A 144,179-nucleotide genomic window follows, 5' to 3' on the forward strand; every position below is an offset into this window, starting at 1 on the left:
ATTATGTCATTATATAATATAGCAACGCGATAAATCACAAAGAACAATGAAGAACGAAGCGTGGTTTATTTCACGATAAAACATTGTTCTATCATGACGTCATTGCTGGAGATTCGAAGATGCCCTCGCAACTTGATGACGTCGTAAAATGGACGACGTTATTTTTTATAGGGAAGTGTCCAGTGAATTGTTCCCCGTTGATGTTGCTGGGCAACGTGGATAAACGTAATAATCGAACGATCGCATCCAAAAGTGATATGACAATCGGTACTGGGAGAAAAGGTACAGATAATCGACATGAAAATCGCGAGAGTATCTTGGAAATACCCATCTTAACACCACTTTTCATAAAATGTACTTGTCCAACTTTGCTGAGGTCGGATTGTAAATGTATCCATTATACGGGTAAATATTTTTAAAGCTTTTACATTTTATAAACACCCTGATAGATGCGGTACATGTTATGTTGAAATCTCATAAGAAATAAACGACTCTGTGACCCTCATGGTTTATTCTCTCGGCAATGTTTTATTGTACGATAAACAACTCCCACTCGTCGTTTATTTCTTAAGTAACAATCGCAATGAATAATGAATAATGGAGGGATAAACGAACCTAACCATTTACAGAAAGATTGCTAGTAAATACGATCATACGTGCAGGGAACAGGATTAAGAATGACAGTGATAAAACGATCCCATCCCCTGAATACATCTCATCAATACGACGTCCAGGATATGTGTATCTACATTTTGGAAGAGTATATGGACAATTTACCATCACATACATGCATGCTTTCAAGTCTCAGCCAATCATCTCGATGAGGAAAATATGGCTGGAGTTGAATTTGTTTCTTAACCATTACTGAAATGTCAATATTGGCAAAGGTGTCTTTTCATGTCAGAAATGATTTGAAATTGGTAAACCGATCAGTGCGTTTGGTATTAATGTTTTATTATTGGATTATTTACGGTTATAAATAATCCAATAATAAAACATGAATAATAAACGCACTAAGCAGATTTTCAGTCATGTAAAATACTTTGCGCTACATGTAATTTAGGACACATACAACTATTTTCGTGGATTTTATAAATTGTTTGAAACCACTGTGAATGAGTGAGTAACAAAATACACAGTGTATAACGGAGGTTATGATCAGAGGAACCAAGTTCGACCTTTAATCTATGGCCGTTCATTGATGCCATTCCCATCCTTCTTAAAAAGCCTCTGAGTATTTCATCACTTAGGTGCCATAAACAAACGCTTGTCACTGCTTCTAAAGTTTCCTACTGGTTGCATGGTAGAAACACGGCTCTCACAAAATATATGTCCTTCATTTAGGACAGTATTGACTGACATTTCTGACATATTTCGATCATGTTTTCTGGAACAATGCATATTCGGTGCAATCGGATATTACTGCAAGATGTAACCTTTACTAAGGTGGCAAGTGAATTTATATGGGTTGTTCTCCTGAAAGTGTTCTTGTGATTAATGTTTGTTGTTGTTAATGATGTGTGCAGAAGATTGTCACATTTGGGTTTTTTATGTTTGCACAATGAAGTCCATTACGCCGGAGCCCTCCGCAGCGTTTCACCTTATGACTGGAGAAATGAGCCTTGATAGTGATTCCTTAACACATGGTTATTAAATAGTCGTAATCGTACAACGGACTCAGCTTTTTATTAGGATAAAGGGAAGAGTTGTGTCGCTCATATTTACATTGTACATAAAAGGGAATTTCAGACAGAATATGTGCCCAACACCCCATTGCTGGTCGAAGCGGGTCCATCCGGGTAGGAATGGATCTTCAGCAGCACCATGCTTGTCGTAAGAGGCGATTACTTGGGTCAGGTGGTCATGTTCGCTTACTTGATTTATGCATGTCATCGTATTCCATGTTGCATAGAAAGATGTTCATGTCAATCACTGGATTGTCTGTTCCAGACATTTTACAGACCGCCGTCATATCACTTCCCGCTCCAGTCGTTGGGATATCACCTTGTTCATAAGTTAAGCTTACGACATTTCATTGGCATACTGTAGGTACATGCACATATGGAGGAAGGGCGGTCGGGTAGCCTTGTGGTTGAAGCATTCGCACGTCACGCCAAAAATTCGAGTTTGTTTCCCGACATGGGTACGAATCTGTGAAGCCCATTTCTGGTGGACCGTGCCTATATTGTTAGAATAATGCTAAAAGCGGGGTAAATCCAAACTCACTCGCTCACATATGTAGCTAGGCAACCCGTGGAGATGAGAAATAGTGGATAATATTGGCAAACAATGACACCAGAACGACATGTACATGCAAATAGCTGATGTATACACGTGTGATTGATTTTATGTCTTTTTTCAATTTTAGATATGCTTAATGAATCGTGTTTCACTAAATGAGCATCTGTGAAGATCCGGTGTAGAATAGCTCTTCGGCAACCCATGCTTGCCGTAAATGGCGACTATGCTTGTCGCAAGAGGCGACTAACTGGATCGGGTGTTCAGGCTCGCTGATTTGGTTGATGCATGTCATGATATCCCAATTGCGTGGATCGATGTTCATGATGCCAATCACTGGATTGTCTGGTCCAGACCCGATTATTTATAGACCGCCATCATATAGCCGGAATATTGCTGAGTGCCTCAAACTAAATGAGCACTTCAGTAACTCCTTAGGATAATTAGAAATGTTCTATGACAGTGACCCAGATTCACTAACAATTCAATATATTTGTAACATTTGTGTGTGGTATGTGATGCGTATCAAGGCATATGAAATGAATTAATGTCGCATAATATACTGAGTCAAATTAAAAACTTCACATTTTAAAAAGTAATCCCATATATGATATACAACGGACAAATGTATCAGAGATCGTAATTTTTAATCATTAATGTCCAAAGAAGGATTTTTGTTAACGGTGGTAACCATAATTTGTTCCAAGCACCTACGGTATTCGGTAATAACATCAACAGTTTAAATCATAAGTCCCAAGCACGAGAATCTGATGGCACACAAGTTCAGTAGGGTGTATGGCCACCATGTGCGTTGACAACTGCCACACAACGCATCCACATGGACCTTGTGATGCTTGTGAACACATGATTGGGAAGACGACGCCATTGTTGCTGCAAAATGGTGCCAAGATCTTGCAAATTCTGTGGTTGGTTCTGGAGAGTGCGCAGACTTCTGCCAAGAGCATCCCAGACGTGTTCGATGGGATTGAGGTCGGGAGACCTTGACGGCCAGTCCATGACGATGACTACCGCATTCTGAAGGAAATTTCTTGTCAAAATTGCTGTGTGGGGTCTGGCATTGTCGTGTTAGAAGATCAAACCGGGTCCATGTGCTGCCATAAAAGGCAGAAGTTCTGGTGCCAGGACCTGGTCGCGGTAAGCAGCAGCGTTGAGGTTGCCACGGATGACAAGAAGTCTGGAACGTGCATTGCCACAGAAAGCACCCCACGCCATGACACTTCCGCCTCGAAATTTGTCAACTTCCTGTACACAACACTGGGCGTAACGTTCATGACGGCACCTCCACACCCTCGCCCTACCATAAGCAAATCGGAGATTAAATCGGGATTCATCACTGAAGACGACTTGCATCCAATTCCTCTGAGTCCATCGTAAGTGTCGCTGTGCCCACAACTGACGTTGACGTCTGTGTAATTGAGTCAGAATCGGCCCGCAGTATGGCCGTCGTGCTTGAAGGTGACGGTTTCGAACAGTTTGCGCCCTCAGTCTACCCCTAAACAGTTCATTTCTGGTTGATGTAGCCGTCAAAAATCGGTTACGGAGGTGACGTAAGACAGTCTGACGATCCTCTGCATGTGACGTCACACGTGGTCGACCTGGCCGAGGGCGATCAGCGGTGGTACCCGTTTGCTGTAGACGCGTTCGTAAATCATAAACAGTCCGTCGACTACAACCCATCGTCCTTGCGACTTCAGCTACGGACGTTCCCGTTTGCAACATGCCGATGGCACGTTCACGTTGCACATTTGAAAGGCGTGGCATGACAAATGGCCGTAAAGAATTTTGTTTTCTTGTGTTTTTCTTTTTTTGTTAATGACTGCTAACCAGTATGGCTGAAAACACGTGCGGTATTATGGCCACGTGACCAGTTGCACGTGAAAAAACACCTTTGCCACTATAGTGCTGTGCACATGATTTTGATCGATTCACCTGCACAAAAACGGGTGTTATCTGAAGACAATACGTGGCCATTACTGTTTAAATACACAATAAGGGCCCACAATGATAACTGGTCAAAATGTTAAAATTTTAGGATTGTGAAGTTTTTAATTTGGTTCAGTATATATTACACATGCAGAAACAGCTTAAAGTTGTTGTATGAATATATCAACCGTCAATAAAACATTTGGTTGTTGGGTTGCAGCCTAAATACTGGTTTTGAAAAATGGTCATAATTTGGAAACCAATGATAATGGGATTTCGATACATGTAAGGGACACAGCTCTGTAAAGTGAGTGAGTGTTTGGTTTAACCACGTTAGGTATTACAGTCACATCACGCCGTAAAGTTGCGGGTCTTTGACGTTTATCACTTTGGTAAAAACTCACCAGCACTTGAATGGTATCGAACGAATCTTTTGTGATTCGAACCCACGATCATAGACTTCTGGCATGCAGAATGGCGCATGGTTGCACTGGTATTACCAGCGTTTTAAACGACTGGACCTCCCGTGTACGTATTCTGCACAGTCCATTATGGCACGTTAGGCGAATGCACCTTATCCGTGTCTGCACCTTATCCGCGTCCCTCCATCTAGCCGATGATGAAAATCATTTTAGAGATCCACATATGAATAAACATCTTACAAACTTGTTATTATTTAGTAAAACGCTTTTGGCATTATTGATACTAGTATTTTTATTAATTGAACGTTTGTGGGATAAATGGCACAAATTAATATGCAAACTTGAAGCAAGTCTGAGCAATCTGATCATGCTTCTGTTATATCCCACCAAACGACTTTGAGTTCAGTATTCTTTGGCTTGCACTGCATACAAATATCCTGCACATGAATAGTAAATGGTTTTGTATTCAACTGACACACAATGCAACAGTGTCCAATGTTCTAAAGTTGTAAGACCTCACTGCCAATATATTTTGTCCTTTAGTTTTTGTAATTGTTGACGTTCGAAGTATTTGAAGTCAGCGTTGAAATATTACACCATTGTAACGGTAGATTCTACAGGGTCTTCTTTCCTTGACAGTTCGAAGCCAATAAACTGAAGCATAAATATCCTTACTTATATGCAGGCCATTATACTACTGGGAAATAAAATGCATATAATTTCAAGCCTTAATGAAGAATGACAAAAATGTGACGTCACTTTTTAAACACTATATCACCTTTACGTAATACACGGACTGAATCACTTCATCACAGAAAGTTCACAGGGGAGTATTAATGTTAAAATCGATATAACCTTTAGAAGAATCTTTTAGCCTTCTGGACATAGAGATCATCCATCGTTTTTGTGCGTGCGTGTTATCCGAAAAGTAGCTGTCTCGTAAAATAGTCTTTATTTACTTAGGGATAAAATAGATAAATTGCTGGTTGATTTACATGTTATGAATGTCATATAATTCACTCCCAGTGGTTTACCAATTGCACAAGTGTCAGGAATAACGAAAAGGTGTTAGTCTGAAAACGAAAATCCGTTAAAAAAATTCTCGGCCTCTTAGCTCTCATCGAAATGCAAGCAAGGATTTAATTCAACATTTCGGATTTTCATCTTTGCCGAGCAATTACATGTTAGGAGCAATACCATGTCCCTGATATGAAGACGTCTTCAATGCTGTTTCACACGAAACAAATCAGCTTCTATTCAAGCGTTCAGTTCTTCAGGGATCATTCTTTACCATATTAACTGGCAGAAAAAGAAACTGTGTATGCCTTTCTCAATATATATTTTAGATTTCATCTTCGTGATCGTCTTGTGGGGAAACAATTGAGCATTATTTTCATACTTAGTATAGGTAATCGTATATACTGTATCCCAACTTTTAGAAACGATTATTTTAACTAACATTTGGGGAACTAACATTTGGCCCCAATCTCAAGGGACCCGTGAAGATCCGGGGTAGAATAGGTCTTCAGCAACCCATGCTTGCCGTAAAGGCGACTATGCTTGTCGTAAAAGGCGACTAACGGGACCGGGTGGTCAGACTCGCTGACTTGGTTGATGCAAGTCATCGACCCCAATTGCGTGGATCGATGCTCATGATGTCAATCACTGGATTGTCTGGTCCAGACTCGATTATTTTCAGACCGCCGTCATATAGCTGGAATATTGCTGAGTGCGGCGTAAAACAACAAACAAACCAAACCAAACCCAATCTCAAGACAGTTATCAAGTTAATGACTGAGTGTTTGGCAATGTTATGTCGCGCCGCAAAGAGAAATCTCCCTGTTTTGTTTTAAACACTTTGTTTTAAACATTTGAAGGAAAGACGTATTAATATTATCCAGATGGCATACAATATATTCAATAATAATGTTAAAGTCAAGGGTAAATGATAAGGTTGTAAATAATAAAGTTAAAAGCAAAAATCAGATACATGAGTCTTTAAACGGTAGTTTGCACTGAAATCTCCGATATCACAGCGCCCAATAAATAATTTACAATGGATCGGACAACAGACAAACGTGGGTGAAACATGCTGGAGAGCACTCACAATGTCAGCACAATGACGTAACTGACATATTTGGTATCCAGTGAATGCATGTTACTGATTTAAATTAGGAATGATAAAACGTATCAGAAGGTTTCAGCCACATGACATACATTAATTTGGACCACTTCTGCAAAGCGAAATGTCTGCAATTGTGACAATGTCGCTTTGTCAAACTTTAATATTACCTTGATGTACTATCAAATATCTAATATGTTTAACGATAATGGTAAGTCAATGTCAAACGAATTGGACAAGTAACAAGTCAAACATAGCATCTAATGTGACAGCATTCGAATACACATCAGAACAACATTACATGAGGATCCTTCTAGTTCTAGTTGTAATGGCCTGATGTCAATATTGGACATGAAGTCTCTGAACATGTAAAATAATGTAAAAACTTCAAACCAAACTCTATTGCTGACGGGTGTTTTATAAAATCGATGCTTTCTTTTGGGCATATTTTAATAACATTTACACAGTGAGTGGGTAAATGATGTTTTATGCCGCAGTCATGATCAGCGACATTTCGGCAATACCTTACCGGTTTGTTTGACAACAGGAGCAAGTCCACGGCGTTGGGCAACGATGGATCCAGCCAGATCAAACGTCAGTTAGTAGGCTCATGTCAGCAAAGGGTAATACCGACTTTTCTGTCTGGACTCCGTCAGGCTGTGAACAAACATTACCAGAAATTGGTAAAATCTAAAAAAGATGTTATATATGGGATAACACTTTCTCAGTAAAGTACAGATTCCCTCAGGCTGGTTAACACTGTGACAGGTTAATACAGGTAGTTACGGAAATGTGCCTATTTGGCCATGAAAAGTCATTCAGCAATCACAAGATATTCCTTCTGTATGACACTGATAAATTACTTTCTTCATTACGACACAAAGAATATGATATCCATGTGACAATAATGACGTCAATATTCTGCGTCCTAATATTTGCACCTTACTGCCATTGTTGTGTTTTACGCACTACGTGTTATTTTTCCATCTGAGAAGCATATATAACACGTGCGTGCAGTCAGCTTGGAGACGCAGCGTAATTAGTTATTTTTACTGGTATAAGCCATTTCTCAACCGCATAAAAAGAGTCGAATTGGTTGCTTTTCATAACCATTGAAATATATCTATTTCAACAAATGCGTTGTCGCAAACACCGCCATGCACGAACATAATTAGTTAACTGACAACCTTTGGACGTTTGGTTAAAGATACTGAATTGGCAGAATTGAAATCCCGTTCATAAATTTTCTAGCAATACCAGAAATTGGGTTCACACATTGAACCCATTTGGAAAATCGAACCCGGGCCTTCGGCGTGACAAGCGAATGCTTTAAAAACTAGCAGTGTGAGTAACAACATTCTGACTGAGATTTTATTAACCCAAAGGTGAAACTGACTTCTCACTCAGTATATTCATCGAAGGTAAGTGTGTATGTTGTCGTTTATTCATTTAGAATGATCGCCCGTCACGCCAAAGACCCAGGTTCGATTCCTCCACATGGGTAGACTGTTTGAAGACCATTACATGTGTCCTCCATCCTAACATTGCTGGAATATTACAAAGAGCGGCGTAAAACCATTCTCGCTTACTCACTCTTAGTCGTACATATTAAGTCATTGAATTGGAATAGTGTTCAAAGTGGCGTTAAACCCGCCTCACTGACTGATGGAGTATCGGAATGTTAAGTTGACTCCGTGGAGCAGATCACGAACCCTCTGATTCACGTGTGATTGGTATGAACTAAAGTGACCATCAATCAGTCAGGGACAGTCACTAATCACACCCAAACAAATAGAGTTCTTGTTTTATCTCTGATGTGCAAAGAGCACTTAACCACCACACATAAAACACGAGACATCTCAGACCAGTCGATGTCAGTCAGATTAACGATGCAATGGATACCACGTTCAGACATTAACGTGTACATACAGTACAAGGGACGTACAGTATAAAGGCTTGCGTGTCGGCTTTATAACATATAGCATTGTGGAGAATATAGTACCTGACAATACAAGAAGAGCTTCTGTGGACATTAACACTGTTAATCAGCCATGTATTGAACAATGTGTGGTTATAAATACAGAGGGAATACTAATATGGATATATTGAGACATTATGCTGACCCGCTGGGAAATAACCAAGCCCCACAACTGATGTATGGAAATTTACATCGCACAAATTAACGCAATACGCATTGTTAATTGAGTCAATAATGAAACAGTATCACAGCTCGGATATCCATATGGTATATTGTATGTACCTAAATTCAGACGTTCAGCATCTTGATATACTATTTCTACACAATACTAACACGCTTCTGAGGTAGATAAGTTGTAGTACATGATAATTACATCCGTACATAATACAGGTGTTAAGTTCTCTCGCTAATTATTTACTTCCATCATTAAAATATGCCAATAGAAATATCGCATGTCAAAACTTGTGTGTCCTTGAGACTGGAGCGGGAAATTGATTTATGTATCTCAAAGGCCATCAAGAAGTTTCTGTATGTCATTTAAGCGTGTTATGTTTAATCCAATCCAATAATATGTGTACCAGAATTAACTTTAACAGCTGAAAGGGGCGTAAAAAGCTTACTGAATTATGCACATATGCACTTATGTTAGAGGGCGAGGCGGACAAATAATGATGTTTTGGAGCTACAAGTAACGACATTCCACTCACATGTCGAGAACACATAATTAGAACTAGCGCGGTCGATAAACGTTTACAAAAAATACTGATGTGATGTTGGTATGTCACTATTACTTTGCCGTTTGTACGAGACACTTGCGTGTGTGTCCATGTGACATTGGTAGCCTCAAGTGATTGACTTGTATTTTGTAAGATGTTTCGATGATCCGGAACCAGGTTCCTAAGATGTATATGGACAGCGTCATGTGTCGTTCTTACTTAATTTAGACCTTCAAGAAGTTGACGAGAAATAATGCTGAACAAGAGAAAACGCGTGGGCATATCATTAAAAATGTACCTTTACTTCGCAAGAGTGGAAATACCGCACGTCAAGTTGGTTTTGTGAATGATCAATCATTTCGCCTGGGTGTTATTAATTATGATATATTTATATGTAATATTCAGCTTTGCAGGAAAATATTTTCAAACATATTTTGAGCGGTAGGATATCCTTGTTACAGTAGGTTCCCTGACACCCAAAATGCGAATTCAATTAACAAATGTACAATATAATCCATTGTTGGTATCCCATGCCGTGAAATCTTTGTACTATTGATAAGCGCACTGTACAACCCTACTCTGTCATTTCATTGCAAAATTTGTATATGGGACCATGGGTACCATCAAACAAGGGCATGAGATCATGATGCTATTAATTGAAAGCAATCTCAATGATTACAGTGCCTGCACTATCTCTTCCATTTTATGTGCCAAATAACAGATCACTTTAAAAAAAAGCTTCCTTCCCAGACTAAACAAAGAACATCGAGAAACTAGTTTTTTCGAAAACAATTTTATTTCGTCTTGATGGGAATATTCTTCGTGTACATGTCTGACCGCCACCTACCCGCTCCCTGATTTATGACGACACATAAACGCTGGCGGAAATATTGGTATTTTTAATTTACGAGCGAGGCCTGAGAAGACCGCCCGACAAATGTTCAATGCTAAGCAATATTCCCTATCAATAACCTAAATGGATGTAGCATCATGATTGTGGGAATCAGCGCCTCGTGTTTTTTTACCCATGGTTGGGCAGAAACTAGCTAATGATGTTTGCACACCCCTGGATCTGTCGTTGGAAATGAGGAATTTTAGATCTCTCTGTCAGGTTTATAGCCCAGCTTCCGGATATAGCGAACGTTCACGTAATGAAATTAAGTAATGCCGGATTACCCCGGTCTACTTGCCTCTAAGAACTCTCGGTGGGATTACGTGCACTACCAACGTAGCATGGGCTCCTTCTTGAAGCTGGGGTTAATGCATCGTCGCCATTTGTCTGGCAAAAACCAATATCGAGCGTCCTCCTTTGTTACGCTGACTGTCGTGTTCATGTCTACTGTCATAAAACTGCAATAGTCGGTGCTCTCATATTGCCAAACCTCATCACTCTGAAAATTATGTTCTAGATGTAAGTAATTTATTAGAAATAGGTGTGATTTTTCATAATCTTTATCATGATGTAAACATATGTTATTGAACCGACAGAACAGAAACGTAATGGATTAGATTCGTCTTTAGTTCATATGAATCATAGTCACATCCATGTTTATGGCTATGTAATCCAATTCGCATCCGATGTAAACAGTTTAACCACTTCTTTACCCGACCTAACGTTCGTTAGGAGTCAAGTACATTTTTGGTGAACATCATTTGATTCCAGGTAACTATAGTCATAGAAACTGAACCATGTGTCAATATATTAAATTATACATTATCGCCGCTGGGGCGGTCGGGTAGCCTAGTGGTTAAAGCGTTCGATCGTCACGCTGAAGACCCGGGTTCGATTCTGACATGGGTACAATGTGTGAAGCACATTTCTGGTGTCCCCCGTCGTGATATTGCTGGAATATTGCTAAAACCGGCGTAAAACCAAACACAGTACTCACTACATTATCGCTGAGAAAATTATCGGACAGGTTCATTTAACTGACAATTGCCCCTGTAGCTTATATCTCAAATTCACCATAGCCTGGAATAATCGGTAATTCTCTTGCATTGACAATTTTTATTTTATGACATGTTTAAGATGATAAAAAAGGCCCAACGTTTGGTGACTTAGCACTTTCGTGACACGACGTCTTTATAATTACCCACAACTTCTAAGAAAATGTCACATAAAACTGTAATACGTGTTACACCTATACATTGTTCAGTAAGTGATCATAAGATATTTTGTTTGAGAATAACCAGTGTCGGTTATACGACGAAACAGATTCCATTGAGCGAAAAGGGTATTGGAGAAATTATATGAATGGATCGATTAAAATCAGTGGTGACACCACATGTTCTGCCCTATCCGCACCCGCCACTCACACAATTTGCACATAAACGTGGGCGTGTGTTGCCTGACACCGCACAGCAGTACTCCTGCCATGCGACGGCGGCGTGTAAACATACCAGACAATCAAGTGATTGACCAAAAATCCAGTCACACGATATAGCATTTATCGATTTTATTGAAACTAATATGTTAGTTTGAATTAGTTATTTTCCCTTGTTCCACCCCAAACATATATACTTGTTATTGGAAACATCCGATACTTTGACTGACAACATATGCAAAGACCCGTGAGAATCCGGGGTAGAATAGGTCTTCAGCAACCCATGCTTGCCGTAAAAGGCAACTATGCTTGTCGTAAAAGGCGACTAACGGGATCGGGTGGTCAGGCTCGCTGACTTGGTTGATGCAAGTCATCGATCCCAATTGCGTGGATCGATGCTCATGATGTCAATCACTGGATTGTCTGGTCCAGACTCGATTATTTTCAGACCGCCGTCATATAGCTGGAATATTGTTGAGTGCGGCGTAAAACAACAAACAATTCAAACCAAACCCAATCTCAAGACAGTTGTCAAGTTAATGACTGAGTGTTTGGCAATGTTATGTTGCGCCGCAAAGAGAAATATCCCAGATTTCTTTTTAACACTTTGTTTTAAACATTTGAAGGAAAGACGTATTAATATTATTACTCCAGATGTCATACAATATATTCAATAATAATGTTAATGTCAAGGGTAAATGATAAGGTTTTAAATAATAAAGTTAAAGCAAAAATCAGATACATGAGTCTTTAAACGGTAGTTTGCACTAAAATCTCCGATATCACAGCGCCCAATAAATAATTTACAATGGATCGGACAACAGACAAACGTGGGTGAAACATGCTGGAGAGCACTCACAATGTCAGCACAATGACGTAACTGACATATTTGGTATCCAGTGAATGCATGTTACTGATTTAAATTAGGAATGATAAAACGTATCAGAAGGTTTCAGCCACATGACATACATTAATTTGGACCACTTCTGCAAAGCGAAATGTCTGCAATTGTGACAATGTCGCTTTGTCAAACTTTAATATTGCCTTGATGTACTATCAAATATCTAATATGTTTAACGATAATGGTAAGTCAATGTCAAACGAATTGGACAAGTAACAAGTCAAACATAGCATCTAATGTGAACATCAGAACAACACTACATGAGGATCCTTCTAGTTCTAGTCGTAATGGCCTGATGTCAATATTGGACATGAAGTCTCCGAACATGTTAAATAATGTAAAAACTTCAAACCAAACTCTATTGCTAACGGGTGTTTTATAAAATCGATGCTTTCTTTTGGGCATATTTTAATAACATTTACACAGTGAGTGGGTAAATGATGTTTTATGCCGCAGTCATGATCAGCGACATTTCGGCAATACCTTACCGGTTTGTTTGACAACAGGAGCAAGTCCAAGGCGTTGGGCAACGATGGATCCAGCCAGATCAAACGTCAGTTAGTAGGCTCATGTCAGCAAAGGGTAATACCGACTTTTCTGTCTGGACTCCGTCAGGCTGTGAACAAACATTACCAGAAATTGGTAAAATCTAAAAAAGATGTTATATATGGGATAACACTTTCTCAGTAAAGTACAGATTCCCTCAGGCTGGTTAACACTGTGACAGGTTAATACAGGTAGTTACGGAAATGTGCCTATTTGGCCATGAAAAGTCATTCAGCAATCACAAGATATTCCTTCTGTATGACACTGATAAATTACTTTCTTCATTACGACACAAAGAATATGATATCCATGTGACAATAATGACGTCAATATTCTGCGTCCTAATATTTGCACCTTACTGCCATTGTTGTGTTTTACGCACTACGTGTTATTTTTCCATCTGAGAAGCATATATAACACGTGCGTGCAGTCAGCTTGGAGACGCAGCGTAATTAGTTATTTTTACTGGTATAAGCCATTTCTCAACCGCATAAAAAGAGTCGAATTGGTTGCTTTTCATAACCATTGAAATATATCTATTTCAACAAATTCGTTGTCGCAAACACCGCCATGAACGAACATAATTAGTTAACTGACAACCTTTGGACGTTTGGTTAAAGATACTGAATTGGCAGTCTAAAGTAAATCCCGTTCATAAATTTTCTAGCAATACCAGAAATTGGGTTCACACATTGAACCCATTTGGAAAATCGAACCCGGGCCTTCGGCGTGACAAGCGAATGCTTTAAAAACTAGCAGTGTGAGTAACAACATTCTGACTGAGATTGTATTAACCCAAAGGTGAAACTGACTTCTCACTTAGTATATTCATCGAAGGTACAGTGTAAGTGAGTATGTTGTTGTTTATTCATTTAGAATGATCGCCCGTCACGCCAAAGACCCGGGTTCGATTCCTCCACATGGGTAGACTGTGTAAAGCCCATTACATGTGTCCTCGGTCCTAACATTGCTGGAATATTACAAAGAGCGGCGTAAAACCATTCTCGCTTACTCACTCTTAGTCGTACATATTAAGTCATTGAATTGGAATAGTGTTCAAAGTGGCGTTAAACCCGCCTCACTGACTGATGGAGTATCGGAAGGTTAAGTTGACTCCGTGGAGCAGATCACGAACCCTCTGATTCACGTGTGATTGGTATGAACTAAAGTGACCATCAATCAGTCAGGGACAGTCACTTATCACACCCAAACAAATAGAGTACTTGTTCTATCTCTGATGTGCAAAGAGCACTTAACCACCACACATAAAACACGAGACATCTCAGACCAGTCGATGTCAGTCAGATTAACGATGCAATGGATACCACGTTCAGACATTAACGTGTACATACAGTACACGGGACGTACAGTATAAAGGCTTGCGTGTCGGCTTTATAACATATAGCATTGTGGAGAATATAGTACCTGACAATACAAGAAGAGCTTCTGTGGACATTAACACAGTTAATCAGCCATGTATTGAACAATGTGTGGTTATAAATACAGAGGGAATACTAATATGGACATATTGTGACATTATGCTGACCAACTGGGAAATAATCAAGTCCCACAACTGATGTATGGAACTTTACATCGCACATATTAACGCAATACGCATTGTTGATTGAGTCAATAATGAAACAGTATCACAGCTCGGATATCCATATGGTATATTGTATGTAACTAAATTCAGACGTTCAGCATCTTTATATACTATTTCTACACAATACTAACACGCTTCTGAGGTAGATAAGATGTAATACATGATAATTACATCCGTACATAATACAAGTGTTAATTTCTCTCGCTAATTATTTACTTCCAGCATTAAAATATGCCAATAGAAATATCGCATGTCAAAACTTGTGTGTCCTTGAGACTGGAGCGGGAAATTGATTTATGTATCTCAAAGGCCATCAAGAAGTATCTGTATGTCATTTAAGCGTGTTATGTTTAATCCAATCCAATAATATGTGTACCAGAATTAACTTTAACAGCTGAAAGGGGCGTAAAAAGCTTACTGAATTATGCACATATGCACTTATGTTAGAGGGCGAAGCGGACAAATAATGATGTTTTGGAGCTACAAGTAACGACATTCCACTCACATGTCGAGAACACATAATTAGAACTAGCGCGGTCGATAAACGTTTACAAAAAACACTGATGTGATGTTGGTATGTCACTATTACTTTGCCGTTTGTACGAGACACTTGCGTGTGTGTCCATGTGACATTGGTAGCTTCAAGTGATGTACTTGTAGTTTGTAAGATGTTTCGATGATCCGGAACCAGGTTCCTAAGATGTATATTGACAGCGTCATGTGTCGTTCTTACTTAATTTAGACCTTAAAAAATGCAAGAAGTTGACGAGAAGTAATGCTGAACAAGAGAAAACGCGTGGGCATATCATTAAAAATGTACCTTTACTTCGCAAGAGTGAAAATACCGCACGTCACGTTGGTTTTGTGAATGATCAATCATTTCGCCTGGGTGTTATTAATTATGATATATTTATATGTAATATTCAGCTTTGCAAGAAAATATGTTCAAACATATTTTGAGCGGTAGGATATCCTTGTTACGGTAGGTTCCCTGACATCCAAAATGCGAATTCAATTAACAAATGTACAATATAATTTATTGTTGGTATCCCATGCCGTGGAATCTTTGTACTATTGATAAGCGCACTGTACAACCCTACTCTGTCCTTTCATTGCAAAATTTGTATATGGGACCATGGGTACCATCAAACAAGGGCATGAGATCATGATGCTATTAATTGAAAGCAATCTCAATGATTACAGTGCCTGCACTATCTCTTCCATTTTATGTGCCAAATAACAGATCACTTAAAAAAAAGCTTCCTTCCCAGACCAAACAAAGAACATTGAGAAACTATTTTTTTCTTGATGGGAATATTCTTCGTGTACATGTCTGACCGCCACCTACCCGCTCCCTGATTTATGACGACACATAAACGCTGGCGGAAATATTGGTATTTTCAATTTACGAGCGAGGCCTGAGAAGACCGCCCGACAAATGTTCAATGCTAAGCAATATTCCCTATCAATAACCTAAATGGATGTAGCATCATGATTGTGGGAATCAGCGCCTCGTGTTTTTTTACCCATGGTTGGGCAGAAACTAGCTAATGATGTTTGCACACCCCTGGATCTGTCGTTGGAAATGAGGAATTTTAGATCTCTCTGTCAGGTTTATAGCCCAGCTGCCGGATATAGCGAACGTTCACGTAATGAAATGAAGTAATGCCGGATTACCCCGGTCTACTTGCCTCTAAGAACTCTCGGTGGGATTACGTGCACTACCAACGTAGCATGGGCTCCTTCTTGAAGCTGGGGTTAATGCATCGTCGCCATTTGTCTGGCAAAAACCAATATCGAGCGTCCCCCTTTGTTACGCTGACTGTCGTGTTCATGTCTACATTCATAAAACTGCAATAGTCGGTGCTCTCATATTGCCAAACCTCATCACTCTGAAAATTATGTTCTAGATGTTAGTAATTTATTAGAAATAGGTGTGATTTTTCATAATCTTAATCATGATGTAAACATATGTTATTGAACCGACAGAACAGAAACGTAATGGATTAGATTCGTCTTTAGTTCATATGAATCATAGTCACATCCATGTTTATGGCTATGTCATCATTGATTATCCTGTAATCCAATTCGCATCCGATGTAAACAGTTTAACCACTTCTTTACCCGACTGCACCTGGGTTAATCAGTGTTAAAATCATATTATGTCAAGGCATATTATGCCATTTATCTGAACGTGTCAGTTAAGTTGGTGGAAAATGCAGATTGCAGTCGTCTACAGATCCGATGAAACTAACGGGTAGCCTAGTGGTTAAAGCGTTCGATCGTCACGCTGAAGACCTGGGTTCGATTCCCGACGTGGGTACTACGTGTGAAGCACATTTCTGGTGTCCCCCGTCGTGATATTGCTGGAATATTGCTAAAAGCGGCGTAAAATCAAACTCACTACTCACTACATTATCGCTGAGAAAATTATCGGACAGGTTCATTTAACTAACAATTACCCCTTTTAGCTTATATCTCAAATTTTGCATAGCCTAGAATAATAGGTAATAAGATGTCTTTTTGATAAAAAAAAAGGCCCAACGTTTGGTGACTTAGCACTTTCGTGACACGACGTCTTTACCAACAACTTCTAAGAAAATGTCACTTAAAACTATAATACGTGTAACACCTATACATTGTTCAGTAAATGATCATAAGATATATTGTTTGTGAATTACCTGTGTCGGTTTTCCATTGGGCGAAAAGAGTATTGGAGAAATTATATGAATGGATCGATTAAAATCAGTGGTGACACCAGGTGTTCGCGAAAAGGGTAAACAAGTCCTGGCCTACCGGTAGCACACGCCACTCACACAATTTGATTAAAAACGTAGGCGTGTGTTGCCGGACACCGCACAGCAATAATCCTGCCATGCGACGGCGGCCTGTAAACAAACCAGACAATCAAGTGATTGACCAAAAATCCAGTCACACGATATAGTATTAATCGATTTTATTGAAACAAATATGTTAGTTTGAATTAGTTATTTTCCCTTGTTCCACTCCAAACATATGTACTTGTTATTGGAAACATCCGATACTTTGACTGACACCATATGCCAAAGACCCGTGAAGATCCGGGGTAGAATAGGTCTTCAGCAACCTATGCTTGCCGTGAAAGGCGACTATGCTTGTCGTAAGTGGCGACTAACGGAATCAGGTGGTCAGGCTCGCTGACTTGGTTGATGCATGTCATCGTGTCCCAATTGCGTGGAGACCCGTGAAGATCCGGGGTAGAATACGTCTTCAGCAACTCATGCTTGTCGTAAAAGGCGACTATGCTTGTCGTTAGAGGTGACTAACGGGATCCGGTTGTCAGGCTCGCTGACTTGGTTGATGCATGTCATCAATCCCGATTGCGTGGATCGATGCTCATGATGTCAATCACTGGACTGTCTGGTCAAAACTCGATTTCTTACAGACCGCCGTCACATAGATGGACTATTGTTGAGTGCGGCGTTAAACAACAAACACACATAAGACATATGAACATGTAGATGTTTTAAATGATGGAGTTGATGTGGGTCGAAAGCCATGATAGGGAACCTCGACCCCGATAACGCCAAATTCATCCATTGCCCTTCTCTTGCATGGCACTTGCTGTGTTGAGGCGTGATCACATGATGAGCATGAAAACAATGATACTTTCAGTCGAGATTCTTCTTTGGAAAAGAAGTACAGATGACGGGAATCAATGGCTGCACTGTGTGTCGGAAGGTTTTGCAAGCCCTTTACATGGTAAAGATTAACAGAGTTAACACATCTGATATCCGTTCGAGTGATCCGATAGCACTGCTATCGTGACAGTGCGTATTAATCTTACGTATGACACTGACAGAGGATAATTCAGTTTTTCTCATAACATTTTATTGTTTTTCTTCAAAGCTGTAGGAAATAATCAGCTTTTGTTACCTTACATAAATCTGAGTGTTCGCTATAATGCCTGAAGTGACACATTCTTAAACAGACCAAGGCCGTAGTTAACTTCTATTTTATTCACTTGTCCCCAACTTGTATAGTCATGATTCAAATAAACTGTTTTCTTGTTGACTGCCTTCTTCTTTGGAGCCATGCTTGTTGATATTGTAGAGTAGATATGCAGAAATGTGACTTCTATGACTTCTTAATAACAACTGAAAATGATGTGTTCGATTATGCAGCTTTTATACCTTTTCCCAAATCATAAACAATACGTAAGACTACGTAAAGTATACGTATCTATTCGTAAAGAACTCGTTACTACACGTAAAGTGCTCGTAATAACTCGTAACAATCCGTAAAGCCATCGTAAAACGACCCGAATGAAATCGTAAACAACACGTAAGCACTCGTATAATCCGTAAATAAACCGTAAACAAATCCTAAACTAATCGTAACAAATCGTTAAAAAAATTTGTTACGAGTCATTAACGGATTCTTGCGAGCAGTTTACGGATGGTTACGTGTAGTTGCGAGCGGTTTACGACACTTACGGATTATACGAGTTATTTACGAAAAAATCAATACGTGGACAATCGTAAGATGATTTTTGATATGTCAAATTTTTTGTCTCTCCTTCCACGGATCCTTAAGAGTGTCTGCGAGTTGTTGCGAGTAGTGACGAGTTATTTACGGATACAAGCGAGTTATTTACGGATGCGGGACGGTGGGGTAGCCTAGTGGTTAAAGCGTTCGCTCGTCACGCCGAAGACCCGGGTTCGAATCCCGACATGGGTACAATGTGTGAAGCCCATTTCTGGTGTACCCCGCCGTGATATTGCTGGAATATTGCTAAAAGCGGCGTAAAACCAAACTCACTCACTCACACTATTTACGGATGCTTGCGATTGACTACGAGTTGGCGATCCGTAAGGACTCGTAAGAAAAATCCGTGTATGTGAAGGCGGTATAAAGAAGTGACACGTTCATAACTGTGCTGGAATTGGAGGGCGGAGATAAATAGGTGAGTGACCCAATTGTCACCAGATGTCAAAGTGCAGGAACCCATCAGGGGGATTTAATGACGATGTATAGACATGCACGATGCCGAGGAGAATGAAACAGACCAATTTTCTTGAATAAATGTAGTTATCTGTACTTTCCTTCAGATGAACGAGGGTTAGATCAATCGCTGCATTACCATTCCTTTTACATTAAGATCCGCTCCCAGGAACACTAAGTCCGTATACCGAAATATCTTAGATACCGGTCCTTAAGTACTGCTTTAAGGGTTGCCTATTTGTATCAGATGATACTTGTCACGGTGGCACATTAAGTTCTGGCGCTTCCTGAAAAGAGGTAATGATAAAATTCAGGGACCTCAGTCCATATAGGAATATAGAGCTAATGAAATTAAACATTGAGTTCCTGAAATAAATGTATTGCAGAGAAGCTGGAGACATCTAGATTTCCAAAAGTATTGTAGATTTGCTTGGGAGATTTCGGATATTTTTGTTTCAGTGTCCGAATTGGGGACATGGGGGACATGGGGAACATAGAAACGTAAACTTGTAGCGTGTACTGGTATCCACAAGAACAAAGACTTTCCATCTCGCTTCATATTGGTTAGGTTAGTTGACAACTTTTGACAACCATAAATCGCCAGGCTTCATTTGTTTTTTAAATGTTTTTGTTAAACAATAAATGACATGCTGTCACATAAAAATGAATTTTATTCACGTTTCCCGAATCGCCGCATTGAACAACATCTCTGATTTTGGCACATCTACTTCTTTTGTCAACCCCACGAGCATACACATAGTGTTGACAACTAACAGACTATTAAATAACCGGGCGAAATATGGACTTGGACGACCAACTGACAAACTCAACACTGCAATCACATTGCGAAACCCACGACAAAGGGACTGTCTTAAAACTGTTCTCCGGCCATCTGTAGATAAAAGGTTCGTCTCTAAGAAAACATAATTTATATGTTAGTATCGTATATCTTTAGTAAAGGGAGAAAACTTTCGCATTTACGTATTAGACATCTTGAATTCGATGACGTTCGTGTACTACTTTCACTTTTGCCCTATGTCCCAACATTAGGGGAGGTGATGTGGAGTTTAACGTCGCGTTTTATGGTTATTGCACTTATAATGTGACGTGCATGCACGTGTGTGTGTGTGTGTGTGTGTGTGTGTGTGTGTGTGGCTGCTTGTACTAGTCCTGACTAATGCCCATGTTATAGTGCTAGCAAACTGAAATCACATGCTGCAGTTTAACATGAATACCCCACTCAGACACAGTATGCTCACTCTGAGCCGACCAGTCCTGTTTTAGCCACTTAATGCCGGGCGCCAGGCAGGGTAACAAGTACATTCCTTTAACGTATGTTTTTTGGTATAATGCGGCCGGGCATCGAACGCCCGAACTTAGAATGAGAATTACTCATTTTAACGTTTTTTTTAGAAAATATACAACACCTTGTCTTTAGACTTTCAGTCTAATAGTCTCTCTGGCATCGCTTCATTGTGGCGATAGATTGACTTAAAGTATGTCTTAAATGTATGAAATATGTAAGAAAAAGAGCTGGCTACCATTTTAAATTTGTATTGATTATTATGAGAGATAACAATTAATATTTAGTTTTTGTAGAGATGGGGTACAATTTGTCAAAAATGAAAACAAATATCATCTGAAGTTTTCAGAGAAAACAAGTATAATGATAGACTTCCTCAATGATAACAAATTTAAGAATAAGTAGGCTCTCTCAAGGTTTTAAATGTGTCCAAGAAGTTTAACGTAAACTTTAGATGCTATGATATCGTTCAATAACAGTCATTTACCCACCTGATCTAGAAATATAAGAGACCAGTGCAACCGCCTCATCTGTTTCATATTTAACCCTGTGCATAAAGATTCAAGGTGACAAATACACTCTCCACAAGACTGTATGGCAAGAGGGATGACTTCAACTTTCCAAAAGTTAACTTTCCCTTTACGTCGAGCAATATTCCAGCAGCTCCAGCCTTTGGTGTCTTGATGTCAAAACGACCTTCCACGAAGGTTTCAAAGAGCCTCAGATGACTCAAAAGTTATTTGATCAGGGTGAAGATTTCAAAAGGTTTCATGGTAAACATGTGGAAGACATTTCCGAATTTGACAAAAAATGGTGTCCGATGCAATTCCTTAATTTCACTTGAACCATTTTGTCAGGTGAACAATTGACGTGCCTTTGTATGTGCTTGTGACGCGTGCCACCGGTGGATCAGGATACGCTCAGATGTCTCACACATCCAACTCACTCATTCTTATGATTATGGAAAACTTTTTTCCACATAATATTGCTGTGGGGGAATGTCGTTTGTAGTTCTCTTTCAAAGCAGCCTATCAAAAGGTTGCAATAATACGTATTTTTGCGAGCGAAGACACAGTTCAGAGCTAATTATTGATTATTAAGATTGATTATGTCAAATGGTGCGTGGTAATATAGGGAGTGAAAGAGTGACGAAATATTCCACAACTATATCAATCTTGAAGGTTCTTGCAATCAACTATTCACGACAAGCGTGATAGAAGGAATCAAACTTGTTGAAATTTTAATCAATAATGATTTTTTTTTTGTTTAACGCCGTACTCAGCAATATTCAAGCTACATGACGGCGGTCTATAATTAATCGAGTCTGGACCAGACAATCAAGTGATTGACATCATAAGCATCGATCCACGCAATTGGGATCGTTGACATGCACCAACAAAGTCAGCGAGCCTGACCACCCGACCCCGTTAGTCGCCTCTCACGAAAAGCACAGTTGCTGAAGACCTAATCATTAATGAGTGAGTGAGTGAGCTCTTAGTTATATTCCTGCATCGGGGGCCACAGGAAATGAGCATCACACATCGTAATCGTGTTAGCAATCGAACCTAGGCCTTTCGCGTGGCAAAGGGACCTTTTAACCACTAGGCTACATAGACCTAGAAGTCCATTCCCCTTGCAACGCGTTACGCAAATCGTGTGGAACCCATCCGTCAATCGTGTGACACCAGTGTGCAACGCGATGAACACGGGTGTGCAACCCGTTCGCCACGTGTTTAGCAACTCGTGACACAAGCCTTTCGGATGAAACAAAGGTAGCCCCATTTAACGCTGTGTACCCTTGAGGGCCTTACGCTTACTGATAAAATAATCTTTTAGATTAACGGATCCCATGACGGATAAATATTTCCATAAACATATTGGTAGGAGCTTCTATCGTCCGGGGAAGTCGGTCCAGACGGACCCGTGAAGATCCGGGGTAGAATAGGTCTTCAGCAACCCATGTTTGGCGTAACAGGCGACTATGCTTGTCGTAAGAGGCGACTAACGGGATCGGGTGGTCAGTTTTGCTGACTTGGTTGATGCATGTCATCAATCCCGATTGCGTGGATCGATGCTCATGGCGTCAGTCACTGGATTGTCTGGTCCAGACTCGATAATTTACAGACCGCCGTCATATAGCTGGAATATTGCTGAGTGCGGCGTTACACAACCAACCAAACAGACTAACGAGGATCCAGTGCTGTATGTTCACATACTATACAAACTTTTGTCATAACACAAACTCCGATTTCCATGGTTTCCTCAGGCTCTGGGCCAGGCCTTACTTTTCAAAATAAAGGTGTGGTATAAATAGAAACCAGCCTGAATGTGGTGTTGGAAACGTTTATGGCATTAATTGGAAGAATGGCAAATAATGACCGGTGTGTATCCCCATGGACGTGACAGCAATGTCCATTTTGGGGTTGCTGTGGCTGGCGAGACCCCCAGAACTGACGTTATCAATGCAATGAGACTTCAAAGCATGTCTGGACTAGATAATAGATGTTCGACCGTGCATTTGCTAGAATGTTGGTCTCGGGTGAAATTGTGCTATTGTGTCATTGTGGAACATTGAATCATTTCATGGATGTATTACCAGTAAATTAACGTGGATAATTGTCAGCGTAAGTATTTTATTCAGGGAAACACCGAGACAGGAGACACATTTAAATCAGCCTAATGACCTACTTGCTCTGATGTAAGGTATTAATCATAAGACCCAATAGCGAATACTAGAGTGAGTGAGTGAGTGAGTGAGTTGGGTTTAACGCCGCTTTTAACAGTATTCCAGTTATATCACGGCGTGTGAGCTTAATGTGGGAGGAAAGCCCGAAGCGATGTAGGTCTCAGACGTTTACCACTTCGGTGAAACCCACGAGCACGGGTATGGTGCTGACAAACCTAGAAACATAATTGGGGCGAACCGGGATTCGAACCCACAATCATAGGTTTCTGGCGTGCCCAAGGGGCGCAACTCTGCACAGCGAATCGCGGCGCCTTAGACGACTGGGCCACCCGTGCCCCCAGCGAATACTAGAACTTACATAAGGCGCCCAGTCTTTGAATATCGATTGAAAAGATTATTCACGATTCCCCAGGCGGATGTATACTATGTAGGCCGAGCGTCATTGAGACACATGTCAATTCATTAATGGACTGAAAGGATGGTTTGGAATTGTCCAATATCAACACGTATATATTCTGTATAAAGTCCAATGACTTACTACCTTTCATATTTGGAATTAGATCCTTCCTGATCCGGCTAATAATGAATTGGAAAATATGTCTGTGTAAGCAAGTGATGAATAATAGAAATTATATATTTATTCGGCCATTTGGACGCACTTCATTATTTTATGCGAACCTGCATACATACGGAATGAGGGAACTTTAATTTCATTCTATCTCTTCCCCTCAAAACAGTGTTACATTGAAATTGTGAGCAATAACCGAAAGCTTTGAGGATGCTAATTATACAGACGCACTGAAACCACACGTTAATTTCGCTGGTAAAATGCTTTGGAGTCACTCTTATGTTTCTAAAAGTACATGTTAATCATAAATGGTATTTTGACTTGTGGGGGTGCCTGGTTGAAATTGGGTGGCTCATTCGTCTACGCCGCTGCGTTTCGCTGAGCATCCCGATGGCGTACCAGAAGCCAATTATCGTTGGTTCGAACCCTGGTTTACTCTGATAAAATTTCTAAAAATGTCAGTACCATGTCTTGTTCGTGGGTTTCATTAAAGTGTTAACATCTTAGTCGTGCATCATTCGAGCTTTTTTCCTACATTAAGCTGCCACGCCGTGATTGACCTAAATTAATGTTCAAAGTGTCGTTACATCAAACTCACTCACAAATGGATCGGTTGGTCAGGCTCTATGACTTGGCTAATTGTGTGTCATTGGACGCCTATAATAGGCAAGTTCATGCATTTCATGCTAATCAGGAAATTGATACACCATTATGTAATCAACTAGGGTGATTGATAAGTTCTGAGCCTCGCATAGAAAGTCTTCAGGAAAAGACATTAAATGATCTATTTTTCAACTAAATTCTTTTCCACAGTAATACACTTTTGTCAGCGATTTGAAGGGATGTTATCGCAGTTCGCAAAAGTCCACTTGGTTGGTCCAAAAGTTCCCCACAACTGCTATGACCTCATCATTCGAGAGGGTTCCGGTTAGTGCTTGCTTCATGTTTGAGAATAGATGGAAGTCTGATGAAACCAGATCAAGAGAATAAGGTGGGTGCTGAAGGAAAGCATAGCCACACTCGTGGGTTGTAACCATGTCAGTGACGGATGTATTCACTGGCGCATTGTCCTGATGAAAGAGCTTTTCCTTTTCTCAGCTTCCAACGTCTCTTAGTCCTAATTTCATCCCGTCATCTCAAAAGTGCAGCATAATATATTCCGCTTTTGTCTGCCTTTTGGAAGATAGTCAGTCATGATGACATCTTCGACAACTAAGAAGTAGGATGTCATAACCTTTACAGCTGATATGATGATGTCAAATGCTTCCTCTGTTCTTGTCGTTGTTTGGAGTCAGGCCGGAAGTGTTGAACCTCGATTTTATCCATATTCACAAATCGTAGAAAGAACCTTTCAGGGTCAGCTTCAAACATAGCTAGATTGTCACGAGACATGTGAAGCCTGGTATGTTTATTTCTCAGAGGTCAGAAGCATTGGAACCCAACGAGCTGATACTTTCTTCATTGCCAAAGTTAATGTGATAATGGAATGTATTTTCCCCAAGGAAATTAGCAATATGACCCTCAGTCATTCGTCCGTCGGTCATCATCATATCGTGGATTGTCGGGATCATTTCCGGTGTTGCTGGCGTGACAGTCCTTCCCGGACGGGGGTCGTCTTCAAGGCTGTCCCTGCCACACTTAAACTGTGATCCCACTTTCTTACGGTGGCATTGGAAGAGGCATCCTACCATTGTGTTGTACTCATATCTTAATGGACGGCATTTAATTTTCAGCCCTTTTTCTGGAAAGCACTTGATCACTGCACCTTCCTCTTGTTTGTCCTGTCTCCAAAAGGTCACAGATCTATGCTTATTTTACTGACCTGTCACAGCGAAATAAGTTGCTCAATTGTGTGGACATATCTATATGACACCATGTAATGTCCATAACATACGATGCTACTATTACGCAATTGCTTCCATGCGAGACTCGGAACTTATCGTATATGCCTAATGCTCTGACACGAAATGTCGCTGAAATAACAAAACATCGCTGAAAACCGTTTTACTGTAGCATCGTTAAAACGTGAACGTCAAACGAAACAAAATTAATGCAGACGGACACATTGGCGGCTATTGGTATCAGTGACGTCAATGGGAAATTAATCCTGTTTGTATGACTATTATCAAACACTGCATTTATCAATTTAGTCGCACATGTGAGGCATCTACTTTGATAAATTTACCCAATATAAACATGTTTATAATGTCGTATGCCAAAAGTTGTTTATATCACAGTTAATATGTACAAATTTGAACATATTGTTAAGTCATGATGTCTGTTAATGTTTGTCATTCCCAGAAAAATAATATTGCGGCCGAGAATATTCGAGCAGATATTTATATAATACAGGACAATACACGTTTGAAAGTTTTGTTTACTTTTATAAATTTGCTCATCTCAAAGCAAAAGCACATGTCAGAAAAAAAATATTTTGTAATAACACGAGGCTATATTTCATAAGAGCGTCAGTTACGATTCGGGTGCCTAAAAAAGCACAAAAATATACAATTTCACATTCATAACTAGACAAACAAAACAAAATTGATGACTTTTTAGATGCATCATTAAAGTTAATCTTTAGATTCACATTTTAACGTTGTACATGAAGTGTGCTTGTGAATCAGCTATAACACAACAGCTATAATATTGGCCGAATATTGCACTGTAATTATTATAAGTTAATTCCATTTCGTTAGCATGAACCAACCCGACTTCAAAGATCAAAGTATTTCTTATGATATAACCGAACTTTAAAGAAATCATTCAACAAACAAGATCAACATATTTCTCATGATATAACTTTACACATTACTCTCACCATCCCTGCCGACAAATGGTGTTAACTCAAGCACTCTGACCTATTTATCGTTGTGCTTTGTAGATGGTAATAACACAACAGTATACACCATCAGATCTCATTGTGTTGTCTTGAAGATGTGTCCTCCAATTTCCAGTTATGTACAATCAGGGCCACATGAAATCTACACTCTAGACATAGTGGTGCGAGATGTGCTGTTTCTTCTGGAAACAGCACGTGAGTCGAAGGAATCAAACCTTGTCCTCCGGTATGCCTTCCGCTCCATCCGATAGCAAATAAAACACAGACATCGCTTGAAGTTCCGGCGGAAGTTCTGGCTAAATATGCTATAAAGCACAGGGTTAGCTGCTGAATTCACGTGGGTTATGATCATAACAAAAACAAGGAATGGCCAACTTTGTGGAAACGGAGTTCTCGAGAACGTGTTGTATAAAAGGTGTATTTGTTGAGGCGAGTAGCTGATGAAATAAATAAGCACACTTGCTATCAGCATCTTCACAACGCCCTTACGTGCCTTTATTGTGTCAGCAGATCTTTCTGTTTTCGAGTGTGCGTCTGGACGCATCTGGAATCGAGTGTTCAGTTCCTCTGTACTTGCGTACAACCTTCGACCTATCACAGCGTACAGAACTATTTGTATCACCATTGGCAGAAAGTAAAATAACACCGATTCAAGATATTTGAAAATAATAAAGAATTGGAAGTTATTCCCTGGAAAGATGATCTGACACAATGAAAGTCCCGGAGCTACTGGCTTGACTTGGTTGAAGAGTAATGTCGGCAGTCCACAGCCTATCGCAACGGGCCAAATGAACGCTATGACGCACAGGATCTTCTTCCGGGTACACACAATATGGGCCTTAATTGGAAACACTATCGCCACGAACCTGAAACAAACAATTGCCATGAATTATATAACTATAGCTATATATGTCTTTCAATGTATTCGGGGCGGTCGGGTAGCCTGGTGGTTAAAGCGTTCGCTCGTCACGCCGAAGACCTGGGTTCGATTCCCGACATGGGTACAATGTGTGAAGCCCATTTCTGGTGTCCCCCGCCGTGATATTGCTGGAAGTTTGCTAAAAGCGGCGTAAAACCATACTCACTCACTCACTCCAATGTATTCATGCTTTCATTCTTTACGTTATTGATATGAGTAAGCATATCTACATCCTCGATAATTCATTGTATTGTATCTCAAGTTTGGTATAGTAATGATGGTACGGGGGTCAAGTCGTCTGAAGCGCCGCAATTCGCTGTGCAGAGCTGCATCCCATAGGCGTGCCAGAAACCTCTGATCAAGAGTATTAATAGAGGTTTGACCTGATTATCTTTCTAGGTTTTTCAACATCAGTCACGTTTCCGTTGGCTTCACCAAAATGGTAAATGTCTAAGACCTGCATTACGTCGGGCTTTCTCCGAACACCAAGCTGACACGCCGTGATATGAATGCGTGACATGAAAATCACTCACTCGCTTTGATCATAAATACCCTGGACTCACAATAGCTTTGTTTCGGAACTGATGTCGCCATCTACACCACAAAACTAAACTTTTGAAGCGGGAACAGGGATGTCGAATATTTAACATAGATACAGATACACATAATACTTTGAACAATGGAGGATGACATATCAAACGGTAATGAAACGGTGCAAGTGTTTGTTTAAAAAGGGACTTGGTAGTTAGATATAACAAAGTGCAATGGTCTCCACTCCGAACCATCAAAGCGCAATCACATTCTAGAAATATAACCAAAGAACAGGTTGCAAATGTCGTACCCATGTTGAACAGGGAGTCTTGGTCTGACGGTCGCACCCTGAAGCTAGTTGTCCACCCATCGCTTAATGTTGTATTAATCCAGTTTCAAGTGTTAGAAAAGGCCTCCATATACCATAAATGATATATATATATACATACAGAAGGACAATAACCATGTAAACATGGATGCTGGAAACCCAATTATTGAGCTATGAATGCATTAAACGTGTGCCGGAAGAAGCAATTACATTCGCGAGAGCTGACACGATTTGTGAATACTTCACGGAAAATCTACATTACTGTTCTAATACGGTGGTCCCTTGGATCCCATGTTCCGTGACTAGCATGCCTTTGTTGTCTCAGTTTTATCATCTTACTCTCCAGTAACACATTAGCGACGTACGTGATATGACCAGGAATTACTGGGTCCACCGCGCCGCCCTATATTACAAGCAATTACGCCATGATGTCCATCCATTTAGGACACAGGAGCGAAACCAGGGAAATAAGAAATAAGAGAAGGAGTAGAAAAGGTCATTTATGAACGAAAATATGGTTTTGTAACAAGTTCCATTAAGATTCAATTCTACAGAGACACTCTACCCTCATACAAAAGCATTTTGATTCATGCCACATGCTATTTAATGTATAATGTCTAACCGAATTATATATGTTCCAGGCCCACACGAGAGTTATGTTCCATTAAGAGTCATACATGTACATGTACGAAAAGATGTTGGGAACATCTAATGTACAATTACATCGATCGGATAAGAGGCGATAGGGCATATAGTATGGGAAAAATGTATTGTGCTAAAATATAGAATATTATCTTTTGAGAATATTTATGCTTTCAAATATTGTATTGTTTCTCTATGATAATGAGATTTACTTTTTAAATTAATATAAATGTCTGAAGGGAAATCATTGTTCTTAAGTAGCAATGCAACATACATATTGAACGTTGTGGCCGATAAATACAAATCCTTCAAATACAGTCATGACAGTGATCAAACACACACACACACATACATGGATGTAAATATGTTCATAGGCTTACATTTCACTGTCAGGAAAAGAGTACAGTCGTTTTGCCATGAAGTGTATGTAACACAGAGCATGTTGACAATTTATTGAACGTATCATTTTGATTGACAACTTTGACATAAGCGTGTTTTATCTCGATCGAAGAAATAAATTGAAGTGATACATCAAGAATATGTTAACAAGATGTGTTACATTTTATCTCGCACGCGAACACATGTTGCCTAAAGGGCATACGCCTACTCCCATTGAGGCACATGTATATATGCCTGATTGATTTTACAGAATACTGTGTGTCCACTTTGATCTGGTCAATACGGGATCGTTATGGCCCGTCAGCGAGGACAAACACTCCGTCAAGGACTAGTTTGCTTTAGACATGTAAAGACTATCAATACTAGTTATCTCGAGTAATTCTGTTTAAGTCATTCAATTCTTCGCCACCTTCAGTCTCGTGATGCCACGTCTACTGATAAACAGATACTATTATTTATGGTGTCTTTAGCTATGGTGTCATATTATGTTAGCATATATTGGGCGAGGCGTGATAATATGATAAAAGTATACGGCAACTGAAGACACCATAACGAATATATTAGGTCGAAATATTTACATTCTTTGATATCTTTATCGCACATGTTATGTCAAAATGAAAATGGACACTTTCAACCGGTATAAATGGCAGGACCAGTACATATGTTTCCGATACAACACTTTAATGTGAACACACTAAATGTGAGGAAGAGAATATGTGGATGTCAACTTCTTTATTATGAGGAACACAGCTTTTCGGAGTATGCTTACTCCTTCATCAGGTGAATGAATGCCATAAGGCAGAGAGCATATATATGTACATGTAAGGACAACAAAATTAATAAGATAACGAAAGGAGAAAACTAACAAAGGGTACAAGCTAACAAAGGAAGCCAACAGATGATTGGCGCTGATAAGCAATAGACAATGGAAGCTAACACTTAAGTACTCATATCTAAGTAATTGGAAGTGGACACTGGGCAAATGGCGGGTGGGGGGAATTAGCACTGATAGGTGTATGAATGCAACAACGTAGCAAGGGGCAAATTGAAGCCAGCTAGGCAATTTGCCACGACAAGGATCAAAGCAATAAGTCCCAAGTGGCATTCATTCACCTGATGAAGGAGTAAGCATATACTCCGAAACGTTGTGTTCCTCATGATAAAGAAGTTGACATCCATATATTCTCTTCCTTATGTGAATAACTTCTAAATGCCTTTCAAAGACCTAACACTTAATGTGAACGTTGAAACAAGAATTATAGCGAAAATGGATAGAATTACAATAAAAATGCCCGAATGTTATCAGAATTCTGCGGGCCACTGTAACTTGATAGCACTCCGCTTTTCCCTAACCACGGGCTGCTATCTATTCTATTACTATGTGACGTCATCCTTATGTTCTATGACCTTGCTATTGGTAAATCAGTGGCCTCCGTTTTTTCTCTTTTATTTTCATGAATAAAGCCACGAACTTGGTTTCTTTAAAACTTCATGCCTCTGCACATCACAATTAAGGATATCAAAACACACAAAAATCGAATGACGAATTTCTGTACCAGAATTTTCATGTGACATATGTGAGGCGGATGTTGGAAAATCCAAAATGGCTGCTACTGACGGTATACGGTCTCATATTAGGTTAGTAACAACCATCTTATACGGGTATACGGGCTCCAATGCGGCTAGTAGTTCTGCTCTCTGATTGGTCAAACTCACTTTGAGGCGTTACAAAGGTAGACCTAGTGTAACCATAACATAAACACATAGGACAACATTTAACTGATATTGAACTGATATAAACAAATCTCTGCATGCTACACAGTTAGGTTCATGCATATGTCCATTTATCGAACAAATCGTATATGTGCATTTCCATTGACATCAGTGTATTATTGTGAACAAAACAAGTGATCAGCTCAGTCTTCACTTCATATATATCCCCCCCCCCCCCCCCCCCCCAAAAAAAAAAAAAATAATTTTTTTTTTAAAAATCAAAAAAAAAATCATGATCCCTAACCTTTTTTGCACTATACATCAACAACGTTTACTAAATCTGTATGACAAATCATCTATACAATAAATCTGAGCATATTTCCAATCATTTTAAAATTGAAGTGACGATCCTTGCTAGTTTACCAGGACCGGCCGTGCTAGGAGTATGGGACAGAAAGCGATTTTAGCGCCACGAATATTATAGATTTACAGAAGCAATCCTAAGAATACTTTGCCGAACAGACCCTGTACAAGTTCGTGTCGGAGAAGTGTGATCGTGTAGCCGTTATGTTACGACAATGTATCATCGCCATCATGGCGGCGTTCATCGTTGTTCGTGCTATCGACCAACTGTTTAATCTGGTCCAGATTCAACCCCTATTGCTGACTGAACAACTAAATGATACTGCAGTACAACTGTACTATGTGTGTGTGTGTGGAATGATGTGTAGTTACTCGTGTTCATTGTTATAAAACAAACATATATTTGTCACTTAACCGCAGACCCTACTGTTACGATAAAAGACCTATCTGAACCTATTTTACACAAACGCAGTTTGTTTGACGTATACCCACTGTTGGAAATGTATACAAATGCACAAGTAATAACAACTCGCCCTCACACCGTCGGTGACATAGTGCCAAAGTATTGAATATCTATACTCTAAAACACATCGCATCTCTCACATCCTCTTATTTGGAGTGTTCGAGGCGTTTTTACACGTATATCATACATGTACCAGAACTCAGTTTTACAATTGAAAGGCATTAGCGCGTATTTTAATGGCCAGTAAAATTTTTGATGTGAACTTATCAAGCCTTATATTCTTTGTAATAGATTCATGCATGCTACAACATGCATACCAACAAGACAAGATGCTTATTACGAACTTTAAGTAATTAGGCACAATTCAACTAAAAAAACGAGAACGTTTTTATTGCATTCATCTTTGCTGTGAATGAAACATTGGTTGGTTTGTTGTTTAACACCGCGCTCAGCAATATCCCAGCAAAATGACGGTGGTCTGTAAATAATGGAGTCTGGACCAGACAATGCAGTGATTAATATCATGAGCATCGATCCACGCAATTGGGATCGATGACATGCATCAACCAGGTCAGCGAGGCTGACCACCCAAACCCCTTAGTCGCCTTTTATGTGAATGAAAGGGTTCAGACACCTTGATTGTCACATACGCAAACAAAATATTTTCCTGAATTAATATGGAGACGACTTGTACATAAAGCCACTTGCCTGATTTATGTTTTTCCTTGTAAGTTCACTACCAATACAATGGTTATATGTGAAGAAGCGCGGATGTCACAGTTGCTCTTGATAATTTACTTGGAGATTTATATGGTCATTCACAATTTATACGGAGACAAGTTCCTTTTATTGTAATGTTGTCATGGTCGTGTTAAATATGTAAACAGCTTGATTAAACTTAATCATTAACACAGATCATGCTAATTGTGTGAGTCGAGGCTACTTTATCACAGTCTGGCGACAACTACTTCACATTCCTTCATTCTATACTTTTTAGTGACAACCCTCTGGGTTATCCCTCGTCATGTGCAGGGGATCACCCATTTGATTTCATTGTTTTCTCTGATCTCTCAATACGGACCCAAATTCGGGTTTTCTACTCGATTACACTTTTATATTACTACTGGAGATTCAATGCAAGGCGGGGAGGTTATGTTCTATTGGCTATATCCTGTTCATTTAAAGTAGATTCCTGGCTATTCAGCTGCTGTATCAAGGCAGGAGATGAAATCGGTGGCCTACTTTACATCGGAATTCTGTTTTGTCTTTGGCACGTGCTTGTAAATCCTTATTGATAAGGAACCATAGACTGGTTGACCATTTCCTGGCAATATATTAAGGATCGTTAGTAGCCAATAAACCTTTCCTCTTCCTGATTATCGTGTAGGATGACTTCATTGACTGCATAGGTGCAATGTCATGGTTTCAAAGTAAAACCTAATTGAAACTACTTTTTCAGCTTACCGACATTAGTGAGTGGTTAATTTCGTAATGGCCATGTAAATCAGCATGTCAGTCAATTGACGTGTGTTAAAGTGCATACAAATTGCTCAGGAAAATAAACCACACAACATGAACCTACATCAAATAACGTTTTACTGGAAATCTTTTAAGCTGTTTAGTGAATCATTCGATGAGTCTAAACATGCGTCAACCCTCGTAAAATAAACAAACCATCATAACAATGATATTTAGTCCTAAGGCATCATATTTGATTTGATTGTTTATCACTGTAAACGGCTTAGGGATCTGTACTGCAACCCAGTTGATTGCAAAATGTAGTTGATTAAGACCTTTTCAATCCAAAATCTGACCCAAAACTCCCGTGCCATTCGGTTTGGCGAAATGGAAGTTTGATCAATATGTATCATTTGTCCCTCATGATACTTTGAGGGTTCTGTTATCACGGGAGCATATGTCGTCATTTATTTTGTCATGACGTTGTAACATCAACGTGGGACATCAGACATTTAAGAGTCATGTCATGTCTGAAACCCACGAAGAGAGAGTGCTACGGAAATTACTAATAACTTTTGCATTTTACGATGTTGGTGACGATTATGTGCCTTAAGATTTGCGAGTGCAAACGCCATCTGTTACAGAGGAAATTTCCAGATAACAAATACTCAATAACACCACACATCTGGACACAGATATACAAAAATGTTGTATACCTAAATCACATGGTTTTAAGCACACGAGTAACTTAAGAGGTCTTAGAATACAATGCTTATGCAAAAGGATCACACTCGGAGTTCTTTAGTATAAAGGATAATATTATGATGCAAGTTTCTTTCTTGTTGATAAGATTGTGATTGAACTGTTTGTGCAATGTACACTCTTCAAAAAAAAGAAACGCACAGGTAGTATGTTGTTAATTGAACCTGACTACACCAAAAAATCCGGTATATAAATAGGATATATGTAATTGGAAAATGTTGGTGGCCTGATATTCGACAAACGGTGCGTTAAAACGCAGACATTGTCGATTTGCAATGTCTTAAACGGCATTGTTTTCTAACTTGTTAAAAAATGTCATAGAGGAAAACAGTAAAGCAAAAAGCACGTGCAAGTAATGACATTCGTAACTCGTGGTAGTGGCTATAAAAAAACAAGCATAAGCCAATAATTTGTCATTCAATGGTCAACATTTTTCAAGCTCGAAAATGCCGAGACTCAGCGCTGCTGATCGCAATATCGCCATAGGACGTATCCAAAAAGGGGAATTGCAGTCTTCTGTTGCACGCCACTTCAACGTCCACCACAGCATCATTTGTCGCTTTCGGGATCGATACACACAGTTCAATTCCACTGCAGACCGTCCGAGAACCGGCCGACCAAGAGTTACCACCCCTGCACGGGGTCGCTACATTCGACTGTTCCACCTACGTCATTTCAATGCCACAGCTACGGAGACTGCAGGGCGCATCCCTGGTTTGAGGAGGATATCGGACCAGACTGTCAGGAATCATCTTCGCGTAGCTGGAATCCGACCCAGAAGACCAGTTATCGTCCCTGTTTTGCAACAGATCTATCGACAGCGACGAATTTGAGCCTTGGAATTTGAGAAACTGGAGACGACCGTGGTTTAGCGATGAATCACGATTTCTTCTTCACCGGCGAGTTGAAAGACAACGTGTTTATCGTCGTCGAAATGAGCGTTTCAACAGGACAACCCTCCACCGCACGTGTCACGGTAGACTACCCCCATATGCCAACATCAACGGCTTGCCCTCGCCGTCGAGACCTCCAGATCTCAACTCAATCGAACACCTCTGGGATGAACTCGATCGACGTGTACACGCCACAGACACTCCCACAACTGGCCAACGCGTTACAAGCAGAATGGCGCAGAATTTCCGCAGGACAGAATTCGTACGATTATCAAGTCAGTTCCGAGGAGATGCAGAGTCGTGATTGCTGCCCGGGGCGATCACACGAGATACTGAGTTCAGCGCATCCTTGCGGCCTTATGTGACATGACAATGAACAGTTTTCAATGCCTTTGTACAACGACTACATGTGACTACCGAGCTCCAAAATATATATAGGATTACTAATACGATTTCTGTGGGTTGTGTGTCTGTAGTTATGTATTTCTGAATGGTTAACGTATTTATTCTGCTGTCTGGTGCGCTTGAATACCAGGTGGTATATGTTACGGCCAATCGTGATTTCCACGTGTTTCTTATCAACGTGTTGACTGTGATAATGTAAGTGTATCTGACACACAATCTAGTCATTACAAAACATCTCAAACAGCCCATGCTTTATAACATAAAACGCCAATTATTGGCCAGATATACATATAGGAAACCACTTTTATCTGAAAATAGTTTCGTCACTCTTATTGCAGAGCAATCTGTGTATTTTTACCAACATGTCAAGCTGTTATCTCGTTCGTTCTGAGGAGTGCACTCAACTCGTCTACCTTTGACAAGACAGGAGAACAACCTACACGCGCATTTATCTGATTGGCTCTGCTACATGAAGAGTATGCAACGCTGATGTCCACAGCATTTCTGATACATTTAGGATAAGAAGGTTTAAAAAACCAATCTTGCGAAACAAACATCGCCGATGCTTCATACAAACAGCTGTGTATTGGGACATTCCTGATAAAGTATCACTAACACTTATGGCAATACATTACACAACATTTGGTCTGTTTAAGGTGCCCTAAGCTCTTTTGTTATTACACTTGAATTTTACAATAGAACATGTTTCATGTGAGATATTTTTATAGAAGAATAATGTAACTATTATTGAACTCAGTATACTCCACATTATGTGATTAACTCCACATTCAGTGTCACATGATAACAATTCTGAACTAACTGACATTATACCGCAGTATGTTGTTGATTGAACAACAAAAAAGCCTACAACGTTCCGAAGCTTTCATCTTTGAGTATGAGATGATTTCTGAATGGAATCAATTGACTGACTTCGAGTCATTGTGAAAAAGGAGGGTTTGAGTTCTAGGGAAAGAAGATTAGTTGTTATATTCTCTTATGAAGGGATGCACAGCATATACAACCTCATGCACAATTACTTAAATCAGCCATTAGCTTCTTTCTTTACTAAGCGAGATAGCTTTGAGATGAGGTGTAAAAAGCCTATTGATTCGTTCGTTGAGGGGATATCAGAAGTCCCCCCGGGACATATTACAAATAGGATTCTGTTAGAAGTAAAAGCAATATAACATTCATTAGCCGTTTTCAAACAATTTTACTTAATCATTGACTTTTTATCAAATGGAATCCATTCCTTTTAAGCTCTGTATGCTTCCAAGTCAAGAAGGTGAAATCCAATGCCCTTAAAAACACTAGGTGTTATCCATTATTATTTTTAATTTAAATGTAAAGTAAGTGAAAATCGGTTTCATTTAACAAGCCATTCGTGTATTCCCATGGGGATACTTGTCAACTACGGTAAGAACGGCGAAAAACAAATAAGAAGGTGCTGGAAGCATTTCGAAGACACATTTGTTGAATAAAATATTTTCATGCCAGTATCATTATCAAATATTACTCAATAACAAAAATCATATGAACCTTCATACACCGTAACTTTACAGTGACAACAGGTGTTCGAGAACCGGCAGAGCGTGTCCTGCCTCACAGGTACTCATTGAGAAGAAACAGACCATATACAGATCGAATAATAAAAGTTCGAAGAGATATTTACTGTTTTCGAAGAAAGACAGATTTCGTCAGTTTTGAGCCTCTTTCATATCATTTGTGAAATAATATTTTGGATTATAAAATATCTATATACATGTATGTATCACGTCAAAATGGAAATATAGCACTGAAACCTCGCTATTAATGCCCCCATTATCCGGGACTATTTCTTTTGGAACTTCCACACACAAACAAAGCGACTATACACAAGAAACATAAACGAAATTATCATTGGAAACGCTTATGTCAGAATAGAATGCATTACTGTACTTGTTGCTTTGGGGAAAATATTGGAGATTATGAAGAACACATAGTCGTTATGGTGTGGTCTTGTGATAATGTTCATGGTATAGGTTATGCATCGTTCTTGAAATGATTCAATCAAATTAAAACTGCTCAGGGTTGTCAAAGTACTTAAGCCAAGGATGAAAACAGGTGCAAAACTGGTACATGCCGTTAAAACTACAGTTGCCATGTATCATAATCAGTCAATACAATTCAATTTGTTGTCGTCGATTTTCAAATTCAGAGGGGATATCGTGTCTCAGCGATTTCAGATGTCTAGAACAACCATTAAACCCTTCAAAATTCTAAAAGTAGAGTTAAGAAGGTAAAAGCAAAGTTTCAAGCACGATATCAGCGCAGTTACAGATACACTTGACACTTGAAGACCTATAAATCTGAATCTAAATTGTTGATTGACATCATTAACGTATTTAAGGCACACGTGGAAAACATCAGGAAGACACTTTGACCTTTAAGATTGTGGCTATGGTAATTTTAGTGAAAGAAGTTAGTAAATTAGACGCCTCGACCCTGATAATTGTCTGATAGACCGCGTGTAACAAGAACATATTCCCAAAAAAGACGCGTTTGTAATAAATTGAACTGAATATACATAAGCTAAATAACATGTCAATAGTAAAGTGATTTACTTTATATACAGTCAAACACCCTTTAGTCGAAGTTGAATGGACCTACGTAAATAATGTGAGTTATCCGAGGTTCGACACAACCGAAAATGACAACGAAAGAAGGGGTACACAGGGACCAAGCTTTTACTTCGAGACAACCGTAAGTTCGACACAACAGTGTTTGACTGTATTGACGCATGTTTTAGAAACGCCTAGGCTGTCGTGAGTTTGTTAATACTACATAACAAACAACTGGGTTTACGAAATTGTTGAACCAAAGCTGTTTTTGTTATATTTCATTGTAAAGTATAGAGATATTCAAGTTGGAATTGAACGCCATTATATACATGTATACATGCATTTACGCGGAGACCTTGATCACAACAGAAACACACACATAGGTTACATCCAGACATTAGTTGGTCACGCATTTGCGTGGAATGCAAACAGGCCATTGTTGATATTGCTAATAGTGCATACAGGTCCATGTTCTATGCCATATATTTACTTTGTAATTAATACGTTGTATCATTATGGCGAAACATGAATATGATCAGTAAGTCAAGGTTTTCTTTTTTTTTATTTCTATGGCAAATTGATATTCTGATTCGACTTGTCTTAGGCGGTAATAGAAAGATAGTTATGGTAATGGTTATATGACATTTTTGTAGATTGGAGCAGTCTCCACTTTAAGAAAAAGTAAAAAATAACTCAAGTAAGCTTAAATAGGAAAACAAACACGCAACAAAACAATTGTGATTTGAAACAGTGTTTCCATAATTTTATTGCATTTGAAACAGTATTTCCATAATTTTATTGCATTTGAAACAGTGTTTCCATAATTTTATTGCATTTGAAACAGTGTTTCCATCATTTTATTGCATTTGGAAGATGCCAGGGATGAGGAGTGATACGTCTTGAATTTTTTCCATGCAATTAAAAATTCATATTGGAAACATGGATTCCAGTCTAGACAGTGTATCGTACAATAATATATGTCTCGATGTTATGACATGTAATTTCAAATTCATACTGGAAATATGAATCGCTTCATGTCTAGACATTATCGTACCCTATACAGATAACACATTGGCTCTAGTTTTACTGTACATGGTAAAGAGGTGAAAATGGTAAATATAAACATCTTTCTTCCTCATATTCATGTTAATAGATTTTGCTCAGTCGTACTCACGATTCTCTCACTGAATCTATATACAAAGGTAGATGAGTAGGCCTTCGCGTTTTATTATTGACGTTCGAGCACAAGATGGGAATTCACTCGGCTAGTTAAAGACCAATAGCACCTCGGCCAGTACAGTCAGGAATCCACATTGTAACTTGTTTTGTGCACGTGACTATCTCATAACACAATTAGGAGATGACCACTGCTTTTGTGGGCACATGACCACTGCTTTTGTGAGCCGATGACCACTACTTTTGTGAGCAGATGGACACTACATTTGTGGGCAGATGGACACTACTTTTGTAAGCACATGGCCACTACTTTTGTGAGCACATTGCCACTACTTTTGTGAGCACATTGCCACTAATTTTGTAAGCACATGACCACTGCTTTTGTGAGCAGATGGACACTGCTTTTGTGAGCACATGACCACTGCATTTGTGAGCAGATAGACACTAATTTCGTGGGCAGATGGACCATACTTCTGTGAGTAGATGCCCACTGTTTTTGTGAGCAGATGACCACTGCTTTTGTGAGCAGATGACCACTGTTTTTGTGAGCACACGACCACTGCTTTTATGAGCAGATGGACACTACTTTTGTGAGCAGATGAACACTACTTTTGTGAGCAGATGACCACTGCTTTTGTGAGCACATGACCCCTGCTTTTATGAGCAGATGGACACTACTTTTGTGAGCAGATGAACACTACTTTTGTGAGCTACTCATAACTGTGTATTTGTAGAACCAGTTCTAGACAATGACAGTCATACAAAATACACTATGATAAAATTTACAGCTTTTAGTGCACCCTACCGCTAAATATATCTACAGTGGAACGTACATGGTATATCTTGACTTTAGTTCATAGCAAGACATCAAGGGATTAAATCTCATACACACGTAAATCTTGTCCTGATGAACACTGGAGCGGGATGATTATGTAATCATTCAACAAATTCAATCATCAATCCGGTTTCTACGGTCTGTGTGTTCGTGGGTGAATGGTATAGAATCTATCGGATACAGCGTTCCTCGAAATTAGTGGGGTTCGACGAAACACGTGCACAGTCTTCATAAGTGGTCCATTATTGTCCGCTTTCTCAGTTACCATGCGATACCATTTCTACAGGTATAAGGACATTTTACTCATCAAGATTATCCCAACATGAAACCAATAAAACGAATGGTAATAAATATTTCTAAATCCATTTGGGGGAACAAGAAGGGCAACACGAAAGTATTTATAAAGTCACTGACGAAAAGAAACATTTCATACTGATCGAATTATATATATAATTTGTTTTTCAGTTTGATAAATTAGATGTTGCTCAATATAAAAGTGTGGGGTTAAACTGGGACGAAAGCATTGATGAACGTAGCGTTGACTGCAGAAAACCGATAACCTAATCTTTACACTCAATGGCCTGAACTGTAAGCTGTTTGAAAAAACCACATGGTCGCACTGAGTGTGTAACCCATCAATCAAGCTCCGTCATCTGTCACCCGCATGTTATATTAGTTGATGAATATTTTTTGATAGCATCTGGATTGATATCTAAGATGGTCGGGCACTTTGTTATGCGTAAATACCTTAAGTCAGATTTGATAACAGACACACGGAAAAAAACGTATTTCATCTAATGCATTACTGACGGTGCATAATTTCATGGTTGAATGGTAAGCTTCAGCAACTTTGATTCGACATAAATCAGTTATTGCCAGCAGAGATTCCAAAACATAAAGATGTAATAGCTTTCTATTTGGCAATATCTCTTTCCATACACCACCTGTTCTGAAGGGGTCTTTCCTTGGGCCATAGACGGATTAATAACCAAACTATCGGTTCCATCTTCGCGAAAGGAGAAACCTTCTCTCCAAGGCCAGACCTTCGGATGATATGCAGTCTTGATGTTTAAGGATAGCCCTTGACAGCAATAAGAAATCATCCTTCTGTGATAATAATCGAAAAATACACTGTTGTGATTTTACTGTCCATTTTATGTCATTGAATGTGGAAAATCATCCTTAAATATCATTACATAAAGATTAGATGAGACCGTAAATTATCTGTTCGAGGCGGTTTCATATTAGAATGAAGCTCATATCGGAGTGTTTATGCCCCGTGGTGAATTACTCGTAGCGCGTGGTTAAAATGGAATATGCTCTACAAGAGTGAACATTACAGTTTGACGTCCAGAATGAGCTTATGCGGAAGGAGGGTTCTTTAAACAGCGTAGACTACCTGGGGATGCGTATTAGGATTCAACAAGTGACTCAGTTGTTTGTGGGATTATGGAAAGGGTTTGTCGTGTTTATTTATAATCTGGAAACAAATTAGTTTAATCAAGGTGGGCGCCTTTAACTGTTCATTTTTCTTCTGGGTTGAATGTGTGACATTAACAGAGAATCACCGAAATACCAAAGAAACAGCTATTTGTTTAATACTTCAGAGATAAAAAAAGATGATAATATTTTAACATCAATATCTTTAAAATTAGTTTTGCCGATGTAGTTATTCTGATTCGTAAATCGTGTAATTACAAACTAACTATTTTTAACCGTGCTCGTTTATTTATTTTAAAACGCCTACACCAGAAAATAATCAGTTTCGAATATCTGCCGAAACAGATTTCATGGGGCGTAAAATGCAATATATATAAAATTATATAGATAAATGTATTACCGACAATCGTTGATAACATCAGGCTTTCGAGAAAAGAGTGAGAATGTCCTGCTCTACGGGTAGCACCAACAACTCTGACTTGGTCACGCCTTTGATGGTGAAACTTTCATTGAAAAGCTTAATTACAAACAGTATGATTTCCGTGAATTTGAATACATTGTACATATATTGTACAAGTGCCTGAACAATTGAGATATGTAGACCCTATCGGTACAAGCATGGATGTTCTACTGAATTTGCGTCGATACCCCCAGCACGGCCCGCGCTGAATAGCAGCAATCGACTGTGCAACGGAACATGTTTCCTTGAGATTTCATGTCTGACATATAGCTAGTACGAAACTGACGTCAGTTGTTTTCTGATGATAAAATTAATTAAAAAAGGAAATGACTTGAACGCTGCCAGACACATGGCTTGTAGAGACAGATTACAAATCGTCAAAACAAATATCCCCTAGTCTCAGCAAACGGAATATTTCAGCGTTGCAATTGAACCAAACCTGTTGTGAACGAGTGACCTTATAATCAAATCAAGCACACACTAATCTGTTGTAACGACGGGACTTGTAGACATGTGTTCGGGGGATGATTTGATTTCAACTACTTTTGAGAACGCGGAACTTATTTTCCATCCGCCTGTCAAAATCCTGCTTGGTCAAACATGACGTCAGGTTCACGTCAACGTTCGTCGAGGACAAGGAAGCAATAATTGCATTTTCGTTGAGAGTTCTATATCTGAGCCACTATGGGCATGTAGTGTCCATGCTCGACGCCCCAGTAGGCCTATACATGGTATGCAGAACAACATGTCCTTGAGTGGTCTTGTGGAGAATCAATGTAATGATATAATGGAAGAGGGTGGTGTATTCATTGCTAGGAGGTAATCAATTTTGCGTAAAACACTTAAGGAGCCTACGATCAAAATCCATATGTAGTTCTTAGAACTGAAACTTGAAAAACATAATTAGATAATTCGTCTAACTAAAATATACTCATCACTTAATTTTTTATGTATGTTTAGTAGCTGTCTTGCAGCCGGCCTGAACGGATATCGTGACGTCATAATGTTTGTTGTGACATCCCTTGCTTATCACGTCATAATTGATCCTTTTCGCGCTTATAATTTCAAAGATGGATGTCAAAGATAGATGTAATTTCGAATTCTCAATGTAGCATATTTAACAGAATCACTGTCACTTATGTCGTAATGTTTCGTACACCCCGATATCGATTATCATCAAGTGAAAGAGTGTTGAAATATCACATCTAAGAACGGGTCAGTTGAGAGTAAGTACGCACTCATTGCCAAAGTAAAAAACAAATAGAAAACTCTCATGGGACTACAATAATATATGATCATTTCGCAGTTTTGATGCAGTACGTTTATTGCCAGCAAAATGGAGTTGTTCAATATATTAAATAAAGTCCTTTAATTAAATCACAATATCGTAAATTGAAGCCAGTGGGCAAATGTGTTTCTAACGCCACAATGAGCAGAATTCCAGCTGTATTATGGAATCCCATAAACAGCTGAGTCTGGAAAAATAAACCATGGCGTCAGTGACTCAAAACAACGATCCATTCCATTGGTCTACACTGACAAAAAATTAGTCTCAGTGCCTGCCAACATCTGACCCTTCATTTCGTTTGCCCTGTCATAAAGTTAGGTACTATTTTCACCCGTAACCTTCACAGGACCAACAATTGATAAATAGTTGGGTAATGATCAACATTAAAACGTAAGAACTTCTTGAAGAGCAGATGGGTAATCCTGGAGAATATCGACAATCTATGGCATAGGAACCAGAACATTTGCGATTTCCTCAAAGCATAACAGAAATAACAACAATCACGACATCGTAGAAACTTGTATTCAAAATAAAATGTTATAAACATGTGTTTCGTTGATCTGATCCCTGGATCTTCCACCCGTAAGATTCCCCTGCACTTGGACCATGTTTAGCCTGGATTCATGGGACAGACAACCCTGGTCCTCCAACAATGCACTGTGCGTCGAATGTTCCAAGGCGTTTATGCCGTGTTGCTTTACCGCCATATCCGAATACGTCCGTCTGTGATACAAAACAAGAACCGACCCCGTTTTGAAGTTCAAGCCACGGCTCGCTTAATGACATACCAGATGGTCCTTATGATGACAGTCCTGATCATCATTCTTGACATCAAACCTTCTGATTAAAAATCCGTGATGACAGATGTCGTTGGCGGGGGGGGGGGGGGGGGGGGGGGGGGGGGCTGCCAGATCCCCTTCAGACAGTTTGCAAAAGGTTGTCGCCTTACCAATCGGAGCAGGTCATGGTCTCACGATGCCGTCCAGACCTTGCACAGTCCTCCACCTAATTACTTGGCGACGTTACTGTGTCAATATGCTTATAATGGTGGTAACCGAGGTGACGACCAACAGTTTTGTGGGGCATTCCTGCAATACTCATGCCTATTATTCGCCGTCATCATATGGTCTTCTACGGTCCCGAGTAATGTGGAACAAGAATTAAGACTACATATCAGAATAATTTCGAATTCCTCTTGGATGTAGCTTCGAGTGATTTTAACAAGTCGCGAGATGCTTGTTGGACGTGTTTTATACGTCATAACCGCGAACAAGTTATGCATAACTATTCGAGTCATTACCAAAATGATTTTAAAAATTACATTCGCGGTAAAATTTGCAGGGGCGCTTAACTTTTTTCCACTGTATTTTATCACTGTTGTTATTCTTCAGATTACATTTGGATACGTTGTCATAGATTTACATACCACCTGAACATGACTAAACTGCATTTATTTTAAACTGGACGGTTAAATATACATCGCTTTATAAGTTTGTGTTTGTTTGTTGTTATCGGCCTCACTTAGCAATATTCCAGCTATATGACGGCGGTCTGTAAATAATCGAGTCTGGACCAGACAATCCAGTGATTGACTTCATGAGCATCGATCCACGCAATTGGGATACGATGACATTCATCCCCCAGTCAGCGAGCCTGACCACCCGTTCCTGTTAGTCGCCTCTGACGACAAGCATAGTCGTCTTTAACGGCAAGCATTTCGACAAACCCCTTTCCATATTCATAAGAAATATCTGCCAAAAACAGATACGATTGTACGATTTCAATTAGAAATGAACATGTGTTTATGAATAACTACCAAGTAGTGATGATATAAAGTGTTCGCGAAACACAAACACATGCACTTGTTACGCGTAAAGCTAACGTCTTATTTCAAATCAATGGATTTAGCTTTACGGGTAAGATACTACCCGTAAGATACTACCTTTACTATCAATTTGTTACGCGTAAAAACCATGTGGAATTCCCAATGGTCAAAATCTTTACGTATAACGATCAAATAGAGTGTTACGCATAATCATACACAGAAAATTCATTGCTCAAAGTATTTAGGCGTAAGGAATTTAGAAATACACGTAAACCAACTACCTTTACGCCAAAATAAATAGATGTACACGTAAAACAACTAGGTTCACACGTTAAAGGCAGCTTACGCGAAACAAGTGCGTATATAAACCTATATGGATTACCTTTTGGTCAAAATAATTACGCGTAATGAATTTAGCTTTACCGGTAACGTTTATCATCTTCTGATGCTATCCGTTAACCATATCCGTACTCTTCTTAACCCATTGCTTTGCATTTTGAAATAATTATGTTTTTGACTAAAACACGTACCAAAACTAAACCAGTGAAGTGTATACAGCTTCTGTGTGAAACATTTGATGTGCATGCGTCTAGTAGATCTAGTTGCATCTGAAAATTCATCTCTGATCATCTGACTTAATTTCACCAAAACAGTAATCCATCTAGGCATTAAAGAATTAAATCAAATGTTGTTAATCATATTATCTTGTATACCACGTGGGAGATTGCTTCAACACTGTACTTGTTTAATACATAGCCTCTGCACCTGATGGACTTCTGGCGCGCCATCGACCATCTATCCTTTAAACATCAAAGAACTACAAGGATGCAATTATTTTTTTCCTTCGCGAATCTGCATATCTTAATGTAATTAAACTACACTGCACTTATAGAATTGAATCCCCCTTCTATGAAGAAGGCTTAGGGATGTTACAGCCTGAAGGCATTATACTTGAGTTAGTTTTTTGGATTGTGTTTTTGCGCCTTCAATTAGCATTAGACAGGCTCTGCTCGAGTGGATAGGTTCAATTGCCCATTAACTTAATCCATGGTGAAACTGAGTTGGACGTTCGAACAAGGACTGGACGACAAGGGAACTGACATAACAAAGCTATATTTCCGTAAGGACAGTGAGGCTTTCTCTTGCAGGTGAAATTATAAAATGTAGTGAGGGTTCCTTCGATTCCGTTACATCCGGACTAACTGTATAAGACGTCGCCTCTGAAAATAACGACTGATGGAACTATCGATGCAATGTAATTGACCGATTATATATGATCGATGGTAACTTTGGGGACGACCAATATATTAAGGGAGGAGGAGGGGATGGGGTTGTCATAGTTAAAAACCACGCCCTGCACTATCGATAGGAATGACTGTGAAAGTATTATTTTACGTCGCTTTAAAGTTACTTTACAGGTCGTGCTTATCCACAATGCATTTTGTCAAGAAATGTGGGTATCCATTGCGATGTGATACATCTGACTGAATTACATTCCTCAGCTTTCTACTGGTCGTGTAAGGTTTTTACAACCCACAACGTTAACAGCATTGTCCATCATTAAATCACAAATACTATCAGGAATAGTGGACCAACAACCACTCGCCTCGCCGAATCCCGGTTTCGATTTCCCACTTGGGTACAATGTGTGGAGCCCATTTGTCTCGTCCCCAGCCGTGATATTGCTGCACAATTGCTAAAAGCTTTGTACAACAAACCTTACTCATTCATATCATATACATGTCTGTAACGTACAACACAATGTGATGTTTAGAGATGCATGTACCGTACATCATTAGTATTCTCATATGAAGCAACAATAATTCAAATAAAACTTTCAGTATTTGTCATTCCCAGAGAGGCGAACATGATAGTTCCTGCTGTGTATCCCCATGAACGCCAGGGACTATGGCTTTTGCGATTTCAAGTCACGCAAAAGTCAAAAGTAATCTTCCAAATCACCAAACACTATTGCACTTTTCATCTCCTGGCAGCCAGTGTTAGCTTGAAGTCCATAGGGACCCCCCTGCAACGGTCCCAAATAAACACTTGCATGATGCTTCATCTAATTCGGCAGACCGACTCTGTTTAGACGTTTGTTTCTGCCCATGAGATACAAATTGCTTCAATTTGACATGTGCCAGTTACCGCCATTAGCATCTTTCTCTGGGAGCTTAGTCTGTTAAAGTTTTTGTCGTAATGTAATTGCGAAATAATAAACATTTGGTTAGACCCCGCGTGGGATGCTCCTCGTGCGTTCCTCGTATGGAGCAGTTCACAACAAAAAACTTTTTTTTATATTTATTATTCGGAGAGATCACCCAGGAATGATTGATTTATAACTAGATGCATGTTGTACGTCAAGCACCTGAATTTGTCTTGGAAAATCATTGGAAATCCTATTGTCTACGCTTGATATATAAAATGATTGCTTCTTTGTTGTATATATTTTATGGATTTGCTCTCTTTCATACTTACGAAAGAGTGAGTTTGTATGATGGCTGTGAATAGCCAAATTTTGAAAGATGACTTATATTTTTTGAAATAACGTAATTTAGCGTTTGGTATGAAAAGGTTTTGTCCATGTTTTTTCGTACAAATGTCTAATGAGAGTGCCACATCATCTAATCAAGGGTGGGATGCAGCTTAGGGTGGAAGCTGGCCTGAGGTGGGGGATTGATATCAATGAAATCATGCATGTGATTCATCCCACGTGACGTGATTGCTACTGAATAGATATATAATATTTATTTACCATGCTTATTATGACTATGTATCTTGTTATTTTCTGTGTCGGTAGTTTTTTCTGGGAAAAATATGAAAAAATTTCCAATAATTAAATTTTGCCATCCTGCTGTGGACATTCACGTCAAGGTTTCTGTCGGTTGGATGATCTAGTAGTCCTCATTAAGACAGTGTGTGAAGCACAGTCCGGAGCATAACGTTCTGGTACAGTACCGTGAAAAGCCGTGACAAACCCCAACGATTTCATGCCAAGTTAACACAGAGCTTGCACTTTTGACCAAACAGACACAGGTAAATATACCAGTATAATTTAGCACAAGATTACAACATAGAAATACCGTTTATACCATTTTCAACCAGTTTGGAAATTCCTTTTGGAGAAGAGCTTCCTTTAGGAATAAATATTTGAACTCCTTTAACGCAGTCGCCATTGGCGGTTGATATGAATCGACCACACACCACATCTATATATCTGGTTCCTTATACTTGCCTATACGCCGGTTCAAGACTCGCGAAACCAGTTGCATCGTTTATCATTCTGAGAGAGAGTCTATCAATATAACACTTGACAGAAGGGAAAAAAAATCCTGGTCTTGGAAATGCCTTCTGACCTTGGGGCACAGTTCATTGTTAAAGGTTTCATCATTCACAAGACGAATCCACTTAAAAGAGTGCTGGAACCTAATGCCTCTCCCTCAGAAGTATAGCAGTACTCAAAAGTGGTTTATATGGAGAACCAGGGAGGGGAACATGCTCCAGGCACTATTTTCCTACGCTAATGTGAGGTTTTAGATCTAACAAAAAATCCTGCAACATGTCAAAGATTGTAAACTGAATATGTTTCAATGCCAGTCTCGGTAGGGACACATTACATCAGGGGGAGGGTGATTTAGTGAGTGATTAGATATTGCTTTAACAACAGGAAATGGGACTGTCAGCGGCATGATATAAAGGACTAGTGTAACCTTATAAGGATCTATTCAACCGTGAAAAACACCTTGCTACTTTGAAAGAAAGACCTTCGAATTTGTTACAATGGCAATGCTGACAAATGGATTTCTTCTTGTTTTCGAATTCAATAGCAAAAGTTCCTTTGTGCGCCAAGCTGTCACTTCATCGATACCGAACAACATACTCATTCTCATATGAATGATATGAAATAAACAAATCGAATGCTCTCTCTCTCCCTCTCTCTCTCACTCTCATATATAAATATATATACATTCTCGCGATCTAATCGTCACGTTAAATTCAGTCATGATGTTGTCAAAGCACCTAGACAAGAAACGTGTGTATGACAGTGAGTGGTCAAATTGGACATACTGAGTTACGTCAGTTGCTTCATATGGACATCATCAAGCTCCAGATGTGGGCAATAATGATCTTTCGATCTTCTTGCCGTAGCCTCCCAGCAGTAGAATTGGCTGTGTGAGGGTTACGTGCAAATTAGCTTGCCAGAAACAGCTAGATCCAGAGCTGCTATCGCCTTATCTTCCTTATAGTGGGTTTATCATCCAGCCTAATAAACCCTCTGTAATGACGTAATTTGCAAAGTATAAATCTGATAAGAGGGACCTGTCACTGTAATTCAGATTCGTTGTCCCAGCACCAAATCATTAACCCATTTACATTTAGACAGCACACCAGAGAAAAGATTTCCAGAAACTTTCAGAAAGTATCAAACTTTTAAAATATCTTACTTTAGGAAACAACAGAGTTGTTTACGATGTAAACATTTCAAAGATGACTCACGGCCATTTTAAGGAAGAAGGTCATGTTTTTGTTGAACATGATATGCTTCAAATGGTTCACGCTGTTTTCAGAAGTTTTGTGTGGGGAAATCTTGCGATTTTGAAAATTTGTTAGACTGCTGCGTACAAAAGTAGAAAGGAGTATGCTGTATACTGTCACCCAGCTTCGAACGCGTACACTAAAGCCTGAGAATGAGTTACTGGCAATTGTGTTAAAGCGATCACAAACATACCGGGTGTCCATTTCATAGTATGTGGAACCAGGTAAATAACGAGAGAAAGAATGACGCGCGAGATCCGTAAAAAATATGTTATGAAGGTCCAGCTGATCAAACCAAATTTAGCATTGCAACTGTTGTGAATCCAAAACTCCAACAAGGACTCCCGAGAAGGCACTCAGAGATTGATCATTTATCAAGATTACGAAAACTAAACTGAAGTAAATGAATGGCATGAGGACATATACATTGTGGACAGTGAGTCAGCCAGAGTTGGAAATAACACAATAAACTGTCAAACCAGTGGCTGATACCATGAGAAATGGTCCACGCAGTCAAGCTTTAATGATATAGAATCAGCCATGACATACACTTAACCGCGAAACCCCATTCAAGGCAGCTCAGTACAATTATCAGTGACATTTTCAGTTAAACTAAACAGGACACTTTTGTCTCGTGCGTTTTCCTTTGGAACTGGGATACATGCTTGTCCTCGAAGGTAAGAAGCACAAATGTTTTTGTCCGTATGACGATTTACAAAGCTTGAGAGGCGTTCAATAACTGTTTTTCCTGATTATATATGCATATGTTTGTACTCTACTGGGGAGGAAGGAGGCGCCATCTCGCGTGACATCCTTCCAGGGTGCGGTATCCATAACCTTACATAACGACGAAAGAACATGTTAGGGGGAAATCTATTTTGAGGCATAATCATGCTGTCAATACTGTTTTTGACTAGACGGCGAAAAAACAAAGTGTTAGGGTAATCGACGAAAAGACTTGAACATATAGCAGAGAAGAACTACCAATCAACGTGAAGTAACGGATTATCCGTACAAAGTAAATACAAATGGTCTGTAAGTCCTAGTGTCGACTATTTAATTATTAATGTCATAATACATAATATTCATGATAATGTGTACATACATGTATGTTGCGCTAGACTCCATACACAAGGTATATGCATAAAGCGCTAACATTATTACCCCGGTCAATGGATCAGGGTGTACTCGTTTATTATTTTCAGCTCCCTGGTGAGTATACAACCCATTCTGCCAGTGAGGCCTAAGAAGGTTAGCTGTCACATTATCATCTCTGTCACTGCTTTTGTGAACAGAGGCACAATTCGAACACAGTCATGCAATGTCAAGTAAACAAAAACTGCAGACCAAGGTATAAAATTTGAACCCTTGAGAAAAATAACTCAAGGCAGACACTTTTTCAGATAAACGATCAATGTGTGACGCCATGTAGAATTGTTTTCAGCAATGAAGCAATTTGACGTTACGACTCTGCAGTAAGGATTGAGAATCGTTAAAATAAACGTGTGTTAATATCGTATTTGTTAGCTTTGACTTATGGTGATGAAATTAATCTATTATAAAAATTCTTGATCATGATGCAAGGTTAACTTTGAAGAGGTACTCGGTGACACAAACTAGTCCATTTCACTGGAATGAGCAAACCAATCTCTCTTGAGAAATGTTATGAAAATGATCACATCTCTTTGTCGTCAGTACAAATTGGCCATACTGTCAACCAGTGTAAACAAAGGCTGTTCAGTTTGAGAGATATATTGTCTTGTTGTAAACTCGTGAAGGCAATAAACTAAAACCTATATACCTGGACCCAACAAGTCATACCTGCATTTTCTAAGAAGGAGCCTACCATAAAAGTCCCTGAAGTTGTCCAGCTGTTTCTATGCACATGAAATGTTCTCTGTGTTTTTTTAGAAAGGTCTGCACAAATCCTGGTTGAACACAAGCTATTCTAGCAAGAATTGACTCTGTTCGGTTTCATGAGTTTCATGTCCATATCTCTCGACACTACATAATATACCATCAGCCACGTACAGACACTATTTTCATGATTGATACTTTTTATATTCCGATAACGAAGAGTATAAGAATATGGCTTGCACGGACCTAAATATGTTTTAATCAACCAGTATTGATTGGATTTCTATAATGATTTTAATAAGAATGGTTTAAGGCATTAACCTGCTTGATAACTCCGAAGTATACATAAAAATAGATGACCATAGAGGAAAGATTAAAAGATTTTAGGTTCTTTGACTGTATGATTAATGAGCAGCGTTTCAGACTGGACAGACATCAGTAATGAGTATCAGCAATGTAGGTCACGGACTTAATAGCACTGTCGACGTCTGCTTGAGGCAGCTAATAAAAGGACAACATTGCCCTGTAATCACAACCACTTGTAACTTATATTGCCTCAGAGAAAGAAATAGGACATCCTACTTCATATAAAGCCCTTGCACTTGATACAACCACTCTACAATAATCTCATATTTTCCATGTTTATTTTGTCCTCCATTAAAAGGTTTTATAAAAAGGATACTTTGATACGCATGCAAAGATGTTGAACAGTCAACAGAACCCAGTGACATAATACCATGGTCACAGAGAACATATATCTATGTGAACACGACACCAGTAAGACTGAGATGTGAACATGCTTTCCTCTCAGCTGTCTGTTTCGTAAATAGATGTGCCTTTCGTTACAATATAAACATTGTGTCAGTTAATATAGTGTATTCCTACCAAATGCATATTTTAATATTTCATCAGAATTATGCATGTATAGAATGTCATACATTCTAATGCAATGATAATACATTGTGTGCATCTATTGCCGATGTTAAGGTGAACATTTAACTTAATCACCGTATCTTATCAGGGAAGTGCACGTATTTTAATATACATATGGTCACAAGTAGTTTCGTCCTCTACATTACAGATCATAGTCTGAATTCATTATTTATCTTGTGCAGTGCGAATGTTGTTTCATGCACATGAACAGTCTTGTTATAAATTCTCTCATACGTACTTCCAGTATTTCAAATAGTTAGCACAGCAAAGTGAAAAGAAAAAAGCCATGTTCGACATAATATCGAAATAAATATATTATATCATTTTAGAGATATGGAACTCAGGGGTGAAAAGGTGGGGTTTTGTGCCGCTTTGAGCACTAGTCCGTTATTGACAGGTACAATCACTACGTTTTACTTACCTTTCGATGCAAACGGACACGAGGCAGAGCACAGAGGCATAAAGGGACACCGTCATTATAAACCGATTAGACTTGCAAGCAGCTGGTCCTAGAATCCAGCCAGTCCTCAGCATGAACTGGATAATTTCTGGTATTCCAAACAACATTATCAACAAGTCCGCAATAGCCAGATTCATAATGAACAAGTTGGTGATGGACTGCCTCATTTTTCTATCTAACAGAATAACAAATATAACTAATCCGTTTCCGACTACACCAATGATGACAATGATGAGGAAGACGACCGACAATCCCACAACTGTCCACAAACTTGTACTTGTTGGAGACATTGGGTCATGATGGGAACCACTACCCATATTTGTGATGTTCGTTAAGTTGGCATCAGACAAAAACATGGCCATCAGCGTCCCATTTGTTAAGTTCGAGCCTGGTGGTACTGTTGTGTCATTAAAACTCACGTTCGTAGCCATCCTGGGATATGAATATACCTGATGTCGGAATGATCTCTGGTGTGAAGTCAGCTACGTTGTCCGAATGTTTCACTGGTTATTGAGCACATGCGTTGTTAAAGACTGCAGCTGTTCGATCACTTCAACTTTATCGTTGCTGCTAGAAAAATCCATTTCAATGGCAAAAAGAACCATCTTTCACAACCACAGCAGGACTGGAATGTTTTAGATACTTTCAATAACTCTTGCCGCCACCGTATTCCCAGTACCACATGTTACATCTAGTTATTTGTCAATACAAATTCACATGCGCCAGATTTCCTATCAGTCGTGTTGACATTGTATCTCCTGAGACCGTTCGCCACACATGCAAATTTCAGATAAAAGACGCATGTCCCCCCAATCATGTGGACAAGTAAATTCGATGACAGGGCTGATGTTGTGGCCTTGGTGGTGCTGCTGTGAGCGCTGAATATTCACCGTGTAGTTACAAAGTGTAATTACAGGCTAATTGTTTCAACACTCCACTGCCAGTTAATCATGTAGTGATCCTTATTGTACGGATCTTATCCATATCCATGTTTATCTGACATCAGTAAACTTTCACGAACACGTAAAAACGATAAATGAGACTGGCTCATGTGCATCTAACACTAACCAACTCCCACGAGAGTCTGTTGTGTACTCTGAAGACCACAACAACTATACGACTGCTTCTTGATTACGTCTTATTGAATTCGAAGGTAGAAAAGGCCGAGCATTGGTCACCACATGGCGCTCCACGGCTTGTCTGCTGAGGCATCCAACGTCCAATAGAACCGAGGCGGACCCACGCGAGTCCAGCCAAGCCCACCTACCACTAACATACCGTCAGCGTCTCTCTCCTTCCCTCCCTCCAACCTTCCTACTCCATGACTCTCAGCCAGGGCATTTTTAGTCGTGCACAAAACACTCCGCTGAAGGCGAAAAGAGTACATATAGATTTGCGGTTTGTAATGCCGGGTTGAGCAGCCGAGAGGTTAGTAAATGCTTGACATAATAGATGGCTCAAATCGCACAGAACTTTCATTAATTCCGACGACATGCTGTTCATTAATTTTGTCTGTGCCCGGATATGAGATTTTTAATAGTGTCATAAACCGGTGGTCTGAGAATGTTTTTAGTACTTATTTATTGCGATTAGAAGGATTTTATCATGTGAGATGTGTTAAACCTGGGTTTATCAATCGATCTCCGGGTCATACGTAATAGTGAACGGAGGAAAGCTTATTTGATTCATTTACCTACTTCCATATGTTTGATTCATAGAATGATAATGAGTAATTTATAGGTCATACATCGAAACTGAATCATCAAATTAAAAACCGCCCGAACATGAATGAACATACGTCATTGATAAAACCAAGTAAAACAGTACATTTGCCGGTCTACATTTCACAACGTTTCAGGTACTATCGAAATGCTCTTTACAAGGAAAAACCAGCTTCGTCTGTTTCATATTTAGATCTATGCTAAACGATTCGGAGTGACAAAACATTCCTCACAAGACTGTGTGGGGGCACGGGTGGCCCAGTCGTCTTAGGCGCCGCGATTCGCTGTGCAGAGTTGCGTCCCTTGGGCACGCCAGAAACCTATGATTGTGGGTTCGAATCCCGGTTCGCCCCGATTATATTTCTAGGTTTGTCAGCACCATTCCCGTGCTCGTGGGTTTCACCGAAGTGGTAAACGTCGGAGACCTGCATCACTTCGGGCTTTCCTCCCACATTAAGCTGACACGCCGTGATATAACTGGAATAATGTTAAAAGCGGCGTTAAACCAAACTCTCTCACTCACTCACTCCAATGATATTTTGTTCAGTTCGTTAGATTTTAGTGTCAGGTAACGTCATTTATGCTGAATCAATTTGATTATCAATGATGACATACCTGTTGTTCTGCGGACATTTTTTTAAAACAGTCGACTACGGAAAACTGTTATCACTTCGGGCTTTCCTCCCACATTAAGCTGACACGCCGTGATATAACTGGAATAATGTTAAAAGCGGCGTTAAACCAAACTCTCTCACTCACTCACTCCAATGATATTTTGTTCAGTTCGTTAGATTTTAGTGTCAGGTAACGTCATTTATGCTGAATCAATTTGATTATCAATGATGACATACCTGTTGTTCTGCGGACATTTTTTTAAAACAGTCGACTATGGAAAACTGTTAAAAGCGGCGTTAAACCCTACACACTCACTCACAAGACTGTGTGACAAGAGGGATGCCTTCAACTTTCCAATGGACAACTGTCCCCATTATGTCGAGCAATATTAATGCAGCTTCAGCGTCTGGTGTTTACATTTCCCAAATATAACCTTCGAGGTACAATCGAGTATGCTCTTTCTACAAGATTTCAAAGAGAGTCATATGTCTATTGCTCAAAAGTTTTCAAAATGTTTTATGGTACACATGTGGAGGCCAATTACACATGTGACGCATCAGTGACAAAAATGATGTCCGATGCAATTCATTATTGTTGGGGTGAACAACTGACTTGCCATTGCATGTATTTATGATTGGTGCCACCGTTGTGACCAGGATACGCTCACCTTTTCATAAACACATGCTTATGATATAGTCCGAATCGTTCAATGGACCTGTTAGGTCAATCAACAGCTCAGGGCCCTTGCCCCCTCTACACGCAGCCCAGACAGCGAATGGGGAGTCGGACAACTTGGTACTTGGGTTGCAAGCGTGACATTTCCATGTTTTTCCTGAATCTTGTCAACCACATTAGTGTCAAAAGAGACAGAAAATTCAATGTTATAAATGATTTAATTGAATTTATCAAAAAGGACAAGATCAGGTTTGTTGGCCTGGATACGTCTGAGGCTGTAAATGGGCCTAGTCCAAAGAACTTTGTGTTTATCATTTTTCATGACGCCCTCTACATATTCTGGGTCGTACCATGGATGGACCTCTGTATAAAAAACACAAGCATGAACAGGAAGGAGAAATTAAAATGAACAAGCCACTCCATCATGTCACTTAAAATACTGTGATTGTGTCAAAGCTGGGCATCCACTGACAATTTGTTGGACTGTCTCATTAAATTCATTACATAATCTACATTTCATGTTTACTTTCTAATGCAAATCACATATTGGCGGTTTCAAGTGTGGGGCAAACAGAAAGCCTTCTGTTTCACTTCTAGACCAGCCGACCTCATCCAAGCGAAAACTCTGCAGGGTTACTGACACTCTCAACACACTGCACGTAAACTCGATGCAGTGGTCGTTCAGATAGCCTCTCCTTGAAAAACTGAGACTGGGCCGACTTGATATGGCACTTCACTTGGTTGACACTCATTTCTGTAACGTCCAGCAGTACAGAACCATCAACAAAATCAACACTGACATTGAAGTCATCCTTGGCTCGTTTACGAAAACTGTGGAATGCCTTGATTTCATCATGGGTCTTGACATGCTTCACAAGAGGATCAGACAAATAAATATGTGCATTATTATTATTATCATTATTTCCAGACGTGATACTCCAACATAACCTTCGCTACATCTACCTAATAAAATCAAACTTTCTACCGTAACCTGAAGTAAAGGAGCTACAAGAGCCCTGTGCGTTACGCCCTGTTCGTTACGCCCTGTTCGTTACGCCCTGTTCGTTGTGCCATGATGGACTGGATTTAAACTGTGTGACAAATAGGCACGTGGTTGGATTTAAACTGTGTGATAAATAGGCACGTGGTGTAAACGTATACACAAACGGTTGTGTGAATGAATACGACTATTATGCAAATGCGATATCTATGAACCAACATGACCTTTTCTAATCTAAAACGCGGAACATGTAACGAGACAGAATGTCTCATGAGTTGACCACCGCTTTGGGACTCAGATATTATTGACAGACGAAATGATCCACTGAAATAAATTACATGCGTGCATGTTCATATAATATGGATTTTAGGGTGACTTATTACCGTCAGGCCGTCACGAATCCAAAGAGGCATTCATTGTTGAAAGTCAGTTTGTGTCATTTAATCAATATATTCTATTACGATCCTATATATGCAAACAGAAAGTCTTATTTTGACTACCCGTTAAAATTTAATATATACTTAAAAATATAATGATAGTTGATATTAAACTGGGGCGGTCGGGTAGCCTGGTGGTTAAAGCGTTCGCTCGTCACGCTGAAGACCCGGGTTCGATTTCCGACATGGGTACAATGTGTGAAGCCCATTTCTGGTGTCCCCCGCCGAGATACTGCTTGAATATTGTAAAAACGGCCTAAAACCATACTCACTCAATGGTACACACTGCTAGTGACATGACGATGAGGTGAACTACTGGGGATAAAGTGACATATGTTCCTTAAGATATATTGATATTTGATGTATACTGTTGATGTGCGACACATTTTGCAAACTCACTCACTCACTCAATGATATGAAACTAGACTAGACGAATTATCGAACTCGATTTGTATTATTTTTTATATTTGTAAGATTCGTCAACTTTTTCATCCCAAAAGCAGTCCAAAGTTTGTTTAGCGCGTTATAATATGATCCCAAAAATCGATTTAGCCGATTATCGAACGTGAACTGTGCTTACAGTATGTGATATTTCATCCAAATTAAATTTGTCTTGAAATCCATCAATATTTGTCCAAGTCGTAGACGTTTATGACTTTGGTGAAACCGACGCGAATGTCTCTGACAAATCATTATCTGGAATGAAATTCCAAAAAGGATGCAGGTCGTAGACGTGTACTGGCCTGATGGCCTTGGTTAATTATAATGGCGTGCCATCGAATCCTGACAACGTTGCTCATAATATTAGTCACTACATTATCTGGTCGAGACTCGATCGTTTACCTGCCGTCGTCAATAGCTGGCATATTAACGAATACAGCGTTACACAATAAACAAGAGGGGAGAGAAGGTCCAATAAATGCAGTTCGAAAGAAAAACGCTTTGGTGAAACGTAGGCTAAGGGTCGTAGTCGGGACTTATGTCGAATTCGAACCAACGATGGCACGACTAAGGGAGAAGCAACTGCATTGCGAATTACGGGGCCAGAGGGATACAAGGCAATCCAGTAGGTCGTTAGTTCATTATACAGACGTAAAAATACGATTTTTTTACAATTTCTTGCAAACATCAAAACTGGTCGCTGTCAAAGCCTTTATGTATTATACTAACTACAATACTGCGGAAATGTGTTAGGCTCAATATATTTGAAGCAAGCCCTGATATATATATATATATATATATATATATATATATATATATATATATATATATGTGTGTGTGTGTGTGTGTGTGTGTGTGTGTGTGTGTGTGTGTGTGTGCCCGTATGTAATGGTAGAAAACCTCATTATCAGAAAGGTTCAAAATGCTTCGCTGAGGATATGAAGTCCATTGACATTTTGAACGACTGTCCGCATGTGATGACAGAACACAAAGGGTGACCTTTTATTCAAACAACGATTGTAGATAAAGACTTGTTTAGACAATTAATTTGAGGAGATCGTTTTAGAAATGTGTGAGATGGAATGTTAATTTGTGTTAAACCTATTTTTATTTAATTACATAAATTTACATTATTATAAGTCCATATATAGTTCACAACCTTGTAAATCAAACACAAAAGCAACACAGGGGATCATTAGGCCATATCACGTTGTTATGATCCGACCAATTGGAACTATTTGCCCTGAATTATAGCAAGTTAAACTTAACCTGAACTTCATTGATGGTAATACACAGCTGAGAACTGACGCCACTTATCATTACCGTATTTCATAAATATGTCATAACCAACCCTTGGGACTGGACGTCGCTGTTAAAGTTACTATTAGTCAGTAGTTAGTTATTATAGTTTTTTTCCTTAAACATATGATAAAATGAAGAGGCACGTGTGGTTTAACTTTACAACTGAACTTTTCATGCATTGATTAGCAAATGTAATGCTTTTTAAAAGTGACACATCGTCAGCCTCAATTAATAAATGAACGTACATCTACCATAACATGGTATAACATAATTTTGTTCGATCACAACCGATCGTACCGGCCAGTGGTGACACTTAATTTTAAATAACTATATCCCATGCACTTATGGAGATTTCAGAAGCTGAGATTCAGAAACTTCACTGTTCGGGTAACTACTGTCATTTGGGTGATTTAAAATATTTTCAGGCAGGGATACACATTCATTGAAAGACACGAATACAAACCTCATCAGTAATACTGATTCCATCCAACAAAACCTTGAAACCCAACCTTTCAGATAATTGCTGTTGGGAAATCTGATCATCTATTCGTAAACATAGTCCAGATTCATGCATTGTTCCTGACGCTCCTGGATATCATCTCCAATTACCGCTCTGTACAGAGGGAGCAAGACAGCGGACGAAAATAAACAAAATTATTTTGGTGAAGAATACAACTGTTATAAATAGAGACTGTTACAGGTGTGTCATACTGATTTTACGGAGCGAGTGTCAGAATTCCTGTATTTCCCGAACGGGAGACATTAATTATTACATGAGTTTCGTAAAACCAGTATGACAGTTAAATAAGTTCCTTGATAAACATTATTTCTTAATCCTTTTAAGCTCCCTTTTAGCCAAAATCACAGATCACGACCGCCGTCTTAGACAACCACAATTGTTGAATGACGTCAATTATCTTCAGCCATGATTGTCGTTTCTAGTGTGACGTCATTCCGACATGACGTTGACAATGCATCCGGATGACGTAAACAATACACTGGTGCTCAAGAATTGATATTTTCCCCAGTGCACATACGGTTTTTATCAACTCAGTTATTATTTGGTGCTACACGCGTTGTGCGCGAGTTTCTGTTTTGAAGGAGAAGTGGAGAGATTACAAGGCGGATGAACGAAGCTGATGAGGAAGCTAGGGAGTCGCTGTTCTTCATCCAATATGCGGTAAACTGCAGCGAGGACTTTTTTATGAAACGAGAAATTAGTTTTCTTAGAGCGGGATGACGTTATAATCGGGCTATGGTATTGGTGTGCGTAAACCTTTTCTTCTCTTGAAGTGGGAAGGTAATTTAGGCCTGACTAAAAATGAAAAACGTTAACAACGGGTCTAATATACATACTCTCTTGTAGATGACAAGGTGTTTTATGGGAAGACAATAGATATTAATTACGTCATAAAGTAAAGGTTGAGTGATGTGAGGGAATGTTGTATAATGCCGCTGCCATTGATTCCTGCCACATCACGACGGCTTGTAGGTATCGAGTGATATCAGTGATTGAAAACATAAGCAGCTATCACAGCCATGACATTACGATAACACGCAACCATGTCACACTACCCAATCCCGATTGTAGTCGGTAACCATTGGGTGTAAAATTTGAAGAAGGATACTACACTTGAACTAGTAAGGTAATCGACCAGTGAAGATTCCGGGGTAGAATAGGTCTTCAGGAACCCATGCTTGCCGTAAAAGGTGACTATACTTGTCGTACAAGGCGACTAACGGGATTGTGTGTTCAGGCTCGCTGACTTGGTTGATGCATGGCATCTATCCCAATTGCGTGGATCGATGCTCATGATATCAATCACTGGATTGTCTGGTCCAGACTTATTTACAGACCGCCGTCATATAGCTGGAATATTGCTGACTGCGGCGTTAAAAAACAAACAAACAAACAAATAGTAAGGTAATCATAGATGTAAAGGTAAAAATATATAAAATTATAACTATAGTGTTTTCTTTAATAATTGCAACGATCGTGATTGAAAGAAGATAAAAATGAGTACATGGCCAAACATCGGCGTATATATAAATACATAAAAACCTTCATTGTATTGTTCATCCTCACGATGTCCAAATATTGAGAAAAATGAGGCTGCCACGTAACTTCGATTTTTTTAACTGGTTGATTCCATAATGAACCTTAGGATTATGCAAGATAAACTACAAATGTCATATTCCTATTTTCGTGCGTAATGATATCAAACCGTGTGGCTTCTAGACCGCATTGATACATCTATTAACACGATTTATGTTCAATCTCTATGGAACCAATGCGCATTTGTTTCTTATGCCTGCTCAGTTACCCCGTGGAGGTGAGGTTAGTGTTTCTCCGCGGAGCTTTCCCCATGAAGACTTAGAATGCCGAATCATGTTGGTGCTTCAAGGAACACTAAAGCCCTAAACTACAGGCAGTTTGCGCTGTTTCGAATAGACGATGGCTGCAGAGGTAGGGCTTCCGACGGGAGCTTTTGTCCCCAGAAACCTTTCTGCTGACGAGAGTATAATTAGCACAACATCAATAGGCATCTCCCGCAGGATGGGTAAATATCAGGGTGTGGTGCCATCATCTTTCACCTTTAAAGTGCAACAGCTACTATTGTAACTTCAATAGTCCGACATACGGTTATCGATTTGTGACATGGTTGGAATTAATTGTCCCAGTTGATGTTATGATTTTTAAGCAAACATCCTGTATAATGTAGTTTACTGTACTAGGAGCCAATATTAAAGACAATTAAAAGTACATTAAGATATGAAAAATCCTACATGTGAAAGATAACCAAATTTGTACATGGCTTCCATACCTGATACATATTGTCATCCGTACATATGTAATTGCTAATGAAAAGGATATGCACGGCGTGCCAATCTTAAATACTTAACATGTTTGTTTGTTGTTTAACGCCGCACTCCAGCTATATGACGGCGGTCTGTAAATACATTGTTTGATAGGCATTACTTAGAAGTTGATGGATGGCAAAGTAGACACAATCTATGGATAACAACTTCTTTAATACTGTAGAGGTGGCGTTTCGGAATAGATCCTTATACCGTTGCCTTGCTTAACAACGGTATACGGATCTATTCCGAAACGCCGCCTCTACAGTATTAAGGAAGTTGTTATCGTTAAATTGTGTCTACTTGGTCTGTAAATAATCGAGTCCGGACCAGACAATCCAATGATTTATATCATGAACATCGAATCGGGCAATTGGGATACGATGACATGCATCAACGCATTTACGCCGCTTTTAGCAATATTCCAGCAATATCACGACGGGGACACCAAAAATGGGCTTCACACATTGTCCCCATGTCGGGAATCGAATCGGTTCTTCGGCGTAACGAGCGAAAGCTTTAACCACATTGGCTACCCGACCGCCCACAGAAGACATAAAATCGACATTATAAAACAAATGAACATGAATAATAGATATATAAGGATTCAAAATGACATCATTTCTTTTCCATGATGAGTAAAATGTCATTTAAGATTTGAATAACTTTGGTATACGTTTCATTTGACCGGATAATTATGCAAATTTAGATTCTACTTTTGAACACAAGATGTAGAATACTCGTATTGCAGATAAAACAGATGGTGCACATGTGGATCGTGGCGCAAATTTCCTCATGGCATTACTGTAGCGTTCAAGTAATCCCTTGCTGCAATGTTAAATCGATCACATAATCAATCTGAACCTCATGGTGTACTTACGCAGGTCAGCTTGATCTTTCGCTGACACTGGTAGCTATGTAAAACATAATTAAACGCGCAAGAGATCTTATCCTGAGGTAATGTTACTTAATTGCAGTGAGCATGCTGCCTTTTTACCTGCTGAGGAACAAGTGACCCCAGGTCATCGCTATGCGAATCTTCAATTATTAACTATTAAGGTTGACGAAATCGTCGGCAGTAAAAGATAGTAAAAAATTAATAGAACCGACAATTTATTATCTGATATTACAACTGGATAAAACGTTTATTTCATTATAATCCATGTTTGATATCTGTGTCATCAATGATTTTTAGTGATCCTTCCATATAATGTTCACCGCTATTTTGCCTTCTACCCCAATGGAGTGGCGGTGGGGTGGCCTAGTGGTTTAAGCGTTGGTTCGTCACGCCGAAGATCCGGGTTCGATCCCCCTACATGGGTGCAATGTGTGAAGCCCATTTCTGGTGTCTTCCGCCCTGATATTGCTTGAATATTTCTAAAGCGACGTAAAACCATACTCACTCACTCTACCCCAATGGAATTCGTTTCGTCGGATAATTGAGACTGGTTGACGGTATGTATTTACTCTGAATATATAAAGTGAAGGAACGAATAAGCGTTGGATATTTCCATTGCACGATTCTGACTATATCATAAGCATGTGTTTATGAATCACTATCAATTAGTGATGACACAAGGTGTTCACGTCTGAGGTTGTGTACTGAATTATTAATGTGGGGATATGTTAAGTTAAACGGCTTCAAAATGGTTGTGTTCTATGTAATTGTATACTGCGTGACGTAATGGTTTTATTAATGAATTGATAGGAGCATGATGTTAGTTACTGTGCGAATATGACGGCGGCCTGTAAATGATCGAGCCTGGATCAAACAAACCAGTTACCGGTAACATTAACATGAAGTCGGGACGCGATGACAATCAACTAAATATCCGAGCCTGACCATCCATTTAGTCGCCTCGCATTTGTCTTCATACCGAGGCAAGAGCATCCACTAGCCTTTTTATTGAAGACTTGTTTCCACCCTTGCCACATCAAGCCCACTTTCCTGTGCTAAATATGATTGGACTATTGCACATATTGACATTCCAACCAGAGAACATTTCACAAAATTAACATCCACGACAGGTACACCTTCGTATGAAAGCGATTTACCGCTGCCTGTCTTTGTTGACACGAGTATGTCTTTTTCATCTCCCCCCTCCCTCCCCCAAACGATTGGCAACGTTTTTATGTCAGGAATGAAATAGCGAATGTTTTCGTTATCTTATCGACTGGGTCGTCGCCTGTGGTATTCGCCATCTTTGTGAAGCTATACGAGATAACAGCGATCTGATTGGATATCGCGTTTTCATTACAAGGGCCACAACTCGTGATCTACGAAGGTGGCGCCAGGGTCAAGCCAAGTGAAGTGGCCTTGATGTGGCAAGGGTAGAAACCAGGTTTTGATATAAGCTAGTGGACACGCTTGCCTCTGGAAGATGCGCATTTGTTACGAGTGGACGTCACAGTCAAGTGGTAAAGATGGTGGGAATCAAACTCAAGTGAACGCTCTTACAGAAAGGTGACTTAATTCCTTCCTGCACAGATTACTTTGATGTTACGATGCATCACCTAGAAAGCCGGCAGACAAGAGACATCAATTGCCTGAGAAGATTGGCTTATCTGCTGCAGTAAATGTCTTGGTCAGCTCAGTAAATGCAGTATCATCGCAAACGAATGTATCGTAAGAGGCAGCTGACATTATTCTCGGAGACAACCGGGATAGTATGTAGGCATAAGAGTGGGTTATTGTTCTCAAGTCTGAAGGCGTAGCCATAAAATGAGATTAGTATCGGAATGATCAGCGACTGTGCTTTATCATATGTGCGCTATACCTCACTTCCGTTCTCGTAGCCATGGTTTCCTTTGTTAAAAGTGTAGGTGTATTGACACGGCCAACTTTACAAGTCGCATATTGGAGTATTGAAACCACAGCCTGACAAGATCTGAACGTTTGGGTGCCCAACATAATTTCATTGAGATTAACAGTGAGGTGTAAGTCAATAGGTACCCTGTAATCGTCCTTAACAGCATACGTTGAAAAACTTTGTTCCTTGACATGTTGATTTAATTAACAAGGTTACAACTGCACATTTCTTGCCCTGCTTTCTTCCTCACTGGCACTTACGTTTTGAATGAAACTTAAGTGTCTGGCGGTTGCTATCGGTAACGACGGTCATGCTTACCCTTTTCGCGAAAACCTGATCAATGTTTATCCGTGATCCTTTCATATAATTTTGACGTTTAGAATTGTACCCTTCACCAAATTAAAAGAACCCACAAACTGAATCATTCATAATACCACACAATAACACGTCCGTGGTATACCTTTGGTGATCAACTCTTACATATCGATGTCAGAACTGTCGTACATCAGGCAGGGATACAGCTTTGTGGTAAAGGAGTGGTGGAGTCAAGTGTTTTAGTGGTTGGCAATGTTGGTTTATTATTCGGGATTTTATTGTGAAAATATATTACCGAATATATTATGCTGTGATATAACAAAAATACTGTTCAAAGCGGCGTTAAATTAAACTCACTTACGCATTGATTCCCGTGTTTCGTAACACTATAGGGAATATAATTTGAATATAAACAACACGCCCAGGGAGCACATACGGATCTATACAATATATTAAGGAAAACGTGACACCACATGTCACCAATGCAATATAAGCGAATATTATATAAGCTCCTCCCTGTCCAATGTAAAACTCCATTCCTACTCATCAGAACACCTGGTGTCATCGCTGATTTTTTACTCATAAAATTTTCACCGCTGTTTGACTTTTATGCGCAATGGAATTTCGACCCATGTACTTTTTCAAACCTGATTTGTCACTCTTACCCTATAGCTAGTTACCCATGCACATACAGATACCAGATAATCTAGGTAATAGAGTATTTTAATCGAACCTGGCAGACAGCAATAAGAAGAATGGATTTCTGATCTGTAGACAGATATTGCATTCTACAGACTTCTTCGACTTGGAACACAGTTACTAGATACTGATGGACGTAGAGAGGAAGGTAGATTAATGTATCAATATTCCAATTCGTCAGACCACGGAAATTGATGGAGAATTGGGTACTCCAAAGCCATTTATTCATTTCATTAGTTCAGCTTGTAGTGTAAAAAATAAAGGTAGATAAACCTTGAGACACCACTGTTTGTACATGTATGACTTTTCGAAGAAGTTACAAGATTATTACAGGGAACCATGCGAGCAATAGTAAAGAACGATGGTAACGCTGTTTAAACATGTCAAACTCAACTGCTTATATCGTATTAGAAACAGACATAATTTGAGCCTGACCTTTGGAATCTTGTCTTCAGGAGTATGATTGACTAAATTGTGTATAGACATACGTTGCCATTAAATGTATGCGATTTTACCCTGTAGCACTGATCGTTATGTCGCAGTGTTCATTCAAACGTCGACATGTCGACGTCTTTATTGTGGTATACATGTACCAACATGATTCACAGACGGTTCACACAGTTGATGGTAAATAATTCCTAGGGCTTCGGTTAATTTGCAGTGTGTACATGTGTCACATCTAGACCAGAGCGACTATTTCGAAAGCCGTTGAATTACTTTTTCAGAATTGGCAATGAATATCAATACGCTACAAAACAAAACGATGCACAAACTTTGACATCATTCTAGTTTTCAATTTCTGTAACTAACATGTGCTTAGATTCCCTACATAAGTACAGACCCACCCTCACGTAAATTTTTAAACCTTTTGAAATGTAGTTCCTGAAGGTCATTTTACACGAATATGCCAAAATAAGTCATATGAGTGGAGAAATATCTGAGTAATGGGAAACACTCATTCTGATATTCATGTTTCAGTACTGTTTAGAGGTGAGGTGAGGTGAAATGGGGTTTAACGTCGCGTCCAAGATTATTGCACTTATATTGCGACGTGCTTGCACGTGTATGTGTGTGTGTGGCTGCTTGTACGGACTGATGCCTATTTATAGTGCTAGCTCACTGAGATACCATGCCGCAGTTTAATACGAATACCCCACTCAGACACAGTATACTGACTCCGAGCCGACCAGTCCTTGTTTTAGCCCCTTAATGCCGAGCGCCAGACAGGGTAACAACAAGTACCATCTTTTAACGTTTTTTGGTATGACGCGGCCGGGGATCGAACCCCGGACCTTCCGCTCTCCGGGCGGACGCTCTACCATTAGACCACGGAGGCGGTCACTGTTTAGAGAATCACCCATGTAGTGTAAGCGTAATTTCCATAAAGCTTTCCGAGGAGGCAAGTTGACGAGACAGACGGACGGAAAGACGAAATACATACACTCATTTCAACTCTTAAATTCTGAACAGTCCAGTTGATGTATTATGAACAGCGGTTACATCGTATTGAAATCCCTGGATAAAATGCACGACGAAATAATAAAAAGATGTAATAAAGATCATGTTCGTTTTAACTATTGCTACGGCATCCTCGATTAACGAGTGTATCATATCTTCATCCTTTTGTATACAACCTGGACACCTTCGCCATCAAAGCTTCGTTTCTGAGGTGACGTCACCATCTCTGATCACTAACTTTACACTGAATGTATCTCGCCCATAAGCTTGAAATCAACAACAAATGAAAATGAGGTTTTGAGAACGAGTTCGGCATAGATCAAAATTTAAAAGCACGGTTCAGTACGAGCGAGTACTCGGTATATTTAGTCAAATAAAAAACTATTACTTACAAATAATCATATAAGAACGTTTGGCTAGAAAAAAGGAGGCAAAGCAAGTCCTTTAGTCTAACATCTAGTCTCTGAAATGAACATATCGTACCGAAAAAACCCAGTTGTTCAGTTATCTAAATACAAATATTATAAAAGGTAGCCAAGTGACTCTTTTCATTTTCTGCCAAACATTATAGACTTGCATGGGCTGTATTTGATACATATTTGTATCAGGGTCTGTAAGACAGACTACAAGTCCTTATGCCACAAGACGTTGTATTTGAGACGCCAACAAGGCGAGCGGAGCACTGTATGACAAGTTGCTTGTTTCAAATATTATACTAATAAAGGATATGGTGGTGAATGGGTCAAGGGTATTATCATAGCAAAATGGACATATAATACACTGCTAATCGAGGATGTCGCAATTGCAGAAAGACGAATTTCGAAGGTAGCGTGGGTGACAAGAATTTGTCACAAATTGTTTCTGACATTGAGGTGCAAGTAGAGATAGAAGGTACCGAAACCAATTTAGCTGCTCAACAACCGTTTTTCAATGTAACTGACTGGAGTAATTAAACCATCACCTGAGAAAGTGAGACACTGGTTGGGACGATCGGCACCGGATGATGAGCTCAACAATTTAATTGATGATCAAGAAATCTGAACATAAAGAAGTCAGCTGCTTGGTGCTTTGAAACATTCATGGCATAGAGAGTTAAATGCATTGCTCGAGGTAAAATTGTGATTGAACTGTTAAATGTCGCAGATGGTAACTACTTTTGTGGAAGCAGAATGATGCAGTGTATCAGCCTTAAGCATTGTATTTGCTTTCCAACGTCAATTCTGACAAATGCTGCACATGTTTGCTGCGGATTCCCAACTAAAATCAAGCCTCACTCAAACCCTTGCGTCTCCAACTGTTTTGCGAACAAACAAAAGGAATGGTTTCTTGAATACTATCTAATTTAGGTGAAATTTGAAAGCTGTGTATTAAACATTTCGACTGTAAATTTAACAGGAGATTGCTTTAAAGGCCTGATATATATATTGATATATTGAATTCAAGTCGTGGCCTGTATGTCCGTGAACATATGTTTTGTGCGATATTTTAAATTTTCATATTTGGTACTTCTGGAGTTAGGGTCAACACATATGATCCATATATCGCGAAATATTTAATTTTGACCCGTTAAGTGACCTTTGCACTTAGACCATGCTCCGCTCCAAAACTCTCTCAAAATCCATTTCTTCTCCCTCTGAAACTCATCTCCTCAGAAACCATTGCACCAATGAATGTGACACCAACATTGATATCTGAATGTGTTCAATTGTTTCGTATCTAATTTTTAGTCACTGCGGCTGTATTGTACAAAATATTAATGGACATTACTTAGATACAATTTGGCACATATAAAGTTAAGTAAGTGGTGCTCAACAAAGTTTATATTTTGACCTTTGAGCATGATAATACCCTTTTTTGTTCTCTTTAAATGCATATTTGTCTCTGCAACTTATCCCCTAAACGTACCTTGCTGATGGTGCTGTACACTGGCATGGATGTTTCTTCCAATGATGAAGGGGGCACGGTAGGCCCAATCGTCTAAGGCACAACGTTTCGCTGTGCAGAGTTGCGTCCCCTGGGTACGCCAGAAACCTATGATTGTGGGTTCGAATCCCGGTTCGCCCCGATTATGTTTTTAGGTTTGTCAGCACCATACCGGTGTTCGTGGGTTTCGCCGAGGTGGTAAACGTCGGAGACCTGCATCACTTCGGGCTTTCCTCCCACATTAAGCTGACACGCCGTGATATAACTGGAATAATGTTAAAAGCGGCGTTAAACCAAACTCTCTCACTCACTCACTCCAATGATATTTTGTTCAGTTCGTTAGATTTTAGTGTCAGGTAACGTCATTTATGCTGAATCAATTTGATTATCAATGATGACATACCTGTTGTTCTGCGGACATTTTTTTAAAACAGTCGACTACGTAGCCAGATGGGCTACTGTGCCGTGGCACTATTATTGTTCAATATTCTGGGATTCTTAAAGGTACTGTTGCTTGACAATGTACGGTTGACTGTGGATCAACTTTTTAGATAATGCACACGAAAGACAAAGGAAAGCCGTTGATTCATCAACGGTATATATGGGTTTTTATATGCTCTCCCTCATACTTGATGCTTTTTATTAATTTTACATTTATTCAAACTTGAACCGCTTCAGCATCAAGTATGAGGGAGAGCATATAAAAAACCCATACATGCCATGACAAGCATTTCAGAAACACCTTCTGGTTAACGTAGGAGAAAATCGGACGGAATAGGATTCCACTTAAGAAGGGAGATCTACCTTAAGAAGCAGACTAAGTTAGGTACATGTTCACAATTCTTAAATTCAAATTAACAGCCACTTCATTGTGATGTCAAGCGTCTCATTCATAGTATGGACGGCTGATCTTCAAACGAGATTTTACATGCAGAGACTTCGTTTCTCGATCTTGCCTCCAAGCTGGCATGGAAGGGAGTACTTTCGGTGCATCTAATAACCAGTGAACCTGACACTATGCACGCATCGGTATTCTGTATCATCCCTACAGCATACCTACACATTGACAGAACCTGAGCCTCGTGCCTATCTTTACTATTTTGAGAACCTTTAGAAAATACTTAGCCTTTATCCATGTAAACACATGTATAATATCTTTTTGTAATGAGTTTTGCCTAAAATGAACCACTTTAAAATCGACGGTTAATCAAGTCAAAGCTTTGTTTAAGATTGTAGATAAGGTTACATCAGACCTGAATTCAAGCGCTTAACAACTGTCGTTTGTGATTATGGTAGCATTATTGATATGCAAGAGAAAGCAGATGTAATGGTTTCGAAGCCAAAATAATGCATCCGGGAGTTAGGTAATGGATTAGCAAACACAGGGTTGGATTAGAATGCAGACAAGTCAACACGTTCTTTCCGCATGAAGAAACACGCAAATGGGCAAACAAACCTAATTTCCTTGGCCGTGACGCAGTTGGTGTATAACAATGCATCTCTTATAAAAGACACCCAGGAAATCAATTTAAAATCTTGAGTGAATGTTCTTTTACTTCGCTATCACCAAGGGTCAAGCTATTTCACGTCGGTCTGAGAATAGTTGTGTCTGGCCTACGTAAACCAAAGCAAAGGGAATGATCTTATCATCTCGGTACGATAACACGAAATCAGCCAAAGCGCAGAGTCTATCCACCCGATAGCCGTTTGTCGACAATCGTGGGACCTATTGTCTCTGGGAATCTACAGGCAGTTCTAAACCTGAGGGTAATGGTGTAGATTAACAATAGCATATATACTAGTATATAAATATGACTGCGTCTTTTTCCAATGAACATGATCGTTTCACTATTTATTGTGAGTTGAGTTCGGTTGGGATCGCTTTGTAAATTACAGTATTTCAGTTATGTCATAATGTGTCAGATTTATGTCTGAGGAAGGACATATTTGAAGCTGGTCTTGAAAACGTATCGTATTGGTGAAGCCAACGAACAACTGTGACGAAGCTGAGACTCAAAACCATATTCCGCGTCGTCCAGTAAAGCTTCCTACCACGCGAGCCCTTAGCCGATCATTACTGAAGATCAAGGGTAGAATAGGTCTTCAGCAACCCATGCTTGCCGTAAAAGGCGAGTATGCTTGTCGTAAGAGGCGACTAACGGGATCGGGTGGTCAGGCTTGCTGACTTGGTTGATACATGCCATCGATCCCAATTGCGCGTCTCGATGTTCATGATGTTGATCACTGGAATGTCTGGTCCAGACTCGATTATTTACAGACCGCCGTCATATAGCTGGAATATTGCTGAGTGCGGCGTTAAACAACAAACAAAACAAACAAAAAACTTATTACAATTTGTATATGATGACATCTACACAAGAACTATTAATGTATTGTCATATGATGCATTTCAGGTGAACGAAGTTCTGTTGTGTTGTAAGTCCATATACATGTATGTACAGTATAACAAGTATACACTATGATTATTAAAAACACCACCTATACCACGCTTTTGTAAATTGATTGTTGAAGTATTCTGGCTTTGAATAGGGTAGCCATGTTAAACTGAGGCATGGTATCCCAGTGGGTTAGCACTAGCATTAGTCCGGAATAGTACAAGCACACACACACACACACACACACACACACACACGTGTATGCGCGTCGTTATATATGTTGAGCGCCGTTAAACCCTACTTCACCTCAGCTCAAGATTTTACAACTTGGTGATCAACAACGTAGCAAAGGCTCGAAGTGTACTTCCTATTACGCCAATACGTTATTTGGCCCGCTTGATATGGGAATGTAAAGTTATGGTTACAAACGTCAATGTAAAGTATCCTAGCATTTACAGCATTTAGTACAGGAATAATGGTCAAAGTTGAGTGCAGATGATTTTACCTTAAAAGAGAAACATCTTCACAAGGTTTAGTCTTCACCAGACTTTAATATTTCATTTTCTCCAAATTTTAAGAAAGAACTGACAGAAGACGGATACCGAGACATTTTCATTAGCTTTCTTCGATTTACCGTCCAGTGAGATTTAAAGATTGAACAAGGTCTGAAAAGCCCAAAAGTTTTGTAAATAAGTAGTACACAGTAATTTTCAGGATTTTGAAATGTACCTTGTAATAGCACTTCAACGATAGTTTTTTTAACGCCGCGCTCAACAATATTCCAGTTATATGACGGCGGTCTGTAAATAATCGTGTCTTGACCAGACAATCCAGTGATTGACATCATGAACATCGATCGACACAAGAAGGAAATGAAGAAATGTATCAATCAAGCCAGCGAGCCTGACCACCCGACCCCTCAGTCGTTTCTTAAGACAATAGCATGGGTTCCTGAAGACCAATTCTAACCCGGATCTGCACGGTGGTTTTGTGATTGAGATTTGGGGATATGCAGTTGGATTCAGAATATATTTGTCCTTATTTTTAGCGGGCTCTACCTTGAGAGGACTTTGACAATAAATGTTTAGACAACACCGCCTAAAGCTGATGAGATGAATCTTTGTGATGGCTCATATTTTCACTGAACCTTGAAATTTAAAATAAATACTGCAATGGCCCGTTTGAAAATATTAACAAGTAGCATTTGTGTGTGAATGGAAGGGCCAATTCCAGCTTTAATGAAGTCCAGTTCTTCGTACGCGGGTTCTTGGTGCCGTATACATTCTACATAATTTGATGGTCTTGTTGGTAGACTGGTTTATTAGAGATGAGGTATTCGGCTCATTTAATCTGATGAGTGACCACTGTCAAAGGGCACTATAATGCCACAGAGTCAATACGCTTAAACTACAAATTGACCCCGAGGTCCGCGCCTTCATATTACCTCCGCACTTCATGGCGACTCAAGGGTGCGGAGAGCTTGCCTAAATAGAGTTGAAATCGATAGTTCAATCATAAACCCCACGTGAAAATGTCATCAAGATCTCTTAAGCCTGTTTCTAAAGGTATTCATTTTGAAAACAAGTCTGTCCCTGGCATCCACTATAATGTATCACGGAACCCCATCTCACTTGGAATGACTTTGAGAGTTTGACTTTGCTTTAGTGGAGAGCCTTGCGTGTTGTGCTGAATTGATTTGTCACAGGTTGTGAGTAATTGGTACAATACGAAGTACTATCTAATAACTTAAGATTAAGATTATCTTAATGTATTTACATGGGACCTTTGGAATAATGGTTATAACCTGAACGCGATTATTAATCAATAGACATGAACTGTCTGTCCCCATCAATTCCATAACCTGCACTTTGAGGTTATAAATGAAATTTATCTGAAACAAAAACACGTTCCTCAAGACCGATTTGTGATAGTATTTATGCATCCGTTACCCTGACCATCAGTTTATGTGTCAGCACCAACCCCCTTGCTGGTAGGTTGTGGTTCACATCTAGGACAAGGATAATTGTAGGCTTCCCTCTAACATTAAGCTGACACGTAGTGATATAACTTGTCTCCTGGATGAAGGCATAATAGATTGTATTACACACTTAGGTTAATGTCCAATTTATACATGACGTTAATTACAGTGCCAAGACCTAAATTGGAAAATTTAGACGATGTCAGTGGAATCTACGGAAGCCTTTTAGGGCCATTTGTTTTTTCTTGAAATTTTAAGATGTTATGTTGAATTTTCAAGATACTAAATTTATATTTCAAGTTGCATACCGAGTTTACATTTCAAGATAATGATCTTTACATTTCAAGATAATAAGTTGAAATTTAAGAGTATAACTTGAAATTTCAAGTTAGTATCTTAAAAATTGAAATTTCAACTTTGTATCTTGAAATGACAAGATACTAAGTTGAAATTTCAAGATGATATGTTGAAATTTCGAGATGCTAAGTTGAAATGTCAAGATACTAACTTGAAATTTCGAGATACTGACTTGAAATGTCAAGATACTAAGTTGAAATATAAAGATCCCAACTTGAAATTTCAAGATATTAACTGAAATTTCAACATAACATCTTGAAATTTCAAGTTACTATCTTGAAATTTCAACTTAGTATATCTTGAAATTTCAAGAAGAAAAATGGCCCTGAAAGGGTTCCGTATGAATCCCTTTCATAGCAGTTACTGGTAAAAGCGGCATGAACCCCAGCCTACTAAATCAAATTGAAATAGTCCTTAAGGAAAAGTTCTTCTTGGAAATCGTGAAATTGAAAAAGGTATAGCCATGGCAAAGATTTCTGTGTTTTGATATCTAACATGTATGCTAATATGTTTGGGTTAGCAAGGTCTGTCTTTGATTCTGGGCTTCTTCCCTTTTACAAGACGTTTTTACACGTGACAGATTAAAGAGTTTAAATGTATATGCCATTGACGTTTAAAAATAATGAATTAATTACATTTTGGAAGTTCAGTCCCAGGGCTTCATTTGTCATTTGAAGTTCAATAGAAAGACATGTAAGAAGGAGGAATGGCTACGCTGAGATTTTCTTTGATGTATTCTGACAGTAAAATTGTGTGACCTTTTCATTCACAACTTTCATAACTGGCCCTATAAGAGTTCCTGTAATTTTAAATTATAAAATAGAAGTGCCACTTTGATCACATTTCCAAATAACCGTTGATATGTTATCGATCTAGTTTTCTGAGGGCACAAACACTACCATAACACATAGCGTTAAAATCACGATAGCTGTAGCAGCTCCCTAACCAATAACTTCAGAAAATATTTGTTAACACAACAACCATCAAATATTTAAGATAATGACATCATATATATACATGGCATTAACTGAACGTTCACGTTGCTTATAACAGTCTGCATATGTCGGAACATGTCTTTTTCGACTAAAACCTAAATCCGACTAAAACCTGGAGTGACGCTGACGATTTCTACCTTTTATGGGAATGCATATCGCAGTTGTTGAATACACGTGTTGCCGAGTTGAACCTTGCCATTCGGTATAATCAAAGTAGTTTCCAAATGACGACACATGTTCAATATGTTACATTAGGCAAGTTTAATTACTGAAGGGGAAAGGACATTTTCAATTTGGGGCTGGAACGTGACATTCAAAATAATCGATAATCTTTTTAGAAAGTATCTGATTAGACCGGATCAAGAAACAGACCATTCACTGCTAGCAATATGAGATATGACGTACACTACATCTCCAAAGTGTGTATGCTTTACCGAGGTAGAGGACATAGTTAAACTCATGAGTCTGGCCGTAGATCTTTATTCCCTACAGAAACCTTTCTGCTCAATGATCTTTCATATAAACTCTCTGATTGATGTGACTTCGTGCATTTGAATCATAAATCGACTTAAGTGCATGCGTTGTGTCGCGTCGGATAATGATCCTGCTTAACCCAAATGTGTGTTACCATTTGTATTCGTTAAAGTAATGTAAATAGGTTTGGGGCAGCTTATACATTGCTTTGATATCAGTTTGAAGGCTTGAAATTGTACTCTCAATGCTACACAGTAACTAATGATAAGATACTGTGGTGATCAACGTCGTTATTATGCATAGTGTATTTGGTGATGAATAATAATTATCTGCAAACAGTGAGAGAATGAGTATGGTTTTACGCCGCCTTTAGCAATATTCCAGCAAGGTCACGGCTGGGGGCGTCACACATTGTAGCCATGAAGGGAATCGATCTCGGTTTTTCTGTGTAACGAGCGAACGTTTTAATCACTAGGCTACTCCCATCGTCCATATCTGTAAAAATAGATTTATATTTCACTCAGATGTGTCATATTGCTCTTCTGGCGGATCTGAAGACTCATGTGCTAAATACGTATTGTCACTGTAACCATTCTTGTTTGAACAGCATAAATATCTTTTTAGCTATAATATATAATTATAAGCTGCTATAATATTCAAGAATTAATAAGTGAATGGTGCTTAAAGCCATAATCAACAATACTCGACTACAAGGCGGCTCAGAGACTTAAAGCCTGAGCCATGGCACAACCAATACACACTTAGGCCGGACAAACATACAGGGCAAACTGGGGACCTATTCCGACCCGCCATTCCGCAAGGCCTAAGTGTTTAACGCTTCTGAGTAACATTATTTCATTAATATCAATGATTGGGTATTATACCATTGGGATACGACCAACCAAAGTGACACATATCGAACTCACGAGGGCAAATCTGGTTCAAAGAATAACAATTGGTACTCTGGGGTTCGGGTTCATGGAGAAATATCCAATTTTGAAATATTAATAACTGACGGTGAGTAAATATGAAAACATACAATAGAAAGTGGTTGTCTGTCCCGTACCTGTGCTCAAATGATCAGGGATGTAATTAAATAAGAATAAATTGATAACGAAAACGTGTTAATAGGTTCACGGGTTAATTAATAACAGCTCAGTGTACCATTAGATGACAATAAAAGATCAGCTAGTCTGCACTGACAAAGAGCACTTATCAATTACAACAGAGCAAATACACAAGCGGCTAAGCTAAGCAACTGTACAGTAATAAAATGAGAGACAAGATCTGACAGAGGTACAAATATACTGCGCACGGACCTCAGAGGGGTCAATCTCCTCTGGACACCCGGGGAATGCAATATTTTGATGCGCTCAGCCAATGTGTGTTTCTTAACACGTGGAAAACGCGAATAACAAATTAACTACTATATCCATACTGAAGATGTTAGTATAACATAAAGCGCCGAACATAAGCTATCCAACGGTATCATTAAAGATTTACAACATGCTATGTACAATTATCGGGGAGGAAACAAATGATAATAAATACATCAAAAACATCTGAGTGTTCAAATAAATTCCCCATAAGTTTTAAAATCATAGTCATAAAAACATGTTCAACGAAAGAATAAGGTAGTGAACACTTAAGCGATAACGGACATTCAGTCAATACATTGTATGATTGTGCCATTAAATCACACGAGAAAGAAATAGTTGGGCCTCTATTTTCCCTAACACAGAATATAATGACACTGTCCAACGTCGACCGTCGGACTTTGCCGAGCGGTGTCGGAAACAAAGCCGTGTAGAGGAGAAGTCGCTCGACCGTAATACGAGCAAAATAACGACCCGGTGACACAAAATAAAATACAAATAGGAAGACCGGCCGAGATCATCGACAGAGGTGGACTGATGGCGCCAGAGGAACATCTAGAATCTGACAATTATGACAAGAAGATATGAAAATAGTTTATAACAGAAAGAAGAACCATGGGTACCGATTTAACGTTCAATGCTATAGTTTTCCTTTGCTTCACACGGCGGAGTTATCTTAATGAAAACGATTGTGTTCAATACATCATTATAAGAATGTCAAGGACATATCCTTTCACTTTTGTAGAATGATCTTATACAAAATATAAATTTCAAAGAATAAAGAAATGATTCGTGTTTTAAATTCCTATCTTACTGATGCAATATGTCCTTTCGTGAGCTCCCATCTCTTGTCACTGAAAACATTATCACACAACCTGTTGAAAGTTACTATCTCAAGGTCGTATGCCCCAAACAACACATATATGGTGATGTGCATGTAGCAGTAACCTCGGAGATACAGAAATATAAATGATTCAAGGCACAACGTTTTCTCGAGCAGGTTGGTCCATTGACTCAGACTCATATATAATATAGAAAAGGCCAGTTCTTGTTCCATTTAACTCCATGGGAATAGCATAGTTTATGCTGGATGACAATGATAGTTCAAATGGCAATGCAAGCGTAAACAGTAAGCTGGCATGTGAAAGAAGTAGACCATAACCCATGTTTATTATAAAACAGAACATAAGCGGCAATTTCATTACACTATTTTCAATTTGTTGATGCAATATTTAGTTGGATAAAATGTTTATGAATTAAATAAAGAAGGAGTGAGTGAGTTGGTTTTAGCGCCATTTTGAACAGTATTACAGTTATTATCACGGTGTGTGGAAGGAATCACTTAAGTGATGCAGGTCACAGATGTTTTAAACTTTGGTAAAACCTACAAGCATGGGTGTGGTGCTGACAAGCCTAGAAACATAATCGAGCAAACCGGGATTCGAACCCACAGTCATTTGTTTCTGGCGTGCCCAGGGGAGGCAACTATGCACAGCAAATTGCAGCGACTGGGCCGTCCATGTCCCCTTTTTATTTTATAAGCTCCATAAAAATCCGCAATATGTTAATGCTGGACTTCCACTGATTTACCTATTTGAGCTATAAATGAAAGAGACCAGTGAAACTACCTCATCTGTGTCATATTTAGATATATGCATAAAGATTCAGATTGCCAAAAGTTACTATTCACAAGACTAGGAAAAGAGGGTTGACTTCGACTTTCCAACAGTCAATTTGCCCTTAATATCAAGTAATAATCCAGAATCTTCCGCCTTTCACAGCTTTCGAGGTACAATCGAGCACGCTCTTTCTACAATGTACGAAGATTTCAAAGAGCGTCATGGACTCTTGCTTAAATGTTTTTCGATCAGGGTTACAATATATGCAAGTAGTTTCCAAACATTTATGGGGGCATGTGGAGAACAATGAGTTTGTAGATAGGTTGCCTAAAACTTCTCTTGCAGGACCAATATTGACATCACACAATATAAAGTACTATGTCCAAGAGAATCGAACAATACCATTTCCGCATCCTTGTACTCTGTGTGGCGAGGTGGCGAGAAACTGGCACTACAGCTTGACAAACGCATTCTTTGTGCCCGCCAGTGAAGACTCACTTTAAGATTCCCAAGGCGCAAGTGAATCTTCCGTGGGTTTGCTTTGTGTATTGCGGACTTAGTGCGTGACAGTGAATTATCAATACGGATGTTTCTCCAAACTATTCAAAATGTTATGGAACAATTACCATTTCCTTTTGGAATTTCTGGTCAGCTGTGTCACTAACACGGGTAAATTTAATGTTCTGCATTTGAGCCGCTCCCTACATATTAATGCATCTTTACTCTTCATACTACTACTACTACTACTACTACTACTACCACGACAGCTACAGCTAGTGCTATTGCTGCTGCTGTTACTACTACTACTACTACTTCTATTATTACTTCTGCTGCTACTACCGTTACTACTACAGCTAATGCAACTGCATTTTGAGAACGCAATCCAGATGTTTAGTCTCACAAACATTGTCAACAAATGTCCTCTAAGTGGGGTGGGCGGATTGACGGAACGGATCACCTCATGAACCTCACCCCACTTTACGCCAGCAGATTACACTCGAAAATTCAATCTGTTCAAGTTGTTGCCGAGGCAGTGAGATGATGCAGTTAATTGTGCCAGTTCCACGTTCTAAGCTGTTCCCTGGAATGTTTACGTTCGTTGAGTTGTTATTGAGCAATTCAGCGGTTTACCCACGACATGCACACGTTCACTGCCATTGCCAGCTACTACAGGCCGACCCAAGTTTATATCTCACTGAGTTGGAGTGTTTGTTTGACCTGACTGCACGTGGCGAGCATGCGTCATGGCGTTTACCTTCAAGTTCCTGTATAAGGATGCTACCAACATTGGTTCAATTGTTGTTGTTTTTATTTTTTATTTAAAGTGAAACAAGAACCTCTAAACCATACGACCGCCAGAATAATGAGGCTGAATGAGCAATAAATAAAAATAAACTTTGAACATTTTATCCTGAAAAAGTCTTGTCGGAAAAGGCCAACACTTTCAGATGCCTGACTCAAGTACAGCTCTGTAACTTTACATTCATCACTGTTAAGAACCTGTTCAGCGCGCAATTTTTCTTACGGGTATGCGTCGATCTGCTAGACTCATTAGGTATATTATGACACGATGTTCTAAATTTAAAACTTGGGAAAGACACTGATTTCGGTGAAAGAAGGTACTTTTCGAAATGTGGTATGTCATTGAAATATTTGCAGTCAAATCAGGATCGTGTGGTTACAATGTGCGACCTAGCTGATTGTATGCCATCGTAAGTCTGATGGCGTTGGACGTACATCATAATATCAACCACTAGTTTGGCCAAGATTCGTTTAACAGCTGATATCCGTGACAAAGCAACATTCACCCCCTGAACCCGTTCACAATTGTCGAATTGAACTAAGAGACCACAATCATTGTTATTGGCTTGTCTGCTAAAGTTGACAACAAACATTGATGCTTGCTTATTTGATTGATACTGGAATTATATCCCGACATATACCTAATATCACCTTTGAGATGCTACCACTACGTATATTGACATTGTCAACTCTTGATGTGAATGGAGTATAATTTTTAGACTGAAGTGGCGTCGTTTGCGCCGAGAATCGTTCGTCAGCACATTAGGAAATGTCATCCTACGACGATGCTCTATAAATGATAGTACACACTTATTCAAAGGAGGTATTTTCTGTCTGAACCACCCGGCATAGCTCGCCAAATTCAGACATACAATCAGTAACTCATCAGTCTTAAACTGTTCGTATGTCACTGACAATATGAGTTTGTAACTTGTGAACTCTCGGTTGTCACTAGCGGGGTGTTTCTAGCAAGGTGTCACGAGCTGGATGTACGGGATGAAATGAGCTCGGCCTTTGCTCACTTGATGTACAATCCCAGTCTGCTCGAAAACTTAAAAAATTAAAGTTTCATCCCTATGGCGACACACGCCAAACATTTGATCAAATTTACATGAATTAGTCCAGTATTGTGACAAATGGATATATTACTTCACCACACATTCAAATATACAAATCAATGTGAATCCTATTTACTCAGTATGATCTGATTAGATGTTAAAATAAGGGCATAGTAAATCATAAACTTAGGGTAATATTTAAGACTAAAATATGTTAAAACGTAAACTATTTAAAGACATAACAACTGCAACATGTTTTCAATAAGAACATCTGCATTCTGACAAAGTGTGATATATAATTGTGATTTTACGGTTTGATGTGACACTCCCAAAACTGTTCAACAGTGAACCATCGGACAAATCAACTGGAAAACAACACTATTAAATTCGATCCATCATGCTCAAGATATATTATTATTCTATGTCTCTCTCAGACTGCAGTGCTAAAATAGATTCGATTCTAATCATGACTACAATCACAGTGTTAAAAAATACATCAATCAATATCCACTCGCACTCTCGTTAGGAGAAGATCGTTTGGACGACTCATAGACTTATTTAGGGTACATGCACTGTGAGAAACGGACACTGATTGTGCAGACATGCTGTCTTCTCCTTTCCCCCTCTTCATTCTCTAGAACAGTTCTATATCAAGGTCCTGCTTCACAACAGCGTACTAAGACGACAGTGAGTGCCATAACAATACATCTTAGCAGTCACGCTACTCTATCTGGAGAGCGGTGTTCACCGCAAAGGAGGAACTCAGTCAATGACTCGTACAGCGTGGGCCAGTACATGTCACTGGCATCCGTACAAATGCAAGAAAATCCTTCTGATGTTATCTTCTTGATAAGAAGAAAATACCGACCCCTTCTAAATCGACATCCAAGTCTTAGCTTTATCATACGTGGAAAAGACGTTCTTCGAGTAATCATAGTCGAATTTTCGTAACAACACTCAAGGTACGTTAAATACAAAGGGGAATTTTCTTTCAGTTAATATGTCGAGTGTGCTATGATTATTACTTATTGATTTCAGGGGGAGAATATATAGGATTGCATTAACGCTATTACGTAACAGTGTCCTTCCTGTGTACACCAGATAACCTGAAAGAAAAATATAACAAAAAAAAACATCCGCAAACAAAACGCCCGTAATAAAATGTTTACTTAAATACACAGAAACTAACAATACACAAAGTTTATAGTATTCATGAATATCGTTTTCTGTGTTATTTGCATTTTGCATTTATTTCTTTTTTTCCATCTGCACCAACTGCAAGATTTAAATGCTGTTTCAGAAATTTGCTATATGAGTACAGGGTTAATATAGCATGCTTCAATATAATTCACGGAATAAACAAACAGGCGCATGTCTCTAGGCTTCCTGTTTGAACAGTGTGTGAAGCAGGGTCGCGTTCCGATAGTTCTGTATAGATTACTTTCGCTTCCAATTAGTGCAAGGGAGAGAATCGGTCATAACAGCATTACGCATGGCAGACCCCAGATGCGCTACCAGGAAGAGGCAATAAAATGATCCCTCGTCTTTTCGCGAACATCTGGTGTCATTACTATTTGGTAGTGATTCATAAACACGGGCTTATGATATAGTCGGAAGCGTACAATAGACTTTGCTTTTAGCACATATTTCATATGGCAATGGAAATGTGTTTGCCGTTTCTATTTCAAGCACTGCTGTTCTGCACTGACTAATACCGATATGCAGGACTACTGTCAATAACTTGACCATACATTCAACTATTATTAAATTAATGTAATGAATGTATTTTAGTCACATAATTGCATCTAAAACGTAGTTACGTAGAATTTATTGTGCATAATACGGTGTTTGTGTTGTTTATTTTCATATCAAAATGAACATGCATATACTTTGTTACCCCTTCTCGCCCCGGGAACGATTCCGGGAAAGAAGACATGTCTGTTCCCAATAGCCTAAGTATAACTGCCGATGAAAAGCCGACTACAGGGGATCAGGTAGTCATAATAATAATTATTGCTTGTTGGTTTGCCTGATTACGATTCGAGTATGTATAAGCTGACATATTGTTCAGTGCGGCCACATACAACATTCACTCACTCAATATAAGACATACTCTTCTCTTTGGAAGTCCTCTAGACCGTCAAGTCAAACTGATCTCTTTGAGAAGACTTGCTGGGGAATGATTTAGCAACACGGGATGAAGAATGGAAATAAGGAAACTTTGATCTAAAAAATAAATAAAAGTTATATAGCTTCAAAATATGTCAATGATATTCTACCTCCAACTGTTGGATCATCAATGTCAGGTAACCTACAAATTCAGAAAACATGCCTATGCCCTCTTCTCGGCTACAGCACTCATACATATTCTCATCCATTATACTGTGAAAAACATCTGCTTTTTTAATCTCTACCATGGACGCCGCATATGTGATACATGTACACAAAGTTACGATGCAATGGCAGGTTAATTATGAAATATTTAAAATATGCCTAAAGAAAGAACATGTGGTAAATCTATATGATAAAAAGGTAATCATGTAAACGAAACAAACTTTATATCAAACAAAGAAAGGTCCATCTCATGTATAGTGTATCTGGATCAGTTATACCATTTAATATGGAAATTCGTATTATAACAATCCAGATATTGACTTGCATCAGACGGGAATAGTTTTAAAGCGGTACAACTGCTGATATCAAACACAAGACGATTCGTGGGATATTTTGACGTTTTTACCCATTTATTTACTTTCATCATGTTCATGTACTGTCCATTCCTTCATCTCTTCTTTGACTGGTTTTAAACATGTGGAAAGATGTGTTGATTATTTTAAATAGAAATCTGAAAGGACATTCCAGTCTGTACAACCTGTTCCCAAATCCCAATCGCAATGCACTTTGAGAATGAAATTTGTTTAAATAAAAGCGACACAATCCTTTATATATTCATAAGAAATCTCATCCAAAGAGATTGTACGATCATGAGCATGTGGTTTTGAATCACTATCAAATAGTAATCATGAGCATGTGGTTTTGAATCACTATCAAATAGTGATGATACCAGGTGTTCCCTAAAAGAGGATCGTGTATCCTGCCCACCGGTGGCACCCGTCATCAGCACATGCAAAGGTAAGTCTATTTAGCCTGAAAAACCCCCAAAGAAACACGGGAACATAGGGCACAAGTCAAAATTTAGAATTGCATCGGACATGATTATTGTCAGTGAGGCGTTAAATTTGGAAATGCCCTCCATATGTCTACCATAAGACGAGTTGAAAGCTTTACTTTTGCCTTGAATGTAGTAACCTTGACCAAACAACGTCTGAGCAATAGCCGTTTATCGCTCTTTGAAATCTTGGTAGAAAGAGCATGCTCGTTGTACCTAAAGGTTGTGAAATGTAAACAGCAAAGGCTTGAGTTGCAGGAATATATATATATGCTCGACATAAAGGGAAAGTTGACTATTGGAAGGGTGAAGGCATCCCTCTTGTCATTCAGTGTTGTGGAGAGTGCCATGCCATGCCAATATCTAATATGAAACGGAGCAACACATGAGCAAATCGGATAACATGGTCACACACAAACCCCATATAACTACTCGGACAAATAAACACTCATACCATAGTATACTAAGACATGTAACATGTTCTTCTTGGCCATTTATATTTGACTCATCTTTTTGGCTCATCTCGCCCTGATCCCTTGGGTAATCCGGGTCAGAATTGGTAATGGAGTGGATGGTCAGGCTTGTTGACTTTACGTCGTTGTACTCCGACCCCCTGGATCCTTCCTCACAATATCAATCACTGGATTGTGTGACCCAGTGTATGTTGATCAATCAAGCCGACACCTCGGACAGGATGCGTTTTGGCGAATTTACACGTTGTCATCTGTGTTTTGCCGTACTGCGTTTTGGCGACAGGTTTTGACCACCAAATTACATGAAAAGTCATGATATCTGTATCGCTATGTGGAAAAAACTAACATTAATGATTTAATTCGAATTACGTTTCTTGATGAGTGGAGTAAATATTGTAGCAAGATCATAATTTTTGATTATCGGGCAAACCACGTCTATTGAATCCATTTTCAGATCAATTATAACATCCTCATATATTGAAATGGTATGTACCTGTATGCCCTTTGTATATAACGATTTTATGCATCCAACTGTTGATATTCGCTACAATGCACGAATGCCACAGCAAATGGTCTAATGACTAATGCAGACAGATGGACACTATATCCAAAATGAAATATGGTGTACTTTTTTATTCAGCAGAAATACACGGAAATGTTAAAAAAGCTTGTTAGTCTCTTCTGGAATATTTGTCTTCAAAACTTCTATGTACACAGAGAGAGATGGGTGTTATGAAAGGTTCCATTTGGAGACTCAGAGTCTACCTTTCATGTATATTGGTCCACCCAGCTCATTTTATGACACCGTAAATGTATTATTTGTGACATTTTTGTCTCATTGCTGGAACACAGATTATTGAGTTTTATGGTTGAACGCTATTACATTTGTTTACATTTCTCCTCATTTACAAAGGAGTACATGGCGGTGATCAAACGCTGCATTGCAAAGACAACTCCTCTTACAGCTCATGCGTTCCTGGAATATATGTGCTGTTTACAGGGAAATGTTGCTACAATTGACTACTATGCCAATACTTTGACATGTCCTTCTCGCAATCTGGTTTTGTTCCTGTGTCATGATAGTTATATATGTAGTTTAACTTTCTGGTCAATTTCTAGCCCTAATCAAATATGATGCAAATCACGAAAATACCCCTTTGTTTGCTAACTCAGGCATTTAATGATTGCTCCAATAACATATAGTGTAAATATTAATATTTCAAGGCCCTACAATGTTCTCTTTACAACGTTTGCAGCGCCCAACGGAGGACCATAGTTATATTTTCACCTGCCTTTGACTTGTTCTTTGATATTGTAGCTAGAATGTTGTTGATTGTAGAGTCAGAAAATTCACAAAGTCACTCATATACTCTCGGATATGAAAATAAAAGCAACAATGCCCTTTCCATAATCATAAGAAATCTCCATTGTACGATTTCGACTATATCAGGTGTTCATGAATCACTATCATATGGTGATGACACCAGATGTTCGCGAAAAGGTGATGTCCTGTCAAACCGGGGGCACCCGTCACAAACATATGCAAAGGAAAGCCAGTTGTTCACCTGACTAAAAACACGAGGATATATGGTTCAAGTCAAAAGCTCATATTTGTTATTTCATCAGATTAATTCATTTGAATTGTTTGTCAAATGTCAAAGAACTGCAAACTTGTATCAGAAATCCATATTTATTTATCCAGCCTCATTATTTCCCCTTGATGTTGAGCTATATCCGAAACGAAAATGAAGAAATGTGTGGTCAGGAAATGCTAGCTTCCATTTAATCATTATGCACGAAATACAACGTTCTGGTTTCATATTTTGTCCAAATAGAACGAACGTGCCAAGCACATGGGCTATTGTTTGAAACATGTCACCAAGGGGCATATCGTAACTTCTTTTATATGACCGAACATGCCATTCTCTTACTCCATGTCTCAATTCACTAGTTATGTTGAATGAAACCTCTTTCTAATCGATTTGTAGAATATGATCACTCTCAGAAGCCTTACTTTAAGTTTGCTTTATGGCAAAGATCACTCTTGTTAGTGCAAGACTAAATTAATAATGAGAATACAGTCGGATGTATTTATTCCCGTTGAATGCGTTTATTTTTGTTTGATCCTACAAGGTCAATTATCCACTAAAACGGATTGTAAGTGCTCATAATCCATGTTCTTGGTGAACTGTCTGCAAATCAAGGTAGGAAATCCAATTAAATTATCAGGAAACATCTTATAAGCAAAAGTAATATGCATTTGTAGTGGCATTAACTGTGTGTGTAATCACGCGATAAATTCAAGAACGCCTTATGCCTTCACATTCCTTAAACATATTAAAACGTACATGAAGATGCGAAGAAATCAATGCTTTATCTTTGGTAAAAAGCACAATCGGGAAGGTTTTAAATCCTTCCAACACGTGAAGCCGCGATGTAACTGGAATACTGTTAAAAGCAGCGTTAAACCCAACTCACTCACTCACCCAACACGTGAAACCAAATATTAGATGCAATTCTACTAATACAAAAAGTCAAAAGTATGGTGGGAAATCCTATACTTATTCAAGTTGTCAATATCATGTGAGAGAATGTGGATAAATAATGATAAGAAAGACATTGCCGCTTGCTGGGATGTTTCCGTAAAATAAAAATAAAAGGAAATGGAGACATCGAGAAACAAAACAATTCACTACCCCTTAACATACTCTTAACATGTAGTTTAGAAATAAAAAGAAAACTATCACTTCTGATCCTTAAGAGATTGAATATGTTACCAGATATATATAAGGAATACTAGTGTCCCCTTTTAAGTGAGGTTTCACTCCGACACTCAAGAAGCAATAAACTGAATCATTGAATGGATGATCCCAAACATGCTTCCTCTCAAATTCTTTGAAATCGTTCACATCTAAAGTTTAATATGATAACAATAGCAACCTTATCAATAATTCCATTTTGTCCAATAACATTGAGCTACGACTGTGGCTAGCACAGATGACCATTGGAAGGTTGAAGTAAGCCATCTTGACACACAGTCTTGTGGATATTTGTTGTCACTCTGCATCTTTATGCATAGGTCTAAATATGAAACAGATGAGTTGGTTTCACTCGGCTTTTTTATTTCTAGCCCAGGAAGGTAAATCAGTGGATGCCTTTGAAAGGCATTTAGAAGTGATACACATAAGGAAGAGAAAATATGGATGTCAACTTCTTTATCATGAGGAACACAACGTTTCGGAGTATATGCTTACTCCTTAATCAGGTGAATGTTCCTCATAATAAAGAAGTTGACATCCATATATTCTCTTCCTGATGACAAGCAGTTAAGATCTGTATATTTGTTAATCATACTAATTACAGAAAAGGAGTCTCAGAACATAACACACATTCAAAGAAACTATTTCGTGAAGAAAGACAACAGTAAACGTCAGTGAACCGTACTCTTTATTCTAATTCTTTACGCATATCATATCCCCACCAGCCTATGTGACATCATTTCGCGCTATGTTCTAGTTCTAGATTTGTGGAGATGAAGTAAACGTGCCAAGCGCATGGGTTATTGTTGAAACAAGTCACCTAAGGACACATCTTTAACTTCTTTTATCAGACTGAGCATGCCGTTCTCTAACTCAAAGTCTCAAGATTAGATTAGACCTCTTCTAATCGATTTGTAGAATATGATCACTGTCAGAAGTCTTGCTGTCACTTCTGCTATAGGTCAAATACTTTTCGTGTTAGTGTAAAGCTAATGTAATTATGATACAACAGTTTGGTGTATATATTCATGTTTATTACGTTTAATTTTGTAAATTCCTACGATGTCGATTTGCCAACAAAAACGGATTCTACGAGCTAATAACATTTTAAGGAACAAATTTCTTGAAGGGAAATGTACTACAAAGCAAAGAAACACAATTCAGTTCATGAAACTGTGAACCTAAATTTGGCAATGTTTTCTCCCGTATGATATATATCTATACATATCTATATTATATGTGTGTGTGTGTGTGTGTGTGTGTGTGTGTGTATATATATATATATATATATATATATATATATATATACCGAAACCCTAGGGTAAAGCTTATCCGAACGCTGTTATAGCATATTTATAATTAAGGATTGACTGTGTATTGTTTTCGGTTCACTGAGGTGTGAATCGAAAAACCGACGTGCAAGCTGTCCGCGAACGGATTCTTTCAAAAGTTTGCACATCGGATTCATACCTCAATGAACCGAAAAAGATACACATTCAATGCTTATAATTAAATTCGACATCATAAAACATGTTTTATCTGCAATAGTTTAACCAAAAACAGTTGTATATATCCAAACAGACAAAAATGACGAGATTGATATACATTCCAGGTGTATGAATACATACTGTGGCGTGACATGAATCAGGTGATCAGTGATCAGGTTGGAAATGAATGCAATAACACGTGACCAACACAGCTGATCAGAATGCAAGAATTTCAATGAACACAACGAAAATGTAATTATTTACATATGAATGTGCATATGGGTTGAAAAGGTATGGACTGACGTTTCCCTCTTTTTGAGTGTACACGTCACATGCTACTCCAATATTACCATCGTCTCATTCGTTTGAGGTCAATGGGAATGTTACTCTTGCTTCCAGTTTCAACTAATGCTACGACCCGTGACGATCCGGGGTAGAATAGGTCATCAGCAACCCATGCCTGCCATAAAAGGCGACTATGCTTGTCGTTAGAGGCGACAAACGGGATCGGGTGGTCATGCTCGCTGACTTGGTTGATGCATGTCATCGTATCCCAATTGCCTGGATCGATGTTCATGATGTCAGCCAAGGCAACGCAAGTGAAGTTGTTTATAAAATCTCTTATAATGTTTAAAACTACTTAAAGGCTCATGGATACGTGTGAACTATACCGCGAATACAGTTGGGTTTCCAGGTGAAGCACTAACATCAGATAATCCTCACACAATAATCTAGATATCCACAGCACGTACTGAACATCGACCAGAGGCATGTCAATCTGTGCGCGCCATACAATGTGTATGGATTCCAGGTCATAATAGACACCTCGAAATCAACCGGAAGGTTCAGATCACACTATCATCCCCTGGTCTGTATGGATCAGACACATTTTATGTTAACTCTGGCTGCTGTGATAATACCTGGAAATTGATGCCTCTGGAGTAAAATAACATTCACTCACTCAATGTCTGAACCATTGTATTCTGCAATTTGTTCACATTCAAGACATTAGATATTAGCTATAACTTATCACTGTACTTGCAGGTATGATAATCCCATATTGCCTTGCATGAATTGTACAAACGCTTGAACATGTGCCAAGAAGACAACCATGCACGTCATGAAGACCATACAAGCCGCAATGGTGTTCTGTTTTTACCAATTTTGTGATAAACGCTTGCAGGGAAAGAGAACGTGATTAGCTACTGAGGAAGACATGTGGTCTCAAACACATCAGAAGAAAATGACGTCGTGAAAAAACCCAACTCAATTAATTCTGATAGAAAAAGCAAAATGCATTTGTAATTTAGGAATCGTTCTATAACAATCAACTTTAGGATCTGCAATAACAGAACTCCTAAAGGCAGTGCAGTCAAACATTTCATTACTTTCTTTAGGTTCCATTGTTAAAGACTCGCATACAAGCGAGGAAGAATTGACCATGTGTTCAGCAGCTAGGTGCATCCTGGGCTACACAGAGCAAAGAAATGAAGTTATTTCTGTTTAAGTTTATCACCCACTGCCATGTGGAGCAGACTGCGCCTTGTAGTGACTCATAAAAACTGATAATACCCTTCATGAAGCTCATTGCATATATCATTTCCCAAGATGATAGGCATGGGGATCAAATTAAAAGTGATCACTTTATATAACCAGTAATTTGAAACATTTCCTTCTGTTTTTATGCCTGTATGGTAATAGCGTTTCAATAAATGCCCACGACTAGGCGTGTGGTACTGGTCTTGAATATTATATAACATTATCCTTTTCTGTTACGTTGTTACGTATGTTGTGATATTCCAGACCGCTGAGACGAAGAAAGTACGCAATTATTTTCTATTATTTTATGCTTAATGCTCTGGTGTGCAATTGACAATTTATGTCCATGTATGTCATATTTTGCAATATGCTGTAGCAGAGATTTCTTACATTATTGACATGGCTTTGTTGCTTTTATTGAGTCTTATTTGGATGTGGAGTGTCCAGTGGTTAAGACTGAGCACCTAAGACCCCAGTTGGCTTCCCTACATGATGACACTATGTGAAGTCTACTTTCGGCATGACTATGCGCTAATTTATGCACGAGTTTAAACAAGAGTTTAAGAGCATAGCTGTAATACTCGAGTTTCATGAAAGCCTACGTGGGACCAATGTGTCTTTCTTCATCGTGATTTACACACAACCCAGAAGTGTTGTATAAAGTGTATTTGTAGCGGAATATTATCGGGTATGACCGACACACATCCATTGTGACAGAGATTGCGAATGCACACAGGATAAGATGGCACCCACTGTTAACCTTTTCTTGAAGAATTCGTTTTCTTATTTAGAACTGTCGAATTGGAATGGCGGTTATTGTTCACGTACGTCAGACAAGTGATCAAAATAGACATTATGGATTGCTCTAGTATCTAGGTTAGAGTACTACATTAGTACTACATAATTAATACCATGTTTCATTTAGATGTGAAGTGATGTAACACAAGTACGATATTTTTCGTCGTCAATTGCTCTCGGCCTATCGAACGTTGACACTGAAATAAAATGTTCAATCATCCATTTAAGCATTTGCATATATGTGCAAATTACACACTTGGTATGTGTGTATATGTGTTTCTGTAATGCCAAGATTTTTTTAAAACTTTATACTTGCTTTTTTCTAGAGTAGAATGGATCTTAGTATGACATTCTCGTCATTGACAAATAAGAATCTCGGGATAAACACCACCACGGTGTAAAGTGTGTAACCCATTCATTGTGTCCTTAACAATGATATGATGATATAGTACCCAGTGGACGTGAATAGTTGCCAATATTGACTGCCATCTTCACACCCAGAACCATCCTCTTTGGTTATTTGGGCCATGTTCCATATTCATAAGACATCTCTGCTGACAGCAAAGTCGAGTGTACGATTTCGGCAATATAAGGAGCATGTATTTATGAATCACTATGAAATAGTGATGACATCAGGTGTTGGCGAAGAAGGATAATGTGGGTCCAACAGTTCCTCAACATCCCCCTCCAGATAAACTTGTTAGCCTCTGATGCTAGATAAAAATGTTTGTCGTTGAACCCTCTCCCGTTACTGTGACTACTCTCATTCAATCAACGTTCACACATGGAAACATAGTAAAGCAAATCTCGACATCCCCATTAGGGTGTTAGGTAACTGTCTGGCAATACATCATTATCCCTCACAGGCAAATGAAAATGCCTTCTCCAAAACATCTGACATTGATTCTCGGGGAAACGTATATGATGAAAGGATGTGATGATAGGATTTGGATGTTAGACCTACTTATTTCCATTCCCTTTTCCCATTTACCATGCAAATGGTGCACGTAAGGATTTATCAATGTATAATTGATAGTGTAAAGAGACCATATATTCTTTTATCATCGTATTTCTTAAGTACATATGGTTCATGTATCCTTAACTCTTTCAACAGAGTTACCATGCCGTTGAGGTGAAGTGAGGTGAGTTGAGGTGAGTTGAGGTGAAATGGGTTTTACCGTTGCGATCAAGATTATTGCACATAGAACGCAACGAGGGAGTGCATACACCACTCCGGACTAGTATCGGTTTTATATTGCCTCCCCACTGAGACACCATGCCGCAGTTTAACATTGATACCCTAGTCAGACACAGAGTACTGACTCCGAGACGACCACTCCTTGTTTCATCCCCTTAATGCCCAAGGAAAAGTTCTGTAATAACAAAAAGTGTACAGTAGTGTTTGAGTATAATTGCATTTCATATTTTACATACACTTCAATAAGGAGAATTATTTCGTAGTGATGTCTTTGTTGGATACTGTAAAAGTTTACCTGGAACTCAGGTCATTTCAACCAATAGTACATATCACCATTTACTTCCTCTTCGGCTTGTGACACGCAGATCATGTTTATCCCATTACCATTTTTCCATATTTTTTTTCTCCATGATATTGAGCAAGGCGCTCTGTCTTGACAATAATTTATCATGAGCGGGATCAAAACACTTTTATGAAGTGTTGAGAATGTTTCACAACATAATGCTAAAACGGTCAGGCATAACTAAGTCGATCTTTTCTCTCCACATTATACTGTTCACTAAGCATACATTAATATGAATATAGTATTACCAGAACATTTTAGATTTGAAAGCTGATGATGAAGGTACTTTTCATTTTGGTAATATATAATCATAAATGTGCCTTTTGGGACTAGGTACAGCTTCTGCGTACACTAAAATCCCAGCGACTTCACGGGTACATGTACAGTTCCTTAGTTAGTTGTGAGGTGGTGAGGTGGTGAGGTGGTGAGGTGAGGTGAAATGGGGTTTAACGTCGCGTCCAAGATTACTGCACTTATATAGCGACGTGCATGTACGTGTTTGTGTTTGTGTGGCTGTTTGTACTAGTCCGGACTGATGCCGATTTATTGTGCTAGCTCACTGAGATACCATGCCGCAGTTTAACATGAATACCCCACTCAGACACAGTATACTGACTCCGAGCCGACCAGTCCTTGTTTTAGCCCTTTAATGCCGAGCACCGAGTGTTTACCAGAAAGAGTGCTCCATAATGAACGGTACATGGAAATAAACAGATTGTTCTGATCCCTTAAATTGTGAGATGATTGATCCTTTTGACCATTGGATGATTGTTTTGGTTCCCTCGGAGAGACAAGACGAAATGGGTAACTAAGAATGTCAAACGGTAAAACTGAACAAATAAGGTTGTGCTTACTCTTTGGATTTCATTAAAAGCACTACTTCAAAATGATCAAACAGGGCGGTTGTGAAACGGCGATTTGAAATCACCGCGACAACCGTCACAATTTCCTCATTATTGCGTAACTGGTATGCGCAAACCCAATTAGTGCCAGTGAAGTTTAGCTCCATATACTTCAAGTGAAAGTTCTGTATTTTTAAGTTTATAAGTATTATTGTCTTTCAAGAAAAGCAAATTGTCATGTGTCCTATTCTTTTTTGGATTTATCTTCAGTGTCTAAGGTAATCTATATAATGTACGAGAAAAAGAAAATGAAATGTTTTTCATCAACAAAGCTAATTGCACCATCATATTTAAAGCTGAAGAGCTCAAAGTGACAACTGGCGTCTTGAAGTAGCTCTTCCATTGACACGATCGAATTGTAACTGACAATTACAATATAAAAGAGTGATATTCCTAATGATTTTCTTCATCAATTGGCATTTAATTCCATAATGTTTAATTCTTAATGCGACATGTGCACAAAGTAATTGTTGATGATGAATTGGAAACAAACTAATTCCAGTCAATCTAAATCCATCGCCTTTTCGCAAAGCGACAAGACCCTTTCTATAAAAAATAGCAAAAGGGAAAAACCAAAGAAATGTAGCACATGGTTCCATTAATAAACAGAACATTGAAATGAATTACAACATAGTAAAAAAACTATTTATTAGTGTATGTTTGAGTAATATATCAAAGTCACGCGATATATGTGCAAGAGTGTTAAGGATGTGACTCTTCCTATTGCCTATAACAAAAGACCAATAGGTAGAAATGGAAAAACCGCTGGACCTCATGAACGTTAAACATATGAGACTATCTCTTCAATTCTAATTTCATAAAAGTACATTCGATCAAGGCTATACAATGTATTGCGCTTGCACATATATTTGGGGAAAATAGGAACTTCAGGAAACAAAATATGTCCAGATGTGGATTTTGAAGTAAATGGATGAGAGATTTGGTTACAGAACAAATTCTGTGAATTTTAGGTTCTTGTCCTTTAAAGTTTCAGAGACTGTGCAGGTTTCATCCACTTTGCAGATAACGACATTTATCTTACCATTAACATCACGTAAACAGTGTTATCCTCTTGAGTTGTAGAATCATGCTCGGCCAATCCCACCTTGCAGCCATGAAAAAACTAACAAGACTAACTGTGATTTCTAATAACTCAAAATCAATAAATGTAATCTTATGAAATGTAAAGGTCAACTTACAGCATACCGCATTAGAACATGTAGTCGCAAAAAAGATTGCAATGGGGGGTAATTCAGGAACAGGAATACGACAACGACGAAGGATGACACAGGCTGCCACAGCCATGCCTGGGTGGGTGTAAAGAAGCGAAGGAACGAAACAACATAATTTCGCCATAAACTCCTCCATATATCGAGCAGAAGGTTCAGCCAATACATTTCTATTATCTTGTTACACCTTTTTGCTCATAAATAAAGATATATGCGTGGAACTAGATTCATTTCATTGTTAATCATAAATACATGGTTTATGATTTTGTTGTAATCCTGGGTTCTACTTTCAGCCCGATACTTTAACATGATTATGGGTTTTGTTGTGTACTTTTACATGGAACAAATTGTGAACTAAGTCGATTTGTCAGTTGGTAATTTTTATCCCGGGATCTACCACCAACCTGGTCGTAAGGTAATATGAATGTTAAAGAGACGAACGAGAAACATTTTGGGCCAATCCAAGGCAGTTAAACTACCCGCTCTCCAACTGTGATACATATGGAACTACTGCAGCATTTGCATTTGATTTAGATTGTTGCCCTCGGGTGGTCCCTCGGGACATCATAAACAAATGACTTGCCTTTGCATTAGCGTGTGCCACCGCGAACACCTGGTATCATCCCTTCTTGAAAGTGATCATTCATAAGCACATGCTCATGACATGCCACGAGGCTAGAAGGTTACCAGTCACTATCTCATCCTACTGGGTACCCATTCCAAGATCCACATAATCATACAAAAAAGATCAAATATTACTGGATTTGAAATTTGCAAACACGGGGATTGGTGATATAAACCCAATAAACATTCTCAAACAAAAATAAGTTTTTCCAACTGTATCACAACATTTCACATTTTAGGAATCACTAACTGTTTCATTTTACCATTATATACAAACACCATTTCATCTAAAATCTTGAGTTATAGGAACTTGTTGCAGAACAGGAACTTTTTACGTTCCTGTGGCGCCACGAATCATCATAGTGCCTACAAACTGTTGGTAATATTATCACAAGTACTTGGTGCTACCAATAACATTTTAACAACCTTCGTCGATTTTTTCAAAATATGGCCCAAAATATCCTGGCCTGGTACCAAGTGGGATCCCAATTTTAAAATCAGTTTGTATTGTCGAAGCGTATGCAAAACAAATGGTTTAATAGGGAAGATGGTCTAATAGGGAAGATGAACCTAGAGTGGGTAATCAGTGCGTGATGACGTCATTGGTGGCATGCAGAAACTGAAAATTGGAAAGCACCCACTTAGTCCCTGCTTGACTGCCAAACATGAAAAGTTTGTAGTTGTTCTTACTGACATTGCCTAAAGTAACATGACCAATAAGCGTAAGCATCACGACATTTATTGTTTGACCAAAACACGTGGTTTATATGACATATCAAATAATGCAACAGATAAGGCCTGTATGTTAACCGAAAACGAAATCTGACAAAAACACACATTTAGCACTTTCAACTTTTGTTGACCCGAATCTCAGAAAAGAACCAGAGCCACGTCAAAACAGTCGATTTTTCAACTTTGTCCGCTGTCCCACCAGCTTATAGATAATCTTAAGGGAAAGCTTCATTCTTTGATCCATGGGACATATTACACTAAATGTGGTCACCATATACCAACTTCAAAGGTTCAGGACATGTTGTCAAACATGAATGTCATCTGAAATTTACCGATGAAACAATATGTGAAATGAACAAATTAGTGAAATTTAGAGATAGGACTAGGCAAGAGGTAGGCATCCCGATGGGCTCCAGTTGTGCTCACCTCCTTGACAGAGTGCAATGTTACTTCCCTTAATGTAAACATAAGAGGTTGCGGGTTAACACACTGGTTACAACCCTATATGTTACAGCCCTTAATGTAAATTGCTTTACATAAAGGGTTGCAGGTTAGGTATTGTTACAACTCTAAATGTAAGCTATACTCTTAATCTAAAATATGTTTACATTGAGGGTTGAAGTGGCAGATAATATTATTTTTACATTTAAAGTTATCACTGTGAAAAAAATGATTGTTCGTTATTTTGTCTGGATGTGCACATAACTTTTCAGTTTTCGGTTCCCTCTCCGCAACGACCACCTGGTTGCTATGTGTAGGTTTCATATAAGAGGTTATGACTTATCCTTTTCCCAATTTCTATCAAACTTAATACAGTACAAATTTGTATCTTATGATACTTTATAAGGTAACCTCATTTCCGTCACTACCCGGAACGATTGAGTCCTGAAATGCATTTTACCTAATTACCAAATTTGACCGAACTATCTTAATATCGATCACTCAGCTCTGCAGAGGCCACGTTTTCGTCCCCACGGAAGCAAGGTAGTACCGTACATAAAGTGTGAGTGAGTTGGGTTTAACGTTTAACAGTATTCCAGTTATATCACGGCGTGCCAGCTTAATGTGGGAGGAAAGCCCGAAGTGATGCAGGTCTCAGACGTTTACCACTTCGGTGAAACCCACGAGCACGGGTGTGGTGCTGACAAACCTAGAAACATAATCGGGGCGAACCGGGATCCGAACCCACAATCATAGGTTCCTGGCATGGCCAAGGGACGCAACTCTGCACAGCGAATCGCGGCGCCTTAGACGACTGGGCCACCCGTGCCCCCCCCCCCCCCCCCCCGTACATAAAGTCATATTGTATAGTGTCCATAAATACATCAATGTACTAAGATTGAAAAACATCGAATAAATGACATGTGTGTAATGACTGCTAAGGGAAACCTGTAAATAACAACCAGGTGGTCGTTGTTGAGAGGTAGTTCGAATTTGAAAGGTGCATTGCAAATATACACACAGTATATATTTCCATGGCTGTACTAGTTGTAGTTTCTAAGTATATGCACAAAGATGAAGGAAGAATATATTCTATTCCGAATAATCATAAGAAACAGAGCCCACAAAAGAAGTAAAAATAACAAAAAGGACCCATTATGTCCAATCAAACTTCGTTTACATGATTACATGACGACATGTACGATGTCAACCCTTAATGTAAACAAAAAGAAAATTTACATTGAGGGTTGCGAGCGCAACACGTAACCCTTAATATATTTTTTTTTTACATTAAGAGTAATTAGAACAGAACATGCCTACCCTTTTCATGAAAACCTGGTGTCCATGCTGGTTTTCAATAATCCATTCATATAACTTTGTCTTATACGCCGGCAAATATTCGATGCTGACTATTTTCTGGCGTTGACGCAATACATTAACGAAATTATCTATGAGCTGAAATTGAAACATCCACCGTTCGTGACCGTCTGAGAACCTTGCTCATCTGTTTCTTTGTGCATACCAGAATTGCTGTTCAGATTGCCAAAATCAAAACAAGAGAATGTGGTCTACTAGTTTAACTTCAGCTCCGGGTGTATCGATTGTCTGATATCGATCTATAATGGTTAAATATCCAATCCCCTTCCACTGATTTACTCACCTGAGCTAGACGTAAAAGCGTCCAATACACCGCCTCATATCAGTCATATTTAGATCATAGTATCAAACATATCTACAAGGCTGTATGACCAAAGGAAGATCTCAACGTTTCAGTTGTCAACCTTCCGTTTGTGTCAAACCATATTCCGCAAATCAAGCCTTTGGTGTTTAATTTTCACTATTTTGAGGAAAATCGAGCATGTTCTTTCAAGGAAGCGTTACTCTTGCTCAAAAGTTGTTAGATCAGGGTTATAACATTCATGGCCTCAGTAAAGCCTTTAAAAGGGGGGCACTAGCTTACTCCACACCCCACCCTCCACCCCTATTTTATGGTGATACAGAAACACATGCTTTTGATATTTTCGGAATCTTACAATGGATTCTGCAGAACTTTGTTATTATTATGGAGAGGATTTTGTCTCTTTTATCTACGTCCAATAAAAAGAACAGGTCTTTTTACTAACTTCTCAAACTTACAACATGCCCTGGAAAGATGAACATGTAGGCCCTTAGTCTTTTTGTCAGTGCGAGATGATGTATTGGCCTCCTGTTGGGTGAGAGATAGGCAGTAATCCTCTACGTTATATTTTCTGGCAGCAGTCACCAGCTTCAGACTCTCAAGATCTTGACACAGATAGATAATTATACGATGGAGAGGAGCTGGCACCGGAGATTGCTGCTGTAATAATATTTAGGAAATTAACTTTTGTTTGTGAAATGCTATCATTTTCCAAGAAGGGGGTACATTTTAAGATTGGTTTGTTGAATGCTTTTAATTGAAAGTAAAATGCCAATACCCCTTCCCTAATCATAAGAAATATCTGCTTGATACAGAGTCCATTGTACGAATTTGACTATATAGAAGACTATAAACTGAAGGTTGTCACCTCATGACTCCACGTCTACTTCTAATATCGGACGTTGTTTCGTCGACTACATGTAGATCAACGTCTCTCGTCAGATGATATTGTGTTTACTACATTGACTACCGCCTGATATTACATAAAGTCTCATCGCTTACATGAGTCTTCACCTGATACCATCTGGTGTTTTTTTGAACTTGAGATTTCACAAACATCATACTACCTCATGTCAAACTTCGTTCCGAGGCAGGTTGGTCACAAATGGCGATTGATGATTCCATGATATTTTTGCTCCCGTATCTAATTAACTTTCTTAGATTAAATATATTTGACATACGAAACAGATATAGAGTCAATCCAAATAATTCCTAATTTAAGGACTTGTTAGCAATGTTGACTTTCAGACAATATTGTTACAACTTTTGTCTTATTGGATCCAGCGCTCATAGTGTTGTTTTGATGTGTTCATGCCACTATGGAAAAAGTATGAAAATTGTGTGCGTTTTTCTCTTGAGGACCCATCTGTATCACCGATAAAGTACAACAAAGTCAAGGTATGATATTGGCCCTTCTTGACCCAAAGGACTTCACAAATTAAGAAATCAGTTTGAATGATAACTAAACTTTCATCATTTCAACACTGGCAGGTTGACGGTGGCAGTCGTTCGATACAACAAACTGCCAACGTCCCAAAGAGCCCACACAATCGACTAGAGAGAATAGTTCTTTGTATTACTTTGAAACGTTTGGCCAAACCAGAACAGACTCCACTAAATCAGAAAAAGGCAGAATGTTTCTGAATTTGCAAACAAGGGAATTGATGCTTCATGCTTCAGTGTCGTCCTCAGACAATCAGGCCCCCCAATTGTCTCACATTATTTCACATTTTGAGAACAACCAACCGTTTCATTTGTCCATACAAACGCCATTTCATCCAAGTTGTCGAATTATAAGAACGCACTGCAGAACAGGAACCTTGCAGCTCAAGATGTAAATTCCACTACTTGTTGCTGCCATGACTCATAAACCTGTTGGTCATATAGTAGCCAATAATACACTAAGTGTAAGCACACATGAATCACATTTCACATGCTACAATGGGGCGTTCGTGCATATGAAGCTTTAGTTTCATTTGTCCAGTGGCTTCTGTTAAAAGATGTTGATAATAGTGACGGGTTGATAAAACGGACGGCGGACAAACCTGCCACGATATAGGCTCACTTGATTTTCAGGTGAGCTAAAAATCTACGCACTATTTCTCTTGTAGTTCCGAAAATCGACCTTTTACTCATTTTAGCCATACTTATGTAGTTGAACATATCATAGTCCAAAATACATTTGCAAATGTAAGTAAGAAAAACAAAACGGTTAGTTGTCAACCGTTAAAACATGTCTGATTTTTATCAACTTCAAATTTTTCATATCCAGTAGACATAAAGTGGTTCTTAATATCCTACCTTTGTCTTTTGCGTGAATGATTCGATTCAATAAAGGGTCTCTCATAACTACAATATTCATCCACAGTCGATTCAGTCCATGATAATTATATCCAGCATGCCGTAATGGACCATTTTTCGCTATTAACTCAGATTTGACTTTGCATGTATTTGTCATGTTCCTGATAGTCAGTAAATGGGAAACTTCTGTCTGTATCTACAAAACATTAGCGTTAGAGACCGAGATGCCACAGGACTAATAGATCTGTTCGTTCCATATACAGAGCTTCCTTATTTTGTTATCAAATGCCTGTGGATTTGAGTGCAATAGGACAAGCTTTGGAAATTAACTGTAACAAGAATACACATTACTGTAGCAAATATGTTTTCAATCAATAAATATTCTAGGTCTAGCCTTAACAAATGGGTTGGGTAACATTATTACAGACTATGTAATGGTTGTATGAATAATCATCCGACAACTTTGTGTGTACTTTCCGATACGTGTGGGAACTTCACTATAGCTAACCATGTAATTCGATAGTATTGTTTTCCCTTTGCTTGTTATTTCAACACTGAAACAAGTCACATGTGCTTAGATCGACTCATGTGACAAAATAAAATATGAAATGGAGATTTCTATATTCTGTTGACAAACAGAAAAATACATCCGATAGAAACACTGTGTATGATAATGCTTCACATGTGTTATCGAAGAATGGACCTGGCTGATTATACGTGAGAGGCCCTCATAGCTGCAATAGACTCATGCGCTAGATTTGAGCGTCGAATCCATATCACCTGCACAAGGGGCCGCTGACCTACTTACACCACGTGGGATGCGGACACGACGCACGTGTCACAATAATGCAAAACCCTGACCAATGCTTACTCCTCAATCATCCAAATCGATTCATCAATCTCGGCACGTGAACATAGAGGATGATACAAATAAGTAAGTCGATTGGACGATTCCGACTAAATCATGATCATGCGTTATGAATCATTATCAAATAGTCATGATAACAGGTGTTCGCGAAAAGGTAAGCGTATCCTGACCACCGGGGGCTCTTGTCACAAACACATGCAAAGGCAAGTCCATTCTTCACCAGAAAAAAAACACGGGAGTATATGGTGTAAATCAAATTAGGGAATTGCATCGAAAATCATTTTTGTCACAGATCCATCACGTTTGAAAATGTCATCCTGTTAAAACAGCGACCATAACAGACTCTAGTGGTGTGAAGAATATATTTAGGTGATATCTCACTAGGTTCATAGATACTCAACATAAATATGTAGATACGATTCCAACATGTACGTATATGTTGAATACACTTACAATAGTGGAGCTAGTTGACTGTAACCGTTATGGTAAATACATGTTAGAATATCGATATGACTACAAAGCTGAAGATATTCCAGAGTTTCATAAATATTTCATGTGCTTAGTGATATCCACAGAGGGCAGTGTATCATAAACGCGTACGATTGTTAGAAAGGACTTGGGTCCCATCACCATAAAAAGAATCTAAAGCCATATCGAACAATAAATACACCCTCATTCATTATTATACTAAAGCAATATATTGTAAATATGCATTGATAAGTCAGAAATTAACATGAGTGTGACCCATGGAGAGTAATATTTCATGTCAGTATGTCAGAAATATTACTGGGTTACATGTAACTGTGTACAGTATTATCAATATTGATATGAAAAAAACACCCGAAACTTTCTGAAATGGTTCTTACTTTGGACGTATTACACGTAAACTGACAACCATCGTTTATTTTGAAAGGGTTAAAATAATTAGTTTAGTAAGAAATTTAATCAATAACTAGCATCCATTAATAGAAACACTATTTTTATGCTCGAATATTTCACGTTCAGTTATACAGTCACAATCAAATCAAAAGTTAATTAAGATCATACATCACATATTTTACGAATCCCTATTATGTGGATACATGTCTTCTATCTTTGGATGATAACACCAAATTTGGTGATTGGTCTAAACACATATTATATTTGCAACGCAGAGGCATGATCTGAGATTTGCGTCTTTAATCAAGATTGTTTAGTGTTTAATCAACCAAAATAGTAAATTGCTAAATGTCTGGGTCCTTTATTGACTTTGATAAATGGCCTCTAGGGTGATGAAGAAGAAACGTGTTTCCAGACACAAACAAAGCTCAATATTGCACCTGGACGCCAACTGACTGAGATTTAATTAATTCCAAAACAAATCGAACCAAGGACTTCCTTTTAAAACTGAAATTTAGACATGTTTATACAGGATATGTGAAAAGGTCATTTTAAATAGTGTTGGAAAGACAGTTCAAAAATAAAACAGATATGTTATCTTGAAAGTACTTGAAAAGCCGTGAAATCATTTGACTAACACTACACAAGATCGGACGTAAATATAGAAATCTTAACTTAGATGTAAGTTTGACAATTGTCAGATATATTTTGGTTGATTTTATTTATTGCCTTAAGCAATTTATATATTAACAATTTGCTTCAAACGTCCTTATTTTGCCTGAGACATGTTCGATATGGATCCTTTATCAAAGCATGTGTCCTATAATATATTTTCAATAACATTGCGGGAAATAATAAATAAAATATGATAAATTGAAGTGAAAGACATTGTGAAAAATAATAGATTGAAGAAATGAATAATATGACAAGAAGGTTCATAACATCAAATATTATTTGGATGTGGCTACAACATGGACGGGGCACGGGTGGCTCAGTCGTCAAAGGCGCCGCGATTCGCTGTGCAGTGTTGCGTCCCTTGGGAACGCCAGAAACCTATGATTGTGGGTTCGAATCCCGGTTCGCCCCGATTATGTTTCTAGGTTTGTAAGCACCACACCCGTGCTCGTGGGTATTACCGAAGTGGTAAACGTCTGAGACCTGCATCATGTCGGGTTTTCCTCCCACATTAAGCCGACACGCCGCGATATAACTGGAATAGTATTAAAAGTGGCATTATACTCACTCACTCACTCACTCACTCACTACAGTATCGACAATATACTGGCCTGTGGTGTCTGGGGACTCAGACGTAGTAGCTGGTTTACCGGACTGAATTGAAATCATGTGTTTAAGAAGCGTTATACCCAACTCACTCCCTCACTAATGTAATGCATACGAATAGTTTAAACGACTATTTTATAGAGAGCTTATATCTGAATTCACTTTGAGCAATATTGATCCGTTAGTGACCAGGTAGGAACTGATAAACTGAATATTTGCGTAATTTTACCCCTATGGCATGTGACACTTCGCAAATCCGATATCGACAGATCAAAAAGGATAATGTCAATATCGCTTGAGAACAAAGCACGCGGTGTAAAGCTCTTGGGTCGACTTCATGTCCACGTAATCAACTGGCAGTAATATTGAGGTCACCGCTCAATCATTTTAACCAAACAACCAAACCCACTATTATGCAATGGAGACTGTAGCATGCTTTGTGTGTACCGGGTGTTCATCAATGACAATCATATGATAACTGGGTTTAGTAGGTATTGGTGTAGACTAACATATAGTCTCTGAAATCTTATATTACACAATATCCTTCTTGACTCTAAAAATAACAAAATATTCCCTGTGCTGATGTCGAGCTGGCTAGACTTGCTTTTGTATGCATTTCTAGATGATTTTTTTTCTCATAAAAAATATATTCCACGGTCATGGTGCAGGACTAGTATTGGTGGAATGCTGGATTGTCTTGTTTATATCAACTTTTTTAGGTATTCCAGTGCGACGTTACAGTATCGATAGTAGTTAAATTTCTCAAGGAAGTGATAGTCGACATCACCTACTCGAGAAATTGTTGTAGGTTTCTTTCGCTGTTGGCGATGAAACCGTAGGAATTTGGTTTGTGGTGAGTTGGTTTTAATTCGGGTTGGCTAAAGAAGACGTCTGGTCAACTGTGAGGCTACAAGTCAGAGACCTAGGTTGACCACTGTCATCTTGATGTATTAAGTTGGGGAAGGCTTTCGGTGACTAATCAACGAGTTAGTGTGCATCGTATTTTGACTTCATGGCTTGCTGATCGCTACAGTGGTCTAGTGGATGGAGCATCCGGAGAGAGGAAGTTCAAGAGATGGTACTTGTACCCTCCCTGGCGCTCTGCAGTAAGGGATAAAACAAGGTCTGGTCGGCTCCGAGTCAGTATACTGTGTCTCAGTAGGGTGTCTATGGTGGGCTAGCACTATCAAACCGACAGTAGTCCGGGCTGGCACTGCCAATGAACTCCTGGCGTTAACATTGTATGGCACTTATTATGCCGTACACTGTTTGGTGGAATGAATGAATAGCTTGGCTGAAACTGTACATCAACCCGAAAATATACATAACAGTCATATTTTATAAATGTAAATGACAGCAAGATGAAAGAAATCTACTAAAGAAGCGGTTTTCACTTCAAAGTCGACATTGTTTACATGCACTTAAGACTACTGGAACGGCACTGCTAGGCAAATATAGTTCCTTTTTTATTGTTTTACCAGAAGTATAATCAAATAGCAAATGCGACCTGATGTCAGTGAATTGGTATAAAAAATCGTAACGCAAAACCAGTACCAGTTTATCCTAAGAAAAGCTAAATGTCATTGAGTATTTATTCTAAAATGTCGAAAACTCTATTTAAGCAAAGCCTCAAACACAAAAACGCCAGCTGTATGACGCCGAAACTTCTCTCGCTGACAAGCTCACCGTCAAGATATCTCCAGAGGACCGGTGGTAATGATGAGAGACATACACCTATCATGGGTCAGTTAATGTGGTACATGGATAAGGTCATTTCATGATAAAAATTAGAATAGCGTCTGGTTAAAATCAGTTCATGCTCACGAGACACATGATCACGTTTTTCAAAACGGGGGCAGACGGAATATTAACCAATACGCCTTAGAGCAAACACCTCATATCTCTCTTTCTGCTCTTATGAACACTTTGGGAGAACGTGTCAAAAATCATATCCGATTCTGTAATTTCGGTATTCGGCTACCGCCAAATCTTGTCGGTTATTGTAGAACTGTTGTACGTTTGTTTACGATAATAAACAGCTCATACACTTGCCCAGGTTGTATTTTTTCTTATAAAGGTTTCCTTTATCTGATCATAAAAAAACGTAGTATTGTACCATTTTTTTGCAAAACGGTTGAATGCATATACAGCGTTAACAAAGGCGCACATTTCACACCTGTGACTGACAGATGAACTAATATTAATGAAGTGAAATATACGTTTTACAAATATCGAATCATGTGTGCTACAGACTTGTCGACAATATCTGCCAACACATGTTCGGTTAAGTCCTATGGTAACATAATGTTAAAGTATAATACCACGTTTAGAATATGGTGGTGAAACAGGCGTGTGCTTCTCAATTACATTCATTGCAATTATCTATGAAACAGATTCATATTAAATTCCAAAATTTACATTATTTTGTTTGTGCATAAATGTGTCGAACGTTTCTATAGTAACACCGGCTCTATTGTGTAGATAATTATATACTCTGCCAAAAATGTTGGACCTCGTGAATAATACATGTCAAAATCAGTCGTCATTAGAAATGTCAGCTTTGAAAGGTGACTACCTGAAAGAGAACCAAAACACAAAGCCCCAACCCACCTAAAACATTGCCCGTGGACCTGGGTAGGGAGGCATCCTTGATTTTAATTTTGTCGCTCTGAGTCTGATTTTCATGATTTTCACGAAATTAACACGTAAGCTCTCTACTCTTGCTTTAATGCATTATTTGTTATCAGATTTGTAATGTGTCGTCGACATCGTCAGGAACACCTAAGGTTTATTTGCACGCTTCAACCTGGTAAAACTCCGCGAAAGGTAGCCAGTGTGTTCAATGTGTCTCAGTCTGTGATTTGCAGCCTTTGAAACAGGTTTCTGCAGACACAGAATGTAAATAATCGACCACGAACAGGGCTCAAAATCCACAACACAAGTCCAGGGTCGCTTAATCAGAAACAAGGTTTTAAGAAATCGAGCCGAAAGAGCCAATCAAATCGCTGTTCACTTGCACTAGACCGTAGACCGTCTGCTTGCACGTTTTGTCTTTCAAGACAATAAACCTCGTGCTCACCGTTCGCGTATGGTAACTGACTACTTCCAGCAGCTGAGTCCTAACCTTTCCTGACCTTTCCCCCACAGAGACGTGAGCAGTAGACGTACGCCGACGTCAAACGCCACCCGCCACGTGTTGCAATGGGCCAGACGCTGCAAAAGGAGTGGACAACACGCCATGCAAACTGTTATTGGGTGATTGATTCTGACCGAGCCACGTAGTATAAACGAGTGTTTGACTTATCGTTGGGAACATTATCAATTTGTGATCACGTCCTCTTGAACGTTCATGTTTATACTATTCTTTCTTGGTTCCTTGCGCCCTTACAATATATCGGCAACTTGTTCTGTTGATTGCCATGTTGCACCTAGTCTTTTCTGGTTCTTACCCAACCAATACCATCACTCGATACCTCTTTGTAATTCTGTAATTATCTGTTATTTTCGAATATAACCAACTGTTTTGAGAGCATGTGGTATAGGTTGTGCACCATGGCTACGCTTCACTAAAAAACCTTCTGTACAATGTTTGACAATGTGCTTGTCAGACCATGTACGCTTTACACATATTCCTAGTCAAACACAACTTCCTGATTGTCGGCTTTTACAAGAGTGGATAAACAAAAAAATATTGTTTTTGTTGTATTCGTTTTGCTGGTCGCACGATCCATATAACCAAGGCCTTGACAGACTGCAGGCAACTATGCAACATGCATACCATATTTACCAATGATTTCGGATATGTCGACCGCATCGTATATCTAACATAGAGGTCTTTCGGTGATATTTAACGTTAAAATTAAAAGAAGTCATAATTGCAGTTTTGAATTAGGTTTGTTACACTGTACGTTACTTGTCAGCTAACCAGTTTTATAATCTGGTATATTCTAACAGGAACTTTTTATCCTGAACATAAAAAAGGTATCTGACTCCTCCTACTGATTAGGCTGTCGTAAATCATCATTCCGGATAGGATACAGAGAAAATTGAAAATGGAAGGGTACATCATCCTACCACAGTAACAACCTCATCCCCACCGAAAGAGAAGGGGGGAAACAATTCCAGAAATGTCTTTTTTTAAATACAACAAACACACACACACACACACACAAAAAAATTAAATGTAAAGTGAACACAACAATGAGTGAATAATACGAACCGTACCTTTCTACGCTGACAGCCAGGAGTGACCATACCGAGCAATAGAGGGATGAAACGAGAAGGAACCGATTGACTTTACACGCTACTGGTCCAAGAAGCCACCCTCTGGACAAAACAAACTGTCCGATCTCGGGGATACCAAGGATCATTATGAAAATGTCCGCAACAGCAAGGTTGATGATGAAGAAATTGGTGACACATTTTCTCATTTTGTCATCTATGAGAACGGCAGTTATAACTAGGATGTTGCCAAAGATTCCAACGCTGCATATGATGATAAAAACAATGGAGAGAAGGACAACTGTATCCATACTTGGTGTCGCTGAAGAAGATACCGGAATCACAGGATGAGATCCATTCATTCCTATACTTATGCTTTCGGATGCGTTGTGACTTGTAAAAGTTTGAAGAGTTGCTACATAGAGCGCCAGAGATGTCGCATTATCAACATTACTTCCCATTTTGATTAAAGGTGTCGGATGCAAACAGAGACACCGATTGTTGACTCAACAAGCACAATATTTGAACATCCGATCAAACCAATGCCAATGTCATTACATCTGGTGCCAGAGAAACGGATATTGATATTTCACACCATGCATCACACAGTATGTGACACACTTGGTAAACGCGCGAGAATGATTTATCCGCTCGCATGCAGGCTGGATTAAAATCCCCGCCTTCCAATAGAGGAATTTTCTTGTGAAATGAGGAAAGGCGTCATCGGTTTAAATATCGCCCACTAACTACTGTCAGTACCTACAGCACACTGATCGATCTGTGTATAGCTTCCCTTCCAGTCAAATGTGGTAGTTCCATTTACCAGACAGAACTCATAAGCGGGTCAGCTATATGTGTAAAAACATGATAGTTCACAGAGTACTGTCTATCTCAATCATCCAGGATCAGATATATTTGTCATAATTGGACAAGTATCACATCTTAGCAAGCATAAAGCGATTATTAATCACTTTCTTCCGCAAATATAGCCAGAATTTCACCCCTCATAATCTCGGCACCTAACAGACTGGAAGTGTAAGCAATCACACATCGGCGGCAAACGTGACAGAAAATCCCTCAGAAGAACTCTATACGTGGCGTCTTGGGCTCGTCCAGATGAAATCCGATTTAGGATATCGCTGAATCAATCGTATCGGAAGCCAGCAACAATCCAGCAAATCAAACAATCCCCTACTCAACGCATAAGAGAATATCTTAAGTACAGCTTCCAGAATGTGTCAATGAATACACAAATCGACTCTATACACAAAAGTATATATTAAAGTCATTACAAATATTATCCCGTGAACGTATTGGACAATCTTCATTTGTCCAAGAAAGCTTTAGGCTATGCAGCACAATCTGATCACAAAGCACTATCCTGTTGTTTCCAGGACCATATTCCAGCTCTCTGAAAGACAACAATATTAGCGCGCTCTTCTTCAGATACAATGCAGGCTAGGATGTGCCGGCACATAACTGGTGGGTGGTAGAAGTGAGGACCCACACACTCAACAGCCAATTGTCTTCTGTCTGCCTTTCATCCGCTATCATGTTCAAAGTAATAGTAATATCATAGCATCAACGAGTTTGCATGTGCTCTCCCAGGCAGCAATTGTTTTCAATAAAAAAGGGAAAAAATGTTTTGTTTTAATGCATAGTTACAGCTAATTGCATCTGACCTTCACGGTTACGTGCTCTCCTGGGAAGTATTTTGTTGTTAAAAAGTAAGTTTTTAATGTGAAGTATACACGATATACAGCCATTTGACACTTGACAGCGAAACGTTCACATGCATATAAAAGAGGCATTTTGACGTCGAACGTCTTTCGGACGGATTACTCCCCCCACATTCCCAGGGAAACTCATGGGAATTATCAAGCATGAATAAGTACAAAAGCATCATTTAGACCCTTTAAACTTGAACTCGGTACTTTTGCATACATTGGAAAATGTCAAAGTGTTTTACTGCATGTCCGTGGGCGAATATCCTGCTTACGACCAATCCAAGCGAAGTAAATGAAAAATGCACAACTAATATATAGATTAATCCTAGCAGTGACAGTCACCTACATTCTACAGCGATCTATGGATTTTCTTCAGTATTATTTCGACATATATTTATATCGCCTTTGAATGATTGGCCAACTGATCAATGATGACAAATACCTAATACCCGCAAGTTCATAAAGACAGTATGAAATGCTCCTGTCAGGTTGTATGGTGTCGGCTACTTTGACGTCCTGTACTTGAAGTAAATATGCTACTACGCAAGATTCTTCAGGGCAATTTCAGCATACATACGCTCAAGTCATCGGTCATTTTGAGGAACTTTTTCTTCTGTGATATAACTAGTTGTTACAAAATGAAATTGAATACATCTTCGAAGGTTCAAAATTATGACATAAAAAGTAAATTAATTAACACACAGTGAAAACATTTACGCGTGGTTGCCTCAAATTGCATAACCATTATATTTGATCAATGAACTTGGTATAAGTGACATATAAACTATCAAGTACTATGAACTTTTGGCTTGACCCAAAACAAAACCATTCTCTCCATTCCAAAGTTCCACAAAATTCCACACAAAAGAGATATATTGTTTGGTGAAGCAGATGCACATTCAAATCTACATCTCAAAGACTGTCCACAATCATTAGTGTGACGAAGAACATCCTTTAATGTACAGAAGGTACTTGAGACAAGTGGAATTAATACCATGTGTGTCCAACATGACAAATTTCATATTCCTCTTTATCCATGATGCAATTGTCACTAAACGTCACTAAAACGTCTCCATAGGTTCTTGACAATTTGTTACAAATTGAAAGCAAATGTCTTTTGAGAAAACAATATGTGAAACGCTCGACTTTGTTTCAACATTGAAAAGTAATCTAAAATTCAGCATATCATAAAAACATGAATTCTGCGAATTCTTTTTATGAAATATACATTTTGCCGTTTGAATCAATATATGTATAGACACTAGTTGACTCCAGTCGATTAATGATTACAGATTTACTTCATATTTTTTATGAGGCCATTTCCTGGTGTTCCCGGCCCGTACGCGTGATATTGCTGAAATACATCAAATATTCACTCACTTATATTATATATATAGATACATTTGATGTAACGATGCAAATTAAGATATATGTATTTTAATAATTTTTTCAACCCCAGGAACTACTATTAACACAGAAAACATAACTTTGCAGAAACTGCCACGGCAAGGGCATCTCGCATTAAACTTGAAGACTCCCGGCGCGTATTTGGGCTATGTGATCTCGGATAATTCCACCATGGAACGCCCGAGTGATGACGAATGAAACAGACATACGCAATATGTGAGGGCGCTATTATCTTTTTCAAGTAATGGAAGGCATGCGACGTGCTTGTCTGAGCAAACATGACATTGGACTCTGTCAAAATGCAGCATTTTACCCTAATTAAATCACGTATGGAACGGGTCTCCACTGTGGAGATATTGCCATGCCTCCGACACAATAGAAACCCAGGACCTCAGTAAGTGCCCGCTAGTATCTAGGAGGGTGCAAGTAGGACTAGGGAAAGAGTTAGGGAGTCCATTTGCCCTGATTATAGCATTACGCCCCAATGCAACCAATATCCAACCAATATCCAACCAATACCCAAAATTCAACATTGCTTCAACATTGATATCTGATGTTGTTTTAATCTCGACTTTTCAACATCATTTCACAAATACAACCATAATTCAATGTAATTTAAGCGTTGAAGCAAAACATTGACTCAACATTGATTCAGCATTGTTGTAGCTGCCGGTCGATCGGCTTCCAGATAGGATCATGCTCTTTCTATGATGATTCAGTGAGCGTCATACGACATGTTCTTACAGAATTCAAGACCTCATTAAAACTTTCAAAGGTTTTATGGTAGACACTTGACTTGTCTTTGCATGTGTTTGTGACGGCTGAAACCGGTGGGCCGGGATACTTTTGCCTTTAGTCGAGCACCGGGAATATACAAAGTATGCATAAATATATACTTATAATATAGTTGGAATCGTAAAATGGAGGTTTCTTATGATTATGGAAAAGGTTTTGTCACTTGGATTAACGTCAGTTCAAGAATATATTGGTCTTTTTGACAGATGTGACGTTTCAAACGTAAGAGGTGTCAGTATGGGAGAGGTAAACAGGCAGATATCCTCCACATACACGATGACATTTATTCAGTGTATGTCTGTGTCATTTGTGTAAACGTCTACATTCGTTCAATGTTCCATTCATAGTTTGCTAGGAGTATGTAAAGTCAATGCTATGGAGTGTGCCAGTGATCTAATAAGTGAAGGGGCAATTCTTGTTCGATGCAGAGCATCCATTTCGACCGCTAATTTTTGCGTCAATGATATCCTATCCTTTATCCACATGTTCTGTTTGTACAACCATCCCGGTAAAACAAGGAAATCGAAGCCAGGGACAACTTTATTATTGATGATAGCAGCATTCCGTGTAATGTTTTTTACATTCTCCATCTTTCTTATGTTAGAATATTAGATGTTTACTGCTAAAATGATAAATGATGATAGACGAAATTTATACCTGAGTACCATGTATTCAATGAGAATGGTTTATGTGAGACATGTTTTTTTACACAAACAGATGATCACTTTGCCTTTACAGGTAAACATGTGTTTTGAAATTATTTGCTTGTATAAAATTATCGTCTTGTCAATAGAATTTAAGATGAATGTCTTCTACGTTTAACATGGCGACTTTGATTAAACCCACCAGCATGGATATTGTGCTGGGAAATCTAGATTCATTAACAGGGCGAACCGGGATTCGTACCCACGATCCTTGTTTCTGGACACTCCAATGGCGGCTTCTTTATTACATAACTACATGAACAATGTACAAAATGGATGTGATTTGTTATTGAAATAATACTTGGGAAGTGATACTGTAAAATCCTGACACACATAGTCCTATATATATCACCTGATGTCTAGTGAGTGAGTGAGTGGGTGTGGTTTTACGCCGCTTTTAGCAATATTCCAGCAATGTCACGTCGGGGGACACCAGAAATAGGCTTCACACATGGTTACCATGTCGGGAATCGAAACCGGGTCTTCGGCGTAACGAGCGAACGCTTTAACCACTAGGCTACCCCACCATATTAGTCCCGTAGTAATAGCTTGGTCCCTGCTTATTCCTTCTTGATTCATCATATTTGGTTGTGTCGAACCTCGGACAACTCGAAGTATTTATGTAGGTCCCTTCAACTTCGACATAATAGTATCCGACTGTACGTATCATTAAGTAGAAGCGCTACATGCTTCTACGCAGTATCTCGGATAAGTCCGAAGAATTGGGTTAAGTGTTGGACATGAACACAGAGGGAGTATTGATTAAATCTACACTGTTGCTTTTAGACAAACTGTGTAGATCAAGCCTTACACATGTCCGAATGAGGCAATATAACTATCCAACGTTTCATTTCTGCTTCAATTTCAAACGTTTTTCGCCAGACACCCGTCTATAAACATCACAGCGTGTCAATATAAATAACCGAATACAAAACATAGACACATCAGAGCGCCATTGAATACTAAATATTTATATTGGACAATATATGTCAAGATATTAACGCTGGTTAATGAGCAAGGAGAACGCGTCTATGATAGTCAACAAATAGTCCCACTGGGATTAAACGATGAAGATTATATTTTCATGGACATATTTCTGTCATGCTTCAGTTATGTATGAGAAATAGGTTTGTTATTCAATTCCTCATGTACCTTGATCACTGTAATTGTATCTGTTGCAATCTGATTAGAAACGTTAGCGATGCTGTGCCGTTTGAACAAGGTGGCACTAGGAAATGAAGTATGGTATCGATCTGGTGTAATGTGATGGTACTTGGAAGCTCGGAAGTTGACGAAGCTTATCACATAGCCCCGACCTGACCTGCGTTTGTATTGTATTTGTATTTGGATCCATAATCACATATCGTATAACCCAAACCGAATTAATTAGACCCTCCCAAATACTAAGAATAATATAGAAACAGCCTGCGAAACTTAATCGTGAATTTTTTAGGCAATCTTAATGAGACTGAACAAATAAATTCACTCACGATGGAGAATGAACGATTATATTTGCAGCTGAAAAAATTAACAATAAAACCCTGAATTACATCAAAGACGTATATGATTACATTTTAATATTTTTGTAAATGTTGTGAAGTTTGTATTAAGCGTTACGGGACGGGGTGTGTGTGTGTGTGTGGGGGGGGGGGGGGGGGGGGGCAGTTGTCTAAGGCACAGAATTGCGTCCTTTGGGCGCGGCAGAAAACTTTCTAGGTTTGTCAGCACCATACCCGTGCTATTGGGTTTCACCGAAGTGAGTGTTAAACGTCGGAGACCCGCATCACTTCAGGCTTTCTTCCCACGGAGAGAGAGAGAGAGAGAGAGAGAGAGAGAGAGAGAGTGGGAGTGAGAGTGAGAGAGAGAGAGAGAGAGAGAGAGAGAGAGAGTGAGAGTGAGAGAGAGAGAGAGAAAGAGAGAGAGAACGTGGTGTGAGCCACGCATCCAAGACCTTCCAAAGTTGCCATCCTGAGGAGTGCCAGAATCTTATAAATATGGGTTCTAATCCATGATTCTTCCTGATTTATGTATGTAGGTATGTCAGCACCATGCCCACAAAAGTGGTAAACTTCTACGACCTGCACGTGTAACATTCGAGTATTTCTCCCACATCAAGGTGACACGCCATGATATATTAAACCACTGTTCAAAACTGCATTAAACCAACAATAATTCACTCACTCTCTTTGTAGATTCGAGTTGGACGTATTATCCCATGAATAATAAGGATCGGGTAGTACAACCACTCTTCAGGTTCCAATACAAATAAGTGCCACAACTGACCTTATCTCTCTTTTGAAACGTTTAGAATATATTCAAAGGCACTCCAAACTTCATGGAAATATAAAACGTCACCCGCAAAGAACAATCAATCTCGATTATCTATAGCCTCCGAAACAGATTCCATTGGGCGTAAAATGCAATAGACATATAAGGGCAAAATAATATCAATGGATCACCGACGGACATTTTTTATACCAACTCCTAAGTTGTTTGAAAACAGTAATGTTAATATGTTTAATTCGTGGAAATCATGGCAGTGAAAAGCAAGAGGATGTATTTGGACACAATTTGACACAAAGTGCAACAACGTGGCTTTAGAACGCAGCACATGTGATACAACATGGGTGGTTTCGATACAATGAACACTTAATATCCAACCCAATTTTTTAAAGAACATGATATCACGATGGCGTGTGTATTTCATTAGGTTGATTAGAAAACAAATACGAAATGGTGGAATGCAATTGCGTTGAATGCTTTCATAACAATAAAGAGATACTCAAAATGTAAACGAACACTAACTTCTAGACCCTAATGTCCGAGACCATTAACGCTATTGTTAAGGTTTATACACCGAAACACTGTTAATCCGGATGCTCTGAGGGAAAGAGATAAATGTGTACTCCTGTTAATTTATGTTCTATGGCAGTGGTACTCTAACCGTGATGGTGTCTATCAAAGAGAAAGAACCTGGAAACTCGGGTTCAACAATCGATAACCGACAACTGGGATACGAATCTGCATTAAATATGTGACAACTTCATATTCTTCGGTATGTGTGTCATATCTAATAGTGTACTACATAACTGGATTCAATAAACATAACGCGGCCATTTGGACATCAGGTGTTCATGGTAAGCATGTCCTGCGCTACCAGTGGCAACGCCACTCGCATAATTAGCATAAAATGTAAGTTTAGTTTTTTTTATCTACATGTTTTGCCGCACGAGTACTCCTGCCATACGCCAGCGGCCTGTAAAACAATGGAGCCCTTACCAGACAATTCAGTCATTGTGCTGTCACACACCAGTGACACGATTGTGTTTTTTACCGAGTTTAAAAGTGGTTTGTTAATTTTGAATTACGTGTGCTGCGTACAAGTGCAGAGATTCTGCTACACCCAAGTGAAGAAAAACAATTAAGAAACATGCTCGTTTTGCAACACAATCCGTTCAGTTTTAATGTCTCGGCTTCACACAGTTCCTGGAAGCTGACTCCGCAAACTTCATAAATGTTACTGAGCTTATGATGAAACTCGGGGTCTTCAGTCGACCCAGTTCAGGTTCAGTCGACCACACATGTAGATCAACATAAAACGTCAACGATAGAGAATAATAAGTCTTGATTATAGAGACGTATATATGGTACGCTAATCCAGTCAAATGCCTTGTACACAAATCTTGCGAAGTTTAGAAGTGTGCAAGTATGTACTATGAAGATATGTATCGCGATTACTTACAGACATGTTCTATAAACATACATATGTTATTGCATGTATCATATTGCTTAATTTGATATGAATATGTACCTGAAAGGGGGAGTAAATTATATTGTTATCTTTTGTACATAATATGAGCAAATTCACAATGGTCAGACACAAAGTGCGTACTAAGGCTCTTTTTTAACCTAAGCCTCACCCACAAACAGAGTTTCTAAAGATATTGCCAAAAAGACATAACATATTCACCAACAATCGTAAATCTGTTGTTTTTTTGCACCGGGTACGAACCAGACTTTAATATTCAAATCCATCTTAAGCGCAAGAGTGGCCCAGTGGTGCTTTGCAAACTTGTAACTTGTATGAGTTAGGTCTCAGGCTTGGTGAAATACTGCGACGCCACTCCATTTAATACCTAGCTCTAACATAGTAAGAAACTCAGTGACAATCAGTTTTATGTACATCTACTTAGGGTGTATGCACTTCATAATCACTGTCATATGAAAGAAAAGAAATTTATTTGATGAACCCACAGGCCAGGTTTTTCTACCTATTTAATAAAAAAGAAGTCATTCACATTCAAAGAAAGTCAAAATGCTACCTGTGTGTACGGTAGTGATTAATCGTCTTTACATAATAACAGCGACCAAATAATCATAACACAACTCTGCTACAATCTATTGTACGATTCCGAAGAACTGAGGCTTATATTAATGAATCATTAACAAATAGGGATGATACTAGGTGTCCGCGAAGAGGTGAGCGTACCCTGTCTCATATGTAGGCCGATCACAAACACATGCAAAGTCAAGTCAATTGTTCACCGATAAAAACACGTGAACATATGGTACAAGTCCAAATACAGAATTGCAACAATCATCATCTTTGTCACTGGGGCGTCGAAGTTGGAAATTCCCTCCACACGCCTACCATGCTAATTTTCGAAAGCTTTGCTGAAGCTCGAATGCTGTAAACATGATCAAACAACTTTTGAGCAGGGGTCGATAGTTGCAGCAAAAAGGTCTGCTCAGTGACATCTCCAGTACATATGTTCATTTGAAGTGTGACTGTTTCACCCAAATATGAAAAGAGTGTGAGTTCTCACAAGATTGACATGAACACAGCTACCTCTGCGTGTAAAAACATGTTTCATCCATTAGTACTCAACAACAAACGAAATTTCATCTGGTTCATTGTCAGATAAGTGCCACTGCATTAAAGGCGGACGATCCCCATCCACCGACTTCCAGTAACACCGGAGTACACTTCCTGGGCATCGCACTGATAACAACCTGGGAGAAGTCTCAGTACGTCATGTCAGTGATGGCAGTGATGGCAGCGCACACACTGACTGGCCACCTGTATAAGTTTTATATCGCTAATCATTATTGGGTATATTATTCATTTGGTCGCATGGTACATGTACGTTGAATGATGTTTGTCTTGCCGTTCAAACACGTTTAAACTGTGAACGCCTCCATGGTCCAATGGATAGAGCGTCTGTCCGTAGAGCAGGGGTTCGATCCCCGGTAGGGTCATACCAAAAGGCATTAAAGTAGGGTACATGTTGTTACCTTGCCTGAGGCTCGGTTTTGAGAGGATAAATCAAAGAGTTGTTGGCTCGGAGACACTGTGGCTGAGTGGGGTATTCGTGTTAAAACTGCGGCATGGTAACTCAGTATGGTAGCACTATAAAACCGGGTCCGGACTAGTACAAGCAACAATACACAAACACACACACATATAGGCACGCGCGCACGCCTGCATGCACGCACGCACGCACGCACGCACGCACGCAAGCACGTTCACTGCACTGTACCGCACGTCGCATAATAAATGAAATAATCTTGAACGCATCGCTGAAACCCATTTTACCTCACCTCTGTGAGTTTTAGACACTCTTATCAGAATCCTCAAAGTACACTGAACTTTGAAGGCTTCAGATTTGTTGTTGGCATCAAACTAAAACTATACGTAAATCTTTTTAATTGACAAAAAAGTATCAAATTAGAAGGCATGTTAAAAATGCGACTCCAAGACGAACTGCAAAGCCATGAAGTAGAATGTGTTAGATTTAAGCATATCTTAAAGTCACTGAGAGTTTATCGCCGATCTAAGCAGAATTCCAGTTGGAGGAGAGCTCGAGGTGATGCAGGAGTAAGACGCCTACTACTTTTTATGAAACCCACGATCACGCATATTGTGCTGACAAACATAGGAACATTATCAGGGAAAAGATGAGATTTCAGCCCACGATTATAGGTTTCCAATAACCATAAGAAACCGTGAATCCCATTACCGTATGATCGAAACACCTCAAGCTTGTTATTTGGTGACAATTACTGCGAAAATAACATTGTTTGCTTATAATACCCCACCCAGACACTTGATGTATCAGAGGCGGTGGGGTATCTTGGTGATTACAGCGTTCGCTCGTCACCCGAAGACCCGGCTTCGATTCCCAATATGGGTGCAATGTGTAAAGTGCATTTGTGCTGTCCTGCGCCAATAGAATACTGCTAACAGCGGCGTAAAACCATACCTACGTATGTAATGCCATGCTCTCCTACCACATCTAACAGGCCATATCGCCTAACACACATATATATATATAAATATGTATCTCAGTGGATAAGCGTTATACAATCGACATGAGTCCGGACTAGTTGATGAAATGGGGTTTAACGTCGGGTCCTTGTAGCGACCTGCATGCACGTGTGTGTGTGTGTGTGTGTGTGTGTGTGTGTGTGTGTGTGTGTGTGTGTGTGTGTGTGTGTGTGTGTGTGTGTGTGTGTGTGTGTGTGTGTGTGTGTGTGTGTGTGTTTGTACTAGTCCGGACTAATGCCGATGTTATAGTGCTAGCCCACTAAGATACAATGCCGCAGTTGAACATGAATACCCCACCCAGACACAGTATACTGACTCCGAGCCGACCAGTTCTTGTTTTAGACCCGTAATGCCGAGCGCATCTTTTAACGTCTTTTGGTATGACGCGTCCTGGGATCTAACCCCGGACCTCCGCTCTCCGGGCAGACGCTCTACCACTAGACCACAGAGGCGGACTAGTTCAAGAAGCCACACACAAGTAACCCCGCTGTTAGGGACTGGGGCAGGAGTGGCCTGAACAAGGAAGAAAAGAGAGAGGAGTGTGTAGGTAAATTCTATAGTTCAAGCAAAAGCACTCTATTATGACAAGTAATTGCATGCCGCATGCATGTATTATGCATTCCATAATATGGCTTGTATTATCATATCCATTTATATATAGTTTATTTACCAATGATAATATTATTTAATTAAAAAAATATGCAAATGGAAACTTTCTGGAACAACAATTATTACATTATAATAAAATACTTTTTCTATATACTAATCTATATATGCACTGTAGTCTTCCCAAGTTCTGACTGAACTGAGCCAGTCCTGTACCCCTAAGCTGACCTACAGTTTGAAAGTTATTAACAGCACTTCAAGGCTTCCAGACTCAGTGAGACAATGTGGCCTGTTACTCTACCTGGTATGTGATACATTCACTACTGAAGTATTATTACTTCATTATAAGTAAAATATTATATTCTAGAATCAATCTGCAAATGATATATCCCTTAGATCCAAACTTCACTTCTTCAGGGGCGGTGGGGTAGCCTAGTGGTTAAAGCCTTCGCTCGTCACGCCGAAGACCTGGGTTCGATTCCCCACATACGTACAATGTGTGAAGCTAATTTCTGGTGTCCCCCGCCGTGATATTGCTGGAATATTGTTAAAAGTGGCGTAAAACCATACTCACTCACCCACTCACTCAAACCTCACTTCTCAGTACCTTGCCTTAAGTCCTGGATAGCCACTGAATGGTGCCAAACCTATCAAGAGCTCCACTAGTCTAAAATGGACCACATGGTCACTTTGTCATGAATTTGTGACCTGATGCTGGCTTTTTCTACCTGGATAAACAATAATTCTTCAAGTTAAAATATCTATTAAATTGGTTAAAACATTTTTTACTTAATGCAAAACTAAATCAAAACATAGGTATTACACTATCTATATGTGGTTCTTGTAAATACCTGCATAAGGAAGGACAGATATGAGTGTGTTGGTAAATTCTATATTTCCAGCAACAGCAGTGCTGAAAAGCCAAAATATTGATCAATGCTTTTTCACTCATACTGTTCGCAATGTTTTACTAGAAACTGGATTGGGTGTCTTTATTTTAATGAAGGCATGACTGAAACATTGTACTTCACTGAAATGAAATATTTTGTTATTATAATAATAATAATAATAATAATAATAATAATAATAATTATATTATTATTATTATTATTATTATTTTCACCTTCTCTCTCCCCCCTCTCTCTCTCACACACACACACACACACACACACACACACACACACACACACACACACACACACACACACACACACACACACACACACACACGTGCATGCACGTCGCTATATAAGAGCAAAAATCTTGAACGCGACGCCATTCCATCTCATCTCACCTATCTCTCTGATTGCACATCACTCACTTCAAGACTGTGACTGTCTGTGTATCAATCGGATTCAACGTGGACTGTAACAGTTCCATTATGACCGATTCCTAAACCAAATGTCGCCCTTGTACATTGGTGGCGCTGAACACAAGTAATTTAGTTGCCTACAAAAACCACGCAAGGACAGCCAGCGCTTTAAGTCAGGCCACCTTCCGGCGGATTATGGGGACTTAGGATACATGATCCCTTGTAAAGGGACCAGGCTTTGCTTCTTGGTGGTCTAGAGCTTGATTCATAATGGTTATGTCAATCATTTACACACGTTTATACCTTCACCAATCTAGCTCTTGTACATTTACCATGTGGCTCCAAGCGAATGAAGAATCTGAAAAATCAATATTAGTTCTACTTCTGTTATTTTGGTATTATTTCTCTTACTTCCGTTTGTAACCTTGTTCAACTCAGCTACATGTTTTGCAAAACCTTTATGGCTTATACTGCCGTTGCGACAAAAACGTTTTATTCACCCGCAGTGTGTAGATTTAAAAACGAGCGTGACTTGATATTGTCCGTCGACATGGATCAAACACGCCACATACCAATGAGTATATACAGTAGTGAATGAAGGGGATATCACACTGGCTATTGCATAAATCCGGATTATCACTTAGAATCACAAATTGCAATTACGTTGTAACTAGTACGAGCCAGCGTCCACCCCTGCGCCCACCAAACTCGTGTAGCACCGTACTTCTCACGTGATTGTGTCTGTAATAAGTCAGTGATCAAGACATTGAGTACTTCTTCTTGTTAATATATATTTGCAGTACATAAGAAACAAAATTTAAAAAGGTTTTTAAAGCCAAATGGCGTGATCATGAAGTAGTCAGAAACATGTCAAAAGAAACTCCAAATCCCTCAACGCAATATTTTATCGTTTTATGTGTTTCGTGACACCATATTTCGATTGCAGTCGCTTTAATTAGATTATCTTGTTTTTGCCACTCCGGACTTACCACATCTCCGGAACGTGTCTAACGATTTAAAGACTTGCACTCTTCTGGATCGGTGTGATTGCATTTGCCAGTTCATGACAGGCAGATAAGCCTGAGCGTCGTAATGATTGCTGCATTCTAAATTTAAAGTGCTCTCAGCAACTACTCAAACTCACCATGGAGTAATGAGATGTTACAGGATTTTGATTTAATTGTACAATGTGACCTTGGCTTTTACTTCTACAAAACATGGGAGTCTGAGGCCCGTACAGTAAGTTTATGTTCAGCGGAATTGCCCCTTACTTTGTGTCTGAAACGATTAATATATTTTGAAGGTTTGTCGATTTTAGGATGATGCTCAAAAGAACATTCCATACCACGAAATGATCTCCGGGTGAGGATAGCCTCCCAGCTTAGAACTGAAAGCTCACTAAGCCAAAATCCATGAATCTAGTGCGAACTGTGTGTGACTGACCGCATGTGTGCATCCGAAAGTATATACGGTTGTACAATCTGAGAGAAGATAGGCGAGAAAAGACAGCACCGACGGCGAAGCCTGAGAAACACCTGCAACAATCAGTGCAACAAACCATCAATTACACAGGTCTTCTTTAAACGTTTCCATAATTCATTTCTCTGGTGTGAATGAGTGTTATAGATGGGCGCATGAATGAGAGATATTCCAAGCGTGTAGCATGATAGCTATAACATAGGCACCCTTCAGGTGTACCACGTCCAGAAACTAAAGCGAACGATGCAAGGTTTAGATCAACATGGACATCCCTTTGCGCCTTCGCAACGTTTTTCAGATAGTTAGGTGCCTTTACATTGTGTCGCAATGGATATGTCAATGTCCGAGGGCACTGCTGTCCCTTATAAGTTGTTGAATTTGCGAGTTTAAACCTCTGATTGACCAGTGAGAATGAGCATTGTCTTGGTAGAATATCCAGGAAAGTCGTTATTGTATAATTACCATATGGATAAAAGTAATTTCGAACAGCATGCATATCATGTCGATGAAATGTTATTCCTTCTAGCATGTGGTATGAATGATAACCATGTAACTTATTACTTATTCGACAACCAAGTGTATGGTGTTAATGGATGATAATTTATAGAACTCATTGAATATCTTCAATAATAATTTCTAAAAATCTTCTTTCCACACAGGGGGCGGTCGTGTAGCCTTGTGGTTAAAGCGTTCGCTCGTCACGTCGAAGACCCGGGTTCGATTCCTGACATGGGTACAATGTGTGAAGCCCATTTCTGGTGTCCCCCGCCGTGATATTGCTGGAATATTGCTAAAAGCGGCGGACAACCATACTCACTCACTCACTCTTTCCACACAGACTGCCGGTGACAAGGAAGTGTAAACTTGAAAACTGGATTTGACCCAAAATTACAAACGGTATCAAAACGGTAAAAGGATAAAAACTGTCGCCGAAACACTGCAAATTTAAGGTCCCAAACACATGGTGAACTATGATACCAGTCAAATACGTCAAGCATTTCTTGTTTGTAATATTTTAGCCACCATCAAACATGGGTGTTTTCTTCCTTTTGCCCGGCAGTTCACTGTAAAACATAAGTACTAGATAAATGGAAATTTGCACATTGCATGCTTGTTCGTGCTTGTAGGAGCTTACTTTCTCGTCAATTAATGTGAAGCTTGACTGAATCAAGGACACGGGTATGGGAAAGAAGCGTTTGTTTAAAGCTCATTGACTTGTCACTCTCTATCCAGCATCATCTTAAAAAAGTGCTTCCAGGTTTCGTGTGTGCGGACCGAATCGGCTCCTAAACAGTCGGAAATGCATTATATCTCTGCGTCATGGAATCATAGGTTGGTAAAAACAGAGGTGGGTGAAAATATGACTAATGTAATTAGTCTCTTTTCTTTCCCGTTCTACCTTGTGATCTTGCAGAAAGGAGCCGTCTTGGCTCTTGTCATCACAAATGTCTATTACTAACTCGTACTGATAGAAGACTACATCTTGTAGAGAGTTTCCGGCGTATATGGCTACTTCTACCTGCTATTCACAGTAGGGGAGGTGCTTGTGTCCGTGTTTATACACATGTGATGGTCATACCTTTGATAGTGATAATGTGAACTTGACCGTCAATACCAAATAACCTTAAATTGACTTTTTAGTCCTTTGTTCGGTGCATAGAATGTTGAGGATGCACCAAAGATGATATTTCTTACATTCCTAATAGCCAAAGAACATTTTCAGTTTATCAGACATTATCACTATACAATGCCTGGTTTTATCAGCATGATATGGCTACATTTATCATTAAGCTTATTGCTACAGTGGAACTCAATATAGCTAAACTGTTAGAACAGAATGCAATAAAATTGTTCAAGTATAAACTGGATACAGTATATTTCTTTCATATCAAGATCTCATTAGTTTCAATGTGTGACCTATTTCAAACGCAAAACTTTCTACCCTGCAATCAACAACAAAAGGAACATATTCAATATACGGTAATAAAGGCAATAACTGATTAGTTAGTTTCTCAAGCATAACCATGCACTGGAGATGTCTACTCATAATACACACACACACATGGTGTGGCATGCTGGGCTGTCACAAGATAACGTGAAGAAAATGAACTAAAACCTTCAAATATTGAGAGTGGCGAATAAATAACTCCAAAGTTAAGACAATATTGATGTAAATATTGGATGAAAAGAGGATTATTTTTTGGATGTCATTTCTGTATTTGGATAAAAAATCGGGATTGTATTTGTCATTGTCACATGCGTCAAAGTGAGTACAATTGAGCCACAAGTACACCGAACACTGTTGTGATGGTTTTATCAATCATTCTGTAAACGTGCCTGATCATTGTCTGACAGTTCTGTTTATCTTGAACAAGTTTGTGACATTTCTATATTCCTCACGCCCCTTATTATTGCAGTCTTCAGCTTACCTGCACTATTATCAAAGCTAGGTTACCTTTTAGTCACCCTACTGTAACCGGAGATTAACGCAAGTCGTTATGACAGGTTTTGATCAGTGTGTGAGAAAAACGTTCAGAACGAAAGCAAAGTTAAAGATCTTGAAGAAAAGGTTAGATATTTGACTAAAAGGATTGCATAGAAAGACGGTCAGTTTGATGATTTGTACTGATATGGCCGTTTGTTGTTTAACGCCGCACTCAGCAATATTCCAGCTATATGACGGCGGTCTGTAAATAATCGAGTCTGGACCAGATAATCCAGTGATCGGCATCATAAGAATCGATCTACGTTATCGGGATTCGATGACATGCATCAACCAAGTCACGGAGCCTGACCACTCGATCCCTTTAGTCGCCTCTTACGACAAGCACAGTCGCCTTTTACGGCAATCATGGTTTCCTGAAGACATATTCTAACCCGGATATTCAAATCACCCATGGAAATCCATAAGCTTGAAGCTTACAATGGCTGTGGAGTATATGTCCGTGACGGAGTGTTATTTGGACGACACTGGACGACAAAGTTGTCCTCATCTCCAGGGGGCACAGCCCACTAGGCTTCTAACCCTATCACTTAAACTTAAAATGCGGTTCAAACACGTTTGATTGACGTTTGACACGTTCCTCATCATGTCATCATGCTCTGGATCTCTGTCCATCATGCTGTTACAATATCATCCTTCTGTTGTTATTACTTAAGCTTGTACACATGTTAATTTCTCTCATGTATGCAAGACATGGTTATCCATAAATTGTGTTTACTTTGTCATCCGTCTACATTTAAGAAGTGCCAATCAAGCAGTTCTGTTACATTATGATACTGCTGATACATTTCTTAATGTTTGTTTAAAGAAGTTGACTGGAATCATGAATACCAGGGAAGCATCACTGGCAAATGACTTAGTACTCACTAAATATGACGTCAACGAGACTATAAGGTTTTACAAAATGTTCTGAGAACTTAAAACAATCATTGTATCCAATTTGGGTAGTGTTTAAACACGTACATGTGTACGTTTGTATGACTGAAAAAAGGTGAACTTCTGTACCTCAAGTATTGTGGTAAATGTTAACTATACGTAAAAGAAATAGTACCCAATCCACTTCTAATATGACAAGAAAATCTAACAACATGTTCCTTCTACAGTAACCCATAAAAAAGGCAGTTATCTGATCGGTCATTCACCCTTCTGACGGCATCTACAGACACTTTGAAAAAGTTTGGTGCTTGGAAAACAGGAGAATTCATGACAATGGTTTTAATTTTCTCAAAAGCGAATGGGGGCGTTGGAGTATCCAAGTGGTTAATGCGTTCGTTCGTCTGGTCGTTAGCCTCACTTTATTGATACAATGTGTGAAGCCCATTTCTGTCGTAATATAGCTAGAAAACTGCCAAAAGGCGGCGTAAAAATAAACTCACTCATTCACTAACGAACTGAAACAGCGAAAGTTTGCTGTGATCTTCCCAATGTACATGCTGTATTGTGATAATGGAAATCCTTGTGTCAACATTTAAAAAACCCATTGTTACTGGGCATGACAGGATTGATGTTAAGGTATGAACTGTTTTGTTGTAGTTCTTTACATTTTCATCAAACGTCTAGTTATCTGATATTTGAAGTGACTGCCATTTTAATCAGCGGTACCATAGTTTCAATTCGTTTTTAAGCGATAGTCTCATTGAGCTGAAACCTCATTGTGACGTCGATATTTGCTTTCAAAATACGGATCCATTTATTTCATATTAGAAATGCACTTTTTAACAAAACACTCGTTCAGATGTGATCATTGCTATTATGCATGATTCGCCTGTTTTCATTTTTCACCCAATGTTAACCTTTTTCCATCACCTGCCCCGCTTTAATCTGGAGATAGTACATTTTGATATCTTCTCTGAAAGCACTGTGCTCAAAAAGCTAATCTTCTGCATGAACAATCCCGCCATTGGCGTAATCACAATTTGATCAAAGAGCTCTTGTCCGACATGTTCAAAGTGATTGCATAATTGAAAATGTAATGCTCGTGCAGTGTACACGATTTCTGTGAGTATCGATGTGTATTGTCGACATCATTATGCAACCTCTTTATGCTTACAATGTATTGTTATAGACTGGAAATATTTTGATATTTCGAAGTGTCATTGTAGAAATAATTGCGTTTAAAATATATTCAACCAACACAACAGCGGCAGGTAACTGAACAGACAAGTGGAATCGAATCCAGATGTTCGTCATGATGACGGGTGGAGGCTTTCACTTATAGGCTTCCACCACCCGCCACCACTACCCGCCAGTAGCGAGATATTATTATTAAGAGATGCACACACAGAGGCTTGAAACCGATTTAGTAGTTTATTAAAACAAGGTTGGATCACCAAAACAAAGCTAGAATGCATTGACATATTTACCAGTCGAATTTACCAGTTCGCTGGGTATTTGTAACATCGCTTCCAACGTTTCCCCACACTCCCAAAAGAAAATTAGTTGTGTATATGTTACGCCTGAGAAGCATACATAATAATAAAATCAACGAAACCCTTGCTACAGCCACATGACATCTCTGCCAAAAGCAGAGTCGGTGTTACAATCATGGGCATGTGTTTATGAATCACACTCAAATAGTGACGATTCCCAGTGTTCGCTAAAAGGTAAGAGTATCCTACCCCTCCGGTGGCACAGTCACAATCACATACAAAGGCAAGTCATTTGTTCAACGCATTGGAGCTGCAATGTCTTTAAATATAACATTATATTCCACACACAAACACCTGAACAATAGAAAAAATACAAATGTATTATCCGTTACTTTTGAGGAAACTAAATGCGTAAAAGTTGCTAACTGTACATCAATACACATCCACGTACACTTGGATATAACGCGAATCGAAAGTTTTCCGTATTATCTGATACTTTAAGATTTGGTCCCAAACAAAGACTCATGAAAAAGCGTGCGTGTTTTCTGTCTCCAGTGCGTTGTCACCAGTATCGAACGTATCGAGACGGCTACAATGCCCTTCCTTGTCTTCAAAGGACTCGGTACAATAAGGGAACGTTTTGGCCTCCTTTGTGTGATCCTGCTCTTGTGATTTACAATTTCTAGACCATCTGCTTTCTTGATAAAGACAACCGATGACAAAACCAGGAAGTGGTCGTATGACAATACCAGAGGGCAAGCAGCAGTGTCGGGCAATCCAATTACGGTAGGCCACGAGTACTACGTCAGTAAATATTTATGAACACTTCAAAGAAAAATACAGAGTTCGAAATTTGCTTCACATTTGACCATTGGTCATTGAACATAATTTGTTTTGACCTTACGCAATCACAAATGATGGAGAATTGCTCAATTTCTGACAATCGGGAGCCACACTCACACGTCCCTAACGTTATTAATATGTCACAAGGCTTGACATCAGACATATCGAAAAAAACGGTTCCAATTTCAGCAATAATACATATGTCAGTCAGCATTGTGAACCCCAAACGCTATCCATAATTTGAATGTGGTGTGGAGAAGCACGCTCGCGTTATAGATGGAGCGGGAGATATTACATGAGACTCTGTAATCTGACCTGACAAACAATACTAAAGCAATAACGATTTCTTCCAATAAACTTATCAATTATTCATGAATACTATGTACTGTTATACACGTTTTTGATTATGACCATACCAATACTCGGGCTAGGTTTCATTGTGTCAAGTGTCGAAATTATTGCCAAAGCTAGCAATATTTTGAAAAAAATATCGATGTCAATAAAATATCACGTATTTCATGATCAGTAAGGAAATATTTTTGTGTGAAGAGCAAACTCCTAGCACTATTAATACTGCATTTTTTCATATTAATACGTCATGTATAGCTGCCAACATCGGTCTCCGCGTTGTCTGGCAATTTTTGAAAGATGCTACACATGCGACATATGATCTACAGCCTACACTAAGATAATTCCTTTGGACTTAGTATTAAGGGCCTTGGATTTATTTCGCTCGCATGCTTACTACCCAAAAGAAGTTCAAGAACACCCGATTCTTTCATATTACTGTACTTAATCTGTCATGGCACTGAATGCTCTGGCTTAACAATTTGCATTACTACCTAATATTAACTCGCATACACATGTATATTAGACGAGAGATGAAATAGGGTTTAACGTAGCGTTCAAGATGATTACACTTATATAGCTACCCGCATGCACGTGTGTTAGTGTATGTGTGGCGCATTGTACATGTTCGGATTAATGCCGGTTTTATTATGATAGCCTTCTGAGATACCATGCCTCAGTTTATAATGGATACCCTACTCTGTCGACTCAACCCTTAATGCCGAACGCCAGGCAGGGTAACAACAAGTACTGTCTCTTATCGAACTCCCGACCTTCCGCTCTCTGGGCACACTCTATCCACTGGACCACGGAGGCGTTCCATGTATATAAGATCATAGGAAGAACATTGAACATCAATTCCATGTAGGTCGCCGTGAACATTACTGGCTGCGGCGCTAAACAACATACACTTACCTTTTCGAGAACAGCAACCAATCAACCTCTCGCCACTTGTCAATCAAGCAATTGACTGATCAATCAGAAAATCCATAGTGATACAGAATCCGACAACTTTAAACTTGTTCGACTGTTAACAAAGTGATAGATGTTCCACACAAACATTCGACAATATCACTGAGAAACATCAGTATCTCCGGAAATGCAGCTTGATATATTATTAGAGGTATATGCATCCCTTAGATCCGTTGGAATAAACAACACAGGAAGGGACAGTGGTGGTCCATGGCGACGCATCTCAATGTGCAGCACCAAACTCGTGGTAACAGTGGTAAATCTCAACAATGTGAGTCACGTTGGGATTTTTGTTCCCACTTTACTATGCCTGTGCATGATATAACTGAAAATACTGTTCAAAGTGGCCTAAGCTCAAAGTCAATCACTCAAAAGTTAACGCACTATAGATAACAGATAACAAAGCTTTGGGTAAGGGCCTGGGACCGTTCCACAAAGCGATCGTAGCACTAAGATGATCCTAGCGCAACGATCACTTTGTGGAACGGGGCCCTGGTATATTAATCTTGGCCAGGTCAAGAGAAAGTATTATATGTTAGAATGTTAAACATGTCCTATGGATTTGTGTAAATAGGTAACCGAACCTGTTGCTCAATTTTGAAAAATAAATTCCCTTTGGTCGACATATCAATCAATATGTCTAAATGGAGAACCTCACTTCAAGGATCGTGATGAAGTGATTCTTATCCGACTTCGGTTTGTGACTTGGCATTGTAGGTAACGATTTCTTCTCTGTTGTAACTGTAATGATATCCATAGAGGTAAAGCAACAGAAATTGACAAAAATGCATTTTCTTTGTCCTCGGTTAGGGGCGGTAAACACTGTTCAAAATGTTGAAGATGAAAGTGGTAAAATGTGATCTTATTTGAATTTGTTGTCTGTAAAGAGACCCTTTTATGTTTTAGCGAAGCTACAACTCTCTACGTGTGATTGAGATTGTATGGAAATGTTATTCCTCTACGTGCTGTGTATATAGAAGTGTATTCATGAACAAGGGTCACATGGCCATGTGTTGGGTTGCATACGTGATACACATTGTATGCACATGCATTAGAGATTAACCCAAAGTCATATTGGTACATTCGTAATTCCATGGGTATTTTAAAAAAGAATTATATTGACATATTTCAGAAGTCATATTTTCGCATTCATGATTTCTTGGTTATTTAAAAAAATATATATTTTGACATATTTATTATGATATATTTATTTTACGTATGAAAACACCAGTTTAAATAATGGTAAGCTTATTTAAGAGACCCAGTTATTTTGGCCATTATCGTCAAAAGTCTTCAGCATAATGGCAGCAAGCATATGCTCCCTTAAAACTGCATTGATAGATGTTCTTTTAGCAACAGGAAGATAACTTTTAAAGAACTTACAGTTATTCTTCTCAATGTCTTTATCTGTTAACACATCCCCAGACTTACTACGCCTTTAAAGAATAATATATTTTAGTATTAGTAGAAAATGGGATAGGTGGTCATTATTTAATCATATTTCAAAACAGGAAACGTCGCTTTACCTGCTTCGACAGCTAATTACCATGATCTTTAGTCCAAACAAGCCTTGAAGATAATAATAAATCTCAATTTGTGAACCATTTAAAACATTTTATGAGTATTATCATTTCTGAAACCAGGTTATGCTTCTTGTAAGTATTCAATTTAAATCATATTCTCAGTTCTAGAATTGATGTGAAAATGTTACAAATTAAATTATAGCATTTAAAAGCGAAAATCCCATGTAACTGTCCTGATTTCTAGCATCGCCGTTTTATACAGCGAGGTCATCCCTATATTTCAGTCTTCTGGAAAAACACCATGATCAAATGTATAATTGAAACAAAGGTTCAGATATGGTACAGAATTAGTAGCATTTTTATAAAGACCAGGATCTCTCATTAGCTGCCCTTATTTCATCATCAGTAATGGTTTCAGATAATAAATCTGTATTATTAGTATTACAAAACTAATAATATTATGATCATGTTTCAGAATGAAGTATTCCACAATTCTTACAAAAACACTTTGTTGTTGTTTACCGTTGATATTTTAGCAATTATTAAAGTAGTTATACTAATCTGACCGGACAGTACTTTGTGAGGGTATGATCATTCTCCAAAACATTTACATTCACTTGCCTGTAGATGTACTGTCTATTCAACGTCTTTCAAGACAGTTATTTTAAACACACTTTTATATTCATTACACAGTTTATGGTAAAACGTCTTTGCAGTGCTGTAATCTACTTTTCGGAATTATCTCCTGGTATCTCCTGATAATTTATCAGAAAACCTAGACACATATATTTCATTGTTTAAGAAAATGAACAAAGTCTAAAATATGTCTTCCACAGCAACAGCGTGATCAGCCCTAAGTGTAAACAAGAGATGAGAAAGAGAAGATATACCGATTCCGTATAACTGTTTTGCCAGTATGGCACTGTACCCTACTCTTGGAACGAACTGCTTTGTTATAGAGGAATTCATTATGAGCTTAGCAAAGGACCTTAATTAGACCTTTGGCGACACATACCTATTGTTCGTTCATTATTTGAAAAGGAAAAAGGTTTTCATGTGGACTATCACAGCTTTGTCATGCCTATCGATATCATAGGTACATAGCGTCATTTCTGTTCATGCTTAGTATATAACCATTTGGCTTTCACTCCAAAAAAAATCTTGACAGAGAACACTTTCTTGGTTGGTTGGTTGAATCTTTTATCCTTGCCAGACTAACTTGGGCTTTCATGCGCAATTAGTGTAGTGACATCACTATACCGCAGTGTCTTGTGCTTTTAGTTACAGTTATCTACTTCATAGCTCTTAATTCTTCTCATTTTCAAAAAGAAATATCTTTAATAACATTGCCAAACACATTGAAAATATTGGACATGTATTTTGTTTTCAATAGTTATTTTTCAAATCGTCGATCTGTTTAAGTAACACAAACTGCTCAGGTCTCAAATGATTATTGGTGTAACCGTATTATCTTTTATAACCAGATTACGCCTTGTATTTTGACGCTGTTTTTCTTTCTTAGGTTGAAATACATTCATTTACAACTGGAACAACCGATTGCAAATCCTTTCTAAGCTCGTTGTCAGACTCTTTGTCGCTTGTGAGGAGTCATGGACGATTACAAATAATGACACGTCACTGGTTAAAGCCGAAAATTCAGTTTGATGTCGTTTCCTAATATCCTTAGAGGGCTATGGTAGACACTCTCGCTATGATTCGCTATCCCATTTTCCAAAGACTCTTTTTTTCAGAACCTGATATAATTCTAAAGGAACCTGCTAATATCCGTATCTATCTAATGAAGGCATCCAGGATTGCAAGTGCTACCACTTCGTCAGCTACCATGGCTAACGTATTATGCACATGTTGTATGCCGTGGCGCGGGTTGTCAGGCATAGTTTGGTGGTTGTCTTATCAATGTGTTTCGACGATATCAAATCAGATGCAGCTTTAATTCCGTGTCACGATTCATGGTGTTTTTGCATACGATGCTTCTTTTCCTTTTTTCTGTTCCATTTTGAAGTTAGAATTAATGTTTTTAGTCATGCACACATTAGTGGACACGGATCTGAGGTTCCTTATCTTGTTCACAATATGCAAGGATTGCGTGCCTTTGATGAGCAAGGATCTGCTTGTGCTGGTACGCGACAAGTCAAAACTTCAAATCATCACTGACAAGGATATCCACCGGTGTGGATATGACACAGCAGGTAAATAAATGAAATCAGTCCATACTAATCCAGATATCCACAACAATTGCAATGTTGAAGTCAGTATAGGCACATTCTTTCTATCCTTGTGCATAAATATTATATACCGCATTTACTAATAGAAACAATGGCATTTTGAAAGATACTTAAGACTGGCACGATGAAAAGCATTTTAAATAGTGACATAATGACATCAAATATGGAATATATATATAAACGAACTAATTGATGTCACAAAATAGTAAACATCTTACAGTGATAGGCCATGAGTTAAAATTAACATTAACCTTTTTAACCTCATATGGAATCATAACAAATATTATGAATAACTTAAAAAGAATATTTTAAGATAATTTGTTTCTGGTCAGTTATGTAGGAATAATTTACACCATCTCACAGGACTACAGTACTCATAATAAAGATTGTCATGCATGTTTTTCATATTTTTTCTCAAAACATACAAATGTTGAGAAAGCACGATCTGAATCACAGTCAACGATGGCTTATGAAGTCCGCGACATGCAAAATGACACCGTAGGACATCAGATGTAGCTGATAGATGTAGTTTCCTAACATTTCTTAGTTGGTCTTCAAATAAGCTGTGCCCATGAAATGTCTTGAAATAAGCTGTGCCCATGAAATGTCTTGAAATAAGCTGTGCCCATGAAATGTCTTGAAATAAGCTGTGCCCATGAAATGTCTTGAAATAAGCTGTGCCCATGAAATGTCTTGAAATAAGCTGTGCCCATGAAATGTCTTGAAATAAGCTGTGCCTATGAAATGTCTTCAAATAAGCTGTGCCCATGAAATGCGGTTAAGGAATCAATCTGCAGCTCAAATAGCATAATCCTGCCTTTCGTCGGTTGTGTGTACTTTCAGTTACATACATTTTGTTTTAGCTGAACTTTTTCACCGTTTCTGTTCATCTTTTAGCGAACACATGGTATCAGAGTTTGTTTTTTATTGATTCATAAGCACATGCTTATGGTAAAGTCGGAATCGCTTTTAGCAGAGATTAATATTAATTATGAAACTGGTTTGTCGCCTTTATTTAGAATCTGCGGTGATAGGCAGTCCTGGCAAGGGTGAATTCAAACAAATCTTGAATATGCCAGCTCCAGATTTCTTATAAAAGTAAACATACCGACAAGTTATTGCGTTAATTGCATAGATTTATTAACATGTCTTCTCCTGAACTGACATTAGGTTGAATACTGTAGAACCAAGTAGTCTAAAATAACTTGGCGATCATATGATATGAAAGTATGATGAAAAAAGCCTACACACCACATGTAAAATAATGCTATTGAAACAAGATACTGAGGTTACGCTGCAAGAAAGGTAACACGACGGGAAGTAATGAGGTCATTGTAACGTTGGACGTTAAGATTTCATGTCCTTCTTCTAGTGGCCACATGTCCCACCTCAAACAATTACACTGCGACCGGAAAACGGTACAGTCTCCTGGACACATCAAGGAGCCATTATTTCGCCCAAAAGTCGTTAGATCCGTGTTCTCCCGTCGTCTCTGAATACCTGGACCCTGTTCGTCAGAAATAAACACACGCTGCCAGTTCCTGAATTGTCAACGTTGAACATGGCGTGCCCAACGTGAACGCCGAAGTCGATGTTGCCTCGTCAACGTCATTCCTCTGAATGTTCGATAGGCACCAGACACCATGCTCGCGACGTCTGCGATATGTGGTCTGACGACGGATGAAACTTCCAAGCCTGATTAGTGTAGTTGACCTCACCGTGAGGAGATAGGCTCAAGGCGCGGAGGTGCAAGGTGCGGAGATGGCGGAGTTTGCCAGACCACTGTGTTTATACCCTGTGCTTTATCATGCAAAATGAAGAGATTTAATGTGTTTTAATGTCAGTGACAAATTTCCCGGATAACAACAAGAACATGCAAACCAGTAGTCGGGAAACACGCACGATTCGAAAAAACGAACCCAGTGCATAAACAAAAGGGACAGAGTTTTTGATTGCCTAGCAACTGCGTCCATCGAACAGTGACAGTTCAACAACATGCCAAGATTAGCAGAAGTGCAAAGAAACAACGTCATAATCCCTTGCAGGCAGAGGAATCCCGGTCAGCTGTAGCCAGCGTATTCAAGCGCCCAGCACCATCACAAGAGTATAGGATCGGTTTCAACTGTATGGGTCAACACGTGATCGGCCAAGGTCGGGACGACCAAAAGTACACAGCCCCGCCCATGATCGGTACGTCCGATTGCGCCACCTACGTGAAAGGACGACCACAGCCACCTCAACCGTATCCCAAATACCCGAAATGAGCAGCAGGTCTACGAGTAAGATGTCCAGCTCGACGCGTCATTTTGAGTCGACAACATCGTCAATAACGACTACATTGGTGTCATCACAGGGTGTTGCATTAACTGCGATGGAGAGATGTTTCAGCGACGAATCACAATTTCTCCACCGTCGAGGGGATGGAAGAGCACGGGTCAACAGACGTCCGGGAGAACGTTACGCCGGTAACAGGAAGTGGACAGGTTTGGTTGGGGTAGCGCTATGATGTGGGCGGCTATCTCTCATCATGGCTGGACAGGTTTGGTACATATCCAGGGCAAACTAACGGCTCAACGATACATCAACGAAATTCTCCTGCCACACATCCTCCCATTTGCAGCCAACGGCAACAGTGTATTCATGAAGCAGGACAACGCTCAACCGCATACAGCACGGATCACAAGAGCCTGTCTACACAAGAACAACCTTTGCCCTCCAGATCCCCGGATTTGAATATATATATAATTCCGATACACTGTTGCATATTTTTTTTAATTTGAAGTTAAAACGATTAAGACTTTTCAATTGGACGAGAGGTCGGTCACCGGATCGCGAAATTGACGTTCATAAATGTATGAAAGACACAATTTGACGTTCATACGTTTTTCACGAGACCGAAAATGAAATGATGAAAATACTGACGGACTACTTCCACATTCCTGGGGAAACCCCTGGGACTTCCCTAGCACGAATACGTACAGAAGTGTTCTTTCTGATCATTTAGACCCTTTAATCGTGAGCTCAGCGTTTTCGTATTCACTGAGAAACGTCACAGTTTGACTGCACGATCATTCACGAATATCCCCCCTACGACCCATCCTAGTAAACAGAACGAAGAAATACACATCCAAACTATGGTAGTATCGACTCGATCCGTGTCTAGGTTGACAGTGACCGTCTACAGCAATCTATGACTTTACCTCAGTGTATATTTGAAACATCTTTAATCACCGTTCAAAGATCGGCCAATTGATCAATGATGACTGAAACATGTAACCAAATTGGGTTCATTAGCAACTCCTGAAATCTCTCCTGTCACGTTTATCGAGTCGGCCATTTTGACGTCTTGTACTTAATGTAAATGTATTACGACGCGCTGTCATTGTGACTGACTTACTGAGGTATTTCTTAACAGACCTTTCTCATCTAATGGTGATATTATTTGAATACATGTGTTGCGTAAGATGTTTCTGAAAAGCAACTTGTGCATCCATTCACTCATGTCACCTCTCTTTTTGAGGAACTATTCTATTTCGCAATATAGCTGGTTGTTGTATGGCTGTCAGTGTAAAAATGAAGTCACACGTACTAAATAAAATTGTGTATAGATCTTGGCCTACATCCTTTGAGGTAAGACAATGTGATAAACAATATAAGAATTGACTTTCACTTCGTGTGACTTCATTGGAGTATGAACCTTCATAGAGTGAGAGCCAAACTGTATGAACGTCGGAGTTGCGTACCTTAAACTTTCCAGATCCGTTTCAATGGATCCAGGGTTCGAATACCAGAATCTTCTCGATTGTTATCCTTGGTCTTAATGCACATTGGTTTCTCCAAAGGGATAGATGTTTAGGACATGATGTAATTTAACCTTTCCTCTCACATTTTATCCAAGGAAGTGATGTAACTTAAATACTGTACAAAATGGCAATACAACAGACTTACTGCCTCACTTTGTTAAAAGGGGACTACAGGTGTGCCAGTCGTCCAAGGCATTCATGTTTGCCTGAAGCTTTTGCTCGTGGGAAAGATTTCCCTTGATGTCAGCTCCGCAGTTTGTCAGCACCATATACGTTCTGCCCGGTTTCACCAAAGGCGTAAACGTCCACGACCTGTATCACTTTGGGCTTTCCTCTAACATTAAGCTAACATACCGTAATGTTACTGAAATATTGTTCAACCCGGCGTTAAACCCACCAACTGACTCACACAGTAAATAAAAGCGACACAACCATTTCCATAGACATAAAGAATCTCTTCTAAAAAGCAGTTTCCATTGTAGGTATCGACCATGCCATGAGCGAGTGTTCATCAACTATCAACTTGTGATGATACTATGTGTTCGCGAAAAGGTGAGAGTGTCATGCTCCACCGGTGGAACCCGTCACAAACACATGCAAAGGTAAGTCAATTGAATACCTTAAAAAGCACGGGACCATATCGTTCAAGTCACAATAGCTAATTGTATCTAAAATTTGTGTCACTAATGCGTCGAATTTAGAAATGTCCTCCTGATGTCTTTATGAACGATTTTCTGAGGCCTTGAATGCGGTAACCCTGAAAAAACAGCCTATGAACAAGCTGCGTATGTCGTTCTTGTGCAATGATCGTGGAAAGAGTATGCTCGATTGTACCTGAAAAGATGTGAAATGTAGACACCAATGTTTGGCGCTGCTGGAATATTGCTCCCCATAAGGGGAGAGATGACGTCATCCCTATACCCCTCTTATGATACAATCTTGTGGACAGGGTTTTTGTCACTCGGAATCTTTATGCAAATGTTGTGTGGCAGTTTATTTTATTGTTGAACAATGATTGTAACTGTGTTACATTGTTTCTGTTGAGACGCTCATTGCATTGTACTTAAGTAGTGATTAGTCGTCAGGAATATACTACTATGTAATGAAAGCAGTCGCCAGGAAAAATACTAGCGTAGTGTGCTGACTAAGGTGGAATAGTCAGTGATGTTCTAGTGCCGTTAGACTGGCGAGGGCAGTGTGTAGGAATTTCCAGTAACTAGTAAGGCTGTATGTAAGGGGACAAGAGCGTATGTATGTATCTCTCACGCATTTCATGACATCAGGACTAGCTTTCATGTGAGGATCACTTATCGTCCGTGATTCCCTGCCGAGGCCCATCTTTGAAGCTTGACCACCGTCGCCGCTCTGTGAATGTACTATTGTCACTGACTTTTGCTATCACCACTGTATTTTTGTATTTGATAATAGCCGCTGCCATCATATTAAATACTGTCGTTGAATATTGTACAACCACTTGCTCATTGTATACCATTTGTTGGTTGTTTGTTGGTTTCACACTAAGTTCTTTTATGTACAGCTTTCTGGGTTAACATATTGTTTCAATATGGGAATCAGCACGTAACAATATGAAACAGATGAGATGGTTTCACTGGTCTCATCAATTTCTTGTTCAGGTGGGTAAATCAGTGGAAGGGAATTGGCCATTTAACTTTTATTGAACGATATCAGATCACCGATATACCTGAGGCTTAAGTTAAGCTTATTGGCCTTATTGCCTTTTGTCACTTTTGCCAATCTGAGTAGAAATATGCGGTCCATATGCGTAAAGAAACAGATCGGCCAGAAGGGGAACACAATTGGTGCCCCTGGAGATGTCAACTTCTTCGAGTTTTTTAGAACCCATATAGAACTAATTCCACTTGTGTCAAATACCTTCTGAAAATATAAAGAAAGCCCTTCCTTCATTGTATCAATGATTATGGTTCAACTTTGTCACAGGGATGTGTTGGGACATTTACAGCAATATATATATCTATATATCTTTGTACAGATTTGTATGGAACTTTAGAAAGGACATTTCTTACTGATCAGGTTTTAGAGTTAAAAGCTAATAGTGCATGGTTTGAGCAGATTTCTTCCTCAGTTAACATACTGGCTTTCTTTGTTGCATTCCCCCCCCTATGCCGACTACAGGGTGGTGAATGCGTTAATTGCTTTTCAATTAGATGTAACTCAACACTGGAGTTTATACAAAATCATCTTCGAAGAATGTGTATAGACATTGTTACACCCAATGTTGTGCTATATGTACCTTCATTTAACAATGTGTGGACCACTGATGTGGAAAATATTCCATGAATGATAGGCAGCCAGTTTCATGGATGATGACGACATGTACATGTCTATACGTGAAATCGGATTAACACTGTCGCACATCATTAACACCTCTTCATTCAGCAACAATCAGGAGAAAAAGGTGGATATTCAGAATCTGCTATTTCCTGCCACAATCTCAAAATGCTTTTGACAAGAGAAGATTTTTTTTTTAACACACAGTGCATGGCACAATGCAGTTACTATTACCTGTCACATACAAGTGATTATTAGTCCGAGGAAGGAGTGAGTAACGGTACCAGATTCGCCAACGTGACATGTTCCATTGAAGACGCTGTCAAATAGGTCCTGCTGTAAAAGATTCGAGTTATGGTGACGGTACTTACGTCTGCATCCTCGATTGTTCAGTGTATTACATTTCCTTTTTGTGGTGATAAATACCCTGGTCACGTTCTATCATGGCATGGCGCCAATATCTCTATCTCTCTTATCATTAACTTCCAACAGAATATTCTCCACCTGAGTTTGAAGTTATTCGAATCGAACTGAACATGAGGCTGCAAAAATAAGGCTGGAGATGGACTACACGAGATATTCGATTATACTACGTCCAGTATGCGCTCTCTAATCGTCAAGGTGAAGTACATGCATATGCACAATTACCTAGTCCCAGTCAATATTGTCAGTTTCCCAAAGGAAAGGTACAAATTGGCACGTCCCCCTAAACACAACATTTGAAATGTACATTCGTCTTGACAACATACCATGAGTCACTATTCAGATGTGAATATTCGTTCCTACATTCAAATTAAAATCGACAGTTATGTGCAACCCGAACATGCTGACATGCGTATCTATCAGGTGTATTTCAGAGTTAAGTAGTATGTGTAGGGAGAACGGATTGTCGTGTTGGCATACTCAGGTCTTAACTGGGTTAAAAACATAAATATTTTAAAGATATATGTAAGTGTAACCTTGGCGTTTGTTTGAATACGTAAAGGGTTTTGTTGCTATTATTATTCTGTTTTTGTTACAGATTAAAATAGGAAATGCAGCAAAGAGGGTTTGGGTGATCCTGGCACAGTCATGCTGGTTAGGCTCATCATCAGCATAGGGTCCTTGCCCCTTCTACACGCAGCCCAGATAGCGAATGTGACTTCTCCAAAGAAGCGCTCCCTTGTCAAACCCACCCAGAACTTTCGGAGAATGTGAAGACTCCCCAACACTGCAGCCTTCTGCATTACCCAGATTGTCAGAGAAGGTATGTGTTCCTGGCAGCAAACCCGGGTACTCTCCCAATGTCAGTCAACAGATTGGGAGGTACCAAACCTAAGGCACCGAGAACGGTGGTAAGCCGGACAACTTGGTACATGGGATGCAAGTGTGACATTTCGAAAGCGAGGTCCGCATATTTACCATGTTTTTCCTGAATCTTGTCAATCATATTAGTATCAAAAGAGACAGAAAATTAAAATATATAAATGATTTTATTGGATTTATCAAAAAGGACAAGATCAGTTTCGTTGGCCTGGATAGGTCTAAGGCTGTACACGGGCCTATTTTTATGTTTGTCTTTTTACATGTCGCCCTCTACATATTCTGTATCGTACCATGGACGGAGGTCTGTGTCAAAACCACAAGCAAGGTGAAGACGGTAATAAAATGATCGGGCCACTCCATTATGTTGCTGAAGATACTGTGTTTGTGCCAAAGCTAGGCATCAGCTGACAATGAGTTGGACAGTCTCATTAAATTCATTGCATATTCTACATTTTGATGCAAAAATCACCACCATCAAAATCATGGTCTGTATTTATTTGCTAGCATTGCCACTGAAACATTTAACCAATAACAATTGATGACAATCTCGTTATGTTAGCATCACTGGTTGATGGCGATAGTCGTGCAAATAAATAATCCTACAAATAACGAATAGTGATTCAGGTCAAGGCTGAGATCACACCCCCTTGGCTCAGATCTCTTTACCCTCGGAGGCCCAAATTACTGCCTGGGCTCTAGTCACTCGCCTTACTATTTCAAATGCCAAGGTTTGATTGTAAGTTTGTTAGCAAATTCACGAATTTAATTGAGGCCTGTGTGGTGCTGTTGGGTGAGTGTGATTCTTGAATGACATAGGTGTCCACCTCTATTTTGATGCATATGTATTCTGAACCGCCCTGTAAATCTGGTCACAAGCATCTTTATTACTACATATTTATTGAAAACATAGATAAATGCTGTGTACAGTACTGTGTGGAATTGAATACGATATTGAAACAATGAACGTGTCCATTAGGCGAGATATGTTTTAACAATATGCAATATAAGGTGTTGACCACCTTCTTATGGTTCGTCAAAATATATTTTTACACTAAAGCTACATCAGAAATTTTACATTTCATATACCTATTTCGAAAAATCAACCAACAGACGCTACAATACACAGTATTCACTTCTAAAGGAATAGTTTGTATTTGGATTATTTTATATGAATTATGAATACTTTTCACAGACGACATATGTAACTCTAAGACTGAAAATATTCTAAACGGGGATCAGCAGAAGATTGAAAGTACACCAGGGAATTGGTTAACACGAACTAAATGTGTTGACTTGTATGTGTTATGTAAAGAGCATACAGTGTTCAATTATGATATCCTCTGATTTCAAGTATCGTGAAATCTAAATCAAATAGAATTATAGCAGAAAGGACCAGGAGAAATATAACTATTATATAATATATATTATATTGGTATACACAGTTGTATGGACACATCTTATTATTTTCATGCGTCGAGGTTTCACATAATCCTGATAAGATTATTATGATGAGAAAAACTAAAGTGAAATCAAGGTGACCTTTAACCTGAATAATTGAGACATCTGACTTAGAGTCGAAAAATCATTTCAGGATTGTAACGGGCGATTGTTGTCAAATGTCAATTTAATAGTTATAAATACAGATAGTTTCATGCATATCTATCTACTGTGCACACATAACAATGCATGTCGACAACTGATCAATCTGCTTCTACCTTACGGGAGGAAGAAGGTCACGTGAACATCTTCTTCCATTTGGACCTTATGCAAATACTTGAGAAGTAGAATACTGTAAATATGTAGGGGACTGATTGAGACCAAAGGAGAGTGACATGAGCATTGAGTGAGAATTTTGGACTTAGTTATGGGGAGCGACCTGAGCCTAAACTAAAAGCACTGTAAAGTGATTTGAATCACTCAAACCACTCGAACGTAAAGTTTTAAGGGGTTGTGTTGAGCCTGCTACAACGGTGTGTAGATGGCTCTTTGCAGTGAAGTCGGGACAAATCATGATCGTATACGTACCCATTGCAGCCCATCTGCTTTAGGGCAGATACAGAGAACAACAATATTGACAGTCTCTGTATGACCTTTAAGCTACCCATGGATGAAGAACTTGTTCACTATCACATATGTCCGTCCATCATCGGTGCCCAGCTTGATATTAGGTTTTGAAAATGGTAAGCGGTTATTGTGAAACCATTATTTATAATCTTCAGACGAGTTTTTACTTCGCATATTCCTCTTAGCAAATACGTTCCCTTCTTAATGCATGGGAGTCAGTGAGTACTACAATTAGCAATGTCAAGATCAGTTAAATGATCAACCTCGTTTTCTGGAATAATAGTTTTATTTAATTCAACACTGTGTTTCTCTTGCTTTCTCTTACTTAACTGGCGTGCAGTAAATTACAACTTGTCTTGCCACTACATGCTTATAACCAGTAGCATGTCAGTGAGACATGGTAGGCAATAGAACCAAGTGCCAGCTTGCACCATAGACATCTACAATTAAACAGATGAGGCAAAATGTTTATGACAGTGTTTATGTCACTTAAAGTATATCTTGGATTATTCTTTAACCCTGACCTTCAACGAGATGATTTCTGCTTCATTCACTTGCTTATTTTTTCGATCACAAGACATAATCTACCAAGTGTACGTAGACTTGAAACACCGACAGAAACCTACGTTTGTCTTTTGAAATGACAATCTTGACCTATAGCTGTCAGATATGCACGCCATATTCCGTGACAAGAAGACATTGTAGCATTGTTCCTACACCACCAAAGCTAATTTGTTCACACAAGAAGTAAACAGTTGACCAATATTACCATCATCAGGGGAATTTGCAAGGAGGCGACTATGTAGGGTCTAGTTTTATGCGTATGGGTCTGATCACACTTTTGGTTCTTCCCTATTTTGCAGAAAGGTACGTAAGATGGGACTGACAGGTTAACCTCCTACTGTAATGGAATCTTCCAAAATACAGATATTATCTTTATTGATTGTAATATGAATAACTGCATGACAGAAAATAAATATGGAAAAACTCATTTTTCATAGTTTTTCTTGACTTATGTCTGCAGAGTGGAGTATCTGAGGAGTCACCCTCACAATAATGGCATGCACTTGAAGTAGATTATTGCAAAATGTATGCCAGCAGTCACTCCAGGTATCATAAAACACTCAGCCATGCGAATAGTGTCATGAAACACGTTAGCAAGTGACACGAATTCACAGAGTCTTTGATATGTCGCTTCATCTTTGTAGTGCAGTTTCAGTGCAGTGTAGATGAAACCCGCGCCCCTACAATTGAAAAGGAAAATATCCTACAAAGTTAAAATTATCTTGTCACGCCTCACTATCCATACTGTTGACATAAATGGAATACCGGTATTATGTA

At 39.0% G+C, this 144,179-nt stretch overlaps 1 protein-coding gene across 2 annotated transcripts; it reads right to left on the reverse strand.

Moving 5' to 3' along the window:
- Positions 1-24,832: 24,832 nt before the first annotated feature.
- LOC124136912 (neuropeptide receptor 15-like) lies at positions 24,833-109,582 on the reverse strand. Of its 2 annotated transcripts, none has more exons than XM_046502970.2 (2): positions 108,198-109,582; positions 24,833-28,042 (listed from the first exon to the last, which is right to left on the reverse strand). In XM_046502970.2, exons 1-2 carry the CDS (start codon positions 108,653-108,655, stop codon positions 27,319-27,321), a joined length of 1,182 nt encoding a protein of 393 aa, XP_046358926.1. In that variant the 5' UTR covers positions 108,656-109,582; the 3' UTR covers positions 24,833-27,318. The 2 variants fall into 2 exon arrangements, with proteins under 2 accessions (XP_046358926.1, XP_046358925.1); XM_046502969.2 differs by lacking the exon at positions 108,198-109,582 and adding an exon at positions 53,424-54,807.
- Positions 109,583-144,179: the final 34,597 nt, after the last annotated feature.

Source organism: Haliotis rufescens, unplaced genomic scaffold (assembly GCF_023055435.1).
Source record: "Haliotis rufescens isolate VD_foot unplaced genomic scaffold, xgHalRufe1.0.p SCAF_1, whole genome shotgun sequence".
Lineage (NCBI taxonomy): Eukaryota > Metazoa > Mollusca > Gastropoda > Lepetellida > Haliotidae > Haliotis > Haliotis rufescens.

Bases quoted from the DNA above. Each gene is read 5' to 3' on its own strand.
- LOC124136912 (XM_046502969.2), bottom strand. From the start codon at position 53,893: ATGGCTACGAACGTGAGTTTTAATGACACAACAGTACCACCAGGCTCG. The intron at 28,043-53,423 runs GTAAGTAAAACG...TGTTTGTTTCAG, and splicing joins GTGTCCGTTTGCATCGAAAG to GTTCGTGGCGATAGTGTTTC.